We start from the raw sequence: 144,179 nt of genomic DNA on the forward strand, positions 1-144,179 counted from the left end.
TTAGGTCTTTCATCCGTTTTGAATTTATTTTTGTGTATGGTGTAAGAAAGTGGTCCAGGTTCATTCTTCTGCATGTCGCCGTCCAGTTTTCCCAGCACCACTTGTTGAAGACACTGTCTTTATTCCATTGTATATTCTTTCCTGCTTTGTCAAAGATTAGTTGGCCATACGTTTGTGGGTCTGTTTCTGGGTTCTCTAGTCTGTTACACTGATCTATATGTCTGTTTTTGTGCCAGTACCATACTGGCACAAATTATTATCATTAGTTTGGGTACTTTAAATAAATACTATGTAAATAATGAGCATTTTTACATTTTAATTGATGTTGATTTGAATATTTTATGTTTACTGTACTAATACTATTTTGAAGATGAAATGTTCAAGACTGTACTTCCAGTTTCCTTTTGGGTCTCAGTTAATACTACATATTTGTCTCACTCAAATGACCTATTCAACCTAATTTCTAATACTCTTCTAAACATACATATTTTTTCATCAAAATTTGTGACTTTGAATTACTTATGTATTGAATACCCTTCCATGGACAGTAACTCTCAGTGCCATTTAAGATCCACATCACTGAAAACATCTTCCCATCCAGAGGTTCTTTCCTCCCTTTCTAAATATCCTCAGTTCTTCTGCAATATTATGTTAAGATGTTTGAGGTATAATTACTTATGTACACATACGTACAGAAAACTAGAGTTGAGAAAAATTTTAGAGCCTATCTAGGACATTCCCATTACTTGGCATTTAAGGCAATGCACATCCTGAAAGGAGTGACTTTGAAATTATGGGTCAAAAATTTACTTTATCTCACCACCCATGTAAATAATAAAACCTGTTGAGGCACCTGGGTGGCTCAGTCGTTTGGGCGTCTGACTTCGGCTCAGGTCATGATCTCGCAGTCCGTGAGTTCGAGCCCCGCTTCGGGCTCTGTGTTGACAGCTCAGAGCCTGGAGCCTGTTTCAGATTCTGTGTCTCCCTCTCTCTCTGACCTTCCCCCATTCATGCTCTGTCTCTCTCTGTCTCAAAAATGAATAAACGTTAAAAAAAATTAAAAAAATAAAACCTGTAAACTCAAGGTGAGTTTACTGATGTTACCTGACATCTATTAGTAACAATGGGCTCCATCAACTCTCAAAATGATCCCACATTATAAGCGTAATAGTGTAGGGCCACATCTTCTTAGACCCAGTTCATGTTTGTATTTCTTTGGGTCACAATGCATTTTTATATTATTAATCAACTGGAGAAGACTTGCCACTTCCTTTGCAAAATGAGGAAATAATCCTACATTTTCCCCAGAGCTGAGTGTAAATGTGTATGTTTTTAATTAATAATAATAATAGTTAATTTAAAAAATGAAGCGGGAGTTTCATGGATAGTATGTATAAATACATTTATCCCAGGAGCTTTTAAGGAACTGCAAATATGGCATTACTTTATCCAACAGTCTAGTGTTGCTTTACTTGAAAACCAGAATCCCTGGTTGATTAATCCACTTCAACTTCTAATATATATGTTACTTATGTGTAAGAGCATGTTATATTCATTTTTTGATCTTCTATTTCATGTAACATTATTGTTTATTGGGATGCCTGGATGGATCAATCAGTACAGCATGCAATCTTGATCTTGGGATTGTAAACTCGAGCCCCAAATTGCATGTAGAGATAACTTAAAAAATAAAATCTTTGAAAAAAATTAGGTATCAGTGAGATATGTATTAAATATAAATCAGATGACATAGGACAGCAAATTGAATGTTAAAAGTGATAAGATATACGCAATTTCTAGATCTGAACATACACATAATACAATGCAATGTGCAATTACTCAGACAGTGATTCTGAGTGGATAAATCGATCCTCATGAACTACTGTAAATGATGGAAAGAAGTGATCAACATTCACTTAATTACTTTTTTACAATAAAACATTTCAATAAGTCTGAAAGGAGCATGACATTGTTTATATGTTCGAGGAATACAGGTGGATTATGAAGTGTTGAAAGAAGTAAGAGAGGATATTATAGGAAGCTAGGAAATGAGTAGTGAATGTAAATACCCAACTCATATGAGACTGTGCGGATCTGTAGACTGTATCTGTGAAGCATGGAGTCACAGAGGTTTGGAGCTGGAAAGAATTTTAGAACCAACTAGAATGAAAGTAAAAGAAACCTCTGAAATTCCACATAGCAAAACTATATGGGTTTCTGCATTTTCTTATGAGACACTTTTTTTGGATACTCAAGTGATGTGTATACAAGAAGGATTACTAGAGAATAGTTAATATCTCCATTTTATTCAGGACAGGTTTAAGATTGCGAAATAAGTGATTTGCCTAATTTGGTATGTGTGTATACGTGTTTATGCATAAATATATAAAATTGATAAAATATTGATCTTGTGTTGAAGACACTTTATAAATTCATTTATTAGTATAATAGCCTACCTAAAATCTACTTTGGGCTTTCTACTTACACAAAATTGCTACCTATGAATGATGGTGATTTTATTTATTATTTTTCAATTCCTACTTAATTATTTTCCTTATATTATAACTCACTCTGGCATTTCCCAAGACAGTGTTGAATATTACTGGGGACATTGGACATTATCATATCACTCATGGAAAAGGAAATTTTTCAAATTTCACCAGCTAAATAAAAAGTTTGATGTATATACTTTTATAGATAATCTTTTCAGTTTAAAGAGGTACCTTTTTAATTGTAGTTGACGGTTGTAGTTGACGAAAGTTTTTATCGTTAATGAGCGTTGGATTTGGCATAAATCTTTTCTTTTTCCATTAAAAATATCATGTTCTTATCTTACGAAATTAATGTGTTGAATTATTTGATTTTTGAATGTTAAACTCATTCCTTGGGGGACAGTGTACAAAGTCATGTTGTATCTTTATCTTCATACACGACTGGAATTATTTTGTTACAATTTTGGCATATAATTTTCTTACATATTCATTAGTGATTAGATTGTGATTTTTCTTTATAGTTATGTCCTTGTGAATTTTCTTTGTCAATGTTACTTTTACCTCATAAAATGACTGGGAAATGCTCGATATTTTTCTATTTTATAGAAGATTTTGTGTATGATTTTTCTTACCTCTTCCTTAAATATTTGTAAGAAATCATTGGTAGAATATCTGGGGCTAAGATATTTGTTGTGGGAATATTTTAAATTAATTATAAAATTATTTTTACAAACAGATACAGAATTACCCAGATTCTCTCTTCTTTAGGCAATTTTACATTTATTTTCCTAAGACATTGTCTCATTTTTATAAAGATGTTCTTAATATCTTCTTACTAACTTGAATATCTAGGATATATTAGAGTTTTTTTTTTTTTAATTCTTGATACTAAAATTTGTGCCTTCTTTCCCTTACCTCAATTTTAAAACTCAGACTTGTAAGGAGTTGATTGATTATAATTTGTCATTCCCTTTTTAACTTCATAAAATATTGTTTATCTTAGCCCTTTATTTTGTTTCTATAATGTGCTTTTAAGGCTGTAAGTTATCTCTATCATGCCTTTGCTAAAATCAATAAGTTCTAATATATCATATTTCAGTATCCTTCTTGTCATAATATAATTTCTATTGGAATTTTTTTCATCCATAAGTTACTTTAAAATATGCTATTAGTTACCTTCTTGAAGGGATTTCTAGTTTTCTTTTTATTGTTGATTTCATTTGTTTTCAACTTTTGGAGACCTGATTTGTTGCTAGTAACAACAAGATAGTCATTTTTTTATGAATACTTTAAATTTTTTTTTTTTAACGTTTATTTATTTTTGAGACAGAGAGAGACAGAGCATGAACGGGGGATGGTCAGAGAGAGGGAGACACAGAATCTGAAACAGGCTCCAGGCTCTGAGCTGTCAGCACAGAGCCCGACGCGGGGCTCGAACTCACGGACCGCGAGATCATGACCTGAGCCGAAGTCGGACGCTTAACCGACCGAGCCACCCAGGCGCCCCTTATGAATACTTTAAAAGAATGAACAGTGTGTCTTTTTTTAAGGTATAAAGATTAATTTATGTTGAATTGGTCAGATTTGATAATTGTGTGCAATTCTTTTATATATTTGTGTATTTTATGTTTTATTTTTTTATTAACTATTGAGAAAGTAATTTGAAAATTTCTCTAATTAGGATTAGGATTTTTTTCATAAGTACTACTTTCTTTTGTGTAGTGTACTTACAGTGTGTATTTTTTATCCTTTTTTTGTTAGAATGAAAGTGTGCTTTTAGTAAGTGATAGAGGAATTGTTATTTTCTAACACCCTCTATAAGTTGTACCTAAACATTTAGCCTATTCACACTTTATGTAATTAGCTATTAATTTGGAATTTTATCTACTATCTTAGGATTTAGTGTTTGTTCCACTGGATACACTGCCCCCTTCTTCTCTTTGTGCTGTCTTTCCATGAACTCTTTATTTTAATATTCAACTTGTTATTCTTTTCATAGTTATGAGTACAGAATTAACAAAATTTTATTTCTCCTTGGGAAATGGACCTTAGGCTAACTTTCACTTAGCTGTTTTCACTTAGCAGATCACTGATAATAGCAGTATTTCAGTTGTCATACTAATTATAACTGATAAAGTCCCAGCAGCTGGATTGATAAGGAAGGCCATGGATGAATTATAAATATCAGGTTGAAAGACACAACTTTGATTTTCCTTGTTTGTCAAATGACTTATAAAGAGGGTGTTTTTGTTTTTGCAGGGATCTAGAAGTTATGCTCAAGACTTGTTATGTGAAGCCTATGGCTTCTAAGATCAAGTTTCCACATTCAGATGTGTTGTTGTGTCACGGCTAAGCTTTCACTTGGTAGGCCAGAGAATTGTTCTGGAATTTTTGTAAGAATTCTCACTGATGCTGCCCGGTTGGCATCCTGAATCTCTTATCATCTCTGTTCTTTCAAACCTGAGTAAACTGTGCTGGGATAGTCAATTTACATCTGGAATGTAAAAAGTACTGCTCATGGGTGTTCTATCAGAATGGGTATTGTAGTAGTTATCTACTATATTACAGTATGCATCCTTGACTTATAATAGTGTAATAATACCAGACAATCCCATGGACCTTGGAACATTTTAACTCCATTTACCCTTTCTCTTTTTTACATTTTTGCCATGAATTTTAGTTATGCACATATTTTAAACATAGTTATATTTGTTATTTACACTCAGTGTTATTTCCTTTACTCTTTATTTACTTCCTCCATTCCTATGTTTTACTCTTTAATCATTGCCCTTCTGCATGAATACTTTGAGTTTTTTTGTTTTGTTTTGTTTCTGTTTTTGTTTTGAGAGCGAGAATGCAAGTTGTGGGAGCAGAGGCAGAGGGAGACAGTGAATCTCAAGCAGGCTTCACACCAAGCACAGAGCCTGATGCAGGGTTCAATCCCATGACCTTGAGATCATGACCTGAGCCAAAATCAAGAGTCTGACGTTTAACCAAGGGAGCCACCTAGGCGCCCCTCTGTGAAAACATGTTGATTTAATATTTGCTGAGTATCAGTTTTCTGCTGTGAATTACCTCAATTTTTACTCATCTGCAAATATTTTTATTTCGTTTTCACTTTTGTAGGATATTTTTACTGGATGTGTAATTCTATACTTGTATATTTTTTAATATGTATATTTTTAAATTGTCCCTTTTTTTAAATTTATTTTTGGGAGGGAGAGAAAGACAGTGAGGGAGGGAGAGGCATAGAGAGAGGAAAACAGAGGATCCAAAGTAGGCTTTGCACCGACAGCAGGGAGTCCAGTGTAGGGCTCGAATTCAAGAACTGTGAGATCATGACCTGAGCCAAAGTTGGACACTTAACCGAGCCACCCAGGTGTCCTTGTAATGATTTTTTAAAATGTTTTTATTTAAATTCATCACCTATTTAACCCATCTCTCCCACCCACCTCCCCTCTGGTAACCATCACTTTGTTCTCTGTAGTGAAGAATCTGTTTCTTCGTTTGCCTCTCTCATTATTTTCCACTTTGCTCATTTGTTTCGTTTCTTAAAGTCCACATATGAGTGACATCATGGTATCTGTCTTTCTCTGATTGACTTACTTCACTTAGCATAATACTCTCTAGCTCCATCCACATGATTAAAAATCATAAAATTTCATTCTTTTTATGGCTGAGTATTCCATTGTGTGTATGTATATATGTATACATATATACATATATACATATATGTGTATATATACATATATACATACATATATGTATGTGCATATATGTACATATGTATATGTACATGTGTATATGTGCATATATGTATATACATATGTATACATGTGTATAAGTACATATATGTATATACATATGTATACATGTGTATATGTACACATATACATATATACATGTGTATATACATATGTATACACACACACACACACACACACACATATACACACACCCACTTCTTTTTCCATTTACCAGTCATTGACACTTGGGCTCTTTCCATAATTTGGCTATTGTAGATAATACTACTATAAACATCAGGGTGTGTGTATCCCTTTGAATTAGTATTTTTGGATCTTTTGGGTAAATACCTAGTAGTGCAATTGTTGGATCATAAAGTAATCCTACTTTTAATTTTTTGAGGTCCCTCCATAACTGTTTTCCACAGTGGATGTGCCAGGTTAAATTTCCAACAATGCAAGAGGTTTTCTTTGCCTCCATAACCTCACTAACACTTGTTTATTGCATTTTTTATTTTAGCCATTCTGACAGGTGTGAGGTAATCTCCTTATAGTTTTGATTTGCATTTCACTGATGCCAAATGATGTTGAGCATCTTTTCATGTGTCTGTGGGCCATCTGCATATCTTCTTTGGAAAAATGTCTATTAATACCTTTTGCCCATTTTTAATTGAATTATTCATTTGGGGGGGGATGTTAAGTGTTATAAGTTCTTTACAAATTTTGGCTACTAACCCTTTATCACGTATGTCATTTGCAAATATGTTCTCCCATTCCATAGGTTGCCTTTTAGTTTTGTTGATTGTTTCCTTGACTGTACAGAGCTTTTCTTGTGGATGAAGTCCCAATAGTATATTTTTGCTTTTGTTTTCCTTGCTTCCAGAGACCTACCTACAAAAAGTTGCTATGACCAATGTCAAAAAGGTTACTACCTATATGTTCTCCTCTAGGATTTTTATGGTTTCAAGTCTCACTTTTAGGTCTTTAATCCATTTTGAATTTATTTTTGCGTATGGTGTAAGAAAGTGGCCAGTTTCATTCTTTGGCATGTTGCAGTCCAGTTTTCCCAACACCTTTTGTTGAAGAGACTTTTTCCCACTGGATATTCTTTCCTGCTTTATCAAAGATTAATTGACCATATAGTGGGGGATTCATTTTTGGATTTTCTATTCTGTTCTTTTGAGCTATGTGTCAGTTTTTGTGACAGTACCATACTGTTTTGATGACTACAGCTTTGTAATATAACTTGAAGTCTGGAATTGTGATGCCTCCAGCTTTGCTTCTTTTTCAAGGTTGTTTTGGCTCTTCAGGGTCTATCGCGGTTCTCTACAAACTTTAGGATTGTTTGTCTACTTCTGTGAAAAATACTGTTGGTATTTTGATAAGAATTGCATTAAATGTGTAGCACTTTTGGGGGGTAGTATAAATAAACATTTTAACAGTATTTTTTCTTCCAATCCATAAGCCTGGAATGTTTTTACATTTCTTTCTGTCCTCTTTAGTTTCTTTCATCAGTGTTTTGTATTTTTCTTCCAATTTTTCAGTATTTTTCTTCCAGTATTTTTTCTTCCAATCCATAAGCCTGGAATGTTTTTACATTTCTTTCTGTCCTCTTTAGTTTCTTTCATCAGTGTTTTGTAGTTTTCAGAGTACAGGCCTTTTACCTCCTTGGATAGATTTTTTTCCTAGGTATCTTACTGTTTTTGGAGCATTTGTAAATGGGACTGATTTCTTAATTTCTCTTTCTGCTGCTTGATTATTGGTGTATAAAGTGCAACAGATTTCTGTATGTTGATTCTGTATCCTGGGACTTCACTGAGTTTGTTGATCATTTCTAGCAGTTTGTGTGTGCGCACGTGTGTGTGTGTGTGTGTGTGTGTGTGTGTGTGTGTGTGTGTGTGTGTGGAGTCTTTGCTCTATGGTCAGGAACAAGACAGGGATATCCACTCTCACCACTGCTATTAACATAATATTGGAAGTTCAAATCAGACAACAAAAAAGAAATAAAAGGCATCCAAATGGGCAAGGACAAAGTAAAACTTTCACTATTTACAGGTGGTATATTCTATATAGAGCACTAATACAAGTGCTTCTAATAAAGTGTTTCCTAGACTTGATTACTTCTCTTAAAAGTCAGGTGTAAGTATATTTTTGCAAGACTGTTAATAGATCTCGCTTTTCTGCATACATCTTGATCTTGGTCTTAAGCCTATTGCTTTCTACAAAGAGTCATTAAATGCTAAGGAGAGGGGTGGTGAGCAGAAAATCTGCTAACCTCACTGTTTGTTTTCTCTCCTTGATTTTGGCTTCTCTTTTTTGATGGCCTCAGCCCTCTTTGATACTTCTTTTCATTGTGTTAGTCTTTACTTTTTCTAGCTGATAGAATTGGTCTGAAGCAAGATAATTATTCTTTCATTGTATTTCGAAGTAGAAATCTGTACTCAGTGGTGTGTGACTTTTAAGTAAAGTCTATTCTTATTTTACTTTAACTTTGCCACTTAAATTTACAGTTGGGTAACAAATTCACTATGGGCAGAAAAAAAGGAGCCACTAGCATATTCTTTGTCTTGCTACAGCTGCCATTTCAAATAATGGAATTCTGTGCAAACTCCTTTGCATTCGGTCCTAACCTGGATCCAAACTGCCTAATTGATACCTCGAATTTATCATTTGCTAGCGCTATGACCCTGATCAACTTGCTAAATGTCTCTATATTACAGTTTACTCATATGCTTATTAAGGATAATATTACTTTTCCCCACCATGTTGTTTTTATAATGAACTCAATTCATTGTTAACTGTAATGATGATGGTGATGTTATTCTAAGTAAAATATCAATTGCTATTGATATGACATGCATAAAACTAAAGATGATGTTATCCTGTATGAGATAGCTATATATTGTTAGTTCTATTTCCCAACTATACTAATACAGGTGTTAATACGAGCACAGGTGTTGTAGCAGCTAATTTCTGTAGGTGATGTTTCTAAAACACCCATGGGAAGAGTATATACTTTGACCCAAACTGAGGTTGGGGACTAGTATTTCCATATATCATCTAATAGTCTGTATCTATTTTTGATCCAGTATGGGACCACTTTTTAATAAATTGGGTTGAGTATGGATTCTGTATTTCCAGGAGAAATCGTGTTTACCTGAAATGTGTATCAGAAATTAAAAACACCTAGTTTTACCTTTTCTATGTATATTTTAACAAAACTTCTCTGTTGTGTTATTCGGGTGTTTTCTTCATTCATTACTAGATGGTTGAGAGGAATCGCTAAGCTCTGAATTGCATTCCTTGGTATGTTTATGAAGTTCTGTGTTATAAAACTGTTAATTCATTGGAGTAGTTACACAGTTTCTCTGCACTGAGCATGAAGGAGCAGCTTTCATTAGCAGGTTTCACAGTCAAAACTGTTATTTCTCTACCAACATCTCTGATTTAAAACTCAAGCGACTTGTTTGCAGACAGAGAAATTAGAACTTGCCAATTATGTTAATCATCAGTTATAAAAATCTCTTGAATGTCTTAGGATCTAAAGAACAATTGAAAATTCACTTTTTAATGCCTGTGTACAACTTTCTATCACATTTTTTTGTCATTTTGAATGCAGTGCAAAGGGATTTTTAAAAGCCATTTTTTGTCAATTAATGAATATTATTAACTTTTAAGGGATTTAGCTGGGGCTTGCCCCTGAATCAACTTACTAAGTCTTCTGTAGATGAGTAGAAACAATGAATTATTCCACAGAAGCTTAGAATATTCTTTACCATCCTCTGGCTTAGAAATTTGGGAGTCTTAGCTTTAGTTCATTATGTGATATTCTAGAAGGCTTTAAGATGTTTAAAGTCACTGATTTAATGCAATAGTGTAAAAAATTAGATTATTATTCTGTTCTATGAGTCCAGAATAACATAAAAACTTATTAATTGTTCATACTAATGATGTTATTACTTTAATATTTGTTACACATTAAATGTTACTAGAAAACATATTACCTTTGTTTTCTCATTATACCAAATTCGTTTCATTGCTAAGTCTCATTGTCTTTTAAAAAGTACCCTTGACAAGCAAAGCAAAATATATGCATAGAATTTAATGTAATATTTTACTAGCTCAGTATCAGTGTTAATTACTGGAACCAAATTATTACAAGTATGAATGCTATGGATTTTTTCATGTGCAATATGTGTTACTTTCCTAAAAGAAAACATGCTTAGAAAAGTAATTCCTGAAAGTTTGAAATGAAACATTTTGTATATTTTTCCCTATTTCTTTGTTTAAAAAATACTTTGTCTACTTTCCAAAGTTTTCTATAATTGTTGGATTATTTTGAGTAATCTTTAAGTGCTGATATAAGAAAAACTAATTTTTTTGTATAGAACTCAAACTACACATAATTCATACCAGGTTGGGGGACATTCAGAAAGCTAGTATATTCATTGAGTGTATGCTGTGAGGGAATATTAATATTTATTTTTATTTTATTTTATTTTTTTTTAATTTTTTTTTCAACGTTTATTTATTTTTGGGACAGAGAGAGACAGAGCATGAACGGGCGAGGGGCAGAGAGAGAGGGAGACACAGAATCAGAAACAGGCTCCAGGCTCTGAGCCATCAGCCCAGAGCCTGACGCGGGGCTCGAACTCATGGACCGCGAGATCGTGACCTGGCTGAAGTCGGACACTTAACCGACTGCGCCACCCAGGCGCCCCTATATTTAAATAGTAATAATCTAGGGGCGCCTGGGTGGCTCAGTCGGTTAAGCGGCCGACTTCGGCTCAGGTCATGATCTCGCACGGTCCGTGAGTTCGAGCCCCGTGTCGGGCTCTGTGCTGACAGCTCGGAGCCTGGAGCCTGTTTCAGATTCTGTGTCTCCCTCTCTCTGACCCTCCCCCGTTCATGCTCTGTCTCTCTCTGTCTCAAAAATAAATAAACGTTAAAAAAAATAAAAAAAAATAGTAATAATCTCATAGTACCTGTAACTTAAGTAATGTGTGTGTTTTCAACATATATTTGATGCAAAATGTATATCCTGGTCCTTCGTACTTTTAGGATTCTGGTTTACAGGGCCATGGAAGACACTATGCTGTTGTTCTTGCAGTAATCATTGTCAGCCCTCTTCCCCATCAACTTAACAAAAACTCCTAAGTGAATTTAAGAGTTGGTGAACGTATTAGTGAAAGTGTATGTGGATCTACAATTCTTTTATCCAGAGATTTCCAAGAGTTTTACCTCTGTTTTGTAGTTTCTACACCACAAGAGGTATCCCTCAAAAAGGCTCTAAGCTCCTTGTGAACATGATTCATTGCTAGCAACAACATATAAAGCCAAAAATTATCTCTTATCATTTACAGAACATATGGTAAGAGGAATAAGCAAGGATGGCAAGTTAGTTAAAATTCCAAAGAAACAGAGGGCCCGGGAGTAAAATACATGGCAATTCTTTGTTATCTCTTAAGGCATCTCCCAAATATTTCTATAGGTTAAGAACTAGATAGAGGTTGAAAAGGAAAAGTTAGATACACCGTTCTGAAATTGGAGAATATACTATTATAATTGGATGATTTGGTTTAATAAATTGTAACCTTGGAGTAGCACATATAAAAAAAATTCTTCCTGCTGCATTATTGTCAAATTGTCAACCCAGAAGTTTCTTCGGTCCTGCCCCTCAATGCCTCCATTTGTAAAATGTCGGTCTCCAATATAAATGTAAAATATTCCCACTGTGTAACAACACTTGTAGTAGATAAATGTAGACATATAGTAAGGAAACATTGATCTTAAGAAGTGAGAAAAAGTCTTTGAATTTCTTGAGTTATCTGATTTTTTTTAAAAGCCAATGGTCAAGAAAAAATGGAAATACAACTCCTTTTGAAAACATTTAATGTCACATGGTAGCTCCATATTGATATAAAGGGATGTTTTTATCAATAAGAGATGTTGCAGGATTAAATGTCCTCATCTTGCCTATAGAACAGAAATGAGAAAAGGAGGACATTTTTGCTACTCTTCCTGCTTTCAGTTTAAATAATGGCAGAGGATGAGAAATCATGATATCAAATCATCACAATGCATATATTTAGACTCAAAATTATGGATGTAGACTGGTGGTAAGATATTAGGAAGACCGTCAGTATAATGGATGCATGAATTACACTGTAATCATACAACAAGTGATAATCATAGGAAGAGGCAACTTCGTAGGGAGGCTGAATAGTGAGTGCCAAGACCGGGTAGAGAAAGGTTTAGGTCCAATCCTATTAAAGTTATAAATACATGTAAAGAAAGAATACAAGTATGGGGGGGGGGGGCGCTGGGCAAAACCCAGCAAAGCATGAGGTATAGAAGCTTAAAACATTAAAAGGTGTTTTTAGGAGTGGTTTTCCACCACTGTCCATAACTAAAGTTTCTGTACCCCAAGAGCCAATTATATCTGCTATCAGAACCACATATTCCAAATGTCAGTGATGTACTTAAGACTGGTTCCTGGGGCTCCTGGGTGGCTCAGTCGGTTAAGCATCTGAGATCTCATAGTCCGTGAGTTCGAGCCCCTCATCAGGCTCTGTGCTGACAGCTCAGAACCTGAAGCCTGCTTTGGATTCTGTGTCTCCCTCTCTCTCTGACCCTCCCCTGCTCATGCTCTGTCTCTCTCTGTCTCAAAAATAAATGAAAACATTAAAAAAGTTTTTAAAAAAAGACTGGTTCCTTAAGATGCAAATTCCTCCTAACCTGGCCCATACTTACCAAAAGAATGATGAATTGTAATATGGTTCTCCTAGTGCTGTGTCTAAATAGAGTGTTAGTGTTCTTTCACTCTAGAATGTAGATTTTAAAGTATAAACCAATGTTTCTGTATATTTGAACTTCAGTTTACTGTAATATCAACAGAAGTCAACTTTCCAAGAATAGTCAAATCTGGAGTTTGACAGCATTAAGTCTGTGGACCACTTGAAAGTCTTAACTATCAATTCACTCAAAAAATATACCTTGTATGCTTATGCATTTGGGGTATTGGGAATAAGAGGTCAGATAAAATATTCAAAGGAATTTTGTTTCTTTCTGTCTTTGTATCACTGCTTCATATTCAGAATCTTTCCCCAAATTAGAATCTGTTGAAAAATTAAAACTATATTCTAATCGGGGCACCTGGGTGGCTCAGTTGGGTAAGCGTCCAGTGCTTGATTTCAGCTCAGGTCATCATCTCCTGGTTGGTGAGTTCAAGCCCCACATCAGACTCTGCACTGACATTGTGGAGCCTGCTTAGGATTCTTTCTCTCTCTCTCTCTCTCTCTCTCTCTCTCTCTCTCTCTGCCCCTCTTTCTGCCCCTCCCCCACACTCACTGTCTCTCAAAATAAATAAACTTAAAAAAACTATATTCTGATATTAACATCATGGATTCATATCTTTATTTGTATTTTTTATTATTGTCAGGGAATACCATTATATTCAGTAACAGTTTCTTCAAGAAAGCGTCCTAAGAAATGCCACAGTGAGCAGAGATGAGAGTAACATTATATTCCAAATAGTCAAGCCTTTAATTCTCTAGGACAGTTTTACAGTTCACATGTCGTAGTGAATCCTTAGACCATCGATAAAGATTTATAGAAAATCACTACCTAAGGACATGTACTCCAGTGTAAAAAAATATCATCCTACTTTACTGCAAATCAGACCCACTGGGATTCTGGCTCATTATTTTGTTTGTTTTTGTGGCCTACACTGACTTAATCCTGTTCAGAAAGGAAATCTAAATCTCTCAGTATTTTCTCAGCAAAGAAGAGGCTCTAGAAGTTCTCCAGAGAGCTTGACAAGTAAATATAAATAGATTTCCTTTAAAAGAAAATGTTCTGTATGGGAGAACTTGACTGAAATATAGCCAATTCTCATGTTTTTTTTTATGTTTATATTTGCTTATATATGTCCTTTTATAGACATACTTCTGACTTTAAAAATTATACGTCCTTACTTGATATTATCTAAGACAACGATTTCATTCCAAAAATTTTTTTTTAAAAAAGGAGCAGGTACAATACTACCATTCACATTATTTTTGAATCTGTTAATTTTGAATTTGTTGGCATTAAGAGTATTAAATTCTGTGAAAAATGCCCCCTCAGAAGTGTTTTCTTATGAGATCTCTAGGGCAGACAATAACAAGGCCTATCTGCCAATGCATAATCAACCACACTGTGGCTAATTTTCTATTTTTAGTGAAATTGGCAATTGGTTATGCCTTACAACTGGAATCGTTGGCAAAGATATGATAATACTTTGACAGTACTTACTGATCCAGCAGGAAATAAACAATAGATAGGACTAGGCAAAAATCCATTCAATAAATACATGACGACTGAGGGGCTAATTAATGCCATTCTCAAGGTAGGTTCTTATGGGCAATTGGTAGTTCCAAGGCACAAATATGGAGATACAAGTGGGCTTCATTGTAATTCACACAGCTGAAAACAACTTTAGGATTTATCCAGAGTGTGAGTCACAGCAGAAGCAAATCCATGGTTGTGTCAAATATTGAACAAATAGATGGGCAGCAGTCAGGATTCTAAAAGATGTTTGCTTGAGAAGAAGTTGGCGCAGATGCAGGTGTGGGGGACTCTGGAGATACCAATGGCAGAGGGACCTGGTAAGAATTAGCTAGTTTGCCAGTTCTGACCAAGTATGCACTGCTGAGGGCTTGAATGCTAGTCATTGGGGAACTGTGGTATTAGCCTAGGAAATTAGAAACATTACAGAGTAACCATGGAAGAAAAGGATGAAAGCAACAGGAGCAATATAAAATGTTTTGCCTCAGAATCTATTCATGAGCTTAAGGCTACAGCTGGCAATAGATCCTTAGTTTTGTCTCAAGTAAAAATAATTTGACCAAGGAAACATTAAAGTCCATTTTAGGTTAGTGATACCCAGGTAAAATTAGAGATCATCAATTTGCAGAGGCAGTATACTTTTTTTTCCTATGATTTTTCAAAAGATAGGAAAAAATGGTTGGTCTAAGATTGATCCGCATATTGTATGCTTGGGCCAGTAGATCTAATGAGAGGTGAAATGATAATGCAGTTATTAATGGAATGTCTCACTTCTCATCCATCATGACCCTACATCCCTTGTGAACTAGTGATTATTAACAGACTTTGACCAATGAGCATTTAACTAAATTGTTGCAATGCATTAAAGTCACTTGGTACAATATGGTCAGTTTAATAATGTTGCCATTGTAGGAAGATACCCTCACCCTTTATCATCCTTTTAAATTTCCACTACATATTCACTGCTGGATGGGTTCACATTGGAGAGAGAGAGAGAGAGAGAGAGAGAGAGAGAGAGAGAGAGAGAGAGAGAGAGAGAGAGAGAGAGAGAAAGAGAATACAAGAAGCAAGCAAGCAAGTATGGGAGAAAAAAAATGAAGTGAAAGGTCCAGGTGTGACTATTTTCTCCTTTTTGCTTTGCAAACCTTTAATACTCCAGAATTTGAACTCTACTGTTGAACTGAACTTTAGCAATGTGTTTTGAACAGTACTTTTCAGGGGAAGTTCCAAATGATGGATAGGTTTTGCAAAGATTAATAATTAAAATTATTCAGTGTATTCTTGGGAAGAATCATTCAGGGAGGATGCTACCTTTTAATCCAGTTTCCCTACTCAGTAGTTTATGAATATATATTTTTGTGACTCACTAGAGGAAAATAAAGCTTTCCAAAACTAAGGCATGATAAAAATTAATTGTATTTTTAAATGGTTCTGATGTGCAATGTTTCTCTTTCAAGGAGTAAATATCATTTAATTTACAAAAAAAAATAATGATTTAAAGGTCACGGACTCTTTTTTTTTTTTCTTCTTTGACACCTTTGTGCATTCATCTCATTGTTTGACTGTTTACTTCATGCATTCAGTAATATAAATTCCTTGGCATTTAGCTGGATCTTTTATCCCCTTGTGGTTTGAAGTTCTTTCCTTTTTTTAATTAGATTGACCTTTTGGTTCACTTGAATGCCCTCAACCTGACAAAGAATAACTGTTCTCTTCTGAGGCAACCAGAAATGAACAGAGAAAGAGTGAAAACATTGACATAAAATGAAAAATTTTGATGCAGTGATCTGGGTATTATAATTGCATAATCGTTACTGCTCATGGTCACTAATGTAGAGAAGTGCCCGACCGTGCACAGTTCTCAGAACTTTAATGTGGTGAGCTGCTTCTCATCTTCCCAAGTGGACACTTGTGTAGCGCTCCTTAAAACTAATGTCCTTAAAGTGTTTTTAAATGTCTAATAACAGATGACCTATCTGACCTTTCTAACACGCAGTGACTGATGTTGAACAGATAAAAAAAAGTAACTGCTCCTCATTGTCATTCTGTCATTGTGTGTGTGCATATGATATACGCACACACGTATATACGTGTGCTCACACACACACGTTTTTTTCTTTTCATAAAAGTAAATTTTAAAGAACATTTCAAACTATGGTTATTGGTTGAGGTTGAACCCAAACTGCGTCATTACTCAAACTCTGTAAGATTCCAATGTTTATTACATACACTTCCACACATAGCTCCTAATGTGTAACTCATATAAAATTATGAGACTAGTCAACTTATTTTGACTAGTGCCTGTGTGCCAAAATTTGAGACCTAGAGTAGGTAAGAATTTACTATGAAAACTTAGGTTGAATACAACAGAGCCATAATAATACTAATGCAAATTACTTCTAATATTCTAAGATCTCACTTTCCTTTCTCAAAAGAAAAAAATACTATTTTAAAAATGCATAAGGTGGGTATAAACTGACTGATGCCAGCTCCATTGTTTCTGAGTTATCGACTGACCAATGAAGTAGTTGTTTCGTCAGCCTGGCCTGAATGTAGGAAAATATAATTGAATCCCACAATAGGTAAATCATTACAAAAGAACACCAAGGTAAAGGCATCCATTCACACTTCTAACCTTGATCAAATTGTATCTGGGATATGGAACTGAAGATAGGAAAAATACCAGAAAAAGAGAGATTCTATTTTAAAGAGCTGTGATGCCAGATCTAATAGAAAATTAAAAAATTATATTGCAAGTTCCATACTATAGAACACTGTGAAGCCACAAAAATAGTATCTATGAATATCAGTGACATGGAAATGTATTCATAATTTAGTTTTTAATGAATAGAATATCATATACACAACATTATATCCTGTTGCATATCCAGTGTATAACATCTGTGTGTATAGGCCTATATAAAATTCAGGCACTTATTCCACCATTATTTTTAATTTGAATGTATAAAATTTAAACACTTAGGGAACAGTATATGAATAGCTTTTGATTGTATTAGAATTATAAACCAAAAATTATTCTAGGTGTGGAAAAAATTGGTTTGGTGATAAGGGTGTTTGAATGGCTTTATATTTTCTTTAATAGAAACAACTGGGGATGCCTGGGTGGCTCAGTTGGTTGAGCGTCTGACGTTGGCTTAGGTCATGATCTCACAGTTTGTGGTTTTGAGCCCTGCATCGGGCTTGCTGCTGTCAGCACAGAACCTCAGATCCTCTGTTCCCCTCTTTCTCTGTCCCTCTGTCCCTCCCACAAACACTTCTCTCTCTCTCTCTCACTCTCTCTCTCAAAAATAAAAATAAATATTAAAAAATTTTAAAAAGAAACGACTGGTGACAACATTAATAAATCGGTGTAAGATCTCTGACTTGAGATAAGGTAGGATAATGCATCCTAAAAAGCTGCATGCAATAATAGTAATAGTAATCCTAATAATAACAATATCAATAGCCACAAAAAAATAGGTGCTTGATTGCTTCAAAGGTGTTTAAAGTGTTTACCAATGATATAAACACAATTTTAGACAGGAGTTAAGGTTATTCAGTGGAGAAAGTGTTGTCTACTTAGGAAATGGTGCTGAGACAATGAGATGTCTGCATGCATGAAGATAAATTCAGAGGCTTTCCTACACTATATACAAAAATTTGTTAAAAGGATAATGTAAGTGCTAAAACTATAAAATTCTTTGAAGAGAACACAGGGGAAAATTTGTACACATTTGAGTACATAAATATTTCTTAGCCCCAACAACAAAACTACATAAAGAAAAAAAGAAGTTCAGTTGGACTTCAGGAGAATTAAAAACATATGCACTTTAAAAGACATCAGTCAATGAAAAGACAAACAAGAGTTGGAGAAAATAATTGCAAGTCATATATCTGATAAAGGATGTGTGTCAGAAAATTTACAGTTCAATCATGTGACAACCCATAAACAATGTAAGGTTTATTTATTTTTTTATGAGTGATGGCTTTTTTTTTTAATTGAAAATTGCAAATTTTTTTTTCATATATGAAATTTATTGTCAAATTGGTTTCCATACAACACCCAGTGCTCATCCCAAAAGATGCCCTTTTCAATGCCCATCACCTCCCCTCCCTCCCACCCCCCATCAACCCTCAGTGTGTTCTCAGTTTTTTTTTTTTAATTTTTTTTCCTACGTTTTTATTTATTTTTGGGACAAAGAGAGACAGAGCATGAACGGGGGAGGGGCAGAGAGAGAGGGAGACACAGAATCGGAAACAGGCTCCAGGCTCTGAGCCATCAGCCCAGAGCCTGATGCGGGGCTTGAACTCACGGACCGCGAGATCGTGACCTGGCTGAAGTCAGACGCTTAACTGACTGCGCCACCCAGGCGCCCCTCTTCTCAGTTTTTAAGAGTCTCTTATGCTTTGGCTCTCTCCCACTCTAACTTCTTTTTTTTTCCCTTCCCCTCCCCCATGGGTTTCTGCCAAGTTTCTCAGGATCCACCTAAGAGTGAAAACATATGGTATCTGTCTTTCTCTGTATGGCTTATTTCACTTAACATAACACTCTCCAGTTCCGTCCATGTTGCTACAAGGGCCATATTTCATTCTTTCTCATTGCCACGTAGTACTCCATTGTGTGTATAAACCACAATTTCTTTATCCATTTATCAGTTGATGGCCATTTAGGCTCTTTTCATAATTTGGCTATTGTTGAGAGTGCTGCTCTAAACATTGGGGTACAAGTGCCCCTATGCATCAGTACTTCTGTATCCCTTGGGTAGATTCCTAGCGGTGCTATTGCTGGCTCATAGGGTAGGTCTATTTTTAATTTTTTGAGGAACCTCCACACTGTTTTCCAGAGTGGCTGCACCAGTTTGCATTCCTACCAACAGTGCAAGAGGGTTCCCGTTTCTCCACATCCTCTCCAGCATCTATAGTCTCCTGATTTGTTCATTTTGGCCACTCTGACTGGTGTGAGGTGGTATCTGAGTGTGGTTTTGATTTGTATTTCCCTGATAAAGAGCAACGTTGAGCATCTTTTCATGTGCCTGTTGGCCATCCGGGTGTCTCCTTTAGAGAAGTGTCTATTCATGTTTTCTGCCCATTTCTTCACTGGGTTATTTGGTTTTCGGGTATGGAGTTTGGTGAGTTCTTTATAGATTTTGGATACTAGCCCTTTGTCTGATATGTCATGTGCAAATATCTTTTCCCATTCCGTTGGTTGCCTTTTAGTTTTGTTGGTTGTTTCCTTTGCTGTGCAGAAGCTTTTTATCTTCATAAGGTCCCAGTAGTTCATTTTGGCTTTTAATTCCCTTGCCTTTGGGGATGTGTCAAGTAAGAAATTGCTACTGCTGAAGTCAGAAAGGTCTTTTCCTGCTTTCTCCTCTAGGGTTTTGATGGTTTCCTGTCTCACATTCAGGTCCTTTATCCATTTTGAGTTTATTTTTGTGAATGGTGTGAGAAAGTGGTCTAGTTTCAACCTTCTGCATGTTGCTGTCCAGTTCTCCCAGCACCATTTGTTAAAGAGACTGTCTTTTTTCCATTGGATATTCTTTCCTGCTTTGTCAAAGATTAGTTGGCTATACGTTTGTGGGTCTAGTTCTGGGGTTTCTATTCTATTCTCTTGGTCTACGTGTCTGTTTTTGTGCCAATACCATGCTGTCTTGATGATTACAGCTTTGTAGTAGAGGTGAAAATCTGGGATTATGATGCCTCCGGCTTTGGTCTTCTTCTTCAAAATTACTTTAGCTATTCGGGGCCTTTTGTGGTTCCATGTGAATTTTAGGATTGCTTGTTCTAGTTTCGAGAAGAATGCTGATGCAATTTTGATTGGGATTGCATTGAATGTGTAGATAGCTTTGGGTAGTATTGACATTTGGACAATATTTATTCTTCCAACCCATGAGCACGGAATGTCTTTCCATTTCTTTATATCTTCTTTAATTTCCGTCATAAGCTTTCTATAGTTTTCAGCATACAGATCTTTTACATCTTTGGTTAGATTGATTCCTAGGTATTTTATGCTTCTTGGTGCAATTGTGAATGAGATCAGTTTCTTTTTTTGTCTTTCTATTGCTTCATTATTAGTGTATAAGAATGCAACTGATTTCTGTACACTGATTTTGTATCCTACCACTTTGCTAAATTCTTGTATCAGTTCTAGCAGACTTCTGGTGGAGTCTATCGGATTTTCCATGTATAGTATCATGTCATCTGCAAAAAGTGAAAGCTTGACTTCATCTTTGCCAATTTTGATGCCTTTGACTTCCTTTTGTTGTCTGATTGCTGATGCTAGAACTTCCAGCACTATGTTAAACAGCAGCGGTGAGAGTGGGCATCCTTGTCGTGTTCCTGATCTCAGGGAAAAAGCTCTCAGTTTTTCCCCATCGAGGATGATGTTAGCTGTGGGCTTTTCATACATGGCTTTTATGATGTTTAAGTATGTTCCTTCTATCCTGACTTTCTTGAGGGTTTTTATGAAGAAACATTGCTGAATTTTGTCAAAGGCCTTTTCTGCATCGATTGACAGGATCATATGGTTCTTATCTTTTCTTTTATTAATGTGATGGATCACGTTGATTGATTTGCGAAGGTTGAACCAGCCCTGCATCCCAGGAATGAATCCCACTTGTTCATGGTGAATAATTCTTTTTATATGCTATTGAATTCCATTTGCTAGTATCTTATTGAGAATTTTTGCATCCATATTCATCAGGGATATTTGTCTGTAGTTCTCTTTTTTAATGGGTCTCTGGTTTAGGAATCAAAGTAATGCTGGTTTCATACAATGAGTCTGGACGTTTTCTTTCCCTTTCTATTTTTTGGAATAGCTTGAGAAGGATAGGTATTATCTCTGCTTTAAACGTCTGGTAGAACTCCCCTGGGAAGCCATCTGGTCCTGAACTCTTACTTGTTGGGAGATTTTTGATGACTGATTCCATTTCTTCACTGGTTATGGGTCTGTTCAAGCTTTCTATTTCCTCCTGATTGAGTTTTGGAAGCATGTGGGTGTTTAGGAATTTGTCCATTTCTTCCAGGTTGTCCAGTTTGTTGGCATATAGTTTTTCATAGTATTCCCTGATAATTGCTTGTATCTCTGAGGGATTGGTTGTAATAATTCCATTTTCATTTATGATTTTATCTATTTGGGTCATCTCCCTTTTCTTTTGGAGAAGCCTGGCTAGAAGTTTATCAATTTTGTTTATTTTTTCAAAAAAACATCTCTTGTTTTCGTTGATCTGCTCTACAGTTTTTTTTAGATTCTATATTGTTTATTTGTGCTCTGATCTTTATTATTTCTCTTCTTCTGCTGGGTTTAGGCTGTCTTTCCTGTTCTGCTTCTATTTCTTTTAGGTGTGCTGTTAGAGTTTCTATTTGGGATTTTTCTTGTTTCCTGAGATAGGCCTGGATTGCAATGTATTTTCCTGTTAGGACTGCCTTCGCTTCATCCCAAAGCATTTGGATTGTTGTATTTTCATTTTCGTTTGTTTCCATATATTGTTTAATTTCTTGTCTAATTGCCTGGTTGACCCATTCATTCTTTAGTAGGGTGTTCTTTAACCTCCATGCTTTTGGAGGTTTTCCAGACTTTTTCCTGTGGTTGATTTCAAGTTCCATAGCATTGTGGTCTGAAAGTATGCATGGTATGATCTCAATTCTTGTGTACTTATGAAGGGCTATTTTGTGACCCAGTATGTGGTCTATCTTGGAGAATGTTCCATGTGCACTCGAGAAGAACGTATATTCTGTTGCTTTGGGATGCAGAGTTCTAAATAGATCTGTCAAGTCCATCTGATTCAGTGTATCATTCAGGGCCCTTTTTTCTTTATTGACCGTGTGTCTAGATGATCTATCCATTTCTGTAAGTGGGGTGTTAAAGTCCCCTGCAATTACCACATTCTTATCAATAAGGTTGCTTATGTTTGTGAGTAATTGTTTTATATATTTGGGGGCTCCCGTATTCGGCGCATAGACATTTATAATTGTTAGCTCTTCCTGATGGATAGACCCTGTGATTATTATATAATGCCCACTTCATCTCTTGTTACAGCCTTTAATTTAAAGTCTAGTTTATCTGATATAAATATGGCTACTCCAGCTTTCTTTTGACTTCCAGTGGCATGATAAATAGTTCTCCATCCCCTCACTCTCAATCTGAAGGTGTCCTCAGGTCTAAAATGAGTCTCTTGTAGACAGCAAATAGATGGGTCTTGTTTTTTATCCATCATGATACCCTATGTCTTTTGGTTGGCGTATTTAGTTCATTTACATTCAGTGTTATTATAGAAAGATATGGGTTTAGAGTCACTGTGATGTCCGTAGGATTCCTGCTTGTAACGATGTCTCTGGTACGTTGGTTCACAGGATCCCCCTTAGGATCTCTTGTAGGGCTGGTTTAGTGGTGACAAATTCCTTCAGTTATTGCTTGTTTGGGAAGACCTTTATCTCTCCTTCTATTCTAAATGACAGACTTGGCTGCATATTTTTTCTGTTCATCACATTGAAGATCTCCTGCCATTCCTTTCTGGCCTGCCAAGTTTCAGTAGAGAGATTGGTCACGAGTGTTACAGTTCTCCCTTTATATGTTAGAGCATGTTTATCTTTATCTGCTTTCAGAATTTTCTCTTCATCCTTGTATTTTGCCATTTTCACTATGATATGTCGTGCAGAAGATAGATTCAAGTTACGTGTGAAGGGAGTTCTCTGTGGCTCTTGGATTTCAATGCCTTTTCCCTTCCCCAGATCAGGTAAGTTCTCAGCTATGATTTCTTCAAGTACACCTTCAGAACCTTTCCCTCTCTCTTCCTCCTCTGGAATACCAATTATGCGTAGATTATTTCTCTTTAGTGCATCACTTAGTTCTCTAATTTTCCCCCATACTCCTGGATTTTTTTTATCTCTCTTTTTCTCAGCTTCCTCTTTTTCCATAATTTTATCTTGTAGTTCACCTATTCTCTCCTCTGCCTCTTCAATCCGAGCCGTGGTCATTTCCATTTTATTTTGCATGACGTTTAAAGCGTTTTTCAGCTCCTCCTGGCTGTTCCTTAGTCCCTTGATCTCTGTAGCAAGAGATTCTCTGCTGTCCTCTATATTGTTTTCAAGCCCAGCGATTAATTTTATGACTATTATTCTAAATTCACTTTCTGTTATATTATTTAAATCCTTTTTGATCAGTTCATTAGCTGTTGTTATTTCCTGGAGATTCTTTTGAGGGGAATTCTTCCGTTTTGTCATTTTGTATCATCCCTGGAGTGGTGCAGGACTGCGGGGCACTTCCCCTGTGCTGTCTTGAATAACTTGCGTTGGTGGGCGGGGCTGCAGTCAGACCTGATGTCTGCCCCCAGCCCACCGCTGGGGCCACAGTCAGACTGGTGTGTGCCTTCTCTTTCCCTCTCCTAGGGGCCGGATTCACTATGGGGTGGCGTGGCCCGTCTGGGCTACTTGCACACTGCCAGGCTTGTGGTGCTGGGGATCTGGTGTATTAGCTGGGGTGGATTGGCAAGGTGCACAAGGGCAGGAGGGGCAGGCTCAGCCTGTTTTGCTTTTGGAGATCTGCTTCGGGAGGGGCCCTGCGGCACCGGGAGGGAGTCAGACCCGCTGCGGGAGGGATGGATCCGCAGACGCACAGCGTTGGGTTTTTGCACAGTGCAAGCAAGTTCATTGACAAGAACTGGTTCCCTTTGGGATTTTGACTGGGGGATGGGCGAGGGAGATGGCACTGTCGAGCGCCTTTGTTTCCCGCCAAGCTGAGCTCTGTTGTCCAGGGCTCAACAACTCTCCCTCCTGTTGTCCTCCAGCCCTCCCGTCTCCGAGCAGAGCTGTTAGCTTGTAACCTTCCAGATGTTAAGTCCTGCTTGCTGTCCGAACACACTACGTAGGCCCCTCCGCTTTTGCAGGCCAGACTGGGGGGTTCTGCTTTGCTGGCGGGCCACCCCTCCGCCCCGGCTCCCTTCAGCCAGTCTGTGGAGCGCGCACCGCCTCTCCGCCCTTCCTACCCTCTTCCGTGGGCCTCTCATCTGCACTTGGCTCCGGAGACTCCGTTCTCCTAGTCTTCTGGCGCTTTTCTGGGTTATTTAAGCAGGTGTAGGTGGAATCTAAGTGATCAGCAGGACACAGTGAGCCCAGCGTCCTCCTACGCCGCCATCTTCCCCCAGTCCAAGTCAACAATGTAAAGTTTAAAATGGACTTTTCCCCGGGTGCCTGGGTGGCTAATCTGGGTAAGTGTCTGACTGTGGTTCAGGTCATGATCTCCTGGTTCGTGGGTTTGAACCCTGCATCGGGCTCTGTGCTGACAGCTCAGAGCCTGGAACCTACTTCAGATTCTGTGTCTCCCTCTTCTCTTTTCCCCTCTCTCACTCTTGCTATCTCTTTCTCTCTCTCAAAAATAAACATTAAAAATATTTTTAAAAATAAAATAAAAGGGACATTTCCCCAGAAAGGTATCCAAATGGTAAATAAAGACATAAAAAATGCTCAAGATTATTAAGCATTATGGAAATGAAAACTGAACACATAATAAGATACCACTTCACAAACAATTACTTGCTAGACTATGAAGAAACTGGAATTCTCATCCTTTTCCTATGGAAATATCAAATATGCCAGCCATTTGGAACACAATTCGGCAGTTTCATAAAAAGAGTAACCAGATTTATCCTACTGGCCAGCAATTCTGTATCTAGGTATCTCAGAGAAATTAAGTTGTATATTAACACAAAGTCTTGTATATACATTTTCGTAGCAACATTATAATGATCAGAAACTGGAGACCATCCAAATGTGTATCAGTTGGTGAATGGATAAGCAAATTGTTATGTATTCATACCGTGGAATGTTACTCAACACTATAAAGGATAATACTATGGGGCACTGTGGTGGCTCAGTCAGTTGAACGTCTGACTTCCGCTCAGGTCATGATGTCACAGTTCGTGAGTTTGAGCCCCTCATCGGCTCTGTGCTGACAGCTCGGAGCCTGGAGCCTGCTTTGGATTCTCTGTCTCCCCCTTTCCTTGCCCATCCCCTGCTCATTCTCTGTGTCTCTTGCTTGCAAAAATAAATAAAACACTAAAAAATTTAAAAAAAAAGTATAATACTGATGTATTCCCAATGGTAAACGAACTTCAAAAACATGGTAACTGATAGTAGTCAGATACAAAATTTGACATATATGATTCCTTTAATGTGAAATTTCCAGAAGAGGCAATCTGTAGAGATGGAATAGTGATTAGTGATTATCTGTTGCTGTGGGTAGGAATGGGGAGTAATGGTAGTTGGGTTGGAAGGATTGTTTTGGGTCATTAGAAATACTTTAAAGGAGCAATATTATTATGGTTGCACAGCTCTGCAAATTTACAAAAAGTAAATTTATGCTACTGAATGTGAGTTTTATAATTAAATTATTCCTAAATACAGTTATTCAAAAAGGTGAACCACTTAATTTTTGTATATTAGTACACATGATAATAACATCTGTTGCCACATTTTACACTACAGTGTAATAAAATTTATAACCAGGGCAATGAGGCAAGAAAAAGAAAAATATAAGGACTCAAATGGCATGATTAGAGTTACATGAGTGAAAATGATAATTTTTTTTTTTTAATTTTAGAGAGAAAGAGAATATTTGGCAGGCCCTACTTTTAGTGCAGACATCAATGTGGGGCTTAATCTCATGACCTGAAAATCAAAAGTCAGACACTCAACCAACTGAGCCACCTAGGTGCCCCAAGAGTCAGGAGTTCTAAATCTCCATGCCTCCACAAAAGCAGTGAATAAGCTGGCAAAAAATATTAGAAAGAACTCTTTCTGATTTCTGGCATCTAATCAAACACAACAATCAAGAGACTGTGTCACAAAATAAAAACAGCTGAATTTCGATGAGAGCTCTGTGACATTTTAACATACTCTATATAATCCCTCACTCTCCACCTTGGAGGACCCTGGAAGATAACAGCCTGGATCCCTGGTACAGGGATTTTTTTTTCCCCCACAGAGAGAGCAATAAATAGACCTTGGTCTCCAAAAATTGTGGTTGCATGTTATGACCTGTGTGGTGGTTTCTTAAAGGATCCCTGAGAGTTTGTCTTTATTTTGTCTGCCTTGGACCTTGCCCAGAACTTTCAGGACAGCATTTGTTGAAAGCATTTAAAGTAAATGAAATAAGCCAATGACACTTGGGGCTAGGGCTAACACTTGGGGCAAACTATAGCCAAAACAAAAGATTTGAATAGGAAGACACTGGGGAAGGAGATACATGGAAGAATTAGACTTTTAAAAACCCACATAATCTGTACAATTCAGATGACCATGCATATACCAGGACTGGACACATACTCAGAAAAGACCCGAGGAGACTTTGTTTCTACCTTTTTCCTGAAAGTACTACACAAGCAGCAAGTTAAGGGTAAGAAGACCTATAAACAGTGTCTCAACACATAGCCAGTCTGCAAAGAGTTTTTGAATTTTGTTTCCCTATCGGGTTTTTTGTTTTGTTGGTTTTCCTAAGTGTTTAAGTAAATCAAAATTTTATCACATCACTCGGTAATCACTAAGCTGATGGAACGAAAATATCAGTGGCCACATATAAAAAAATACAGACTTTACAAAAATAGCTCAAAAATATCACCAAACAGCAACCACAAAGAGTGTCACAACAGATTCTGGGACGGGGGATTCTAATTTCCAGAGTTATGACATTATGGTGTTAAAAATGCCCAGTTTTCAGCAACAACAAAAACAAATCACATATAAAGAAACAAAGTATGGTCCATTTTTAAGAAAAAAAAAAAAAAAACAGAAATTAACTAAAGATTGCCCCAGAGCAAGTCCAGACATTGGTGTCATTGGACAAATATGTTAAATCAGTTATTTTAAGTATGCTCAAATGGCTAAAAGAAACTATGGAAAAAGAACTAAAAGAAATGGGAAGAATGATATTTCACCAGAAGGAGAGTACAAATAAAAGATAAATTATGGAAATGGAGCCGAAAAGAATTTTTGGAGTAAAAATGTAACAATAAAATTGGAAAGTTTATTAGAGGAGTTAGACAACAAACCCCTCAGGTCTGAGTAGGCAGAAGAAAAAACCAGCTAATCTGAAGAAAGATCAATTTAGAGTATCCAACCTGAAGTGCAGAAGAATGAAGACAAAGAGGAATAGAGCCTGAGAAACCTGTGGGACATAACCATGTGTGCCAAAATATACAAAATAGGAGTCTCACAACGAGAAGAGAGAGAAAAAGGGGCATAATAATATTTGAAGAAATAGCGGATGACCTATTTAAAGTGCTGATGAAGAAAATCTGTCAAAACAGTTTTATATCTGACAAAACTATGCCCCCAAAATAAGGAAGAAATTAAAATATCCCAAGCTAACCAAAAGGAAGTTCATTGCTAGTAGATCTTCCCTATGAGATTATGAAAAAGAGAATCCTTCAGGCTGGAATCAAAGGGCAATCAAGAGTAATTTGAAGCCATATGAAGAAATAAAGAGTATCGGAAAAGTTAACTCCATAGGTAAATGTAAAAGCCAGTATTATTGTGTCTTTGGTTTATAATTCTTCTATTTTACCTACATGGTTTAAAAGACAAATGCATAAAACAATAAAAGTAAATCAATGTCAAAGAGCTCAGAATTTATAAAAGTGTAATTTGGGACAATAACAACATAATAGAAGATATGAAGTTATTTATGAGCAAAATTTTTATACTGTTGAAACTAAGTCGGTATTAATTCAAGTAAGACTCTTTTCATTTAGTATCATAATCCTTGTGGTAACCACTAAGAAAATAACTAAAAACTATATAGTAAAAGAAATGAGAAGGGAATCAAAATGGTGTATACACACACACACAAATAAACCCCAGTTAAATTAAAAATAATTTCTGGAGAAATTCAGCATTAACAACAAAAAAGGTAAGACATAGAAAACAAAGAGCAAAATGGCAGCAGTGTTTCCCAATCAGTAATCACATTAAGTGTAAATGGATTTAAATTTCCACTTAAAAGGCAGAAATTGGCAGAGTAGAAAGAAAAAAATCAAACATGATTCAACTGTTGTGATCTACAAGACAGTTACTTTAGATAGAAACACAAATATGTTGAAAGTGAAGTATGAAAAAGACATTCCATGAAAACATACAAAATATATTTGAACACTTAAAGTGAAAATTTTAATGAGACAAGGACAGTATATACTGGTAATAGGATTAAACCATTTGGAAGGTATAACAATGATAAACATATACATATATAACAACATAGTCTCCAAATATATGAAACAAAACTTGTAGAATTTAAGGAATAAATAGCTTGTTTTACAACAGTAGTTGGAGACTTCAGTACCCCACTCTCAATGATTAATGGGACAACTGGAGAGAATAGCAGCTAGAAAATAGAAAACTTGAACAACACGATAAAACAAAAATAACAATCACACATGTATTGAACATTCTACCAGACAATAACAGGTTACAGGTTCTCAAGTACACATGAAATATTAACCAGAATAGACTGTATATTAGGTCACAAAACAAATCTGAAAAAATTTTAAAATATCAAAATCATACAGTTTCTTTTCAAACCACAATGGAATGAAACTAGAAAACTGGAAAATTTATAAATATCTGGAAAGTAATAATTTTAAAAACCTCTCTTAACCAATGAGTCAACGAAATACAAATGAAATGAACAACAAAAAAATGTAACATACCAAAACTTAGGGATGTAGTGAAAGTATTGCTTGCAGGGAAATTTGTAGCTTTAAATGCCTACATTATAAAAAGATGAAGATATCAAATAAATAGCCTATGTTTCCAACCAAAGGAAATAGAAAAAGAGTGAACTAAACTCAAAGCAAGCTGAAGAAAATAAGATGGAGGGTAATGAAATAGAGCATATAAAAACAGTAGAATTAAGACACCCAAAAGTGAGTTCTTTGAACAGATCAACAAAGTCCTTATTTAGATTGACCAAGAACAAAAGAGATAAAACTCAAAATACTAAAATCAGAAATAAAATTGGGGACGTTACTTATAGGCTTACATAAGTTTAAAGAAAAGGATTTTAGAGAATACTCTGAACAATTGTATGAATGAGTTATATCAATGATTAGATTAGATAGGTGAAATGGACTTATTCGTATAAGCACAACAAATACTGAAGCTGACTCAAGAAAAAAATAAAAAGTCTAAATAGACATATATTAAGGAAAGAGATCAAAACTTACCAAGCAAGAGAAGCCAAGAGCAAGATGGCCTCACTGGTGAATTTTACCAAACATTTGAAGAATTAACAACAGTCCTTTACAAAATCTTCCAAAACATAGGCCAGCAGAATCCATTTTAGATAACTGATTAATTTGATAATGAAGCCATTATTGAAGGCATTGCAAGCAAACTACAAATCAATATATTTTATGAATTATTGATGCAAAAATCCTCTGCAAAATACTAGTATTAGTATATAAAAATCCAGCACTATATAAAAAAATATACTATGACCACATGGAACTTATTTCAAGAATGCAAGCGTGGTTCATAGCATAAAAGTAATTGACATAGAATGAAGAAAAGACAAAAATGAATGACCATTTTTGCTCACGTAGAGAAGGCATTTCACAAAATCTAACATACTTTCATGATGGAACAACAACAATAAAACACTCAGAAAACGAGGAATAACAGATAATTCCTCAACATGACAAAAAAGTCGTTATGAAAAATCCACAGATACTCAATGGTGAAAGCCTGAAAGCTTTACCCCTAAAATCGGGAAGACAAGGATACTCACTTTGACTCTTGGTATACAACACTGTTCTGGAATTTTTATCCAGAGCTACCAGGCTAGAAAGAGCAATAAAGGCATCCAAATTGGAAAGGAAGGTGCAAAACTGTCTCTGTTCTAAGATAACATGATCTTACATATACAATATCCTAAAATATCACAAAAGGTACTAGAAATTGATAAGTGTATTCAAAAAAGTTGCTGGATACAAGATGAAAAACCATAAGTCAGTTGTATTTCTATACCTTCAGCAATGTTTTGCAGTTTTGCTAAGATCCTATATTCATGGATAAGAAGTCTTAGTTAAGATGGCATACCCCTGCCCCTTCCCAAGTGATCTACAGGTTCAGTTCAATTCTTACCATGTGATAGAAAACTGACTTGAGAAACAAGGCACCATTTTTGTAGAATTCTGATTTCTTTTAATATGGTGTTCCTGTTATTTTATCATTCTTTTAAATGTTTTGAAAATTTTCACAGTAATATACCACTCAAATAATCTACATTTGCATTTATTGATAAATTTAAAATTTTAAGTAAGGCATTCTGAATATTATGCTTAATCAGTAGTTGATATTCAATTAGGTCTTCAGTCCTTTCCTCTACTGGAATCACTTTGACCAATTTATTTGTATCCGGCCTCATTTTCTCATTTACCCTTTAGTGGATATGCTAATGAGGGTTGAAATGATCAAAAGCCTAGAGAGAGAGAGCAATGGAGTAGAAGCAAAGGTGTCTGGACAGTGCCCATAGTGGATATGTTATTCTTGAATGATCAATGATTGAGATTATCAATGATGAAGAATAACCAATAACTAGAGGAATTGTAATACTAGCATAGCAAAAGGTACTTATACCCAGTGTAGTGAGCTTTTTGACATCTCCTTTGCCATGATAAAACTAGGGTTACTTAGTGATATTTTTTCTTTATTTTTACGTAAATAAAGAATCATTAAAGCTCATCAAAGACTGGTATTGCATATGGTAGTTTAGATTCTTTGCTGAATACAATATTTTTTGCTCTTTTATAGCATGTATGTAATTTACTGTTGCAAGACTCAGCAGTTACCAGAACGAGGTATAAATGATAATGATGGTGATTAACTTTCCTGCTTGTATACACTGAGGTTTTAGTAGCATGCTAGGATGCTTTTCATAATATTCTTGAGTATAAGGAACATGTGCTAATTGAACTTCACATCCAATTTCAACTAAATGCATTAGTAGAACATTAGCTCACTTAAAAAAAAAAAGAAAAGCTGAAGTCTTAATTTTGGAATCATAAAAGAAATTTATAATTATTTTTAAAGTCACCTCTGAAGAAAGAAAGACTCAACCATTCATGTCACATTTCGGTGCTTTTCTTGGATATATTATGCATCTCTGTATCTAAATCTTTCCCAAGACAAAAGATACCTCATTGTCATAACTTTGTAATAAAAATACATAGAGTTATAAAAGTAGAGTACATTGTTTTAGGAAAGACCATTTATTTTTTTTTTTAATGTTTCTTTACACCTTTGTACTTGTACAGACTAAATTTTCCTTCCCTTAGCTTTTCCCGCCATGCCCCCTGCTTCTTGCATAACCTTGACCAAACATCAAGCCTAAACTATCTTTCATTTTTTTAATGTTTTATTTTTGAGAGAGCGCAAGTGGGTGAGGGGCTGAGAGAGAGGTAGACAGAAGATCCAAGGAGGGATCCATGCTGACAGCAGCAAGCCCGATGTGGGGCTTGAACTCACAAACTGCAGACCATGACCTGAGCCAAAGTCAGATGCTCAACTGACTGAGCCGCCCAGGTGTCCCTGTCTTTCATTTTTAAAGGGAAGAAAATGGCTCACACAAATCACGAGGTGAAAATTGTGCAATGAATTGGGGAAAATAAAAAACAATGTTCTTTTTTTTAATTTTTTTTTTATTTTAGAGAGTGCATGTGCAAGCAGGGGAGGGAGGTAGAGGGAGAGAGAAGAATCTTAAGCAGCCTCCATGCTCAGCGCAGAGCCCCACACGGGACTCTATCCCTGGACCTTAGGATCATGATTTGAGCCAAAATCAAGAGTCAGATGCTTAACTGAATGAGCCCCCAGGTGCCCCAGAATATTTTTTTAAATATTTTCTTTGGCAAAACTATAAAACAATAAAAGAACTTGTTTTATTTTTTTTAAATGAATCTTTGTTATCTTACTACCTTGTATTTTGGGGTCACTAATTCTGACTCTTCTACCTAATTTTAAACTTTTTTTAAATGTTTATTTATTTTTCAGAAAGAAAGAGACAGAGTGTGAGCAGGGGAGGGGCAGAGAGAGAGGGAGACAAAGACTCCAAAGCAGGCTCCGGGCTTTCAGCTATCAGCACAGACAGAGCCTGATGCGGGGCTCGAACCCATGAACTGTGAGATCATGACCTGCACTGAAGTTGGACGCTTAACCAACTGAGCCACCCAGGTGCCCCCAACTACCTACCTAATTTTAATTCCCCAAACTATTTACTGGTTCCTAAAAGGAAACCAATTTGTTTTTGGTATCCCTTTACCTCTTTATAGTTCAGGCCTCAGTGGAGACTGACACAATGTCCTGCACTAGATGTAGTCCTGACTGGTCTAAGCTAACCATGGTAGTCCCTTTCCTCTTGCTAGTGATTAGGTTAGCTGTAGCCATATATTATCATCTCAGCTGATGATACATGACTGGCATTCTTCTCCAAAGAGAAGTATACACACAAACCATTTATCTGATTTTTTTTCCCCATTTCTAGAAGTGACACATAGATTTGCTAAAGTTGTCTAGTCAGAGGGAATAGCTAGGATTCTAAAGATGAATACAATCTGGAGCCTTTGGGATATTTTTGGGCACGGATTTAATGTCTAGATTTTGATATATCTGACCCTCTTGTCGTATGAGGTAATAAGTTTCATGATTATTAAAAGTTTGAATTCTTAATCATTATTATTCTTTGCAGAAAATGTATCCTAACTAGTGGGCATCTACTTAATAGTTTTTTATTACTACTACTAATAATAATAGTTACTCCAGGCTATTCTTAGAATTATTTTTGCTGAAATCATTCTCATGGGTGGAGAAAAATATGAATCTACATTCTAAATACTTCTGTAAATGTATCTGTATAATTTGAATAGATTTTTGATAAACATTATGGAACATTCATTTATTAATAATAAGGTGATTACAAATAGACACAACTTCAGTCTTATTGGCAACTGAGGTGTCTATAGAAAAGCAGACATAGGGGAAAAAACAATGAAAAACAAATTTATTATAACTGTGACAATTGCTATATGGTACCACTTTAATTTATTTTGATTTTTTTTCTTTTTTTCAACGTTTTTATTTATTTTTGGGACAGAGAGAGACAGAGCATGAACGGGGGAGGGGCAGAGAGAGAGGGAGACACAGAATTGGAAACAGGCTCCAGGCTCTGAGCCATCAGCCCAGAGCCTGACGCGGGGCTCGAACTCACGGACCGCGAGATCGTGACCTGGCTGAAGTCGGAGGCTTAACCGACTGTGCCACCCAGGCGTCTCAATTTAATGTATTTTGAAAACACACAACCAAAAGCAAGTGGAGTGAAAAGGGGATTGAAGTGGCCTAGAGACGATAATTGAGATGTCTTCAAGGTAGTAGAATGGGTGAGGTGTGATTAGATAATTTCAGAGAGAGGAAAATGATTGATGAAGGCTTGAGATCAGAAGGAACATGGCATATTCAATAAATTAAAGGTAAGTTTGCTAGGCTTTAGTTTGATGGCAGTCTGGCCACATGAAGTGATGGGGGAGTCATATCCTGGGACTTCAGAAACAGCAAAGTCTCACCAGAATAAACACATTCTTTCATAAACCCAGGTGGTACCAATCATACCCCACACTGAAACATGAATCAATTAAATATATTTTTAGCAAAATGTCCTGTGGAAGCCTACAGGGTCTAAAGACTATATGGCAGAAATGATTTGATTATATCTTACCAAAGTCACTGTATGCTTGTCTGGAAAACTGCTAATGAGAGGGAGAGAAACTGAAACAAAGATTAATCAGGGTGGATGTGGCAATGATTGGACCGCTGCTCACATAAATGCACTCTTGGTACCAAATACGTTTTCTTATTCTTGTTGACACAACATTGCTTAATTTTTTAGGAATTGGATACAGCACGTGAGTAAGCCATACTTTTCAAAATGAAAAATTTGTGTATGTATCCGATATTAAAAATGCCAAATTTATCTTTTTACAAGCTAAAATTTTGTTTTAAAGCAATGTGAAAAATGCGGCCAGATGCTTTTTTTTCAGGAGGAGTCCAAGGTTGTGGGAGAACATGAACTGATAAGTAATGTTAGTATTAATTAATAAATTTTAAATGAAAATTGGAATTCTGAAATATTCAATAAATAAAAGAAACATTCATTCTTCAATTCTGACCAGTAGTACAACTCTTATGGAAAAATAAATGTATAAAATGATCATTTGAAATTTAAAAAGTAGCGTGTTTTAATTATGTTTCAAATGCAACTGCTTGGAAAACTTGCAGTGATATCAGAACAATGATATTTTATGCATTGTGACAGACTGAACAACCAGGAGGACGCTGAGCAAAAAGCTACACTAATTTTGCTGCTGAACTAATGCAAAATCTATGGAAATAACTCTTTCTTTAAAAGTAAATCCCAGCCCAAAGTTTTGTTTCCTCTTTAAAGTGGAGAGACATTTTTACACCTTGCTTTTACCTCATCTGATATAATGACAGTGAGGAAGATGTTCAGTGAAATATGCATCATTGCTTAGAGAGTTTAAAATTCATAGAAGAGGGGCGCCTCGGTGGCTCAGTCAGTTAAGCGTCCGACTTTGGCTCAAGTCATGATCTTGCAGTTTGTGAGTTCGAGCCCCGTGTCGGGCCCTGTGCTGATAGCTCAGAGCCTGGATCCTGCTTCAGATTCTTTGTCTCCTCTTCTCTCTGCCCCTCCCATGTTCATGCTCTGTCTCTCTCTGTCTCTCAATAATAAGTAAATGTGAAAAAAAGTTTTTTTTAAGGGGTGCCTGGGTGGCTCAGTTGGTTAGGGGTCTGACTTAGGCTCAGGCCATGATTTCAGGGTTCGTGGGCTGGAGCCCCTCATCGGGTTCTGTGCTGACAGCTCAGAGCCTGGAGCCTGTTGTAGATTGTGTCTCCCTCTCTCTCTCTGCTGCTCCCCCGCTCGTACTCTGTCTCAAAAATCAATAAACATTAAAAACATTTTTTTTTAAATTCATAGAAGAAAATGTAACAGTTAGTTGTGATTCTTCTCTGAAATGCATTTGTGTAACCATCCACATGGAGGACTGGATGTTTTCTATATACCTATTAGGGCCATAGAAGCTGGAGTTTTAAATTTAATTTTAGTAGTTTCATCATAGATAAGTAGAATGGGCTCAGACCTCAGCTTTTTTAAATATATGCGTCTGAATGTATATGTATAAATTTAAATTGACTCTTAAAAGTTTCTGAAATCCTTTAACTCACATATGTCTGTGCATGAAACAGTTCAAAGACCTCAGACATTAGCCAATAATAACAAAGCTAATACATTTTTGAAATGGAGTCACCAAGGGAATGACCTTTAAAATAACCTAATATAAATGGAACAAGTCTTTTCAAGTGAGAAATACCATAATGTTAACTCTCCAAAGATGAGAACAAAAATTTACAACATGACTGAGCTTAATATTGCTTTTTAAAAATTATGTGTGAATATATGAGTAATTTTGATTTTTGTGCTTAAGGAACCATCAGTATTTATAAATTTTTTTTTCAACGTTTATTTTTATTTTTGGGACAGAGAGAGACAAAGCATGAACGGGGGAGGGGCAGAGAGAGAGGGAGACACAGCATCGGAAACAGGCTCCAGGTTCTGAGCCATCAGCCCAGAGCCTGACGCGGGGCTCGAACTCATGGACCGCGAGATTGTGACCTGGCTGAAGTCAGACGCTTAACCGACTGCGCCACCCAGGCGCCCCAGGAACCATCAGTATTTAAAAGATTGATATCAAGGGGCACCTGGGTGGCGCAGTCGGTAAGCGTCTGACATCAGCTCAGGTCATGATCTTGCAGTTTGTGAGTTCAAGCCCGCGTCGGGCTCTGTGCTGACTCCTCAGAGGCTGGAGACTGCTTCAGATTCTATGTCTCCCTCTCTCTCTGCTCTTCCCATGCTCATGCTCTGTCTCTCTGTGTTTCTCAATAATAAATCAATGTTAATTTTTTTTTAAAGATTGGTATCAATACGTCACTAACAAGTATATGACGAAGAAAATCAAATGCTAATAAATTTTTTGGAGTATTTACAATGAAATCCAACTTCCCTAAAATTATCTAATTATCTAGATATAGATATCCTCAAATATCTAATATAGGCTTATTTCATGAATACCCATTAAAATAATTAGAAGATTATTTTTCTTAAAATTTTGTTTTACTTTTATGTTTTAATCTAGGCTCCAAAGAGTCCTTTTCTTTAAGAATATTGTTTTATTTAATTAACATGTTTATTTTTTTTTATTATTTAAAAAAAATTTTAACATTTATTTTTGAGACAGAGAGAGACAGAGCATGAATGGGGTAGGGTCAGAGAGAGGGAGACACAGAATCTGAAACAGGCTCCAGGCTCTGAGCTGTCAGCACAGAGCCCAATGCGGGGCTCGAACTCACGGACCGCGAGATCATGACCTGAGCCACAGTGGGCCACTTAAATGACTGAGCCACCCAGGTGCCCCTTAATTAACATGTTAAAAAAGCCCATAAGCTAAATTTTAATTGGGTTTAATATGTCCTATTCATTACATGTAAGTCATAGAAATGGGAACAACAAGAATGTGTTTAGAGTTGCTTTTAAAGTGTAGAACTCTCTCAGTGTATACAATATTTTGTAAAACTAACTCCTTTAAATGAGGGAAGAAAAAGTTGTATACTAGTAGCTTTTCATTAAATTTATCTTAGCTTCTTTCTTTTATCAGCAAATGGCCTTTGTTTTAGGTTTTTGGCATCTTTTCTGTCATGAATAACCTTACACCATTTTCTGTTCTATTTAATTATTCTCTCTGGCTTAAAGCATAATCAGCATTAAACCAGCTGTGCAACCTTGAAGGAATATCGTTTCAATAATACATTGATTTTTTAAAAAGCACAAGGTGACTATTAATTTTACTTGAAACTCTCCCTCCTGACTATTGCCTGCACACAATTTTAGAACCTGTATCCATTTGTTGCTAAGTAGTACTATCCCTAGTATACTCATTATACCAAGGAATTCTCTCAAAGTCGGACACTGGGAGTGGCCAGGCAACTACTAAAAGCCAGTAAAGACCATTTTTTGAGGAGAAGTCATCCTTGTCATCATGACTAACTAGGTCATGGAAAATCTTTTTAGTAGCACAAGAAACAGACCAATTTCTTGGAAAAACAAGGGGGTGGTGGTGGTAATTTTCTGAAAATACATTCTACTAGGATATAATTGGTCCATATATTAAGATGACCCTGCATGTGAAGCAACCATAATCTTGTTAGAGAGGTGTTGATAATTCATTCAATCAACAGTAAAGTTAGGTTGCAGGCAGAAAAAGCCTTAAACACTCCAAAAAGAAACACATTAATCATGAACATTTAGTGTCTAGGTTTGAATCTTGGCTAGTGATGAGGCATAGGACTCACAGAAAATGAATTACATAGGTTTTGGCATGAAATCTAAATACCAAATTTCACCTTGGGTGACCCATGCAGGTTTATGGAATTATGAAGCTCTAAAAAATGATTGTTGCTGCCATTCTACCCCAGAGATTATGTCATAAAATCATAGATTATTAGTGCTGTAACAAACCTTGATGGTCAGTCCAATTCATTAGTTACCTGATACAAAAACAAACTGGGAGAACCCGAGTGAATTACCAAATATATAAGCCCTATTTATTTTTGTAATTTTTTTCTTACTTTTACCATCATTACTACTGGGATTTTGAACTTTGGGTAAAATTGCACTTTGTCACATAGAATTATCATAATAATTATAATATCTATAATAACCCCAAACCTCTGCTCTTCCTTAATATAAAATGGGTTCAATTTTTTCTTATAAAAAGTCCAAACTCAGATATTTTATTTTTTTATTATTTTTTTAAATTTAATGTTTTATTTATTCTTGAGAGAGAGAGAGAGATAGACAGAGCATGAGTGAGGGAGGGGCAGAGATAGAGCAGGACGCAGAATCGGAAGCAGGCTCCAGGCTCTAAGCTGTCAGCACAGAGCCCGACGTGGGGCTCGAACTCACGAGTGGTGAGATCATGACCTGAGCCAAAGTCGGACGCTCAACCGATTGAGCCACCCAGACACCCCCAAACTCAGATATTTTAGATGACAATATTCATCCTGATCACTCAGGATTTGAGGTTCGTTTAACATTCTGGTTTTACTGTAGAGTCTTGTCCTTTGCTGGACCATCTGTAATAGGCAGCACATGGAGGAAGACAAGAGTGTGGAGGATTATGCAGGAAAATTTTATGTATCCCACCTGGAAATTGGATATATCCTTTGTTCATACCCTGGGAGACAGTCCAATATCCTCTCTCATTCTGTCTACCTTAGAGCTTTTCTGGTGATAGCTTCAGCAGGTCCAGCAATCACTGAACCAGAAGCAAAACAAGTTATCAGCCCATAATCCATCAAATACATGATGGTGGAAGAAAAAAAAAAGAGAGAAAGAAAGAAAGTATGGAAATTTAAAGACAAAGCATTACAGATATTTTTTAATGTTTGACGTCCTGGTAGACAGGCTTAATGGAGGCTCACATTGCAATAGAGGTTTGTAGGGAAAATTCATTGATTAGACTCTGATTTTGACCTCTGGGAGAAATATCCCTACTCTATCAATCATTCTCTGAAGGCTTTGGCTCCACCATTTTTGGGTCCTTTCTTACTGTCCTCAGTGATCATATCTTACATGAACAAAGGAGAATATGTTCTGATTGGGGTTGAGATGTGCTTGCAGTTTACTTGCTGTTTAAGTTTTTTGTTGTTTGTTTAGGTTTGAAAAACCACAGGCATTTTAGATGAGAGTCTTAGATTTTTTTTTTGTTTTTTTGTTTTTTGTTTTAAAAAATTATTGAAGTGCACTTGGCATACAATTTATATTAGTTTCAGTAGAGTCTTTTTTTTTTTCTTTTGGCTACAATTCCCATCAAAACTTGCAAAGCTTCTGATCTGAGTTCCATTAGTTCCATGGGATAATAAGCAAACCCAAAGTTCTTTCCTAAAGTTCTTAAATACTTTGATTTTCTTAACTTGCTCACTTTGTTATGTTTTTTCAACTATTTCACTTTTTTACCCATTTTAATTTCCCTGAATCATTTTTGTTCACTTTTTTTTTCCTCCATACTTAGCACTTTCTAGAGGAGAATTTTTTAACATCATCTTTTTAGAAACACTTTGCTAAAGGCAGCCAATAATAACCAACACACATTTTTTATTCTTTTCCCAATCACTTTCTCAGTCACTTTCTCTAGAGTAATAGTCTCATGTATATGACTTGCTTTCCAGGTTATGGCAGATGGAAGTTTAACACAGTGTAACAGAAATCTCTAGGGTTTCGGTTTGTGTTTTTTCTTGTCCTATAAAAATATCACATAGTTTAGTTTTTTAATGGTGGCACATCAATTACAGTTAATTTTTTGCATTATTTAAGGTAAATAATTGTTTAGGTTAAGTAAGTATTGTAACAAACAAACACACCTCTGAATTTCAGTGACATAGCACAATATAAATTTTTCTCTCTCACCTAAAGTACAGTGTGGATATTTCCATTCTTTGCATAGCCTTGGACTTGGTTGTCTAGGCATTTAGACTCCTTTCATGTTTTTCTTTCCCATCTTCCCAGTTGTGATGGGTTGTCTGCCTCTGGCTAACAGTTAGGGGAAGGAAAGTTATAGAAATTATTTGTGTAAGTTGTTTTCTGGGCTGGCCCTGTAAGTGTTGTCCATCAACTTCAAAGAAAATCCTATGGTCAGAACTTGGTCACAGAGCCACATTTATGTGTAAGGGATGCTGGGAAATGTAGTCTGGTTTCTGTAATAGGCAGTAGAAACATAGTTCATGAACACAGAATATCTGCTGTAGAGTCTTACTGTTTATGTCTTTTTCACTATGTATTATAAAAACTATAACAAAAATTATCATGTGACATTATTGTCATTGACATATTTCATGAGTACCCTGGGTTAATTTTATTTCTTGGCTACAGTATTCTTATAATTTCAAAATAAGATATGCAATATATTAAGTTATGTCATGTCAAAAAATTCTTCTGGGGCAAATGTATAACTTTATCAATTGGTTAAGATTAAGGATAAGCAGGGCACTCACATCCAAACAAATGATTTTTGGAAAAGAACTATTAACTCTTAGAGTATATAGATGTACACAACCAAATTTTACTTTGCTTCCATTCTCCTGAAATGTACCCTATAATTACATTTAATAGTCCCTAAGTAAATACCATGTAAACTAGAATCTTCTTTAAAGGAGAGAAGCAATCACATATTCACACTGTAATGATGGGGTATTTGCATGGCAATTACCAAGCCATTATATTGTCTTTCCTTTAATTTAGTCAACTTCATCTCCTCAATCTTGTTCAGGCAAAGTGGTTGAGCTAAATAACTTTTAACTACCAGAGTGTATACTTCTTCAAGCAGTTGTCATTGTTATTTTTGTAGTTATTCTGATATTTTTCTTATTTTAATAATTTGGTAAGGAACATTTTAGACATCAGTTAAACATTTATGCAAATAGCCTATCAAACTGATTGTTTCAAAAATATTCCAATCATAGTAATTAGCCACCTTCACTATGGAGAATTGAATATTAAATTATAGGTAAAGAGTACAATATACTCATTCCAAAATACAAACCTGAGTGAAAGTAATTTTTTTAAAAAACCATTTCTTTATTATTGAGAGACAGAGAGAGACAGAGCATGAGCATGGGAGGGCAGACACAGAATCCGGAGCAGGCTCCGTACTCTGAGCTGCCAGCACAGAGCCCCATGTAGGACCCGAACTCATAAAATGCAAGATCATGACCTGGGCTGAAGTTGGATGCTCAACGGACTGAGCCACCCAGGTGTCCCTAAATTTGGGTGAAAGTAAAACCAAAGTTTAAATTATAAAATAATCCTTTTAGTTATGTGTCTGAGTATCATGTTGTTTTTAAACTAAACTTTTATTGAAATATAGCATGCATACAAACTTGCACGATTTATGAATTTATAGACGGATTTTCATAAATTGAATTTACCCGTATAGTAATTACTCATATTGTGAATAGAACATTATCAGCATCACAGAAACTCCTTTCATGCCCTAATTGACTTACTATCTTCCTAAAGTTAACTTCTATCTTGATTTCTATTGATACATATTAGTTTTATTTGTTTTAAAATTGTGTTAAGTTGAAATTATGCAAACTGTAATGTAATGGATCCTGGGTTGTGTTATCCAAATCCCCTTAAACTTAAGGTACTTACTCCTATGGCGGTCAAGAATATTGGCTGCTGAGGGGCGCCTGGGTGGCTCAGTCGGTTAAGCGGCCGACTTCAGCTCAGGTCATGATCTCATGGTCCGTGAGTTCAAGCCCCGCGTTGGGCTCTGTGCTGACAGCTCAGAACCTGGAACCTGTTTCAGATTCTGTGTCTCCCTCTCTCTGACCCTCCCCCATTCATGCTCTGTCTCTCTCTGTCTCAAAAATAAATAAACATTAAAAAAATTTTTTAAAAAGAATATTGGCTGCTGACAGTTCCAATATGTGGCCCTTTCAGACAGTTACTCCTAGAAAAAGGAAGCTGCATCATCTAAGATCACATATTCTCCATGGAGGCAACCTGCATCTAATGCCATGTGGGGTACAATAATTGAGCCCCTTTACCTCATTTTGGGACCAGTTTAAGGGCCATCTCAGCTCCAAAGTTTGAAGTGGATCATCCGGGACTTCTCTTGCAACATATTGCTGTTGAACATCTTCCTGTACTCATTTTAGCATCCCTCAATCCCTTCAAATATTGTTTCTGAGGTCATCCTCCACACTTCTGTCCTACAAATCTCTACCTCAGAGACTGTTCCAGAGAATGCATCTAACACAGTAATGGAGGTATTTCTGGGAAGAAGTCTCTAAAATGGGTGTTTGACTTTGGAAAAAAAAGAAAAAAAGGGGGGGGGGGGACCAGTGCCTGGATGGCTCAGTCAGTTAAGCATCCAACTTTGGCTCATGTCATGATCTCATGGATGGTGGGATCAAGCCCCATATCAGGCTCTGTGCTGACAGCAAGGAGCCTGATTGGGATTCTCTCCCTCCCTTCTTCTCTGCCCCTCCCCCACTCACACTCAACCTCTCTCTCTTTGTCCCCCACCCTCTTTCTCTCAAAATAAATCAACATTAAAAAAAAATAAAATGGGTTTTTGAAGTTGGAATCCCTGCTAGCAGGCTGACAATGAGACCTATTTTTGAAAGTAGGTGGAAAACTGATAACTCTTGGAATACGCTAATGATATAATTGTCAAAACTCTCATTAGTGTTGAACGAGATAGTAGAGAATACACTATACAGTGCCTGATGTATTAGAGAAGTATGGGTTAAGGACTAATTTTAAGTACGATAGAATTGGACCACTACTGCTGGGTGTTCTCAAAGCATTGAAGAAAGACAATGAAATTCTGAGTTTGATTAATCACCAATTAAGATTAAGTTTGAAAGCCAGAAGTCCTCTTTGGCAGCTTGGAGGCTCTCATCTCTTGCACTTGGATGCAGAAAGAGGTTGAGACATGATGCTTAATTAAAAAGGGAAGCCGAACTCCAGTAGATTTTATATTCTACTCCAGTAGATTTTATATTCTACTCCAGTAGATTTTATATTCTACTCCAGTAGATTTTATATTCTACTCCAGTAGATTTTATATTCTACTCCAGTAGATTTTATATTCTACTCAAGTAGATTTTATATTCTAAGTATAGAATCTAAGCAGAAACTTGAGATCAACTCAAGTAGATTTTATATTCTAAGAGGGCTTCTTATTAGAAAGAATAAGGGCCATGGAATTTGGCATGAGAGCATCTAGGTCAGGTTATTTGAGAGACTTGAAATCCTGAATCCCCATTTTTCTTTAGGTCTTTCCACATGTAATATCATATCAAGTTACCCTGAGGTGGGTCACAAAGGGAAGAAGGGATGAGGCTTAAAAGCAATGAGCAAACATGGAAAAATGAAGTCAGGATCCTCATTACAGATATTGAAGTTACTTATTATTGATTATTTGTTATTTTAATGTCTGGATTAAATATGAATATTTTGGTTATTTTATTTTTATAGCCCAAGACTCACTTGTAATCTTTGTATAATTTAATTAATACCACTTTTTCCCAGTTAAAGAGTCTCCAGCTGACCTAGTGGTATTTTCAAGGATTGCTTTCTGAACTCCTGTTTTGTGTCTTCAGAATGGTGAAACTGCTGAAAATCTCATGGTTTCAGTTTCATTTATATTTAGATTGTTTCTTATCTCTCAGGTTAGTCTTTATATATTTAGAGTTTGGGGGGAAAAACCACAAAAGTTAAAGATCAAGTTTCTCGGTCTCTGTTCTCTTTGGGAGCTTGGCCCCATATGTAGCAGGTGCTTTTGTAGCCCAGAACTCCAATTCTTGCTTTCCAAGTTGTGTGAGGCTGCAAAAAACTCTGTTGGTCCATCTTTCCCTTAATAGTAGCCTTTTGCTTAGATTTGCCAAAAACAGATTACATTCCTTGTGGCAAAATTGACTTCCTTTTTGTTTGATTTCCTTTTTGTGTGTGTGTGATCTTAGCACACTAAGGTTTTGGTCTCTCACCAGATCTCCAAGTCTTAATTGTATCTTTATATCTATATATGTATATTCAGTTATCAATCTGATCATTCCAGTGGAGTGTTGGACTTCTGCAAGTTGTTCATTGCAGCTAGAAAGTCTTCATTCAACATTTTAAATTAAAATTTCCTATGTTCTTTTTAAGCCTTTAAAAAGCCTATTTCTTTAACAGAGAGAAATAGGAATATGAATACCAAGTGTCTAAAAACTGGTAAAGTTGAGTACAATTTATATAAAATGCTATGGTAAGTCTGGGCAGTTGTAAATTTAATGTCATTACCATAATTCTTTATTTTGATATTTGATTCTATAGTTCTACCTATTTTGTAAATGACTTTCTTTTTTATAACTAAGTGATTTTTTAGAAAACACCATGATAATTCAGTTGGTTAAGTTCAACTCTTCACTTTTTTTTAATCCAAGTCTTGGTATTTTAGCACTATCTCTAGTTAGATAGATTCTATAATTAGGTACTACATTTTAGCATTCTGAAAATTAGTGAATATATTTATCTAATTTTACAATTAGATTTTGTCGGGGCGCCTGGGTGGCTCATTCGGTTAAGCGGCCGACTTCGGCTCAGGTCATGATCTCACGGTCCATGAGTTCTAGCCCCGCGTCGGGCTCTGTGCTGACAGCTCAGAGCCCGGAGCCTGTTTCAGATTCTGTGTCTCCCTCTCTCTGACCCTCCCCCGTTCATGCTCTGTCTCTCTCTGTCTCAAAAATAAATAAACATTAAAAAAAAAGATTTTTTACAATTAGATTTTGTCAACACTACAACTCCTTTTATTTACCATTTAGTAGAATATTTTGCAAGTAGAATCTTCTCATATTTAAACTCAAAATATATTTTACATTTATAACTATAACGTACTGCAGTTTCTACCGATAGAGTCATATCACCCAGTTTTCAAAAAACTTTCAATTCATATAAATTTTTTGTGTATTCCTTTAGAAAATGTTTGTTTTCATCTGTGTCAATTATCAGTTATTTGCAGCAGAAAACTAAGTTTTTTATTGTCATCTTTTACATTGAAAATCAGTACCACAATATAGCACTAGTTAGGGATGTAGGGACATTATGTATGCTTTATGGATCTTTGTATTGAGGTAAAAATGTGCTTCAGATTATCTCATATGTTTTAGGATTCATAGCTTTTTTCACATATTTTAATACTGAAGGTATATTGATATATTTATTATTTTAAGATCTTAAATTTTTTACCATTTGTAAATTTTATAGAATTATAGTAAAACTTAAGATAAAAGTAATATTAGAAAACTTCAGTAAAAGCAATGAATGGGATTCTAAGGACTTGGGAGAAGGTATTTTGTTTTTATTTTTTTTGTATTTTCCTTAATTATTTTATGTATGTAGGTATGTATGTATGTATTTATTATCATTATTATTTTATTTCATTTTTTTGCTGTTGAATTTGAGGCATAGGTGTTTTGTTCCTTTTCTTACACCTTGGAAATTAAGCTTTCTTTTTAGGCCTTAAAAATAAAGTGGGAATAGAGTAAATTTAAAAGCTGCAGGGTACCATTAGAAATAAACAGAGAAATGTGAAATGTTGATTAAAGATCAAAGGATAGTAGCAGAATTAATTATCTGGAAGCTGTGAAATCACTTATAAACTGCATAAAGCCAAGACAAGGGAATTGAAAACTTATTACTAATTAATTATTATAATACATTAATAAAACGGACAAGGCACATCATAATATTTTAGTGAAAATTTGGCTTTAGTATCCAAAATAATTTTTGACTTGTATATGGTTCAATTGTTTAATGTCTAAAATCCCGGTTTCAGAACATGCACATCCAACTGGAAGGTAGGTTGCAATTCAAGTGGAAGTGGTGTAGAGATTATGAGGGGGTTTAAAGATATGAATGTCGTGGCATAATTATAATGAAGTGTGACAATACCAGTAACTCTGTAGGGGACGTAAAGTAACTCAAACTCAACCACTGAGCAAATGGTATAGAGCAAAGTGAGAGGTATAGACAAAAAGGCTAAGTTGTTTCAAAATGGAAAGATGGATTTATGCAAGAATTTATACACTGTGATTTTCAAGTGGAGTAATAGCTTTCAGAGTACAAACCTTCCAAAATGGATTCCAAACTTAATACCAACGACATTTTTCCCCAAGACTATCAACTCTCTCAACTTGATGTTTATTCTTAAATTCTAAGTAGTCTAAGTATTGTATGAAAAATATTACTCATTTTCACCTTCATTGTTTTAACATCAATTGACATTGCTAGAGAAGAAGTGCACAAGACTTGAAGACTGGAGCTATTAAAGTCATACTTTCCAGATATACCTGGTATCTAAGCAAAGTCATAAAGCTGTTTGTGGTGCCATAGATTCTGCAAAACACATAGACATCATTTTTAACTATGGGGAAACACTGTGTCACTCTTACAAAGACAATATTTGTACCTAATATTTTAGAGATGAAAAATAATGTCAGAAAAAAATCCAAACCTTCCATCCCCTTTACTCCCTAATCTACTAACCTATTCCACTCTTCCATTTGGTCATAGAGGCTGTAATATCTCTTGTTTTTCAAAGCTCCTCTTTTCTTTACTTCTGCTTCCTACAAATATTCATCAGGAATCTTACACCCCTAATTACCTTCATTATCCATTCATTGTCTTTCTTTCTCTCTGTTCTCTCTCCTTTTCCTGTGTTGCTGTCCTTCCTTCTTTCTGTCTTTGATCCTTAGTTCTCTCTACTGTCTTTGTGCCAATTGTTGCGTATAAACATGTTTTCATAATGAAAACAACAAATTGACCCGGAAGAAGACGATCATTGTCCATTTCCTTTGAAAATCCTTATTTCCTTTACCACATATCATCTTGAAATAACATTTTGTGCTAGTAGTTTTCAGCTTTCTCAAATTTCTCAGTGGCACACATTTCTTAAGGCATTTTTGCCTGGCTATTACTCAAACTATTTTATTCAGTATTTTTAAAAATTATTTTCAATATCAGCTTATGTTTATCAGCTTATACAAAATTACACTAGTTGATTTATAGGAAATGTTTACCACATTTTATCTCTGCAGTATTCGATGATGTTGTCAATATGCTGATTTTACAATATGTTCGACATTGGCTTCTGCAGTTCATTTCTTCTGATAGCACATGATTGTGCTACTAAATTTTTGACAGTTCTTGCTTTTGTGGGTCATTCTCCCCTACCTGCAGATGAAATTAGCACTCTCAAATTGGTTATCTCTTTTCTAAACTATACTGAATTTCAGAATGCCATTAATGAAAGTTCATACCACTATTTCCATATAGAATTCTCATTTAGAATTATTGTAACTCAAACTATTTTATTGAATTCATGACTTACCTTCACAAGATATTATGTAATATATGTAAATTATCTTGTTAACAAATGCTATTACTATTTACTTCCTCCTCCTTTTTTTTATCCTAACCCAGTTTCATTAATATTTTTATAGTCATTTTATTAAATTTATTAATGAACTTGCTCTCGAATAAAGGTTTTCTTCTGTACTATACTGCCAGTGTTTAAATCACCACTGATTAACCTGTACTTGGAATATATCAAGAAAATTATTAGGTCTTGTCTACCAATAATCTCTTTTCATACTGGCTTACCATGTACTGTATTGCCAGATATCTTTTTTTTCTAAATTTGTTAATGTTTATTCATTTTTGAGAGACAGAGAGAGACAGAGTGTGAGTGGGGAAAGGGGAGAGAGTGTGATGGAGATAGAATCTGAAGCAGGTTCCAGGCTCTGAGCTGTCAGTACAGTGCCCGATGTGGGGCTCGAGTTCACAGACTGTGAGATCATGACCTGAGCTGAAGTTGGGTGCTTAACCAGCTGAGCCACCCAGGTGCCCCTATATTGCCATATTTCTTCTTAAAAACCAATACACCCTCCAGAAATCAGAGGTGTGTCTATTAGCCAGGCTTATACTTACATATTTATCTGTGCCATAAAAGATAACATCAAATTATTTAGCTTAGTCCAAGAAGTTCTACATAATCTCTCTTATATCTTATTCCCATACTTGACATACTTTGCCATCCTTTTGTACTTTGTGATCTTCACATATGTTTCTGGAACATAAAAAGATTTTTAATGATTCTAGTGTTTCTGATTTCTCTTGTTGAATTCTCTTCTTGAGTTAGCTTTCAACTTGGAAAATTTTTGTTTGTCCCAAATTCTTACTCAAACCTTTTTCCCTTTGTTATTTCCAAAAACATATTTTTCCTATCTTCTTTACTATTACTGAATGTTGCTCTTCTTGTCTTCTAGGTAAACTGCTTAAAAATCAAGGTATACTTCTTGAATGATTAGACAGGGCATGTCTAAAGAATTGATGGGTTTGGGGCGCCTGGGTGGCTCAGTCAGTTAAGCGTCCGACTTCGGCTCAGGTCATGATCTCGCGGTCCGTGAGTTCGAGCCCCGTGTCAGACTCTGTGCTAACCGCTCAGAGCCTGGAGCCTGTTTCCAATTCTGTGTCTCCCTCTCTCTGACCCTCCCCTGTTCATGCTCTATCTCTCTCTGTCTCAAAAATAAATAAACAAAAAAAAATAAAAAAAAAAAAGAATTGATGGGGTAGATTTTTCAGGTATGTTATATGAGGATTTATATGAGGGCTTAGGGCCTTGTGAAATGTAAGTGTATTTAAAAGAAACAGTTCCACATATTTAGAGTACTACTCCACATCTTTTTCTAATCCTGCATTAATGTTAGGCCATTACTGTGATTAAGGATAGTGCTACAGAAAAAAAAAAAAAAAGATGACCTTTTTGAGATGTTCTTTAGTTACACAGTAACTAAACAGTTTACAGTTCCATGGTTTAGTAGAAGTATCTTGCTTATTTCTTTTTGTCTCCAGTTTATTCCCCCAATTTCCTTTTATCATATTATCCTTAGGCAAATCATTACTCCTGATAGAACTTGCTTATCTAAATATTAACAATAAGGACACCACACCATAAAACATGCATATTGATTGATAGTAGGCAAAATAAATACAATGGATAAAAGGTAGGTAAATGGTAAAAATAATATTCATGGTGTTCTGTAAGAACCAGATAAATACTACCCTCTATCATAAAATAGAGAATATGACAAGAAAATAAAGGCAATGAAAAATCATTCAGAAATTTAAGAAAGAATATGATAATAGCAAATAATAAATGCATTTTCACTTGAGTAAAATATACCTAAGGTTTAAATAAAGACATAAAATAAATGAAACAAATTAGAATCAGTAAGGATTAGAAAAGATACACCTTAAAACTGAGTTAGGGAAATGGATGTCAAGTGTGAAAAATTATATAATTTGCACTAGATAAAACCTAGGCAGATAAACAAATAAATACATGTACCCCAAGAGATGGTGATGTATAAAAGTTAGGAAAAGGGTTACAACTTAGGCATAATTGATGTACCTATAAGTATTAACTCTATAATAGGGTAATATAGTCCCTACATAAAAATCTGAATCTCCAGATCAAATGACATATTTATTCAAGAAAAGTTGATAGAATGCTCTGTATTTTAACTGATATCCTTGTATATTATTGAACCAAAAAGAGTAAAAAATTGAATTCTATTGAAATTTGGGGATCTCTGCTTTATTACCAAGATAAAAAAATCCTATGAGTATTCAGGCAAAGACTAGGTACAAAAAAAGAAGAAAATATCTGGTTTGTCTTAAGGTTTAACACTACACCATTCTATATAAGATCACCAAGGAGCTTATATATCTGAAGGGAAAATGAGCATGAACCAAGTATTTCTTTGGGTGGAGGGAGGAGGGCAGCCAAATTCTCATTTAAGTATAAAAATACAGAAAGTTGCAAATACATAAAGCCCTTGAAGATGCTACCACCCAAGCATTCCTGGAAAACAAAATAAAATATTAAAATTCAGCCATGTTCTATAATATAAATAAAATTAATCAGGGATTATGGTATAAAATGACTTTCAGTAAGCATTGCATGCATTTAAATGTGTAATAGAATGAAATATATGTTCTGTCGATGGAAAACTAGTGAAATAAAATATGGCAAAATAAAATATTGTGCAGCCTTAAAAAATGAAGTAACATTTTTCATACTAGTATGGAAAAGTATCAAGGATGAATTTAAAATTTCTTCTTTCTGTAACCTATGAGTGTGGGTGTCTGAAATTCTACCATGTATAAACTATCTTTTATGGAGACGTGATTAGGTAAAGTGATATAATCTACTTATTGAAACATATAGCCCATAAAGTGGATAATGAGCCAAGCAGAATAGACTTTTATGATTTGTGGTGTAACTGCCCAAAGATAGATGTTTTAGATCAACAGAAAGGGTCCTACATAGTCATTCAGGAATGCAGACTACAGAGTCTTTGCTTCTCTAAATGTGTGGTCTCAAAGGCCAACATGAGAATTTCTACCCTACCTTGACAGAGGAAGAATAGCAAAGAGGAAAGCAAATGGCTTTATGGTCTATATCTTTAAAGTTATAGACAAAGTTACACACATTACCATTTCTGGATAGTACTCAAGTCTTGTATGTGGCTACACATACCTGCAAATGAAGCTGGGGAAATATATACCGAAGGAGAAGTGGAGAAAAGAAAAGAAGCTATTTTTTTTTGTTTTGTTTTTTACCATGGCATTCATGATAAATAAAATATATCGAGGATTAGAACATTGAGCTGTTGGGGGCTCATGGGTGGCTCAGTCAGTTGAGCATCCAACTTCGGCTCAGGTCACGATCTCACAGCTCGTGAGTTCGAGCCCCACATCAGGCTCTGTGCTGACAGCTCGGAGCCTGGAGCCTGCTTTGGATTCTGTGCCTCCCTCTCTCTCTGCCCCAACCCACTCACATTCTGTCTTTGTCTCTCTCAAAAGAAAAATAAACATTAAAAAAATTAAATAAAACATTGAGCTGTTAAAATATGATCAGAATGTACTTGTTAGTCTTCCTTTTTATGTCTTAGGGGAAAGAGAATATTAACTCCAGAGGATACACGAAGGATACTATTCTGGAATATGTGATAGAACACATGGAAGGAAAAGTTGAAAGAAGAGTTTTTTACCTGCTTTGGGCTTTGCTAATCGTCCTGCCACCCCAGGAGGCACAACCACAACCACCAGGTCACCTAACCTTGGTCAATCCCATCGTGTTCTTCCCCAAAATCATCAACAATGAGCCTTTGGGCCATGTCTCCTTTGAGCTGTTTGAAGTCAGAATTCCAAAGAGAGCAGACAACTTGTGCTCTGAACCCTGGGAAGAAAGGTTATAAGGATTCCTAATTTCACAGTATTATTCTGGGATTTATGTGCTAGGGTAGTGACTTCCCATGATCCAGTGGCACTGGTGGCAAGTCCATCTATAAGGAAAATTCGATCATGAGAACTTCATCCGGAAGCATAGGGGTGCTGGCATCTGGTCCATGGAAAATACTGGACCCAACATAAACTGTGCCCAGTTTTTCATTTGCATTGCCAAGACTGAGTGCTTGGATGGCAAATGTGGTTTGTAGCAAAATATAAGAGTATGTAGATGTTGTAGAAAGGATGAAGCACTTTGGGACTGCTACTGAACCCGAGATTGTCTCCTGGTTGCTTAAAGGATCATTACTCAAGACACAAGTTTTGATTTTGATTGGAAAGGATTTTGAACATTTTTCGGGAGGCTGGCCACCTGGGGAGAAGGGAGATTCTTGTCCAAAACCCATTTCCATTTCCAAGGCTTCTGTCTAGCCCAGGGGTTTTTAAAGGAGTTAGAGTATGGGTACCTGAGTGGCTCAGTCATTTAAGCTCCCGACTTTGGCTCAGGTCATGATCTCATGGTTTGTGGGTTTGAGCCCCACATCAGGCTCTGTGCTGACAGCTCAGAGCCTGGAGCCTGCTTTGGATTCTGTGTCTCCCTCTCTCTCTACCCCTCCCCTGCTTGTGCTTTCTCTCCTTCTCTCTCTCTCAAAAATACATAATAAAAAAATGTTTAAAGATAAAGTGGTTAGGGTAATCAGCAAAGGGAATGCAGTGGCCTGCAATATTCATTGATTGCGTGCAGACTCAATGCTAGCCACAAACATTATCTCACTGCTCAGGGGTTGTACAAGGGAGATTGTTTCATGATGTGCAAGAGTATTCTTTTTTTTTAATTCAAGCCAGTTAACATACAGTGATACAGTGTCATATTAGTTTCAAGAGTAGATCCCAGTGATTCATCATTTCCATATAATACCCAGTGCTCATCCCAAAGGTGCCTTCTATAATGCCCATTACCCAGTTAACCCATCTGTATGTTGATTTTATATCCTGCAACTTTGCTGAATTTATGTATTAGTCTAGAAGTTTTTGGTGGAGTTTTTTGGGTTTTCCACGTAGAGTATCATGTTATCTGCGAAGAGTGAAAATTTGACTTTTTCCTTGCCAATTTGTATGCCTTTTATTTATTTTTGTTGTCTGATTGCTGAAGCTAGGACTTCCAGTACTGTGTTGAACAAAAGTGGAAAGAGTAGACATCCCTCTTGTGTTCCTGACCTTAGGGGGAATGCTCTCAGTTTTTCCCCATTGAAGATATTAGCTGTGGGTCTTTTGTAGGCCTTAATGATGTTGAGGTATGACCTTCTTTTTTTTTATTTTTTATTTTTAATGCTTATTTACTTTTGAGAGAGAGAGAGAGAGAGAGAGAGAGAGAGAGAGAGAGAGAAAGGGCAGAGAGGCAGAGAGAGAGAGAGCAGAGACATGGAATCCAAAGCAGGCTTCAGGCTCCAAGCTGTCAGCACAGAGCCTAATGTGGGCTTGAACTCATGAGCCATGAGATCATGACTTGAACCAAAGTCAGAAGCTTAACCAACTCAGCCACGCAGTGTCTCTATCCCTACTTTCTTGATGGTTTTTTATTAATAAAGGATACTGTAGGTTGTCAAATGCTTTTTCTTCATCTATTGACAGGATTGTATGGTTCTTATCCTTTCTTTTATTAATGTGAAGTATCACAGTGATTGATTTGTGAATATTGAACCAGCCCTGCAGCCCAGGAATAAATCCCACTTGGTCATCGTAAATAATTCTTTTAATATACTTTTGAATTCGATTTGCTGGTATCTTGTTGAGAATTTTTGCATCCAGATTCATCAGGGATATTGGCCTGTAATTCTCCTTTTTAGTGGGGTCTTTGTCTGATTTGGGAATCAAGGAAATGCTGGCTTCATAGAATGAGTTTGGAATCTTTCATTCCATTTCACTTTTTGGAACAGTTTGAGAATAGGTATTAACTCTTCTTTAAATGCCTTGTAGAATTCTCCTGGGAAGCCATCTGGCCCAGGACTCTTGTTTGTTGGGAGATTTTTGGTAACCAGTTCAGTTGCTTTCCCGGTTATGGATCTGTTCAATTTTTCTATTTCTTTCAGTTTCAGTTTTGGTAGTACATGAGTTTCTAGGAATTTGTCCATTTCTTCCAGATTGCCCACTTTGTTGGCATATAATGTTTCATAGTATTCTCTTATAATTGTTTGTGTTTTTATGGTATTGTTTGTGTGTCTATGGTATTGTCCTCTTGCATTTGTGATTTTACCTATTTGGGTCCTCCTTCTTTTCTTTTTGAGAAGTCTGACTAGGGGTTTATCAATTTTGTTTATACTTTCAAAGTACCGGCATTTTGTTTCATTGATCTACTGGATTTTTTGTTTGTTTGATTGTTTATTTCTATATCATTTATTTCTGTTCTAATCTTTATTATTTCCCTTCTTCTGCTGGCTTTGGGCTTTATTTGCTGCTCTTTTTGTAGCTCCTCTTGGTGTAAGTTTAGGTTGTACATTTGAAAACTTTCTTGCTTCTTGAGATAGGCCTGACTTGCAATGTGCAATGTAATTTTTCTGTTATGATTACCTTTGCTGCACCCCAAAGGGTGGACTTCATTTCATTTTATTAGCTTCCATTTATTTTTTTAATTTCTTCTTTAATTTCCTGGTTAACCCATTCATTCTTCAGTAGTATGTTCTTTAACCTCCATGTATTTGAGGGTATTCTTGATTTTTTCTTGTGGTTGATTTCAAGTTTCATAGTGATCTGAAAATATGCACAGTATGATCCAGATCTTTTTGTACCAGTTGAGGGCTGGTTTTTGACCCAGTATGTGATCTTTTCTGGAGAATATTCCACTTTCTGGAGAATATTCCATGTACACTTAAGAAGAATGTATATTCTGCTGCTTTAGAATGAAACATTCTGAATATATCTGTTAAGTCCATCTAGTCCAGTGTGTCTTTCAAAGCCATTTTTTCATTTTTGTTTTTCTGCTTAGATAATTTGTCCATTGCAGTAAGTGAGATATTAAAGTCCCCTACTATTATTATATTACTATCAATGAGTTCTTTTATGTTTGTTATTAATTGATGTATATATTTGGGTGTTCCCAAGGTGGGCACATAAATATTTACAATTGTTAGATTTTCTTGATGGATAGACCCCTTAATTATGATATAATGTCCTTCTTCATCTCTTGTTACAGTTCTTAAAAATCTAGTTTGTCTAAATATGGCTACTCTGACTTTCTTTTGATATCCATTAGCATGATAGATGATTCTCCATATTCTCACTTTTAATCTGCAGGTATCGTTAAGTGTAAAATGAGGCTCTTATAGGCAGTACATAGATGGATCTTGACTTTTTATTCATTATGATACCCTATGCCTTTTGATTGAAGTGTTTTATCCATTTACATTCAGAGTAATTGTTGAAAGATAGGAATTTAGTGCTATTGTGTTACCTATAGAGTTGGTGTTTCCTACGATGTTCCCTAGTCTTTTGGGGTCTTTGTTGCTTTGGTCTCCCTTGTTTTTTTCCTCTCAGAGAGTTCCCCTTAAAATTTCCTGCAGGGCTGGTTTAGTGGTCATGAACTCCTTTAATTTTTATTTGTCTGGGAAACTCTTTTATCTCTCCTTCTATTGTGAAAGACAACCTTTCTGGATAAAGAATTCAGCATATTTTTACCTTTCAGCTCATTGAAAATTGACTGCCACTCCCTTCTCACCTGCCAGGTTTTAAGACTGCTGCTAACCTTATGTGTCTATCCTTGTAGGTTAAGGACCTTTTATTCCTAGTCACTCTCAGGAAGTCCACATGGTAAAGTGAGGGCAGTCAACTCGCCCTGTGCCACAATTCTCCTGCATTTTTTCCTTCACGCTGAGCTGGGATTCCAAACCCATGGTCTTACAGGACCTGGTACTGTGTGGATCTGCCCTCCTCCTCTGGAGTAGAGCCTCTCCACAGTGTCTGAAGACCTCTGTCTCTGAAAAACAGTCCCATGCCTGCACAGTGCACTGCTAAAAGCAGCAAAGGTTATATTCCCTCTGGGTGCGCTTCTGTCCCCTGTTGATGAAAGGCCTTTGGCTGGTGCCTGTAAGGTCTTTTCTCCTTGGGGAACTAATATGCCCTCTTCCAAAGTTTTCCAGGAAGGGGAATGTTCTCTCCCAATGCACCCTGGAGCTCCCTACACCACACCTATGCACTCTGTGGCCACCTCTCCGCTCCCCAGGAGTGTGCACCACAGCTCCACTCCAGAGAAAGTGACATACTTCCAAAACCTCAGAGTTTGAGCTCCACACTGTGTTTACAAAAAAACCCTGTGATGGTCACTACTTCTTGCTCCCCAGTCTGTGCTCCAGAGAGGTTTTCCTCTTGTGTGAACTTGATGCCACGCTTTTTCAACTTCTCTCTCTCCTTTTTGTCTTTCCATGGAAAGGGTTCCCTCCACTCCACGGAATTGCCAGTTTTATCTCACTCTGTTCACTTCCACACACCTTGCACCTGCCATGCTATCTCCCTCCAACTGTGAAGATCCTTTTGCCACTCCACAGATCGATTTCCTGGATATTCCAAGTTGTCTTACCACATTAGAACTGTGTTTGAGGGACAAGGTAAGCCCAGGATCCTCCTACTTCTCTGCCATCTTAACTCCTCTTTCTGTGCAAGGAGGATGAAGTCTACAAATACACAAAGGGAGGCCATTAAAATCATTTGTGCAACCTAAAAGAAAGAAAACATCGCAATAAAACAAAAACAAAACAAAACAAACAAACAAAAAAACCCAAACCAACAAACAAAACAACTCTAGGCTAATCATAGCTGGGACAGCTTTCAGACAGACTTGCTGGCCTCTGCAGCCCCTGAAACTTCTGGTTCTTCGGTCCTCAAGGCCAGAGTTTTGAAAATCTCCAAGAAAGCAAATTAGTTCTATTATAGGTCAAGGGCCTTAGGTCAGCAAATTAACCCTTAAGAGTGGCCAGAGTGCTATAACAAGTTCAGAAATGGCAAGACCAGCAAGATCACCACTGACAACTGTGAACATCTCTAAAAAAATTTGACTTGTATTTTATCTGAACCATCAGACTGTTCCTTTTGTGGCTCAGGACAGCACCCCTCTACCTCTATCTGTCTGCTCTCCGTACTCTATCTTCGTACTCTCACTGCAGTTTTTTGGGTCCCATATTTTCCTTTTCCTCCTCCAAGTCTACCTAGATTGCAAGAGTTAAGTTCCTAATTATAAAATACAAACTAAACAGTTTAAAACTTTTTAACTCTTCTGCAGTTTTATTCAAATCTGACTAAAGGACAAAACTATCTTTCAAATGCCTCGGATTATTTTGTGATAATGAGTTCAGTTATTTTGCTATATGAAGAAGAGAATTACTTGACCCTTTTCAATTATAAAGAAAAATTCTGAAATAGAGACACTGAACATTTATCCATATCTGTGTGGATATTCAAATAACAAAAGTCTTTTTTTTTAATTTACACTTGATTTTCCTTTTGTGGATGGTTTTTCAAAAGCTTTGTTCAAATACCAGATTTGATCCCTCACTAAACTTGGAACTTACTTTGTAGGGAAATTATTCTTTCTCTTCAGTAGATTACCATTGCAGACAGTATACTTGAAGTTTAAAATCCCCATTTCCTTTCTCCTTTTTTGGTCAATTATTCACATACTCATGAAACTAAAAATTATCAAATAATATAATTTTGAGCCCTAACTATTTAAATATAAGAAAACTTTACTGAAAACTACGGTGTAAGGTACAACACCATCTTGAGATTTAATAAAACATTAATGCATTTTACATTTTATTATATTTTATTACTGCCTAGCACCTTATTTACAATAAAAAATAATGAACAGTAGAAATATCTATTAAGGGATTTCATGAGAAATGACTTCATTCTTACTACGAGACTAAATGTAGACAGCAGCACAGTATTGTTCAGGATAAATGACTATTTGATAAGATGATTATACCAGTAGGGATAACCTTCTCTGTGGTGCACAAAGATTCTTAGGCTCAGAAATCTAGTCAAATATAAGTAGGAGTATCCCTGAGAGAACTTTTCTGGCAGTGGATGAAAGCTCTTTCCTTTAGGACATTCAGAGGTCAGCGCTTACAATTTCACCAGAAACCACTGTCTATTTAAAATGTCCCTTGTTAGAGGAATGATGGGGATATAGGATCTCCTCAAATTTAATTCCAGAAGATAGAAACGACTGTCAAGAACAAGCAAAAGAGAATGTGGCAAATGTATAGAACAGTATAAAACTGAGTTCTTCTATATACCTGTAAATGAAGGCTTCAAATAAAAATGAATATGGTAGTCAAGTAGAAATGAAGCCATGAAGCTTAAAACCAAAATTATCCTGCGTGCTGAGAACCACTTCCAACCTTTCATTTTTAGAAGTGGTCAGAGATGTGACATAATTCTGGAGGATTATTTTGCAAGTCTTTTCTGTTGTCATTCTCTTCATCTCAGACTTTGGAGTATTAATGAGTTGAACTGGGGATAAATAAGAGAATGCATATAGTGGCAAACCTAGGTACAATAAACTGTTGTACAATAATAATGATTTGAAAAACTTTACAATTCCCAAGATTCACATGTGTGTTTAATCCCGGATCATTTTTAGAGTCACTTAGCTTGCTTATACGCCTTGGGGAACTATGGGATAAACAAGATTTTTTTCCCTTAAACTTATTAGAAGACACATTATGTGCATTTTGGGAGCTGAAGATCAGGAGGGGGCTAGGTAAGGAGTGCAGTGAATTTAAAGCTGTTTGTAAAGTCCTACCGATATGTTAGATCATGTGTTGCAGTAGTGAGTTCACAGGCTCTCATGAAGAAAATCTGGACAATCCCTGGGAAATGTGAAAAGGCTGTTTTAGTTGAGGACTCCATTTTCCTTAGTGCCACATAGGTGACATATGTATTCTTTATCTATAAACTATTGACTTATCTTTTACTCTTTAAGGGAAGGGTAATTGGAAAAATTTAAGTGCACCAAAGTATTTGTGTGTGTGTGCATGTGTGTGCACACGTGCTTGTGTGTGGCAGGGTCACCAAAATACTTGTTGGAAGACTTTTTGAATTGAATATAGTTATCTGCTGTACTCCATAGAATAGTAATTTCTTAACATTTTTCCTCAAATCCATATTTCCTTCAATGCTGGAATTACTACGAATGAGACATTTTACATCATCTTCCTCCTCCTCCCATCTAGGAATTGAATGAACATTTGTCAGGTAACAGCAGAATCTTGTATTTTGCTCAGTACAGTTCTCCTTATACGTGTCTATGATAACTTACAAATATTTTACCCAGTTTACCAGACATAGTTATAAAACCCTTTTGCAGTTGTACATTCTTTCTCTGTCTCTCTCAGTCTTATGTGTTCACTTTTGACTGACTTTACTCCATGTTCTCCAAATCCAAGTGAATCGATTTAAAATAATTGGGTCAGGCATATTTTCAAGCTGTTTATTCTCTCTGTACATTTCTTGTGGAACGAACAACATAGACATACTGTCTGTCTATACAAAACAGGGTTAAATCAGAATATTTCTTTTGTTTATAAGACATTTATTCAATGAGGAAGGATCCAAGTTGGTCAGAAGGACCGAGAAATCTCCGAGAATGAATAATCCTCTGGAGAATTCCACAGTTCCTTATATCTCAGCACACGTTTGAGGTCAGGGCCACTTACATCTTTAGCTCAGGAAAGAAGTTTAGCTTGGACTTTGAATTCTAGGATGATGGTGATCCTTTGAAATAATAAGCATAGGAAAATAACATTTCCACCTATTTAATTAAGATGTATTTCGGGGCCGCCTGGGTGGTTCAGTCGGTTAAGCTTCCGACTTGGGCTCAGGTCATGATCTAGCGGTTCCTGAGTTTGAGCCCCGCGTTGGGCTCTGTGGTGACAGCTCAGAGCCTGGAGATTCTGTGTCTCCTTCTCCCTCTGCCCCTCTCCTGCTCATGCTCTGTCTCTCTCTGTCTCTCAATAATTAAAAAAAATGTACTTCCTTACTCCAAAAAGCTAAATTTGTATGTGACAAAGACATGCACTTTCTATTGAGAATTTCAACTGTCATTAAATTTCATAAATCCTTTGTAAATTTTATTTTCAAGCTTGGATCTTCTAAATGCATACCATTTTCCCAAACCTTATATGTTTGCATTTTTTATAAAGGGTTATTTTTGGTTTTCTATTTTGTTCTTCACAAAGAACAAAGGCCTTCACAAAGGCATATATCATTCTGTTCATTTTACAGAGTAAAAAAAGATAGATACTTAGCTTAAATAGTTGATCACTGGCCATATCAGAAAAGCCTTATCCTGATCCCTATTCACTGCTATCAACTATGTAGTTATATTAATTTCACATTCTGGGATTATATTTACTCAGACTCAACCATATATTTTTTTTTGAAAAAAACTTGTGCGAACATTATTTATTTGTTTGTGTGTGTGTTTATATTTTAGAAAGAGATTGCATGAGTGGGGAGAAGGGCTGAGGGAGGGAGGGAGGGAGAGAGAGAGAACCGTAAGCAGGCTCCATGCTGAGGGTGGAGCCAGACAAGGGGCTGAATCCCATGACCCTGGGATCATGACCTGAGCTGAAATCAAGAGTTGGATGCTCAACCGACTGATCCCCCCAGGCACCCCCAAATGTAAAATCATTTAAAAGGTGTTGAGTCACTTAAAAATATCTATGTAAGTGCTTCCTACGTATGAGGAACCATGAAGGAATAGAAAAATAAATATAGGGTATATTCAGTTAAACACAAGACAGAGAGGCCCTTTAGGAATTCTGCCATATTCTTAGTCCACCTCTCCCTACCAGAATGTTCCATCACCTGCAGTATGAAATATGCCTTATTTGAGGCCCTTTGAGTAATAAGCAGCAGAAGAGGGGGTTGTGGATGCTGGTTTAAGTCTCAAAACTGTTCTTAAAAAATTCATTTTATCTGTTATTTGCTTTGTGGACTTTTCTACTACCTTTTTTTTAATCATTTAAAATCTTCAAGGTTTAAAAATATGTGAACCCATTTTGTGCACTTCAGCATTACTCCTGTTCTGAAGCTTTTAGTCATGTCATGTTGTCCATGAAATATTTGATAGATTTGCTCTTTTCTTGAGCATCATATTTGCTTCTACAAACATTCCTCAAAGTGTGAGGAATCTGTAATTTTCATCATAACTGACAGGACTGGCAGACACACTTCTCTCAATTGACTTGGTGCATATTTTTGATATACGTAAATTATGAAAGCAGCGTTTATTTGTTTACAATTTGAAGTTCTCAGAGCAGCAAAATGGATTATAACATAGACTTGCTCAAAATTAAATGAAAATGATATTCAAATTATTTTAGGATAATTTATTGTAGAACATTGAAGGTATTTGAAACAACAAAAATGATACAGTTAGAAGAATGCAAAACAGGGATTCCTGGGTGGCTCATTCAGTTAAGCGTCTGACTTCGGCTCAGATCATGATCTTGTGGTCCATGAGTTCAAGCCCCACATTGGGCTCTGGGCTGACAGCTCAGAGCCTGGAGCCTGTTTAAGATTCTGTGTCTCCCTCCCCCACTCATGCTCTGTCTTTCAAAAATGAATAAGTGTTAGAAAAAAAATTGTAAATAAAAACGAAGAAAGCAAAACTGATAAACACTGTCAAACACTTTGGGCTAATGGTGTACATACTGCTTTAAATACACATTGCTAAGCTGCCTTAACATCAAAGAGCATTCTTCTTTGTAAGTTCAAGGTAGTATATTGCTTCATGTTTCAAGTTTCAGCTTGGTGAAAATTGAATCAGCTGAGTTGCAAAATCAAATTTATCATAAAAGTGGTAACTGACCATTAACTACTATGTTATGCTGTAAACATGACCCTATCACGAAACTACAAGACCGCCTCTTCTAGAACATGACAAACAGTTAGGAGGAACAGGAAAAGTCAGTGTATTTGTCACTAAGAACAAGAAAGATAAAAGGAACATGATCTTGTGCTGTTTTATTGTTTTCTTCACAATTTTAAGACACGCACTGTGCTCTTAATGGCAAATGCCTAGAGGAACGGTGCCTTCATTTTAAATTACAGCTATGTATGTTTAAGACATCGTATCGGCATTTTCAAGGAGTTACTTTTCTATACTAGATATTTTGTTTTAAGTGCAGCAAAAGGCCAAGCTCAAATTCATTCCTAATGAGCCATGTGTTAATGTCAAAGTCTCTGCTGTCCACTCAAATGCCAAAGAACACATCTGACTTTATAATGAGCCAAACAGTTGTCTCTTCATAATCTCTGTTAGCCTTCTGTTAGATAGCTGCATCCAAAATTTATAACACAGTGATGGAGGTTGTTGCTGTAATGGCTGAAATCCAATCAAAGATGTAAAACTTCCCATGTTGTGTCAATATTGTTACCAAGTCTTTACCGTTCTATCTCCACATTGAATAAACTGGTGCAACCAAATCCAAATGGAATCTTGCCTGATTTTGTCTACTCTGTACACTAATGGGGGAGATATCGAAACCAGATGACAGGCATCAAGGCAATCAGCCAGTGGCAGGGTGGTTGGAATATAGGCAAAAGTCTGAAATGGTACTGCTCCCTTCCCACCTCCCCCAGAGAATACCCATTTCTACTAACCACCTAATTTCTTATAGTTTTAGGTTCTAAATTTGTTTGGTTCCTGATCTGACATTCACTGTCACTCAAAAAGTTTAACATTTCTCTTCTTTGATTCTCTAGATAATATGTCATACCTGCTTAACATGAAAATGAATGTCTTGACATAGTCATGGATAATGGATGGGATATCTAAAAATATGGGGGTTTGGGGATTTTTTGGGTGAAGTGCCATACATATACATGACATGACAACTGTGAGTTGAGATTAGATGTATAATTCAGGCAAATCTGTAAAATTGAAGGATGTTTCCATTTTTGTTTCCTTTCCTAGTGAGTCAGTCTATATTCCTAGATAGATTTTTAAAGTATTTACCCTTAAGTTCAATAGGTAAATTAGCATATTCATACATAAGTTGGAAATATTTTTTACTTTGGTAGTGATAGAACTATGTAGAAATACCTCAGAAGAAAAAGAAGAAATAAGTAGAAAACCTCACATTGGAAACAAATGCAGTTAAGTGTTACTGTCTTTGATGGATGAGAATATAAGAATTTACCTACTTGTATTTTGTGAATTGTCTGTAATGAGACTGCAGTTTTTAAGTTTCATTTGAAGTAGATGAATATCCAGCTTCTGCCACCACACAAATCAAGCCTGATACTGGGTTCTACTCAATGAAAGAAGGAGGTCAAGCATAATAAAATGATGTCACTGCCTGAATACCTTTGCTGCATGCTTCAGGATCTTTTTGTTTTTTTAACAAGTTTTTTTAATAATATTTATTTTTGAGGAAGAGAGAGAGAGAACATGAGCAGGGGAGGGTCAGAGAGGAAGACACAGAATCTGAAGCAGGCCCCAGGCTCTGAGCTCTCAGCATGGAACCCAATGCAGGATTAGAACTCAGGAACCAGGAGATTATGACCTGGACAGAAGTCGGACACTTGACTGACCGAGGCACCCAGGCGCCCCTAACAAATTTTCTTAAACATGTTTTAGTAAAGGACTATAGCAACTAAAATGATAGTTTATATATACATTCTTTCCATGTATATGTTTATAAAATATGTAATTTTAATATCAAATATAGCAAATACCTAAGAATACTTTTAAAATGTGCAAAACTTGTACAGTAAATTTGTAGAAGGACAAGCTAATTCTAAAATGGGCATGAAATTGCAAAGGAGCAAAATAGCAGAGATGGTTTTGAAAAGGGCAAAAACTGGAGGGCTTACACTGTCAGATGTCAAACTAATTACCAAACTATTGTGATTATGGCAGTGTTGGCAAAGAAGAGAATGTAATTGTTGAAAAGATCAACTTAATTCAAAGCTAAACGTGGAAATTGGTGTAAGATGCACCACCAGCTGAGGAATAAGGGAGAAGGAAGAGTGAGAGAGACTGATTCTCAAATTTGTATCTTTGGCTCTGATTTCTCCCTTGAATTACAGGTTCATATATCCAGCTATATACTAGACCATATCGTTTTGTTGTCTCATATTCACCTCAAGTTTAGCATGTTCTAAAGAGAACTGTTAACTTATTCTTTTCATGTCTATATCTCTCTTAGAAAATGTTATAGTCCCACTCAAACAAAAATGTGGTCATGATCCTTATTTCCTTTGTTTTCCTAATTCCATCCAGTTTATATTTCTTTCTTCTCTACCTCTGCTATTTAGTCAAAAGTACATTTGTCGTGGGGCACCTGGGTGGCTTAGACAGTTAAGCATCTGACTTTGCCTCAGGTCAAGATCTCACTGTTTGTGAGTTCTAGAGAGTCCGAGGTTAGATTTTGTGCTGACAGTTCAGAGCCTGGAGCCTGCTTCGGATTCTGTCTCTCTCTGTCTCTCTGCCCCTTCCCCATTCACGCTCTGTGCCTCTCTCTCAAAAATAAATAAACATGAGGTCCTGTGGGAAGCTCAGTTGGTTAAGCGTCCAACTTCAGCTCAGGTCATGATCTCATGGTTTGTGAGTTCGAGCCCCGCGTCAGGCTTTGTGCTGACAGCTTGCTCAGAGCCTGGAGGTTGCTCTGGATTCTGTCTCCTTCTCTCTGCCTCTGCCCTGCTCACACTCTGTCTCTGTCTCTCTCAAAAATAAATAACCATTAAAGTTTTTTTTAATAAATAAACATTAAAAAATTAAAAGAAAAAATATTAAAAAACCCTACATTTATCTTTTGCATAAAGCAAAGCAATTGTTTCCTACTTGATTTCCTGATTCCCCTCTTGCCCACCTCTTTACAATTTGTTCTCAGCACAACAGACTTACATTTAAAAAACAACAATCGCACTTCTGTACAAAATAAATATAATAATAAATATAATCCTAAGAGAATAATTGGCACCTTTCCAATCTGTGCACACTCTTTCTCTTACCTATACTGTACCACTATACACAGATTCAATGTGATTTTTATTCCTCCTTTTCTAATTTCATGAACATACATAGTTTCTATCTTAAATTCCTTTGAACAAGCTGTACTCTTTACCTGCAAAATCCTTTACTTTGATCCTTATTGGCTGCATCCTTACTGTTGTGACCATAGCTATCATGTTATTTCCTCTACCTGGTCAGTCAATTTAAAATAAAATCCTGATACACAGGCTATTTAATATTCAATATAATATTTACAATAATCTGATATTACTGATTTACACAACACCCAATTTCATGTAAACTTATAAACCAGGACCCTGTTTTTAGCTGTATCCCTGGCACCTAAAATATTGTTTACCATGTGTAAGTTTTTTTTTTAAGTGTGAAATGTTGAATGACTGACAGATTGCAATGAAGGGCATACTTTGACAAGACCAATGATTGAATTAGGACTGGAATGCTAGTCCTAAAGAAAGTAGGAAAAAGACTGAAACCAATATTTTATCTTGGTTTCTTTTTTTTTTTATTTTTTTATTATTTTATTTTTTTTAATTTTTTTTTTCAATGTTTATTTATTTTTGGGACAGAGAGAGACAGAGCATGAACGGGGGAGGGGCAGAGAGAGAGGGAGACACAGAATCGGAAACAGGCTCCAGGCTCTGAGCCATCAGCCCAGAGCCTGACGCGGGGCTCGAACTCATGGACCACGAGATCGTGACCTGGCTGAAGTCGGACGCTTAACCGACTGCGCCACCCAGGCGCCCCTATCTTGGTTTCATAGGCACACTGAGAATCTATTTTCTCTGCAAAGGCAGACACCAAAGTGGAAAATTTATTCATAATATTCTTCTTCTCGAAATTGGTCTGAGACTAGAATATAATAATTACAAGTTTTTCACATATTTTGAGTAGCTGTATTGGCATAGAACCTTTACATCTATACTTTCTATTATCATACTAACCCATGTTGCTTGTATTAGATTATTACATTGTCCTTTTGCCTTTTGTTCAAATCTGAACAGGTGTAATGAGTATTTACTCTTTTTTCTAAGTGGAAGTTAGATAGTTAGGAACTATGATGTGGGTTATCATCCAAATAATTTAATGAAACTCCTTTGCACCTGTAGTAATGAAAAACAGTACATAGCAAACACTACTTACTTTTTTTCTTCATTAGGAAAACTACAGCCTATTCAAATAATGTAGCTTTATTTACAGCTTATAATGCCACCATTTAATTTATTCTAAGAATTGCTAATAAACCAATAGTAAAACAATAGAAGAATAAATGTTTTAGGATAAGCAGCATTCTAACTATGATTCAAAATTATAATTCAATGCTCATAAACTGGTTCCCTCCAGGGGAAAAAAAGGTTTGTGTTGTGTTATGATGTTGCAATGTAAATCATATTAAATCTGTGGTTTAGATTTATGTTCTAATGAATAACTTGTGATAGAAGACAATCAAACAATTCAAGAAAATGCTTATCACCAGTTATAAAAGTGTAGTAAATATGAATAATTATCAAATACATCAAATGAATGTGATATTTTATCTAGGACTACCTCTGAATACATGGTAGTGCTATTAATCCTAATGGGATAGTTGTAAATTACTATGTTTGATTTTCTTTTTTTCTCTTTTTTACTTTTTGCTAGCAGTTGTTTCTGTGTTCCCATTCTCTTCATTCTGCATATGGAGATAATCCAATATGAACTGCCCTTCTCATATGAAGATATAAATATTTAAAATAAGGAACAAGATCTTACCAGCTCTTGTGTCCTCCCTATATAGATATATGCGTATGGATTTATTTATTTACCATAAGCATTTATGTGTTTACCATATACCTTAAATCAAGATTCATAGACATTTTCCAAATATCAGTAGATTTAATAAATATTTTCTCTTTAAGAGCATTTAGGATAGCATATTACTATTAAATATACTCTAACGCAATAATCATTTATTAAGATCAGCTGAGCAATATAAATGATATTTAGTAAGTTTTTTTAATTTTATGCTGTTAAAAATTTTAATACACTGTCCTTTTAATAAATATAGTAAAGCTCCTATTTTAACTTGTAACTACTTGAGTATAGCTCACACTGTACATTTATAAAGCATTAAAGTTCAGTATAACTACTTTATGGGATGAATCAGTCATTTAAGAGCTATGTTACTGATTATCATCCAAATACTCTCCTTCCTTAGAATCAAAGGATCAGCCTTGGCAAGAAGTTAGGTTTTAAATCCTATGCAGCACTTAAAGATATGGTATGTATGTATGGTATGGTATGGTATGGTAAATGTGTGATTGCCATATATACTTAAAAGATTCTAGCAGATTGAGTAAGACTCTCAACCCAGATCTCAATTAATGTACATAGAGTAACAACTGTAGAAGGATAGAAGAATCCATTTACATCTATGCCGTGTTACTGAACTCTTTTTTAGCTAATACCCAATCTATTCCCTGAAGTATCCTGGTTGAAAGTTAAAACCCTGAGTTAGACTTTACGGGTTCAAATCTCCAGTCTGCCGCTTAACAACTGTTTGACCTTTGGTAATTTACTTAATTTCTCTGCATTTCAACTTTCCTATTTATAAGGAGGAGATAACAATGGTATCTAGCTGTTATAGTTTGAATGTTTGTGTCCCCCTCAAAATTCTTATATTGAAATATTAACCCCAAAAGATAATGGTCTTAGGAGGTGGAGGCTTTGGAAAGTGCTTAGATTATGAGGACAGACAGGTTCTCCCATTATATTGTTGGAAATTTAATATGATAAAACCTCACAAAGAGAAGATTTCACAAAGGATGAAATAATGCAGCTGGTGTATCCTGTAATTTTTTCTCCATAGAGAGCTGTTTCTTACATACAGAAAGGGCAGATACCATAGGACTGGGAAATTATCATTTGTAAACTCTTAAGAAAGTTTATACAGTTGAGAGTTAGATCTAGATACATTATTATTCCTATAATATTTCTTGAGCCATAAGTCATTCAACTTTTCTAACACTGTCAGCAAAAAAAAAAAAAAATCCATCTTTATTTTATTCTTCTGATCATGATAAGTGTACTCTTTAGTCCCCATCACCTATTTCACCTATCCCTCCGTCCACCCCTTTGGTAACCATCAGTTTGTTCTCTAGAGTTTAGAGTCTGTCTCTTGGCTTGTCTCTTTCCCCCCCTCTCTCTCTTCCTTGCCTTTGCTTGTTTTGTTTCGTAAATTCCATATGAGTGATTGTCTTTCTCTGACTGACTTACTCTGTAGCTCTATCCATGTTGTTGCAAATGGGAAGATTTCATTCATTTTTGTGGAGGAATTATACTCCGTTGTATTTACATGCTACATCTTCTTTTTCCATTCATCATTTGATGGAAACTTGGGCTGCTTCCATAGTTTTGCTAATATAAATAATGCTGCAATAAACATAGGGAATTACTATTTTTATAATTTTGGGGTAAATACCCAGTAGTGTAATTACCAGATCATAGGATAGTTCTTTTTTTCAATTTTTTGAGGAATCTCCATACTAGTTTCTGCAGTGGCTGCACCAGTTTGCATTCTCACCAACAATGCACCAGAATTCCCTTTTCTTCACATCCTTGCCAACAATTGTTGCTTCTTGTGTTTTTGATTTTAGCCATCCTGACAGGTATAAAGTGATATCTCATTGCAATTTTTTTTAAGTTTATTTATTTTGAGAGAGAGAGTGCACATGTACACACAAACAGGGGAGGGGCAGAGTGAGAGGGAGAGAGAGAATCCATGCTCAGTGTGGAGCCCAATGTGAGGCTCTATCTCATGACCATGAGATCATGACCTGAGCTAACATCAAGAGTCAGATGCTCAACTAACTGAGACACTCAGGCACCCCATCTCATTGTAGTTTTGATTTGCATTTCCCTGATGATGAGTTATATTGAGCATCTTTTCATGTGCCTGTTGGCCAGCTGGTCTTTTTTGAAGAAATGCCTATTCATGCCTTCTTCCCATTTTTAATTGGATTTTTTTGGGGGGGTGTTGAGTTGTATCATTTCTTTATATATTTTGGATACTAACCCTGTATCTGATATGTCATTAGCAAATATCTTCTCCTATCCCATAGGTTGCCTTTCAGTTTTGTTGATTGTTTCCTTTGCTGTGCAGAAGCTTTTTTATTTTCATTTAATCCCAATACTTTATTTTTGCTTATTTCCCTTGTCTCAGGAGACATATCTAGAAAAAATATTGCTACTGACAGTGTCAGAGAAATTGCTACCTGTGCTTTCTTCAAGGATTTTAATGTTTCTAGGTCTCACATTTAGGTTTTTAATCCATTTGGAATTTACTTTTGTGTATGGTGAATGAAAGTGGTCCATTTTAATTCCTGTGCATGTTGCTGTCTAATTTTTCCAGCACCACTTGCTGAAGAGACTTTTTCCCCACTGTGTGTCCATTACTCCATTGTCAAAGATTAATTGGCCATAGAATTGTGAATTTATTTATGTTTTTTTATTCTAGTTCATTGATTTATGTGTCTGTTCTTATGGTAATACCATACTATTTTAATTACTACTGCTTTGTAATATAACTTGAAGTCTAGAACTGTGAATTTTGTTTTTTTTAATTCTGGCTTAGTTTATATTATGCTAGGACCTTAGGATCTACATTTTGGGTGCAGTAAGGCATTAATATTCAAGGCATCAACTCATTGATTTTTTTTTCTGCTCATTTATTTTTTAGGTATGCATAGCAATTAGGAGATACCAAGCTGCATAGAAAATTCCTTACAACACAAAACGACAAAGTTCAAGTTAATAATGTACCTTGTGAGGACACATTCATATAAAGAAGCAATATGGTTATTTACTCACCACATTTATTCATTTATTCAACAATTAGGTTTTGAGCATCAGTTACGTCTCAGGCACTATTACGTACATTGCAGAAACATCTGAAAGCAATAGCAATCAAAACAAGCTCCCTGTATTGGAAGAGAGAGATAAGTGTGTAAGCGGATGCATAAATTAGATTGTTTTAGAGTGTGAGGAGTGGTATGAAAGATTTTGGAGAGGGTGACTGGAAAGAGAGAAAAGGAAAGGAGAGTCATCTTTAGTTAGCTCAGACTTCTTTGAAGAGATGGCATTCGAACTGCAAACTGATTAATGAGCTAAGTCTAGTTGTGTGCAGATCTGGACAAGAGTGCTTCAGGCAAAGGGAACAGTTAGTCATGCTAGTGAAATAAAAATGATCTTATCTCGATAAGGAGCATGAAGAAGCTCTTTGTTTGCTGTAGCTGGAACAAAATGGTGGAAGAAAGTGTTAACGAGATGAAATTAGCAGAGTAGGAGGAATGGTATTTTTAAGTCTCCTTTGATAAGGAGACTTAAACTTTAGGAGTTTAGGATAAGAAGTTTAAACTTTAGGTAGGAGTCTCTTAAAGTCAGAGACTTTAAGTCTCCTGTGATAAGGCCTTTGGATTTATTTCTAATCATAAGAACATCTTAATTCTCTGGAACCTCATAGATACATAGAGATGATAGATAGATGATAGGTAGATAGATAGATATATAATCATGGAACAAAACTCCTTTAAAAAAAAACTTTTCACAGCCATTAATCTTGACATTAGCAATGGCCAGTGAACTGTGGCTCCTTCATATCTTTAAAATTTACCATGTATTTTGGCAATTATTTCTCTACCTTGCCAAATTCAGCACCAAATGCTTCACTGTCTCTCTAACATATTAATAAAATAAAACATGTGACAACTTTTTCTCTTAGATTCTTGGCTCTAGTGTTATTCAGTATTGAATAGTATTGACTAAAAAGGATATAACCTGAAAATCTATAGTAGGAGCCAACAATACCCAACACTGTGCTCATAAATGGTTAGTGTATTCAAATACTTTATACTAAAAATCCTGGCTCCCTCCCTGCCCAAATGAAGGTATATGGTTTTCATAACAGTTATTGGTATTAGAGTTATTTTTTTTCTTATTCATTAAACATTTATTATAGCCAAACATATCTAATACACTACAACCTTTAGAGCTTTGAAGAAAACAAAAATGATAATTTGCATAAAAAGGTATTACAAATTTAGCTTAAGTAGAAAAGTATGTGACAAATTATATAATGAATATATCTGCAAATTCTTTGGGAACATAGAATAAATATCTCCAGTATTGAAAAAAATTAGAGTCTAACCTCAGGAATCCAGAAAAGTTGGATTTATTTGTTTATATCTCAGTCCCGTTTTCCAATAAGGATGTTGGACCCCGTTTAGAAATACACATACCCTCCTCCCTCCGTCCTCCTCCCTCCCACCCCCACAGTAGGAGCTAAAACAGTAGACTGGGCCACTGGACAAAGAGAACCAAACCTAGTCTTAGTTTGGAATTTGTAAAACTTTAAACAGATCAAACTAGAAAAGTATAGTCATGGTTTTTGTTGATAGTGTGTTTGTTTTTTAAAGCTGTATTTCAGCAGGTAATTCCATAACAAGCAAGGACTAAAACTCAAACATTTACATAATAGTAGTATATATAAAGTGTCTTTCATAGAATGCTTGCTCAGTAAATACTTGAATATATAAGGAAATATATTCTGGTTTTGTCCTGCTAACGCCTCCCTGACTGGTACCTTGCCTGCCTTTTGTAATGCCAAATTATACCCTTGGTTGTATTGATCAGTTCTTGTTCATTGTAGTTCTTGCTTAACTTCAGGGTCCTCACCTGCATTTTTGGATGTCTTCTTGATACTGACTTCTATTTGAGATTATTCACATTCACTTTTAATGTGCTGGTTTAACTGACAATTCAGATTTCGGAGACATGCTCCTATTTCATACCCTTTTTCTAAGGCCTACAGGCAACAAACACAGGTCTAGTGAACAGATTTTATAATGTGTTTCCTATTTGGTTACTCGATGTTTTTGGCTTCATTCTATTTTTGCTAGATTCTTGCCATGCTAAGGTTAATTTACAGTGCCATGCAAATAACCTTAAAGTAAAAAGTGTATGTAGGTCCTTTTACCCAAAATGAACACTTGAAAACCATTGTGATTTTGATGCTGCTGTTAATTACAATATTTCTTCAAGCCATTGTTAATTAAACTACCTTTAGATTTATTCTTTTCTGTCAAAAATTTTGTTGAGTTTTGTAGTATTTGTAACTCTAGTAGAAAGTAAAGAGTTTAATTCTATAATTATTATTTCCTCTGCCATTTTAATGAAAATGTTTCACCTGGGTACTTATGTTTATGGCAATCCTAATTATAGCACTTAACCATTATTGTAAGTAGTCTGCTGTATATTAGTATTCACTCATAGATTGTGAGCATCTTAATGGTCGTCACCATTTGTCCATTCTAGTTGTGCCAATGCAGAGCATTATGTTTTTCTGGAACATAAAATGTACTAAGTAAATGTTATTGAAGACATGCATGAATGAGAAAACCATATGAAAACTTATACCAACATTAAGAGCAAAGTTACATGGCATTATGTTTTTTAAAAAAATGAATTTAAAAAAATAATTTTTTTTCAGAACTTCAAGGACAATAACTTTAATCCTTTCTAAAGACAAAGTGATATATCGCTTTCTAATCTTTAATAAATACCAATATTTTCAACTTCGTCAAGACAAAGACATTTTTTCTATGACTTTGTCCTTGACTTCACATTTTAATTCTCTTAGGATGTTCTGATAAATGCAATCTGGTCCTCTTGATTTACTCTAATTTCTCATCTGGCTTCATAATTTACTCCTTTGAGAATTTTGACTTTGCCAATTACATATTCAGATTTTTCTTAAAATACACCTTTAGCATAATGATTTCTCTTTGTCATATTACCCTAACATAAAAGGTATGTATGCAATAAATTCATTCTGTACTCTTAATTCTCACCATTTTTCTTTGATGCATTAGGGCATAAATAAAATAACACATTATATTTTTCTTCCAGTATATGGTTATTTTTTTATGTAATGCTGTTAAAATTCTTTCTGAGAATTTAATTTTCTTTCTTTCTTTCTTTCTTTCTTTCTTTCTTTCTTTCTTTCTTTCTTTCTTTCTTTCTTTCTTTCTCCTCTCTCTTTCTCTTTCTTTCTTTCTTTCTTGTTTTTTTTTTGCTTCTTGATATGTATTTTTCTTCATTTTTTTCCCCAAGCTTTTATTTAAATTCCAGTTAGGAAACGTAAAGTGTAATATTAGTTTCAGGTGTATAATTTAGTGATTCAGCACTTCCATATAACACCCTGTGCTCATAACAAGTGTTTTCTTTAATCCCCATCATCTATTTCACCCAGCCCCCAGCCCACCCTCCCTCTGGTAACCATCAGTTCTCTATAGTTAAGAGTCTGTTTCTTGGTTTTCCTTTCGTCATTCCCCCGTGTTCATTTGTGTCCTAAATTTCACATAGGAGTGAAATCATATGGTATTTTAGCATAACATTCTCTAGTTCTATCCATGTCATTGAAAATGGCAAGATTTCTTTCTTTTTTTTATGGCTAATATTCCATTGTGTTACACACACACACACAAACCACGTCTTCTTTATCCACTCGTCAGTCGATGGACATTTAGGATCTTTCCATAATTTGCTGTTGTGGATAATGCTGCTATAAATATCGGGGTGCATGTATGCCTCCAAATTAGTATTTTTGTTATCTTTTGGGAAAATACCTAGGAGTGCAATTGCCAGACCTAGGGTAGTCCTATTTTTAACTTTTTGAGGAAATTGCATACTGTTTTCCACAGTGGTTGCACCAGTTTGCATTCTCACCAACAGTGCAAGAAGGTTCCCCTTTCTCCTCCTTGCGAGCACCTGTTATTTCTTATATTGTTGATTTTAGGCTTTCTGACAGGTGTGAGGTGATATCTCATTGTAGTTTTGATTTGTATTTCCCTGATGATGAGTGATGAGCATTTTTTCATATGTTGGTTGGCCATCTGGATGTCTTCTTTGGAAAAGTGTCTATTCATCTCTTCTGTCCATTTTTTACTTGGGTTATTTTTTTGAGGGTCGAGTTTGATAAGTTCTTTTGTAGAGTTTGGATACTAACCCTTTATCCAATATGTCATTTGCAAATATCTTCTTCCATTCCATAGGTTGCCTTTTAGTTTTGTTGACTGTTTCCTTTGCTCTGCAAAAGCCTTTTTATTTTGATGAAATCCCAATAGTTTATTTTTGCTTTTGTTTCCTTTGCCTCAGGAGACCTATTGAGTAAGAAGTTACTATAGCCAAAGTCAAAAGATGTTACTGCCTGTGTTCTACTCTAGGATTTTAATGGTTTCAAGTCTCACATTTAGGTCTTTAGTACATTTTGAATGCATTTTTGGGTCTAGTGTAACAAAGTGGTCCAGTTTCATTCTTTTGCATGTTCCTGTCCAGATTTCCAAACATCATTTGTTGAAGAGACAGTCTTTTTTCCATTGGATATTCTTTCCTGCTTTGTTGAAGATTAATTGACCAAACAGGTGTGGGTTCATTTCTCGGTCTGCTATTCTGTTTTTTCCTTCTATACTTCTATTTTTGTGCCAGTACTATACTGTCTTGATAGCTACAACTTTGTAATATATCCTGAAATCTGGAATTGTGATGCCTCCAGCTTTGCTTTTCTTTTTCAAGTTTTCTTTGGCTATTTGGGGTCTTTCGTGTTTCCATACAAATTTTAGGATTGTTTATTCTAGCTCTGTGAAAAATGTTGTTGGTATTTTGATAGGGATTGCATTAAATGTGCAGATTGCTTTGGGTAATGTAGACATTTTAACAATGTTTGTTTTTCCAGTCCATAAGCATGGAATATTTTCCCCTTTTTTTGTGTGTGTCATCTTCAATGTCTTTCAACAGCATTTTATAGTTTTCAGAGTACAGATCTTTCACCTCTTTGGTTAGGATTATTCCTAGACATCTTATGATTTTAGGTGCAATTGTAAATGGAACTGATTGTTTGATTTCTCTTTCTGCTGCTTCTTTTTTGGTGTATAGAAATGCAACAGATTTTTGTACATTGACTTTGTATCCTGAAACTTTACTGAATTTGTGTATCAGTTCTATCAATATTTTTTGGTACAGTTCATTTTCGTTTTCTAAATAGGGTATCACATCATCTGCAGAGTGAATGTTTGACTTCTTCCTTGCTAATTTGGATGTCTTCTATTTCTTTGTGTTGTCTGATTGCTGTGGCTGGGACTTTGAGTACTATGTGAAATAACAGTGTGAGAGTGGACATCCCTGTCCTGTTCCTTCCCTAATTAATTTTGAATTTTATTCTATATTTTGTCCTTTTACTCTTTCTGCTTTCTTGATTTCCAAATGTCATAAACATGTATTTGTATGTATATTTGGGTGTTGTAGTTCAGTGTGCTTCAGGTTGTTTTTATTACTTTTACATGGGAACAAGATTTACACCTTTGCAGATGATATAATTTTGAACACTTACGTGTCATGCAGTACCTCTCTCTTTCTTACTCACCCCTCTTTTGGTTTTCTTTAAAAAAACAAGCAAACAAAAAGAGCAAAGAAACAGAAATCCAGAAAACAGGTAGAATTTATCTCCCTTCACTTTGAGTCTCTCAGGAATACCTTAATCCACAGTAACTCATCTTTTGGCCTTGAAATACTTTTAAAGGTAAGAAAGAAGAAAGAGATTTTTGTTATTTCTTTCTCACTGTTGCTGTTTACTGGTATGACACCTTGTGTGTTTATACTATTTTGTTCACCCTTTTCTCTTTCCAATTTGTACATTCAAACTCATATATCCATCAAAGTAATAAACAAAATTTTAATATTGACAATTCCAACTCCTGGATTGTTTTAGACTTTCCCCACTGAGATAACTGAGTTTCTCTTTCATTATTTGCATCAGTGCAGGAGCAATTTTTTACTCATTTATAACCATGACCTCCATGCCTGGCTCAGGTCTTATTACATATTAAGTGTTAAATAAAAGTTATTCAGTAATATGTACATCTGGATATTAATAAATCATATGGCAGAATTCTTGTTTCAATTTCAAGTATTTAGCCAGGCTTCTAATTGTAGGTAACCAATCTGTAAGTTGTCTGTTGCCGTACCTTCTGTGATTTAACATCAGTAAATAGGAAAACAAATTAAAATTACATGATTTTAAATTACTCTTTACAATCTTTCAGAGATTTAAAGTTCTGTGCTGCTTAGCAAGTCTGTTATGAGTTTAGTGAATACTTTATCAAGGAAAAATAATAGCAGGGCATTGCTGTACTTACTCTCCAGGAGAGCGGTTCTCTTTTTATTTGCTTTGGTTTGCAGATTACAAATGTGTTGGCTTTTGTAGTCATTTTGTACTATACGACAGAATGTTTTTTTACATTATTTCATATAGACTTGTACTAAAGTAACATATACTTAAAAACATGAAAGGGACTAATGAGACATAGATGAAATATGGTAACGAGTCATAATTCAAACCTAGTGTGTTAAAAATAAAAGTAAATAAAACACACATAAGTAAAATTTAGAGTTTACATACTCCCTGAGCCTAAAATAAAACTTTGAAAATGAGCAGTATGGAAAAATTATGAAGGATGGAAAATCAAGGTTTGCATTGTTAGTGTTTAGAAGTAAAGATTACAAAGAACTTTTAGACATTTGAAAATTGAAGATAAAATGTCTGTGTCCCCATGTAGAAGCAGTTGAAATTTTAAGTCTAGTTAATTAAATGTGACATTTTTTCATAAGCCTGTTCCAAATTTTGTATTCAAAAGGAAGGATAAAATTGAACTGAATGTGGAGAAAATTGTAGAGTCACAAGGCAATTATGTTATAGTAATTATGTATAAAATTATAGAGTATTGTCTCATATTTAAGCAATATATATCAATAATATAATTGTTGTTGTGCCCAGAATTCGTGATCCCCAAAGACCACCAGGGAGCCGAGTCCGATGCAAAGCAAAAGAGCCTTTATTCGAGCTGGCTCCAGCTCAGTCCCCTACCTGCACCGACGCAGAGGTGAGATACCAGGGAGAGAGAGCGAGTTTCAAAAGCACAAAGGTTTTATAGGGGTCTAGGGGCAGCCGATTGGCTGGGGAAGGGGCGTGTTTTGATCAGGAAGCTTGAATGGGTGAGTGGGAGGTCACTCAAAGGGAGGAGGCGTGGTCTAGGTGAAGGACACAGAACAAGATGGAGCCGGCCGGCGTAGGCCCGCCCTTTCAATAATGTAAAATTATACGGTGTAATCTAGTAACCCATTTAAGGATAGGTACAGTGATACACCACAGAGTTTTTAAAACAAAGATCTTTGTTATTACCTATAGAGTTTAAAACTAAAAAGGAAACACTTTGCAGATTTCGTATTTTCTGTATCTTCATGTTTACCAAAATACCACCCCTGCCCTAGGAAGATAATGTGTAAATGTAGAAACACATTCCTCTTTTAAAATTCTAAGTCAGAGCTTTTGTTTGAATATTGTATCTTTAACTGTGATTTTGCTGAAAACAAACGGACTTTTACAACAATAATAAAAATATGTGGATGGGAATTATGTTTGAAGCACAAAATGCTAAATATTTGACTGCATTTCTTAAACTCTCCTTCACCCCAATGCTTTAAAATAGCCACATGGAACTCGATTCTATAGCTTTTTAATAAAAATAAATATATGCTCTTTTAGCAAGTCAAAAGACATGGAAGTTTCTGAAAAAAAAATCTGTTAACAGTTTTCATCTCACTTTCAACCCACACACCCTCCATCTCCAACCTGCCTTTCTAATGCTGTTTATGACTGTTTATGTAATTCTGTATATTTCTTTGATTACATGAACATTTATGCACACAATATTTAATTAATGTCATATGCCTGTTTTCAAGCAATAATAGGTTATACTCAATTAGAAATAAACACCTATTGCCATGGCAATAATTATAATGAAAAGTCCGTATTTCCAATTCAAATAACACAATTTCCCAGTTGTATTCCCAGTAGTTCCTCAGAAACAGCCAGTAAGAATACTACAATTTATTACTTCTGCATAAATGACTGCTTCTGCTAGAGAACATAAAAAATAATATATTGAAATAATAAGTATGCTGGAGCATTGAAGAAAGTTTTAGGCCAAAACTTAAAATCACAAAGGCAGAAAATAGAAAAATTAAAGCTTAGCTACCAAGGTTATCAACGTTGCATGTATTATAAAATGAAGTTCAACCTGAAGATGTTGAATTGCTGACAACTGCATATGCAGCTCTTCCAAATTCAAAATAACTACATAAAGACAAATCAGTGTTTCTTTACAAAGAGGTACATGGTTTTCACTGGAGATTTTTTAAACAATAAAATGTTTATAAGTTTTTCATAGATATTAACATAATTTTTTTAATGTAGCAAGTATATGGAAAATTAATATAATTTCCAGCATTTCCTAATATTTCATTTAATATTTTAGAATTTTGAAATAGTCATGCAGAATAGGGGGAATCTAGTTAACATTTAAATATCTTGCAATGAATAAACATTGAAAAATTGTTACGGAATACATACATGGAGATTTAAAATTTTTTTTTTTTTAGCGTTTACTGATTTTTGAGACAGGGAGAGACACAGCATGAACAGGGGAGGGTCAGAGAGAGGGAGACACAGAATCTGAAACAGGCTCCAGGCTCTGAGCTGTCAGCACAGAGCCCGATGCGGGGCTCGAACTCACGGACTGCGAGATCATGACCTGAGCCGAAGTCGGCCGCTTAACTGACTGAGCAACCCAGGCGCCCCATTTAAAAAGTAATTATATTGAGAAACTTATCACTCTACTCAAACGAATATCTTCTCTGGAATAATAAAATTTATTACTAATAAAAATATCTATTTTCATGGCTCTTTAAGTCTAAATTGACTAAAGGAATAACACTGAGAATTCTTATCCCACAACAGACTTTAGTTTTTTCATTAGTCTTTAGGAAGTTTCCTTATAGCAAAACAAACATATGCATACATAAATAAATACGTATATAATTTATTGAAATTATATTTATTGAATAAGTACAATCTGCCTAAAGGATATAAAGGATAAAGTGGGGGACAAGGAAAGAGTCTAAGCTCTAGAATATTAGTGAATATTAGGAGACATGGATGGAAATGAACAAAGTATTCAAGGGTTTGAAAACTCTGATCTGATGTAGACCTCAGTCTAATGCAATTTCATTGTTAATATCACATACCACTGGGGGGTGTTATATGCGTTTTTCTTTTTGACCTTTCAGATCTCCATTTTGGCAGTCAGTCATTTGAAGGAAGAGGTCATGTCCCAAGAACGTAATATAATAGTCTCTCATTGCTACAGAAACACTGCACAGTACATATATCAATAAAATATATTTGACATAAATTTGCCTTTATTTTGCAATTCTTCATATTCAGCATATTTTCTACCCAATAGGTTGGTACTTGCTCTTTCTAATAAACTCACTTTTGATAAGATGTGACAGATGAAATATGCTACCTATCCCAGGGGCATTTCTATTTTTAAAATAAGGGAGAAAAAATAAAATAAGAGAGGCTCTTCAATTTCCTGTTGCCTAAACTTTTACAAGTTTCTATATAATAAACTTTTTTTTTGTAGTCTCCACACCCAACATGGGGCCCAAACACACAACTCTGAGATTAAGAGTCACACACTCTACCAATTGAGCCAGCCAGATACCCCTATATAATAACCTTTCTCAACCCAATTTTGAAGTAACCTGAGTCATTTCTATCAAACAAGCTTCACTAATGCATAAATAAATCACTCAAGGTGGATTTCAAGCTTTTGTGCAGTAACAAACAAATAAGTAAATGTAGAGGAAGGGCTTTTTACAGAATCCTTCAAATCAAGCCTGTGAAAGCCTGGCTACTTTGCGAACTGATAGGGTCAATCTATCTTGTTTCCTTTCTAGTCTAACCAGTGAACCCAAAGTGCCTTATAGAGCCTAACTAGAATCAAATCTACAAAAAAAAGTTAAAGCCAAATGGGAAAAAAATAATGACAGGTCTTCAATACTGAATTTGTTCATTTTGTGTCCATTTAACTCCTGGTCTACATAAACTGTGCTCATTCGTTGTTTTTTTTTTTTTTTTCAGTTTCTTTTGCATATGGTTCCATTTTTCAATTGTTGAGAATTCCATATATATATATATATATATATATATATATATATATATATATATATATATATGGCACAGCAGACAGTCCCTGCCCTCAAGGAGTTTACTGTTTAGGGCAAAGCAATGTACTTAGATAAAGCCAATTTGCCAAATGCAATGAAAGGAGCATAGATTGAAGTTATCACACCTAGTGTGATTTATTTAGTTATTGATTTAGTTTAAAGGAATGTTGGTGCTTGTGTTTTCAAAAAAAAAAAGCAGTATTTGAACTAAGGTTTGAATGCTTGTGGAATTTAGGTGAGTAGAGAGTGGGCAGTAAAAGGAAAAATAAGGAGGGAGAAAGACCGGCAAGAAGAGGGCTGTGAAATTTAAGATCTTAGAAATAAGAGAGGGCATGATGTATTCAAGAAATTCTGAGTAGGGGCACCTGGGTGGCTCATTCGGTTAAGCTTTGGACTTCGGCTCAGGTCCTGATCTCACTATTTCTGAGGTCAAGCCCCATGGGCTCTGCGCTGACAGCTCAGAGCATGGAGCCTGCTTCAGATTCTGTGTCTCCTTCTCTTTCTGCCCCTCATTCACTCATGCTCTCTTTCTCTCTCAAAAATAAATAAATATTTTTTAAAAATTCTGAGGCTTAGGAAGTACATGATAAGCTCCAATATTATTAAAGGTATAAAGAAGTCCTTGAAAAATGATGGAAGCCTCCCAAAAGGACACTAGAGCAAGCTTGAAGGGGCCCCCACTGGCCAAATCAGAGACAATTTTGGCAAAGGAACACATAATGTAGTATGAAGGATTGTAACTATAAGATAATATGTCATGACTCCATTATTGATACATACAAATGAAAAAAGAAGGGAAAACTCTTTCTTGAAGTTTAATTTCAAATAATAAATGAAGAGAGCATGATGGAATTAGAAAAGTCACTATTTAGAAAGTGCCATAGCAATACCTGTTTTAGGCAAGATTCATCAATGGATGTTACATTTTTAAAAAGTTTATTTATTTATTTGTTTTGAGAGAGAGCACACGTGTGTGAGTGGGGTAAGAGCAGATAGAGAGGGAGAGAGAGAATCCCAAGTAGGGTCTGCAATAAAAGTGCCTCAATCCCATGAATAGTGAGATCATGACCTGAGCTGAAGAGTCTGGCACTTAATGGACTGAGCCACCCAAACGTCGTGGATGTTACAGTTAATAAGCAAAAATATCGTAATAATATCTTTATATATTATCGAAGTTTATCCCTGTAAGTTACCTATTAATTCAAAGAGAAAAGTAAAGAAGCCTGACAGCACTTAGTGAAGTGAACAGTGTGTACATTACCTGCAAGGGGACAAATCAGTATTATACTCGTCTTGATATATGTCCCTTGAAGGATACAGCATCACTTCTGTGCTATTTCTGCCCCAAATCCCTAACCTATATCAAATCATGATGACATTTCAGGCAAATGCAAAATGAGGGACATTGTACAAAATGACTTATCTATCTATACTCTTTAAAAAGTATTGAAGTCATGAAGAATACCTAAGGAAATGTTCCAGATTAAAGGAGAATGACAAGACCTGAAAACTGTTTATCATATGTGATTCTGGACTGAATTCTGATTAAACCATTAAGTCTTTGTTTTTGGTATAAATTATAGGATATTAAATAATTGTTGATATTTGAATGAGATTTATATGGCATCATAGTTAACTTCCTGAGTCTGATAATTATATATAGTTGTATAAGAGAATGTCATTACTTTTAGGAAACTCATTTTGAAGTATTTACAGGTAAAGTAAGATTATATAAAGACTAATAACACAAATGTCTCAATGGTTAACATTTGGAGAACCTGGAAAAGTAGTATACAGGAAATCTTAGGGATATTTTTGCTTTTCTTTTTTAGAACTCTAAAATTATTTCAGAATAATGGCTATTATTAAAAATGAGCATCAAATCTAACTTAAACCAATGCCTTTAAGGTCACTTGTAATGCCAAATTTTTATGTATTTTCTATTAAAGGAAAACATATTAAAATCCTGCAATTCCTTATATCCCTTTTGCTATTTTTTATTTTCCTATTTTTAACTGAAATATAGTTGACATAGAATCTTCTCTTAATTTCAGGTATACAACATAGTGATTTAACATTTAACATTTAACATATTATGAAATAGTACTAGTTGCCATCTGTCACCATACAAACTTATTACAATATTATTAACTATATTCCCTATACTGTACTTTTCATTTCTATGACATGTTTTTTATAATTGGATGTTTGTATTTCTTAATCTCTTTACCTACTTCACCCCCTGGCCCACAACCAGTTTGTGAGTCCATTTTCTTTGTTTGTTTGTTTGTTTGTTTGTCTTGTATTTTTGGATACTTCTTATAAGTGAAATTGTAGGGTATTTGTCTTTCTCTAACTGACTTATTTTAGCTTAATACTTCCAGTTCCATTCGTGTTGCAGATGGCAAGATTTCATTATTTTTTTATGGCTGAGTAATATTTCTGTGTGTGTGTGTGTGTGTGTGTGTGTGTGTGTGTGTGTGTATTTATACATAGTTGTCTTGATCCATCCCTCCATCAATGGACACTTAGATTTATTCTGTCTTGGATATTATAAACAATGCTGCAAAAAATATTTGGATACAAATTGATTTTCAAATCAGTGTTTTTGTTTTCTTTGGGTAAATATGTGAAAGTGGAATTATTGGGTCATATGATATTTGTATTTTTAATTTTTTTGAGGAATCTCCATTTAGTTTTTCATAATGGCTGTGCCGATTTCCATTCTCACCCACAATGCACAAGTGTTCTCTTGTTCACATCCTTCCTACTACTTGATATTTCTTGTCTTTTTGAGACTAGCTCTGACTAGTGTGAGGTGATATTTTACTGCAGTTTTGATTTGCATTTCCCTGATGATTAGTGATGTTGAGCATCTTTTCATGTTTTGGCCATCTGTATGTCTTCTTTGGGAAAAGGTGTAATTAGGTCCTCTCTGTCCATGTTTAAATTAGATTGTTTGTTTGATGTTGGGTTATATGAGTTCTTTATATATTTTAGGTATTAAACCCTATTGGAGAAATTACAGTACCTTCTCCCATTCAGTAGATCATTTCTTCGTTCAAAAGCTTTTTAGTTTGATGTAGTCTCAGTAGTTTATTTTTACTTTTGTTAACTTTGCCTGAGGATACTTTGCCTGAGGATATATTGGATACAGATTTTATATATATATATATATATATATATATATATATATATATATATATATAGCAATATATATATAGCAATATATATATATAGCAATATATAGCAATATATAGCAATATATAGCAATATATATATATATATATATATATATATATATATATATATATATTGCTAAGGGATCCCTGGGTGGCTCAGTCAGTTAAGAGTCAGACTTTGGCTCAGGTCATGATCTCACAGTCTGTGAATTCGAGCTGTCTGTGCTGACATCTCAGAGCCTGGAGCCTGCTTCAGATTCTTTGTCTCCCTCTCTCTCTGTCCCTCTTTTGCTTGTGCTCTGTCTCTCTCAAAAAATAAACATGAAAAAAATAATAACAAAAACTGTTGCCAAGACTAATGTCCAAGTGTTTATTGCCGTTGTTTTCTTCTAGAAGTTTTATGGTTTCTTACATACTTCTTACTGAGCTTAAATTTAGGTCTTTAATCCATTTTGGGTTTACTTTTGTGTATGGTGTAAGAAAGTGGTCCAGTTTCGTTCTTTTGCATGTTGCTGTCCAGTTTTCCCAATATAATTTATTGAAAAGACTGTCTTCCCCCATTGTATATTCTTGCCTCTTTTGTGGTAGATTAATTAACCATATAAGCATGATAGGTATCTGAGCTCTCTATTCTGTTCTATTGATCTATGTGTCTATCTATGTGCCAGTACCAAACTGTTTTGATTACTGTAGCTTTTTAGTGTATCTTGGAAATCGGGGACTATGATGCTACAGCTTTGTTCTTCCTTCTCAAGATTGCCTTGGCTATGTGCAGTCTTTTGTGGTTCCCTACAAGTTTTAGGATTATTTGTTCTAGTTCTGTGAAAAACAGTAGTGGTATTTCAATAGAGATTGCAATGAATCTGTAGATTGCTTTGGGTATATGGATACTTTAATAATATTCATTCTTCCAATCCATGAGTATAACATATCTTTCCACTTATTTATGTTGTCTGAAGTTTCTTTCATCAGTCTTACAGTTTTCAGAGTACCGTTTACAGATTACAGGTTTCACCTCCTTGGTTAAGTTTATTGCTATATATTCTTTTTGATTCAGTTGTAAATGGGATTGTTTTCTTAATTTCTCCTTCTGCTAACTCGTTATTAATGCATAGAAACACATCTGATTTCTATATAGTAGTTTTGTATCTTTCTCCATCATTGCTTTATGAATAAAATATAAAATTTTCATGGTGAGAATGTAGTGAATTACATATTTCATACATATATATATATATTCTACATGTTTACACATACATTGAATGCATACATTGTGTGTCCAAAATTATCATTGCATACACACACACACACACACACACACACACACACACACACAGATTTGTTAGCTAAGGGAGAAGAGAGAAATCTAAAGGATGCCTAACTCAAGTCCATGTATAATGATAACAGGAAAATAATGGATATATAATTATAGTTGATTGATTGTGAAAAGAGAAGAGAAAAAAAGAATCAAGAATGAAAGGCCTTTGTGACTTCCATCATTAATGAACTAAGTTCCATTTTAAAACTAAATAAATTTTAGAGACCCACAGCTTGGTTTTCTGTGACCATTTGAGCAGGGAAATAACCTCTTTTGAAAGTCAATACTCTTACATTACTCTTCCCCTTTAATAAAACAATATTTTTAAAATACGAATGCTAGAACTTGTAGTCAAAGTATTAGACTACAACTTATATGTACTAGGCACTAAGTGCAAGTTCAGGAAGATAAGAATGTACCATCTTATAAACTGCTATACACTCTGTAGGAATAGAAGAGTCTGTCAAATATATTTTATCTTATGTATGTCTAAGGTGCTATTTTTCAAGACCGATTAAATATTATGAGAACTTAAGAAGAATATAACATCAATTAGAAAAAAAATTAGGGGTGCCTGGGTGGCTCAGTCTGTTAAGTGCCGGACTTCTGCAGCTCAGGTCATAATCTCGTAGTGTGAGTTGGAACCCCGCATCAGGCTCTGTGCAGACAGCTCAGAGCCTGGAGCCCCTTTGGATTCTGTGCCTCCTTCTCTCTGCTAGTTCATTACTCCTCTCCATACATGCTGTGTGTGTGCCTCTCCCTCTCAAAAATAAATAAGCATTAATTTAAAAAAAAAAAAGGAAAAGGTATAGAATTGTTTTTCAGAGACATTGTTTTAAATGTGTACATTTCTCCAAGTTACCACATATAAATTGCTAACTGCTATTTTAACCTCAGTTGGGATTACATATGAAAAGCAACATCTTTTAAAAAATGAACTGAATTAATGTAATTGAGTTTATATATGTGTGCGTGCATACATTTATGTGTACTGAGTATCTTTGTCAGTATGAGATAAAACAATTCATAACAGAATTTTTTTGCAACTAAATGTTAATCTTGAACTGCTCTTATTTGGATATAATCTTGAAAAATAATAACTCAGGCTATGTTGAACACAGAGATGAGTAGATAGATAATAGATATATACAGACATTGATGTATTCTTTCACATTAAAGTAATTTATCCAAACTTTAGAGGGTTTTAAAATCATGAAAATATAATATGTTCCATAACATAGTCAAAGAATGTCATCTAAAAATTAAAATAAATTCCATAATGATTAATATATATGAAAATTTAGTTAAGAAACATTATTTCCTGCCCTGTAGGCAAACAATGATCCATATTTTCAATTGTTTCCATTCTAGTAGAATAAAATATAGCATAGATACATGTACACACACACATACCCCAAGTTGCTTTTAAGTCCTTAAACCCATGTAATAATGCTGAGCAATTATTTTTTATCTCCATTAATACATATCACTTATACACACCACTTAAAACCCATATTCATATCCTGTTAAGTAAGTGGATAGAAGTGATCTGATGAAGGGAATAGTTAAGCCTGGTGAGGGGAGTCGGGAAGGGAGACCTCAGATTTTGTTTGTTTGTTTTTGGATTCTAATCTAAAAACAGTAATTATAGGATTGCAAAATATAAAAACAGTGTGAGTAGGCATTATATTTAATTAATTAATTGCTTGAACAATAAGTGCAGTATTCATCTGTGATGCATTGGCAAATGGTTTGAATAAGCCCTGAAGAAGCTAAGTGGAAGGCTGAAAGTGGAAACCTGAAAAGAATATAGGAACTCTAAGCCACAAACACCTGTTAACTATTCTGAGTATCTTCAGTGCTGATTAATTCATTTCTTTTGGCACCCTTTGAATGCGTGGCATTGAAATTGTCTCCTGTCTAGCGATCTAGTTAAATGAGTGTACTGTGTTTTCCATCCCAGTTAAAAGCCAAGGGCTGGTGGCATTTTTATACCCTTATGGAAAACTTCCTTTTTTTAACTTAAATACCTAAAATTGAATCCTGCCTTTCTCTAATCAAAGAAACCTCAAATACTGTATCTTAAGCCAACACCTTTACTTCCTTTTCTCCTTTGACCACCTGCCTGACCTATTTTCTTAGTATTGACTTCTTGTTATTCAGTTAAGGATGATTGTTAGCAGTGAGGCCCAGGAACACTTGGTTCTATTTAAAACAAAAGCCTACTGTTGAATTCAGTGTCAGAGCTGAGGTTTATAGCATTGAAGAATTGCCTTGATAAATGGCCCTGACATTACAGCTTCCACGACTCCACCTTCAATGTCATCACAACACAGCGTAAGTGTTAAAGTATGGCCGTTGCTGCTTCCCCAAAACATATTAACTTGATGCTTACTCTATCTCTGGATCCCATAGGCGCAATAAATGGAGAAAATAACACATTTACAAACTGATAAAACCCAGCAAAGCTAATAAAATCAGACACTTTATAGCTTGGCTAATCGTGTCCTTTGAAGGGCATCAAATAACACATCATGTACTGCTCAGGGGGAAATCAAATTAGGTGCAGCAATGTCCCTTCAGAACGAACACATTTGAATAGACAGAAGCTATTGTGGCTAATCAGCTTGTATTGTGGATGCTTTATCATTAATACAATGTTTATGTTAAGTGAGCGTTACGCAGTTTTTCTATGAAAAGGGAGTAAAGTATTCCTTAAATTGTTGCTCAGTTTGCATTCTGAATCTTTTTGTTTGCTTGTTTTTTTTGTTTTGATTTTAGTTTTAATGTGTCATAATGTGGTGTGCATCCCTGTTAATCGAGTTTAAAAGTCATTTAGCCTATAAGGAATTGACCAAGTTACTCGGTTCGGAGATACCCTGCCTTTCCTTTTCCTCTCTTCTTATCCCCAACTCCAAATGATCACCATATCATTGGCTTAGGAAAACATAAAGAAATATTTATAACAAATAGAGCCAAGTATCTTGCTCCAGAATGTTTAGCTCTGTCTTAATGCAAAGTCTATAAAGAGAAAGTGCCAATACTCTTTCTTCAACAAATTCTTGAATTCAGAATTCACATTCTTAGTTATGTGCCAACCTCTCTTACATATAAAAAATTTAATTTTTAATTACATATAAAAAATTTAAAATATCTCTTTGCAAGGAAGACAATTAAGAATCCCCAAAACTAGAAGTTATTCCTGGAAAGGGGTTATTAGACCGTAGAAAGAGGATCTGGGAGTAAAGGTCTTAGAGACATTGAATTAATGTTCTAAGACAGGGGACAGCAGTCTGTGGCCTCTGACCCAAATCTGCCCCACCTGCTTCTATAAATAAAGTTTTATTGGTTACAACCACAGTTAATTATTTTTAACATGTTGTCTGTGACTGCCTTCACATAGTTATAACAGAAACCGTAAGGCCCAAATTATTTAATAAAGCCAAGAATATTTAATATCTGTCCCCCTACATAAAAAAATTACTGGCCTAAATTTTAAGAGCATGATTCTATAGACTTTATTAAAGGGGAAAGGATGAAAAGAAAAAAGAGGATTCCTAGTGAGAATAAGGCCTATATATGTAACTGAAATTAAATAAAATCTTTGTCATAGATTAGGAACCAAGGAAGCCATACTAATACAAATAAATTATTTAAGAAATGAAAATGGAGAAAAAAGACAAATCTCCTACACAGAAGAATTCCAAATGGTTTGTGTAAATATCCTGCCCTTAAGGAGATGGGACATTTACTTCTCATTCCTTAAAAATAAACTGTACATAGAGACTTCCTTCCAAAGAGTACCATACGAAAAGGAGGAAAAGACAGTAACTTTACAGTGAGAAACCTAACAAACATGTGGTGAAGATCAGTATCAACATCGTTAAGTCATGTTGATATGATATGAAGAAAGTGACATTTTAGTTCTATGGTCTTCCTCTCACAAAACACTTAAATCCAGTCTAATCATGGGAAAAACATCAGATAACTCCCAGCTGTGGAACATTCTATAAAATAACTGCCCAGTACTCGTCAAAAGTGTCAACGTCATTAAAAACAAGGAAATTCTGAGAAACTCTCACTATTATGAGGAGCCTAAGGAAACATGACAACTAAATATAGTATAGTATCCTGCATGAGATCCTTGAATCAAAAAAAAAAAAAAAAGGATGAGCCTAGAAATTAGGATATATGAGTAAAGCAGGGACTTTACTTAGTATTAAATGTATCAATATTGGCTCTTAATTATAACACCTTCCATACCAAGGTAAAATGTGAGTAAGAGGGGAAAGTGTGGCATATATGGGAACTCTGCATTGTCTTTGTAATTTTTCTGTAAATTTTGACATTGCTAAAATTTTAAAAAAATATTTATAAATGTCTAGGAACTATATTATGAAAAGATCTGGTTCTAGATCTTTTCTATGAATTTAAACTCAGTAAAAACTCATTCTTCTCATACATAAGGAAGATTATAAAGTTAGTGCAAGTGAAGGAATTGTACAAAGTCTCGATAATATGAAGCTCCTTTGTAAAAATGCTCAATGATTGCAAACTGTAAGTAAAAATTATTGGTATGTAGGTTACTACAAACCCGGACTCCACAATAAATTTTAGTTTCTGTAGTACTGTCCTGATATGTCCACCACACCCAAGTGGCTGCTGACAAGGTTCAATGACTTGGTCAACTCATTACAATTATTTTCTAAGCATCATTCACTCTTTAGGGCCTGTATCTTACTATCAAGGATAGAGAAGGAGTGACTGAATCTCTCTATTCATTTTCTTTCCGTTGTTACTGTCTTTCCTGCACTTACGTTCAACCCCTACCCCTTTTCTTACTAGCACTGGAGACTTTGGAAAGTCAATAGAACATTGAAAATTGGTATGCCAAGATTACAGAATTCATTTCTTAAAGTATATTATCTAATATACTCATTCTGAGGCTTCAAAAAGTGGGATGAAGTTGATTTTTTTACACTTACATGATACTTAAAATTTATAAAATATGTTTGTGTTCATATTTCTGACAACTTATTCATTAGAAGTTTGCAGCCAATGTAGATCAGACTTCAAACTGTTTATAATCTTTTTCTGGCCATATGATCTTTTCATAATGACAATTTATTTCAGTTTTGTCACGTTCATATGGGTATAGAGATGTTAAAGATATCACTAATGATATTACATCATTATGATATCATGGCAGTATTCTTTCTGACAACTAGTAAATAGCCAATAGATGATAGCTGTAATTAATGACAATAAAAATATATTATAGCTATCATCTTCATTCCTTGGATAGCTACTTGTGATTCAAAATAATTAAATGACTTGTTGATTATTGTCCAGCTAGCAAATGACAGTACTAAGGTTTAGCCATTGCCGTTGAAATATCCTTATTCATGCAGTTACTAATATAAGAAATTCGTATTTATTATCTATTATCACCATCTATTTAGTTTCTGAAGCTTAGATTCAAATACAAAGGTAAGGAGTAATAAAAAAGAATTACAAAATACATAGAAAATATATAGTAATTAAAAAAAGGGTATGTGTTTAAGAAGGGTAACAGGGGATATGGATGGCAGACCAGAAATATTTTAGCATCTGAGTGAACTGAGCTGGCTCAACAAGAATAAAGACACACAAGAACAATATAAAAAAAAAACCAAAACTTTTTTATTAATAAAGGCCTTGTATCTTTCATTTCTAATTCTTTGTATTTAAAACATTTTATTGCTATGCCTACCCCCCCCCCCCAACTTTAGACAGAAAGCCCTGTCCATATATTTTTAAATTTCAGAGATGAAGTCACAGCAAATGGGATGGTTATTAGAATGCATCCCTAGTCTAATAGAGACATCGTTGTATTCTTTATTTTTTTTCTAGAACTTATATAACACCTTTTATTTCAACTAATAGACAACCTTCTTTGAAGAATTTTGTCTTTACGCTCTGAAGCATTTTTTTCTGCCATAACCTTGTCACCTTGCTAGATGATAACATGAAATAATCTTCTAAATTATCCAAAACAAGAGTTGAATATTATTATTTAAAAGGTAGTTGACCATTGGAGGAAAAAGGATGGGAGAAAAATGGCAAGCAGTTCTTTAAATATATTTTTAAAGTATGTGAAAAAAAACCCATATGAATTAATTTGCAGAAACTGGTTCCCACTGGTATCAGCAGCTCTGGAAAGCAATCAGATCTAGATCTATTAGCATAAAAATTAAAAACAAATAAAAAATTCAGATGTTGCATTTGTGATCAATCAACCATCATGCATTATTTTACTAAAGACTTTGCTTCTGCTAGCTATACCACTAACCACAAATTTGGAATGTCACTATTTTTAACATGTGTGTAATTAGTGTAAGCAAGAATATTGTCCAGAAAGGGAAATAATTACTTTGGCATCATTTATGAACTGATTTCACACATTTGTATTAATCTCCTTTCCCTGGAAGCATCATCCCCAATTCCTTACAATAAGATACAAGAAAAAAAGCAGATACTTGATTCTGGGGTATAGGAAAATAGATTCCTTTAAGAGGAGATTCTTGAAACTATTACATTTCCCTCAAATAGAATTTTTACTATTCTACCATAAGGTTCATTATTTTCATTAAAGTCTACTGAGACTCAGAGAGAAAAGTATTCATAAACTCCAAAGGATTACATACACTGCTAAAATGAATTAGGTTTATTTTTCACACAAACATGTAATGGCTCTTCTCCCCTTGTAACTAAGGTTCATTGTCATATCATTTCTCTTAGCAAATCAGTGGACATTACTTGAGGTTAGAATCAAGTCAATTAATCAAGATCTTCAGCTGGTTACAGAAAATGGAAGTTTTCTGCTTGCCAGAACACCTGCGCTACTCAAATGGTCTTGGCGCATAATTGTTTCCAGGTGCAGCACATGCTCATTCTGGGCTAACAGAATTGTGAATTTCTGCTGCCAGAGGACCCACTTTGAAAGTTGGACTTCACTAGTAAGAGAATTAACCCTCAGTTAGAAGAGGTATCTATCTGTGCTGCTCAATCATTAAGATTGAGATTTGCAGAATATTCTTGATATTCAATTAAGGAACAGACTTTTTTTTTTTAAGCTAACTGATCCTACCCTTGCAAGACTTCAAAGATCTGTGTACATGTGTTGGTGATAATTTTGTGAAGTTTACTCTATAAATATTTATTGAGCACCCTCTATGTTTCAGGACCTTGAAATACAGCAGTAAGCAAAACAAAGATTATTCCTGGAGGTTTTATTCTACTGAGAGACTTTTCTTCCTTCTTTCCTTCCTTTCCTCCCTTCCCTCCTTCCCTTTCCTTTCCTTTTTTTTTTTTAATCTTCTTGCCTACCTTCCTCCTTTCTGTCTTCTCTCTCTCTCTCTCTTATTTCCCTACTTTAAATATCCTTAAGTAGGATAAACCTCTCTTTTTGGAATCTAGTTTCCAGGAAATAATTGCACCTAGTTTTATGCCTGCTTTGGAGTTTGGCTATGAGTGGATAGTCAGTTTGGTCTTGCTCTACAGTCTAACTTATCTCCAGTTTAGAGTACCAGGGAATAAGAAACCCTATTTTGGAACCCGGTCTCTTTCTTATTTTCTTACTTTATAAGAGATAATGTTCATACTCTGTTTTAATAGCCATTTTATATTTATTTCCCAATTGATTAGGACATTGGATCATCATTCACTGTAGGCCTCTCCCACTGTATCCAGTTTTTTTTGGAAAAAAATAGTAGCCATATTATATTTCAGAGAATCAGGATTTATACTCTTCTCCAGTGAAGAATGTGTGGTTTCTACCTCAAAGCAACAGATCACCAACAGAAACTTTGGAGGAATTTTGAGTTCAGTTTCCTTTGTTTCAGTTTTTACCCTGCTGTGTGGTATTACTAAGATCTATTCTCTGAGGAAGGGTAAAACCAGGAGAAGAAAGTATCATAGATTTAGGCAGTCATGGAGTCCACGTGATCAGCATTCATGAGGAGGATTGCTGATGAAAGATTCTAGTTCTTTGCTCATCTGTTTTTCTTTTCTTTCCTTCTTTCTTTCTTTTTTCTTTCTTTTTTTTTTTTTATTTCTCGTTATGCAAGTGTGTGCCTTCTAGCTTGTTTATAGTTAGAAAAAGATCAGAAACTTGAAAGTAAGTCTTATCTCTGATTAAGCCAGAAACAGACACCATAGGATTACTTCCCTTTTGGCTAAAGATCTTCATTTATACAGTAAGTGTTCTTCTCTTTTAGCTAGCTCTGTTTGAATTAGGAGATGAGAAAGGACGATGGTACAGGCAAACTATATCTCATTGTAAGGCTAACAACAAATAAATTACTAACTACTTTGGTATGAATCCATGATTATCTTAATAACTCTTTTGAATACTTCAAAAAATTGTTGTTTTTGTTATTTTAAATAACATGTCAAAGCTAACTGTTTATGGGTTACTTTCCAAAGACCATGAAGCTGTTTCTCAGGCAGAGTAGTTTGTATTATTTTGTAATGTATTTTTCTTCCTAGAGCATCTTGTTTTAAGTGTTCACTGCATTTTCAGTTCCAAATATGTTAATGTTTAACTTAAACTGATTATTCTTTAGGGATTTAACCTAGTCGTTTATATCTCTTCCTCTGCCTCTTTTTATACTACGTCATTTCTCTATATTGGCTTTTTTTTATTGTGTTTAACAGAAAGCAAGTGTCTTCTGGCATATTAACTGCTATTACTCTAAAAAGAAACTAGTGGTTTACCAGAAATGGTGTCCATTATGGGTTTTCATAGTTTTATGATATTTATTGCCTAATTGGCTAGGTCATTGGAAGGACAGTGGATAACACAAACACTGTTGGTGGTATATTCAATATCCATCCTTCCTTCTGTAACTAACAGAACTCTGGATTTCCTCCAAATGTTCACTCTCATTTCCCAGATGAGTCAAGCTTATTTCAGAGAGGCTTACCCCAGATTAGTTTAATGCAGTTATAGGGGTTCCAGTCTCATTGCTTAATCATCAATGTGTGGTGAAATTCTGGAAGTGACGAATGAGGAGAAATATACTCATGCTTTTCAGACACAGAAAAAAAGATAATCCCTTTGCATTTTGTCATATCTAAGTATCATTTTTATAATTGTTGAAACTCTCAAACAGGATTTCAAATTTTATATATTAATATAAGTGATTCTTTCAGGACGACTGGCTACAAAGGAGTACAGAGAGGTGGGGTGGAAGCTTATAACAATTGGGATGCTGATGAAAAAGATCCAGTAGAGAGGAAAAATTATGGTATAGAAGAGAATTAGGGAGGATTTGTGAAAGTAATATCCTTGAACAGGTAAGAATGGCTAAGAGACAAGGAACAAATAGAGAGATGGGTCTAGGTAGGAGCACAGTTAATCCATGCATGTTGTCAGTCAAAGGGTATTATGGGTACGCATGAATGTAGGTGAGAACATACGGTTGTGGAATTCTTGAAAGCTTTCATCTAATTGTTTCAATTTCTGAAATATTCTTACATTTGTATAACTTGTTCAGGGTCTCTTCACTGATAAAGGCAAGAAACAGATTCAAACCCAGGGGTCCATTCATATGTTTTTCCTATAAGCATCATAGCATCTGAAAATAGGCTGGTGTTACAGACAATGCTGTCAAGGCAAGATCCCAAAATATCTACTTTCTTAACAAAAACTCAGTTATTTTGTGATGCAGATGTGAACAAATCTAGGCATTTGAGCATAATTGACTGACAACAGTTAAAACAGTTCTCTTCTTCACTGTCCCAGCATCACTTGAAAGTATAGGTGGTCCAATTCCAGACAATAAAGTACAAGTTTGTTGCAAATGCCTCTGGAAATACTGCTTTCTTAATTAAAAGAGACCAGTGTGGTTAGTGCTATCCCTGTCTTACATTCTGCCTTTATAAATACATTGAACATTTATGATGGCTGGAGCTACAGCAGCCATCTTGCCATTGTTACAAAAGAGAAGAGAAGAGGACAGGAGAGGACAGGAGAGGACAGGAGAGGAGAGGAGAGGAGAAATCCTGTACTTAACGGCTGGTGAATTAGAAAGACGAATAAGTCTAGATTCCTAGTGGCATCATGGGACAGCTGAACTGAATACAGACAAATAAATGACAGTTTCATTAAGTTATTACTATTTAGGTACTTGCTGCCTAATGAAGTTCTTACTGATATGGCTGGAATTCCATCCTTCTTTATCTTTTTGGAAAAAAATAAAAATAAGCTAAAACAGTTACGATAGAATTCTCAAAACACAGATATTAATTATGAAGCTACTGCTCTCATGATTCTGCTGTGTTGTAAGAAATGCAAAATTAGTTGTAAATTTTTAATCTGGGTAGAAAATAAATCCTACCACTAAATGTTTAAGTAATGCTTGCCCCCTGTTCATTTAGCAATGTTATTCATTTCATGTACTGCTGACACAGTCTGTTTTAAAATTCTTAAACTAAATTAACTTTATATTTGCTAGAATTAGGGGAAATTAGACATTGAATTAAAAGTTTGAAAATTAAGACGTGTCTAAATTAAAACCATGTTTTTAAATGGAAAATTTCTTTTAATACTACTTTACAAAATTACATAGATCAACTGGCCTGCCAGGAACAGTATTTCCATGTATATTTTGATATAAGACTTTATGGTGTGAACTTGAATCATAATTTAAAAATTGATGCTGGCAGAGTGAAAAGAAGAAAGATCTCTGGGGTGTTCCCTAATTGTATTGATCCATTGAATCATCCAATTCAGAAGTTACTTTACTTACGTGTTTTGGTTTTGTTTTTTTGTTATGAGAGATGATAAATGGCAACATTGGTTAAACCACTTTGAATTGAATTTATTATTAATTCTAGCCAGTGTCCTAACTGATGAATAGTCAAACAATTCTGGAAAACACTAGAATTAACAATATTAAAGAGTTTTTTAATTCTTTAATTCTAATGTTTGTTTGGAGGGTTAGTTTTAGTTAGTTTGTTTGTTTTTGTTTGTTTACTGCAGAACTTCACTAAGCCTTTAATATACTAAGGTACATATTGAATTCCCTAAGCCAAGAATAGAGTAGGTAGTGTTTTGTAAATTTATTTGACCATGGAAGTCGTTACCTTACAAGCCGCTCTCCCCACAGACACTCTCTAAAACACATATTAAGTGGATCTAGCACTCACAGAATCAACATTCTAGCCCTGAAAGGGAAAAGAACAAGAAAGGGAAAAAAACAACACATCTAAAAACTCAGACATATGTGGTTTAAAACCAGTCTTCCACTAAATGCCATGTAGCTTTAGTTATGTGGTCTGACTTTTCTGAGACTTTGTTTCTTTGTCTGTAAATTGGAGGAAATAATATTCCTGTATAACAGTACTAGTCAGAGAATTCAAATGTTGAAATTTGTTGAATATCTTGAACATATTGAGTACTGAGTCATTGCTGGTAGTATAAAATAACTATTGTGAATATTATTAAAGTGATATTTTAATATTATTATGTAATTTATCTATGCTAATCCCTGACCCTTAGGAGACCAATAAATGACTCCTGCCATCTTTGTTAATTATTTTGCTCATGTTTTATATTATAAATCTGAGATTTATTGAACCTCAGTCAGGATAGAAACAAGGGACGCATTTCAAATATGTTTGTTTTATTGTTGTTGTTGTTTTTCTGAATTATCCAAGTGCTTAAGAGTGAAAAATTCCTTGAAACTTTAGATTTAGACAGAATGCACTTAAGTTAGGGGGTTATAGTTGTTTGTTCAGTATTCAGCACAGAAATTTTTTTTTTCATATAATAAATGGACATGAAAAAGAATTTACTATTTGGTAGAAAAACAGGGAAGTTTCCAAGGATTTTACTGGCCTTCTACCACTGTGAGAGCTCTCACCTCACAGGACAAGAATCCATTTTGGGAGTTACTTCAATTCCCAAGTATGCTCATCAAAATTTGCCCTCAGGGTGGGAAAATGGGCACTGGGAAAGTTTGTGGACCCAGAGGATACATTTTAAACCAGACTAGCCAACCAAGGCTTACTACTTGGTCCCCATATTTACCACTAGCTGCTGTATGTTTCCATAGTGCCCCATTCTAACTGGGGGGACATGATGTCACTTCTGGTCTTTGGGCACCTGTATCAACTCAGCTGCTGTACCCAGTAATCCTCAGAATATCTGAGCACTCCTCCTTTTTATTTTGTACAGTTACCTGAGTAAATGGCCATAGATAACTTTGGAGTTGAACAGGAACACTTCATAGCTTTTCCTTACCAGGCTGTTGCAAGGTCTGCCTCTTCTGTCAATTTGTTCCACATCTAAATGCTGACTCAAATCTGGGAACTGAGCAGTATATTGTCATATTTTATCCACACAATCACACACAGCTTCCTACATTTTCATTCTTGGCCTTTTATTATGGATGTTAAGAAGCACCTTTATTGGCTACCTATTTTTCCCCTGGCATTTTTAATATCTCCATGAGGATTCATTCCTATTGGCTGCCTTTCCATGCTTGCCTTCTGCCCTGCCCTTACAGTAACTGTAATCTCGTGGATTCTTGGATTTAATTGTCACAACTTGGCCTGTTATTTCAGTGCCCCAGTGTCCCTGTTCACATGGAGACTAGCTCAGTGATAGCTAAGTTATGCCTGGACTGCAGAGGACATGGCTTTGGGTGGATGATACGTCCTCTGGGCTCTCCTGTGAAACATAATCCTGGGTCTTCTGGATTTACCATCATGGACCCTTTCCAATATTCTCACTTCTTTAAACCCTATTTCTTTTCCTACCACCTTGCAGGGAAAGAAACAGAAGCAAGTGAGGCATTTATATTTCACTTACCGTGGGTCATTCTTATTCCAGCTTCTAGAGTCATTCTAGCAGCAAGTATGCCCTCTCCCCTGGGGTGCTTGTCACAGGTTATGTCCTATATCTTTGGAAGGACCCCCAAATTAATAAAATTTTAAATATTTAGTCTTACTTCTGGCCCCTTTGATGAAACATCCTAAAAGTTCAATCTTTTTGATATTCCCTAGGCTCCTACCCATACATTCTAGTTAATACTTGTATCATCTTCAGAGTGTAATCTCTTTCTTCCCTATCAGACCCAGCACATTCCCAACTATGTTGAGCTGCAATCAGCAGGATTTCATATATTTCATTATATTATATTATATTATGAATCTAACGATTCATATTGTTAGATACGAAAATCAAAGAACAAGTGAATCCCTCTTATACGTTGTTTTCTGCTTTCTTTCTAAATGTCACCATATAACCACACTTATTCATGTTTCTCTTTCATTGGTTTTATTTTTATACCATAATTTTTGTACCTTTCTAAAAATGTAGCTCACTTTTTTGTTAATATTTGCTATTAACCATCATGATATAAAAACATTCCAGTTTGGATTAATCAAGAAATGCCAGTGTTGTTTTTACAAACTTTCAATATACCATCTTTTTAAGGGATCATATTTTATACCCCCCTGTGTTCAACTATGATTGATTAAGAGGGAGCCCGGTTCCAATGACTGCAGTATTGGAGCTCTGTAGCCAATGTGGACCTCAATACTGGATTTGTTGCTTATTAGCTCTGTGACTTAGATATACTATAAAAGCTCTAACGTAAGTTCCACATCTACATAAAGGGAATATTTATGCTTGCTCTCTCATAGAGCTGATGTGATAATTTATGAAATGACTAGTACATTGAAAGCACTAAGCAAAAGACTTAGCATGGAATAAGTGCTCAACAAACAGTACCTGCTAGAGGATTATAATGAGATGTCAAATCCTTTCTTACTCCCATTTAGGAATATGTCGTATGATCAAATCTCAGCTCAAATTTTGCTATTCATAAAATCAAAATAAAATATAGTTACAGCTAAAATAAGCTTTATTTTGCTGAACTGCAGAGAGGTTTTTCTATACTTTGCTTAGAGTGCTTATATACTTATTTTTTTTATATTTCGGTATTCATATATCTTATATCCTAAGATATTATAGGTGTTGTTTTTGGGACAGACATTCTGATTGGAATATTATTTTATTCTCTGACCCCATTCTCTATAGTGTCTTGTTACAAGTGTTCAAACTTGTGTTCAAATGCTTGTATACAGGTGTTCAAATTATATTTTCTAAAAGAAAGAGAACTAAATCTTAAGTAATATTAATTTTATCAACAATAAAACAGTAATAACCATCCACCCAGTCTTATAATGACAGCAAGATTTAAATTATAAACGTGAAAACTGAATTGGGGAAAAAAGCAAACATAGAAGTTATATATGCATTTGTCTCAAGGTTTCAGATTCTCAGTTTATTAGTGCTTATGTAATGAGTTTCATTACTTTCAAGGGCAAAGATGTAGGGAGATCATACTGTTGAGTATTGCTGAAGTCAGCCCTCAAATAAGTGTGTAATCCGTACCAAATCCTTAAGCTTTTGAATGAATCAGGCAAAAGACCATTTTTTTCAGCTTCATCCCTCCATATTTCATCATCTCTTTCTCCTTGCCTTTGTCTTATTTCTAAGCCTAAGTGAATCAAAAGAAAATAAAAATGTGCGTTTGTCCTTACCATATGGGCCCTTTGCTAAAGCCTTTAATTAGCTGCTCCTTACAAAGAGGGAATTTATATCTCTAAAATGTAGGATCCTTTACTTATCTAACTTTAACTGGACAATGGGAACACAACAGTAGCTTCATTACTATTCCTCTTTTCCAGACAGCTTAATAAATGCATATACACATTTAAGTACGAAATGCATATAATTTATGTATTAAAGGTGCCTCAGAATTATTGTTTTAGACTTTCCTCAGATATTCGTCCTCTTCTAAAAACAACTATTTCTTCTCTTTTTTATTTGCAAACTACCACGAAGCAGGAATGAGAAAATATTATTCACCCCACCTCCCACTTGTTTTTGGAGAATCCAAAAAAAAAAAAAAAAGGCAATTTGATTGGTGTCATGGAGCAAGTTACAGCATCCTCACATTGAAAATGAAATCAATCAGGGTTTGCCTGGGTGGCTCAGTCGGTTAAGTGTCTGACTTGGGCTCAGATCATGATCTCACAGTCAGTGAGTTCGAGCCCCGCATTGAGCTGTGTGCTTACAGCTCAGAGCCTAGAGCCTGCTTCAGATTATGTGTCTCCCTCTCTCTCTGCCTCTGCCCCTCTCCCGCTCAAGCTCTGTCTCTGTCTCTCTCAAAAATAAACATTAAAAAAATGAAATCAATCAAGTACTACTATTTCCACTCACATACATACACAGAAAGCATCAACAAAGATTCACTTTCCTATGTATGGCATTTGAATCTATGGTTAGTGGTAACATAGATAAACTATAGTATAGTTTAGAATTGGACATTTTCTTGGTTAGCAGTTAGTATAATCAGTTTATGAAATACATTTTTGTGTTTCTTTCTGTTCCAAAAACATGTTACCAAGTTTATCAATGATTATTTCTAAGTAATTGGAAGTAATACAGGTTTTACCTTATTCTTTATGTGAGAATATACCAAGTTCAAGAAATTTCAAAGAACCTCATAATCAGAGGGTACAGGTATTGAAAATATGTCAATATCTCCCTATTTTAATAGTTTACTTAATATATAGCTCCTGTTTTGCAAGAACAAACATGTAGTATTTTTACTTTCTGTAGAAAGAAAAAATAAAGACTGAAAGAATAAAAAGTTCAACAAAAAAGGTACTTTGACAATCTCATTTATTATCATTGATATATCTGTGATCAATAACAGGAAACATAACCAGCAGTAAAAGAACAGAATAGAAAAACTGTCATTAAATAACATGGATTCATACTACTGTGTTAGAGGCCATTCCTACTTGAATTAAAACAATTGTTCTCGGATTATTTTTAAGTTTTCAGTCCATTCCGGACAAGAAACTGAATAGCCTAAGCACACACAGTACTTCCGGCTTACAGAATTAAGACCCCATTATTGCACTTAAAGAGTCCTTATCATGAAACTATTTTAGGACTTTACTACATTAATTATGACACACTTATATTAATGTCAGCATGTACATTAGATCACTGAAAAAGAGCAGAAAGTCCACAAGTATACAAATACACATATGGTCAATGGATTTTTGACATCGCGCCACAGTAGTTCAGTGAGGGAGGAAGGAGTGTGCAGGGTTTTAGAAACCCACACCAGGTGGGCACTGCATGCCCGCATAACTCTCAATAAATGCCCTGCATGCTAAGGCTTGAGTAAGCTTCCCTGGTTGGCAAAATTACACAAGTGTTGTCATACGTCATTGCCAGAAGAATTAACAAATTCACGTGTGATTCCCTTGGGAGGAAATACTTGTAAACTTACACCTGTTTTCTCCTGGACTTTACCCCATATGCTTTTCCCTTTGATGATTTTATTCTGTATTCTTTCACTATGATAAACCATAACCATGAGTGTAACAGCTTTTCCTGTGAGTCCTTCTAGCAAATCTTTGAGCCTGCCGGTAGCCTTAGGGATCTTGGACCCAATAGTTTTTTCACCAAATGGTGTTGGAATTTCTGGTTGTATATGGAGCCAAAACCAAAACCAAAAACTTAACCCTTACCTCACACCATAATTAAAAATCTATTTGGAATTGGTCACGGGTATAAATATTTAAACAAAAACTATAAAACGTCTGAGCAGAAATATTAATAGAAAAATGTTCATCAACTTAGGATAGGCAGTCATTCTTTATATATAATGCAGAAAGAAAAAATCGTGACAGAAAAAAAATTAAATTTTATAATATCCAAATTTAGAAGCTATTTTAACTGCTGTTGACTGAGCTGGTTTACCCAAAATTCATATGTTGAAGCCTTCACTCTCAGTATGGCTGTATTTGGAGGTAGGGCCTAAAGAAGGTAATTGCTAAATGACTTAATAGGATTGAGGCTTTGATCTAATAGAATTAGTACCTTTATAAGAAGAGACACCAAAAAACTCATTCTTTTTCTTTTTCTTTCTTTTCTTTTTTTTTTCCCCTCTGCCATAATAAAACGCAGCAAGAAGGCAGCTATCCATAAGCCAGGAAAAGAGCTATCACCAAGAATCCAATCAGCCAGCACCTTGAACTTGGACTTCCCAGCCTCCATAACTTTGAGAAAAGAAGTTTTTGTAGTTTAAATCATACACTCTGTAATACTTACTATGACAGCCAAAACTGATTAATATGGATGACAGAGGATTTTATATTCTAGAATAAAGAACCGTCACAACTCAGTAAGAAAAGTAGCCCCAACAATGGGCAAAAAAATTGGGCAGGACTTTTATTAAGAAGAAAGAAACATAGGGGTGCCTGGATGGCTCAGTAGGTTAAGTGTCCAACTTTGGCTCAGGTCATGATCTCGCAGTTCATGGGTTCCATCCCCACATTGGGCTCTTTACTGACAGCTCTGAGCCTGGAGCCTCCTTCTGATTCTGTGTCTCCCTCTCACTCCCCCCACTCACAGTCTCTCTCTCTCTTTCTCAAAAACAAACACTAAAAAAAATTAAAAAAATTAAGAAATAGAAATGTTCAGTTAGCCCATGAAAAGACATTTAGCATCATTAGTTAAGAAATCCAAATTAATGCCTCAATGAGATACCAAGAACTAATCAGTAGAAAGGCTTTAAAAATACTAACAATACCAAGTGATGGAGAAAATGCATAACTTCAGCTTCATTCATTACTTCTATGAATTTAAATGATACAACCACTTTAGAAAATATTTGGCAATTTGTTACAGAATTTATTATATACTTACTACATGGCTAAGCAATTCTACTCCTAGAAATTTATACAAAAGAGATGAAAACATATTTGTACAGAAAACCTTATATGTGAATGCTCATGGCAATTTTATTCTTGGGTCCAAAAATCAGAAATAATGTGTATATGTCTCCATAGGTGAACAGATAAATAAAATATGCCAAATCCATGCAAAATAATATAGTTGATAAAAAGAAATAAATTACCAATGCATAAAAATTACATGGGTAAAAGTCAGAAATATGAAGCAGAAAAAAAATCGGGCACAAGAAGTGTGCCCTTTGATTGCATTCCTGTGAAATTCTAGAAATAATAAAGCTAACTATCATGGCAGAAAAAAAGATCAGTTGTTTCCTGGTATGATATGAGGGTGCAGGTACTGATTATGAAAGGGTAAAGATGTACTTTGGCAAAGAAAGAAATATTTTATATCGATTTGCATGGTATTTACCTTCTACATTTGTCATATTTCATTAATCCATATGTTTAGCTGGGTGATTTTTTTGTTTTTAAATGATACCTCCATAAGTTAGTTTTAAAAGGAGAGAGTGTAATATGAAACATGTGTATCTGATTTACATATGCAACTATTATCTCTGTTAACACGTGAGGTACTGCCACATTTTTTAAAAAAAATTTAAGTTTATTTATTTATTTTGAGAGAGAGAGCACAAATGGGGTAGGGACAGAGAGAGCAGAGAAAATAGCAAGCAAGCTCTGCCCTCTCAGCCCAGAGCTGGATGCTGGGCTCAACTCAGGAGCTGTGAGATCATGACCTGAGTCCAAGGCAGATGCTTGGCCAACTCAGCCACCCCATCCAGGACCCCAGAGACACTTGCCAACATTGGCTGCTCCTGTACAGGGTAAATGTTTCGAGAAGGTTGTTTCATGGTGTACCTTAGTATGCTTTTTGAATTTTGAATTTATAAACGTGTTACCCATTAAAAAATTACATTTTTTCTTTATATTCCAGAACCTAGCAACATTCCAGGAATAAAGTAGGTACCGTAAATGTACATTTAATTAAAACTAAGACTATGAACTGAATCATGACTCACTGTTTACCACATATTGAACACATATTATAACGATAGCTTTCCACATATCTCAGAAGAAAATTATTTACTGGATAGTATTAAAAGCAAGTAATATTTTAGGATAATAATCGAAGAAAATTTTGGCAAATATCATTTGTTCTTACAGTATGCTACAAATTGGCATAAAGGAGCAGTAGCAATGAATCAGTACAATAGAAATCTTTAAAACATTGATGTAGTTTCTAGTTGGACAGAAGCCCTTATAATCAATCAAACAGAACATCTGTTTAAGTCAAGGCACATAACAGATAGTGGTAAAGATATATTTTTGTTCATAGAAATTTATAATAAAAACAATATGTAGAATTAGTTGACACATTTCTTGGGGCTAGTAAATTCCATTATTCATTTGTTATGATTTTATATTCATTATCTTCTTTGATTCTAGAAACATTTATTAAATACCTACTGTGTGGGAAGCTACTTTTCCATCAATACAAAATTATTTTGCTCCTATAATAACAGTTATAAGTAAGTCAAATGACACTAGAAAGAAATTAAATACAGATATATATATATATATACATATTTATATATAGATATATACATATTTCAAAATTGTAATTTGGAAAATATATTTAAATATTAGAAAGTTTAGTTTTAAAACATAATTTTGAGAATATGTAGGAAGATCATTTATTCTGTTACTCATTTGCTTCTTTGAATATGTGCTACATCCATAATATTGTGTTTTTTTTTCTCCTTATGCATTTTTCAAGGGACACTAACAAATTAGAATGTGTAAAAAAAGCAAGTGGCCTGTATAGTTAGTGGGTAGAAAGCTATGTTGCTGATAGTCATCTCTCCTAAAGATCACCAGAAAAAGTTGTGGATAACGTAAAGATGAATTTATTAGACTGACTTTAGGAAGGATGATCCAACCTTGAGACCATCTTAATAGTGTCTCAAAAAAGAAAAATTAGGGGAGGGCATCTATAGTGATTTAAGGCGTGGATTCAGTGATTTTAGAGTGGTGAACAGGGTGGATAGACAAAGTTTATGACAAGTTATCTTTGTATTAGTGGGCAGGGTGTGGTTTGGTGGTCTTGAAGAGAGCCTTGATCAGCAAAGTTTTCTTTTAATAAGTGAGGTATTTATGTAAGCTCGTGGCATTGCTTAGCACAGGAAAGAGTAAATCTCTTTTGTCTCAGAACTGTTTAGCACAGGGAGAGAAAGTATATTTGTGTTAGTTCTCTATGTCAGATGAATGGCAGTTTAAAAAACTGGGGCTTTTTAGTATATGTTTAACAATAGAATTCCCAGCTTGGAGTACAGAAGAATGATGGTGATCATTAGTTTCTTAAATAAAAATCAATTGTAAAAAAATCTACAAGAGGGATTGAGCAACTGTAATAGTATACCTGACATAGTAGCCCCAGATTAATTTCTTGATGTCCTAAAGATAAGAAAAATTCTAACACTGTAAAGTATAATAAATGTAAAAATTACTTGGAATCAGCTATAGAAATTGTAAAAGAGTGCTGTTCTGTGTTTGTAAGTGTGAGTATTAATATAAAGTCACAAATTTTCAGTCATCTTTATTTTACATTGTACTTAATACAGTATTGGATATTAATAGCATTCAACATTTAACTGGTTTAAGGATTCAAATATTTTCAAGGAACGTTTGTGCCCTATAGGAAAAATGATCTTGGTATCTTTTCATAGTGGAAAGTTTGACATGCTATGAGACGTGTCCTCAGTGAGGATCCAGTCCTCTTTGGTCTGTAAGAAAAATCACTGTGTTGGAGTAAAAACACTTAGATTTCTGATCTCTGCTTTGCCAATTAATTCTAGCTGTGTGAACTGGAACAAGTCATTGATGTTATTGATCTCAATGGTTCACTACTAAAATCTTTCTAATAATCTGAGAAAGAAATTGCATAGCGTATTTGAAACATTATAACTAGAACACAATTTACAGGCGAGCTAATATCATCTTTTTTTCCTTCAAACTTAAAAGAAGTTCACCCTGGAGATGTCTCACTTTGTCATCTCATATCTAGCATTGCTTAGATTTCTGCATTCCATTGTTCAGAGAGTACAAATCTTTGGCTTCCTTATGTTAATGTGTAAATTAATATTTAAATTTGTATTTATAATACAAAATCCTGTGGAATCTGGTTTATAAGAAAAGCATATTTCAATAGTCTGTGTTTTTGTTCTTTCCTGTCCCAACGAATATAAGCCATTGAGTTAAATAACTGTTGTGTTTCCCAATTCCCTAAGGTGGTTCGATTTGTACGAAGTAGGAAATGTTTTCTACCAAGTAAGACAATTTGGATTCAGGGCTTTTCTGGGCTGAATGGGGTACACACTTAATGTTGTAACTATTATTGTTCTTGCTATTTCATGAAAATGAGCTATTATAAAGTCTTTGAATTGTGTTCTAGCTAGATATTCCCTGATAAATATGTATAGAACTTTTTCATCTCTACATTTGTTATCTGAATAATTGTTTTCCATAATAACTCATAGTAACAAAAAGATTTCTGTGCCTTATTATCCTAGTGTCTTTAAGTTTCAATTTTATTCAAAAGTATATATACAGAATTCTTTTTTTTAAGTTTTTGTTTAAATTCAAGTTAGTAAACATACAGTATAACATTAGTTTCAGGTATACAATTTAGTGATTGAAAACTTCCATACAACACCCAAGTTGTCATCACAGCAAGTGCTCTCCTTAATCCCCAACCCCTGTTTTACCCATCCTTCCACCCACCTCCCCTCTGTACCCATCACTTTGTTATCTAGAGTTAAGAATCTCTTTCTTGGTTTGGCTCCCTCTGTCTTTCTGCTTTCCTTTTGTTTTTTGTTTTGTTTCTTAAATTCCACATATGAGTGAAATCATATTGTATTGTCTTTCTTTGACTTATTTCGATTGGCATATTACTCTAGCTCTATGTCATTGCAAATGGTAAGATTTCATTCTTTTTATGACTGATTAATATTAATTGTGTGTATATATATACACATATGTATATTATATGTGTGTGTACATCTATCACTTCTTTATCCATTCATTAGTCAATGGACACTTGGGCTGTTTCCATAATTTGGCTATTGTAGATAATGCTGGTATAAACATCTGGGTTAGTATTTGAATTAGTATTTTTGTGTTCTTTTGAGTAAATACCTAGTAGTGCAATTATGGATCATAGGGTAGTTCTATTTTTAACTTTTTGATGAACCTCCATATTGTGGAGTCAACCTCCACATTGACTGTACCAGTTTGCATTCCCACCAACAATGTGAGAGGGTTCTTTCTCCACATTCTCACTAGCACGTATTGTTGCTTGTATTGTTTATTTTAGCCATTATTTGACTTAGTTTTTCTTGATTCTTTCCTCAGTCTTAAGGACTTTCATGTCATGCATGTATAAACTTAATGCACCAAAGACTCAAAGAAACTCTCTTGCATCTCTTCGTATCCCCTTCTCTGTACTGCTCCCCATTCTGCACTGCTTCCCTGAAAAGTCTAGTCACCTCAGTTTCCTTGAACTCTGATCTCTGCCTCCTCAACTCAGCAAAAGAGTGAAAGCATATGAGTTCATCCTCTGCACTGAGTCTTGGAGCACTATCACATAGCAGTAAGATGGCATAATTGTAGAGCTCATCTCATTCATTTCTCTTTTCTCAGGAATGACAGTCCTTTACTGACCTTTGTCCAATTTCTCTCTGGCTTTTTTTTTTTTAATTTTTTTTCAACGTTTATTTATTTTTGGGACAGCGAGAGACAGAGCATGAACGGGGGAGGGGCAGAGAGAAAGGGAGACACAGAATCGGAAACAGGCTCCAGGCTCTGAGCCATCAGCCCAGAGCCTGCCGCGGGGCTCGAACTCACAGACCGCGAGATCATGACCTGGCTGAAGTCGGACGCTTAACCGACTGCGCCACCCAGGCGCCCCTCTCTCTGGCTTTTTAATTGCTTAAAGCAGGACAGCATTCTTTTGGAAAATATTTCTTCATGAGCCAAAACATATCAGGTTGGAAGTTTCTGATGAAATTAAACATAAGCTTAATATGTGAAACAGCAAAATGCCACTCCTAGGTATTTACCAAAGAGAAATTAAGTCATAGGTCCAGAAACAGCCCATACACAAATATTCATGGCAGCTTTATTTATAAGAGATATAATTTTAAATAATCCCCAAACCTACCAAACTTGAGTGGATTAACACATTTTCCTATATTCATATAATGAACTATTACTGAGAAATATAAGGATGTATCACTGATATACACTTCATTGAGGAATTTCAAAACCATTTTGCTAAAAATAAGGAGCCAGACAAGACAAGAGTGCATTCTCTATGATTCTATTCATGTAAAGTTCTAGAATGCACAAAACCAACCTACAGTGACAGAAATTGGACCGGTTGTTGCGAAGGGGTGCAGTTGGGAAATTGAACACTAAGAGCCATGAGGGATCTTTATAGAGTGGTGGAAAGTTGTCTTGTCTTGATTGATATAGAGACCACACATACACACATACTCTGTAAATTAAACATAAATACATTTTTTAATAAAAGATAACTTAGACCAGTGTGGCAGCAATGCAGATGAAATGAAGAATATGAATTTGCAAAATTTTATATATTTAAGTAGACAGGATTTAGTGATGGAAATGACAGTAAAAGAATGGATAGAAAGTTTTTTTCAAGAGTAACTCGGGTTTCTGGCTTGGGGAGAGGTACATTCACTGAAGCAGGAAACCCTGGACAAGAACTAGACTGGAAAAACCTGAAGAGTAGCAGGTAGAGGGCTGTAGTTCCAACTGAAGTTGGAAGTACCTTTGATATATGCAAGTAAAGATGCCATGCAATCGATGGATTTATAGGATTGAAAGTGAGAGGTATGTATTGGAGAATCTGTATACCATTGGCATTTAGGAATAATTAAACTATTAATGTAGATCAAGATATACCTGAAAAAATGAGAAGAGAAGTAGACTTTCAGGAATGGCAACTTTTACTGATATTTTAGGAGGATGCAGATAGAGGATAGATTTATTACTCTTTGGATTTATTCATTGATTCAGTAGATAATTTAGTATGCCTTTTATTTGCCAGATACTATTTATTGCAAGCACTAAGGATACACTATAGATAAGATAGAGTCCTACACTTATGATCACAGATATAGAATGGAACCAGTTTGACCCAGTGTGTAATTTTTCCAACAGTTCATTCATTCTCTGTTGGTACATAATTAACATATTCATTTATTTAAGGTTGATTCATGATTAAGTTTCTATCACCCATATTCTAAACAACAACAAAAGTTAACAGACTGGAAGCATGATTTGAAGACTATGGAATCTGGATAATAGATAAGAAGGTATATAAAAATAAGGAAAGTCTATATTATGATTAATAACAAGATTATTATTTCAGGAAGAAAAAATAGTAAAGGGTAGTGAAGATGTCTTCTCATGTCTTGGACATAGCATGGTTGCTCCTAACTCTGATCCTAACACTAGGATGCACTAAACTTTATGTTCCATCCATATTCAAAGGCGCCATATGGAGTCCTTTTCATTCCATACAGAAGCTGGCCACACACACACACACACACACACACACACACACACACACACACACACACCAGTTGCTCTGCTGACCTTAATGTACCATCCTGCTCTTCCTTTGTATTGTTTTAAATTAATGAATAGGCAGATTAGCAAACATTCAAGTAAACTGTCTTTCGACCAAAGAAAAAATACTTTGTAGAAAATAGAAATCAAGATCGGGACAGGCTTATTTTCTTCGGGAAATTCAACAGCTGTCTCAGGGAAAGAATACCTCAAAGGCAAAAAACATAATATGAACATTTAGAATATGTACGCACATCATTTACCTATAAAACAGATAAATTTATAATCTCTTGTGAAATAATGAACAGTTAACACAGAAACTTTTAAAAAATGATTAAATGTTGCAATTATATTTAAGAAAATAAAATAAATGTTCATTATAGCATTAAATTAAAACTGAGCCTGTTGAAGTGGCAGATACTTTCTGGAAGCAAAATAATAGGAGACGTTCATTAATCATAGAGCCAGAGCAACAGCAAATGGAAAAGACACAGACCCAGACATGCAAACTGTCCTCTTATAGCAGAAAACTGTGTTTCTTTGACAAACATCTCTCGCCAGTTTCTTGACATATTTACAATTCTAGGTTTATTAAAAATACTTGTACAACTGTTCTGAAGAGTCAGTATTGCATTCACTTATTAAGTAGTTCTAATACTTAATGTACTTGCTATAAAATAATTTCTGATATTTAACTAAGAGCTCCCGTAGTTTATATTTGTTCTTCAACTAAAATATATCTCACTATGATTACCATATTTGCGTAATTTGCATCAACATGTCAGTTCATACACAGATCCTCACCCAAACATATATGTTTTTTTTATTGTTCCTTTGTTCCTTTAAAAAAATAGCTGTGTTGATCATCATTTGAACTTATTTTGCTAAGTGGTTGAAAGTAGGATGAGGGTCCTCAGATATAATGGTAAATATCATAGGTCGGAGTCAGTTGCCTGTATTCAGTTCCTAGTTTCATGATCTGGTAAATGTATGATCTTGAGTAATTTTTTTAACTTACTAACCTCAACTTCATTATCTGTAAAATGGAGAGAATACTGATCGTATTACCAAGCCTTTTCCAGGCAAAGGTCTAATGTTAATGTATTAACTCATCAATCCCCTCAATTACTCTTATGAGATTATTATTATCAGTATTTAGTTTAAGATGAGAAATTTGAAAAACCAAGGAAAGAAATAATATGCACTGTGCTATATACTTTGAATCAGGTTATGGTGACTTTATTTAATCATAAACACTGAACAGTGTCAAATCCCACAGCCCCACATGAGATCTACCACTTAGTAGAATGCCTATTCCATAGTATGAGATCCAAAAATATCCATCTTCCCATTTGTTGTGAGGGATTGGCTGCCTCAGATTTTTCAGCTCATGAGGTAGTAAGCATCCTCTTTCTTCTTTGCCTGTGAGGCTTTCCTCTCTCAAGCTTCAGATATAGTCATAATGTCAAAAATATAGAATTACCAAGAGTAAAGTATTAAAGTTCATTTAGCTCCTCCTCCCAGTTCCAATCTAAATATAGTCATTATTAATGATTTAATGTGTTTATATGAAGTTGTTTTTACATTCTCTACTCACATACACATAGAAGGTAGTATACAAACACCTTACTTTCATTAAGTAATTTGATCATCATACAAATATGAGATTGTACTATATACTCTTTAAAGAAACCTTTTATTCATCATATTTAAACTAAAACAGTCAGTTCATCTGTTCCTCCCATCTTCTACCCCTGCCTTTGTATCACCAATCTGTTTGTTCTCTGTATCTGTAGGCTTGTTTGTTTGTTTATATATTAGAGTCCACATGTAAGAGACATCATAAGGTATTTGTGTTTCTCTGTCTTATTTCACTTAGCATAATGCCCTTGAGGTCTGTTTACATATATACTATTTTTTATCTTATTTAAATCTTATTTTGGTAGGCAGGTGTCCTGTTTAGGTACAGCCTGTAGCTTCTAGAGGCCTTCGGAAGCTGTACGAAACGTCTGGCGGTGGGTAGATAAGGTGCTGCTGTGGGAAGGTATAGGGAAGAAGAGGGATCAGCCTTCAGGGCCTTGCTGGCGTTGCTGCCACAGAAAAATGGGCCTCAGCTGCTGTTAGATGAGGATCTTAATGCCAAGTGTCTGCTGCTCAACCCCTTTCCGGATCCCTTGGTCAAAGAAATCAGACTTTTCTTGTTTTCTTTTGTCTTTTCTTTGTTGTTGTTGTTGTTGTTGTTGTTGTTGTTGTCTTTAATGTTCATTTTTTTGTTTTCTCATTTGTTTTCCCGTCCAGAAAACAGGAGAGGTTGGAGGGTTCCTGACACTCAATTAGATACATATGGGACATGAAAATGAAACCCATATGAAAATGAAACAGCTGTCCCTGTTTAAGTCTTGTGCACCCTCGCCAGTCTACCTTCATCCTTTTTCTCTTCAGAGTCCTTTTGTAGTTGTCTTTTGAATTATTTCTAAGGTATTTAGTTGAATTTAGAGCAAAAGAACAGGGGAAATTGGTTCTACACTGTCTTACTCCAGAACTGGAAGCTCATAGCATCTATTTTTAATTGTTTTTTTGTCATGAATGTTGCTCTTCGTTTTATTAAATCCTCTCTTCCACATCTTTTGGGTTTATTCCATTGCTTTTTTAAATTACTGACTTTAATTTCGAGCATGTTCCGTTAAATCTGGTTTTAAAATAAATTTGGCATTGCACGTTTTTATTTTGCATAGAAAACAAATGGGGTCATGTCCCAGAATTTTTATGTGCTGGGCTTTTAAAGTCTTTTGAAAAAGAAAACTCTAGTTCACCAAGTGAAATGCAGGCATTATTTTCCATAGACGGAGTTGATAGTGGAAAGGGACAGCCAGCCAGGTACTGCCTTCACACTCCTTTTTCTTCTAGGAGTGGCCCTGTGACTATTTCTGGCCAGTAGAGTGTGAGCAGAGGCTTTTGTGCCACATCTGCCTAGTCAGTAAAAACCTCTAAAACGTGCAAAAAAACAGTGCAGAGCCTATTAGCCCAAATTCTCAAATAACTCTTTGAAAGTTGACTTTCTTTGTTTATACACTCAGTACTTACCTGAAAAATAAATGAACTTCAATTCTATATATCCCTATGTACTTGTTTAGATCTATAATATATAAAGCTTGTTTGCAGACTGAATGATACCCTCATATGCAAATGAGTTATTTATAAGAGCCCTTCTTTAACTAAAAGACATAATATTTTGATTAGTACTCCAATATTATTTTCTAATTGCATTTATTCCATTTAAAAATGTAACATTAAAAATCTGCTCTTTGGGATGTATTGATATCATCTTTATGAATCCATACACAATTACTGTTACTAATATTGCATAGGTTTTAGGGAAAAAAGAAGAATCTATGTAACTAGAGTACATTATTCATGATTTATCTCTTAGATCAAGCTTACTAATAGGCAATGTATTTAGTCTGTATCCTTACTGATTTTTTTCCACTTTTGCTATTGATTTCCAAAAGGAGTATGTTAAATTTTCCAAATACAGTTATATATTTGATGATTTCAATTTTGTCTATATATTTCAAAGTAACGGTTAAATACATTACAATCCACAGATATTATATCATTAACGTGTTTTTCTCTTCACTAACATTTTTCTCATATTCATTTTCTCAAATACTATTTTATTTAATATTAATAAGTTAATACTTGCTGTATTTATGGAATTTTAAAATCATTGTCATAAGAACACTTTAGAGACATCTACCATCTTAACAAATTTTTAAGTGCTTAATACAGTACTGTTAGTTCTAGACACAGTGTTGTAGAGCCGAATCTAGAACCTCTTCATCTTGTGTAACTGAAACTTTATGCTCACTGAAAAGCAACCACCTCCCTTCACCCCTAGTAGATATCATGCCACTTTTCATGTTTATGAATTTGACTTTTTACATACCTCATATAGTGGGACCATGTAGCATTTGTCCTTCTGTAGCTGGTTTAATTCACTTAGCATAATGTACTCTAGGCTCATTCATGCTGGTGCCTATGGAAGGATTTTCTTTTTTTTTTTTTAAGGCTGAATAATCATCCATTGTGTATTTGTGTGTGTTTCTCTGTGTGTATGTGTTGTGTAACCACATTCGGTAATTTATTCATTGATCAGTGGACATTTAGGTTATTTCCATATCTTGGCTCTTGTGAATAATACTACAGTGAACAGGGAACACATATGTTTCTTTAGGATCCTGCTATCAATTATTTGGGGTTTATACCCAGAAGTAGAACCGATTGATCATATGTTCATCTATTTTGAGTTTTTTTTAAAGGAAGATCCATTGTGAGTTCTATAGTGACTGCACTATTTTACATTACCATCAACACTATGCAGAGGTCCAATTTATCCACATCCTCTCCAACACTTGTTATTTTGTGTCTTTTTATAATAACCATCCTAACAATGTGAGATGATAACTCATTTTGGTTTTGATTTGAATTCATTGATAATTAGGGATGTTGAGCATCTTTTCATATATCTGTTGATATACACATGTCTTCTTTGGAGAAATGTCCTTGCAAATCCTTTGCCTTATTTTTTTAAATTTTTATTTGAGCTTTTTCTTTTGAGATGTAGGTGTTCTTTATATATTTTGGATTTTAACTCATTATCAGATATATGGCTTGCAAATATTTTATCTCTTGAAAGTTGCCTCTTCAGTCCTTTGATTGTTTCCTTTGCTGTACAGTTTTTTTTTTTTTTTTTTTGGTTTTAGTTTTATATAGGCTCACTTGTCAATTTTGCTTCTGTTCCTTTTGCTTGTAGTTCATTTCCAAAAATCATTGTTATGAGGCTTTTCCTGTACATTTTCTTCCTGGAGTTTTGAGTTTCATCAGACCTCACACTTAAATCTTTAATCCAGTTTGTATTGATTTTTATGAATGGTGTAAGATAGGGGCCAATTACAATGTTTGCCTGTAGATATCCAGTTTTTCCAATATCATTTGTTGAAAGTGAATGCTTTCCCCATTGTGTATTCTTTTTTTTTTAATGTTTATTTTTGAGAGAGAGAGAATAAGTATAAGCAGGGTAGGGGCAGAGAGAGAGGGATACACAAAACCCAAAGCAGGCTCCAGTGTCTGAGCTGTCTTGCACAGAGCCCAACATGGGGCTCGAACTCACAAACAATGAGATCCTGACCTGAGCCAAAATTGGAAGCTGAACTGAGCTACTCATGCACCCGTCCCCTTGTGTATTCTTGACACACTTGTCAAGTAACAGTTGCCCTGGTTACCCTAATTCCAAAGTCAGACAAAGATGCTATAAGAAAAGAAAATTAAAAGCCAATATCTGTCATGAACATAGGATGTAAATATCTTCAACAAAATACTAGCAAACCAAATTTAACAGCACATTAAAAGGTTCATACATGATAATCAAAGGGGATTTATCCATAGGATTCAAGGATCGCTCAGCATGTGCAGATTGGTAAACACGATACACCACATTAACAGAATGAAGGACGGGGCGCCTGGGTGGCCTAGTCAGTTAAGCATTCAACTTCAGCTCAGGTCACGATCTCTCGGTTCATGGGTTTGAGCCCCGTGTTGGGCCCTCTGCTGACAGCTTAAAGCCTGGAGCCTGATTCAGATTCTGTGTCTCCCTCTCTCTCTGGCTAGTGTCTTTTTCTCTTAGAAAATAAGTAAACATTAATTAAAAAAAAAAAGAATGAAGGATAGAAATCACATGATCATTTAAAAAGATGCAGAGAAACCATTTGACAAAATTAAACACTGTTTCATCATAAAAACACAGAACATACTAGGTAGAAAAGGGATGTTCTTCAACATAATATAAGTCCTATATTAAAAGTTACACACATTAACTTTTAGCTATTACCACAGCCAACATGATATTCAATGGTAAAAAAAAAAACATAAAACGTCCCCCCGCCTTTTTTTTGAGAGAGAGAGAGAGAAGGTGGGGCTGAAGGAGAAAGAGAATCTTCAGCAGGCTCCATGCTCATCACAGAGCCCAACATGGGGCTGGATCTCATGACCGGAGATCATGACCTGAGCAGATACTGAAAGTAGGAGGTTTAATAGACTGAGCCACCCAAGTGTCCCAAACTTTTCCTTTAATATCAGGAACAAGACAAGGATTCCCCCTCTCACCACTTCTATTCAACATAGTACTGGAAATCCTGGCCAGATGACTTTGGCAAGAAAAAGAAATCAAAGGCGTATGAGTCAAAAAGGAAGAAGTATAATTGCTCTTTGTATATGATATAATCTTATATGTAGAATACCATAAGATGCCTCCAAAAAATTGATAGAGCTAATAAAAGAATTCAGCAAAGTTACAGGATGCAAAATCAACACGTATGACATTGCACTTCTTGCTAACAACAGTGAAGTGTCAAAGAAATTAAGAAAATGGTCCCATTTATAATAGCATTAAAAGAATAAAATACTTAGGAATAAATTAACACAGATAAGTGAAAGATCTGTACACAAAAAATTAAAACATTGATGAAAGAAATTGAATAATATATTCATAATTTGAAGAATTAATATTGTTAAAATATCCATACTACACAGTGATCGATTCAATGTAATCTCTTATCAAGATTCCAATGTCATTTTTCACAGAAATAGAAGAAAAATAATCCTAAAAGGCATATGGAACTACAAAAGATCCTGAATAGTCAAAAGAAATCTTGGACAAGAACAAAGCTGTAGATATCACCCTTCCTGGCTTTAAAATATATTACAAAGCTACAGTAATCAAAACAGAATGGTACTGTCATAAAAGTAGATAAATAGACCAGTGGAACAGAATAGAGAGTGCAGAAATAAATCTACCCATATATGTCTTCAACTATGTTTCCAAGAACACACAATAAGGAAAGGGATAGTTTGTTCAATAAATGGTGTTGGGAAATCACAAAATGCATATTTAGAAGAAAGAACTTGGACCGTTATCTTACACCGTATACAAAAACCAACTCAAAATATATTAAAAACTTAAACATAAGACCTCAAACTATAAAACTACTAGAATAAAACATAGGAAAAAAACTTGATATTTGTCTGGGCTACAGTTATGGATATGACTCCAGATGCACAGACAGCAAACTAAAATAGATAAGTGGCATTGCATCAAACTGAAAGCTTCTGCATAGCTAAGGAAGTAACACAGTGAAAAGGCAACCTAAAGAATGGCAGAAAGTATTTGTAAATCATACATCTGATAAAAGGTTAATATCCAAAATATATATGGAACACGAATCAATAGCCAAAAAACAAATAAACTGATTAAAAAATGGGCAAAGGACCTGAACAGACATCACTCCAAAGAAGATAAACAAATGGCCAACACCTGTATAAAATGGTGCTCAACATCACTAGTCTTAAGAAAAATGCAAATGAGAAGGGAAGCAAAAATAATATAAAAACAGGGAGGGGGACAAAATATAAGAGACTCAAATATGGAAAACAAACAGAGGGTTACTGGAGGGGCTGTAGGAGGGTGCATGGGCTAAATGGGTAAGGGGCATTAAGGAATCTACTCCTGAGATCATTGTTGTACTATATGCTAAGTAATTTGGATGTAAATTAAAAAAATTAAAATTAAAAAAAAGAAAAATGAAAATGAAAATTCAAATCAAGATGAAAGATTATCTAACAGTTATTATCAAGAAGGCAAAAGATTACAAGTATTGACAAGGAGAAAAGGAAACTCAGATACAATGTTGGTGGTAATGTAAATTAGTACAGCCATATGGAAACAGTATGGAGGTAGCTGCCCAGTAATTAGAAATAGAACTACCATATGATCTAACAATCCTACTTCTGGGTATATATTCAAAGGAAATAAAATCACTGTGTACAGATATGCCTGTACTCTCATTGTACATTTACAAGATATGCGATGTTCATCACAGCATTATTCATAGCAATCAAGATATTGAAACAACCTAAGGGTCCATCAATGAATGAATGGATAAAGAAATTGTGTGCGTGTGTGTGTGTGTATGCATATGTTTGTGTGGGTGTGTGTGCCCGTGTGTATATGTGTGTGTGTGTTGGAATATTATTCAACCTTAAAAAAGGAACCCTTAATATGTGTAATGACATGGATGAAACTGGGGAACATAATGCTAAGTGAAATAAACCAGACACAAAAAGAAAAATACTACATGATTTCATTTATAAGTAAAATCTAAAAAAATTGAACTCATGAAAGCAGGGAATACAATGGTGACTATTGTTAAAAATACTGTATTTTATACTTGAAGTTTTCTGAGCAAGTAGATCTTAAGTATTCTCATCACACGCAAACAAAAAGTAGTATGTTAGGAGACGTGAATGTTAATTAGCTTGATTGTGGTAATCATTTTGCAATATATACATGTATCAAGACATCACATTGTATACTTTAAATATATATAATTTTTTTTGTCAATTATATGTTATTAATGTTGAAGGAGAAAACATACCAACAGACAGTGGAATAGAATATAGAGCCCATCTGATCTTAGACAAAATTGCCAAGAATGCACAGTGAAAAAGGGATAGCCTCTTTATATCATTTGTAGTTAAAATTTCCCTTTTGAAAATTGATAATGTTTAGCTGTACATAGCTACACATATATTATGATAAAAACATGTAGCTGTGGAAGGAACAGAGCTTAAAGAATGAAGAGTTTTACAAACTGTAGTTGAATTTCCAGTGAATATATTATTATTGGTTCCCACTGTCTTGTTTTAGTGACACAAATATCCTGGATTTGTTTTTTATCACTTCCATGATTTCTAAGTACATTCATAAGTTTTAAATACATTCATTTTATACACACACACACATATATATACACATATGTGTGTGTGTATGTGTGTGTGTGTATATATATATATATATATATATATATATGGTTTCTAAGAATTTATAGCATTGATGTGAATATTTTCATACTTTTATAAAAGAAATCTACTTCAAAAACTTACCTTTTTGATAAAAATGAAGGTTGTAAATTTATCCATATTGTTACTTTTGCTACTATATATGACTACTATATATGTCCATGTCTGTTTGTTTAACCATTCTCCTACTGAAAAATATTTAGTTTCCAATTTATTACTATCAGAAACAAGTCTGCTAATTGATGTTTTGTCCTTCACTATTTTTAATACATGTATTCCTTCTATTAGATGCATACACATGCACAAGCACACATGTACACAAAGGAGTGGGTTTTCTGAGTTATAGGTTTCATGCAACTTTTACTTAAAATAGTTGTCATAATAGTTTCTGAAGTGTTTGTGTCTACTTACACCCTAGTCAGCTCTGTTTATGACACTGGCATTCCTTTAAATACTTTTAATATTTATTATTTAACTATAGATATAAATACTGATACATAAAGCAATATATATCCGTATATACATATATATGTATATACATTTACACATATGTTGATACTAAGATATATATTAGGAAGAACTGAATATTTTTAATATTCTCCAGTCAGCATTAAACAACTTGGCAGTGTAGATCAAAAGCATTAACTTCAAAACACTGGCCCATATCCTAGGTTAATTTTTAAAAAAAATTAGGCTTATTTGCAAAAATTCATTCACAAGATTATTTACTGTGTTCTGTATTTTTGGCAAAATTTGGAAAAAATACCTTTCTAAAATTACGTTGTTATAGACATAACAACATATGACAACTTGTGACATAATAACAGCATTCTGATAATTTTATTAAGTCAAAACTGGAAATTGTAAACATTAATTATGAAATATATTTTTTTTTCATAAAACATCTAGGAGTTCATTGCTAGTTATATAGCTGTTTGTTTCCAGGCCTTGGTATTTGATTTTCTTTCTACCTGAAATAATCTTCCTTGATTTTCTTTAAAATCATTCAAATTTCTATATATATTTTTTCTAGACCTTAGAGCAAGATTAAAACTGTAATTTTTGAAGTTATTTTTTCTTACATGATTACTTATGTCTTCAGAATATTTCCAATAAAACGTAATTGAAGGTGTTGAGTTAAGCCAGATCCTCATTAAGTATTTTTTCAGCCATTTATACCAGAGACATATTTATCCATTAAACCTTGGATGGTTTACTGATATTGTTGATAATGTTAATATAGTTATCCTACAACTGGGCCTCTGTCCATAGTCAAATAATTTAACAGCATTAAAGGAATTAGGTAACCATAATTGCTCAGAACATTAATTAAATGTCTGGCAGAATTTAAAATCTGAAATGTTATTTAAAAATCTATTCAGTTTTGGTTGTGTTACAAATATATTTTGTTTTTCTGCGTTGCAAATGTTGTCGAATTCATCTGTACTTAACACAAGCCAATATCAATCAAATATTAAAGAAATTTCAGCTAGTAGCTTCAGAATTTGTTGTTTTGATAAGAATAATATTATATGAACAATTAACAATATAACTTCTGAGAGAATTATCATAGTTTTTTTAACTTCATAATAGTATTTATCCAACATGATCAATAATTACTGATAAACTGAGATAATCCCTCTCCATTCAAGCATATGTATTCAGCACATAAATGTATGATGAAATAAACAAAAAAGTATCATTGTGTTTATTTTTGTAATTTTTTTGAATTTTCTAACTTAAAATATTTTATGACCTATGGTCTTCAATTGCAATGCACATTAACTGAATAGAAATTTTAGATGTGACACAAAATGCTATTTGTTTTCTATTTCATAGATTAGATTCTATAATATTCCTTTGAGATCTGTTTTATTGGCTTTTTATTCTTATGCAAAGTCATATGAATGGATCATAAACCACAGCAAAATTATCATCAGTGTTTATCTTTAAAACAATCTACATTTCTAAAAGGCCACAGACAGCTATTGGAGGTACACAACCTTGGTTTGCAATAGATCTTACTCCTACTATTGATACTTGAAACATCCTGGTAGCCCAGGAACCAAAGTATTAAAATATAATTTACATGGTTTAATATTTTGTTTCTTATATTAATTTTTAAGCAAGTGTTATATGGAGACAGCGAGATACAGCATTCTCCCCGTTCCTGTACTTTGCTCTTTCCTCCCCTGATAAAAATACTACTTACAGTTCAAGCACTTGTTTAATTTCCCAAAACAAAACCCTTGAGGCATAGTAACAATTTCTAAAAACCATTCAGGAAGAGATAAATATATTTTTAAAAATTCACCGTCAAATACAGAAAAGTGATCAAAACTTCTATCTTTAAATTCTCCTGGATATGAAAATACTTTCATAGTTAATTATGAATTTTTCAAAGAGGTTAGTTATGCAACAATAAAATTATAGTTTCTCTGAGCAGAGCAAAGATATTTCCAGAAAATTACTGCATGCCTGAAGAAGAAGGAAGGAAGGATGGAAACAAGGAAGAAGCAAAGTTAACACATTTGACTTAGAAACTGTTCATGAACTGGAAAAAAGGAACAAAATTGGATGGCTTCAGAACAAAACTTCTTAGGCATGTACGCATAATAACATTTACAATTAGTTTCCATTTTGTTAGATTCTGGCATCACCACTTAATCGAGGTTTCTGAAGAAATGTTCAGCCAGCCCTTAAATGATAAAGATTTTGCTTGAAAATATGTATCCAGAGGTCTGCTATATGTGATTTAGGATGGGAAATACATATTTTATTATTCTAATATATTTGTGATACTTTAACACTTTATAATTTAAGGTAGTATTTAAAGTCCATCAAAGTTGAGCAACTTACTGAAAAAAACTTTTATCAATGGAATTATATCGCATATGTATCCTATATTTAGGAGGAATAAATGGGCACTTTTTTTTATTTATTGAGAGAGAGAGAGAGAGACTCAAAATAAACTTTCTCATTCACTGTAGTACTTTATAACTCAATTTTAAAATCATGGTTTAGTTGCCTGTTGTAAAAAGGTCCCATTCCAGATACGACAGTGCGTGCCAAATTTAAAGGTGTGCTCACATCACCAGCTATGTAAAATCAAATAATGAAAACAAAAATAACTACATTCATATATAATTAAATAGTGTTTAATTTAAAGTATAGAAAAATGCCATATTTCAAATATATTTTAAAAAGGAAACTTTTTAAAAAGACTTTTTTTCTGAGCAGTTCTTGGTTGACAGAAAAATTGAGCAGACGTACAGAGATTTCCCATGTATTCCCTGTCTCCACGCTCAGACTTCTCTATCAACATCTCCTAGAATGGTACATTTGTTACAACTGATGAACCTACACTCATAAATTAAATACGTTTAAATGTACCAGATAATAATAAACCATTATTGAAGTGCATTTATTTATGTATTTTCCTACCTATGTATATGATTCCTGTTTCTCCCCTACTTGTTTGTTATTGTCGGTCTTTTTATTTATTGGTAGTCTCCTTTGTGTAAAAGGAGTGTTTCATTGTAGTTTTAGTGTGCTTTCCCTGATTAATATTTAGGTTGATATTTATTGATCATTTTGTGGAACAAAATACTTGGAAAAAATTCTATGTGTAAAACACTGTTGTAGGAATTGGGGGAAAATGTGATAATATAGATAAGAATTCCTGCCCCAGGAAGCTGATATTCAATACAAATACCTGCTTGCCCATTTTTATTGAGGTTTAGACATTACTAGTATATACTGAATTTTATCAGCAGATATTTTCTCTCCAATTGCTACTTTTATTTTTACTTACTTTTTGTCCTTAACTTGTATCTTTTGATACATAGAACTTCTTCATATTTTCAGTTTTATCTACATTTTCCTTGAGGATTTGACCTTTTGGTGTTTTTTTTTTTTTAAATTTTTTTTGTGACATTTATTTTTTTTGAGAGACAGAGTGAGATAAGGTGAGAGTGGGGGAGGGGCAGAGAGGGAGACAGGTTCTAGTCTCTGAGCTGTCAGCACAGAGCCCAATGCAGAGCTCGAACCCACAAACCGTGAGAGCATGACCTGAGCTGAAGTTGGATGCCTAACCGACTGAGCCACCCAAGCACCCCAACTTCTGGTGTTTTTTAAAAAGAAGTCTTTCTTATCTAACAGTATATTTTCTATAAGGTTAATGTTTTGTCCAAGTACCACTGACTGTTTACCCATTTTGTGCTAGAGATTGAGTGTATAAACTTGGGTCTATTTCTGCCATCCAGTTTTTATTCCCTTTTATTTGTTGTCTTCCTGTGCCAATAGTATGCTCTCCAATTATCAAAAAGTGAGCATATCTTGTAGGGTAAGGTACCATTACTTGTTTTTCATCATTTGTCTCATTGTGGCATTGTGGCTTTTTAAAGACCATCATTAGCCTATTAAATAAAGCTGTAAGTTCTCTCAAAAAAAAAAAAAAAACAACAACCCTATTGTCATTGTTTTTGAAATTGCACCAAATCTATAGATAAAATATGGAGAATTGATTCCTAGAAACAGACTTATATAATGACCGTGTTTTATTATTCCAAATGCATATGTATCATTAATTTTAATACCCAATTTTGTGTTTGTGTTTTTACTCTCTTTGGAAAAAAATTTTTTTAATGTTTTTTTATTTATTTTTGAGAGAGAGACAGAGTGTGAGCAGGGGAGGGGCAGAGAGAGAGGGAGACACAGAATCCAGAATCCGAATCTGTGCTATCAGCACAGAGCCCCACATTGGGCTGGCTGAACTCACCAACATGAGATCATGACGTGAGCTGAAGTCAGATGCTTAACGGACTGAGCCACCCATGCACCCTTGTGTTTTTACTCTTTTAATGTGGTATTATTTAATGAGAAGTTACTCTTTTTTTTCCCAATATATGAAATTTATTGTTACATTGGTTTCCATACAACACCCAGTGCTCATCCCAAAAGTATTGAGGATAAGTTACTTTTAATGTTCATGTAATACAACTATCAAGTTTTCCTATATGTCTAATGTTTTTGTTTTAACTTAAGAAATTTTTGCATACCATCATATTGGGAATATATTCCTCTGTGCCTTTCTTTTTGTTTGTTTTTATTGTTCTGCTGTGGGCATTTACATCTCAGACTGTTTAGAACTAAATTTGTGTATGGTGAGAAATAGGGATCAAGTTCTGATTTTTTTCTCATAGATATCCTAATAACCCATCCAGTTTCCATAAAGAATCCTTTTTTTTTTTTTTCTACACTCTCATCACTATTTTTAAAAATCTGTGTCTGGACTTTCAGTTTAACCAGTCTGTCCTGTACTGATATCACATTTTGTAATTAATACAGCTTTATAATAATCTTAATACAAGTACTCTAGCTTTGTTGTTCTTCATCAAGATCGCGATTGCAGGGGTGCCTGTGTGGCTTAGTCAGTTAAGCGTGGGACTTGGGCTCACGTCAGGATCTCATGGTTTTGGGGGTTCGAGCCCCGTATCGGGCTCTGTGCCGACAGTTCAGAGCCTGTAGTCTGCTTCGGATTCTGTGTTTCCCTCTCTCTCTGTCCCTTCGCTGTTCATGCTCTGTCCTAATGTCTCTCAAAAATAAATAATAAAAAAAAAAGTTAAGAAAAGATTGCGATTGCTACTTTTACCTCTGGTATTTCTAATTTTCTAACTAACTTGTAAATTTCTACAAAAATATCATGCAATAATTTTTGTTGGAGTCAAAAATATTTTGTATACCTTCACAACCTTTCAATTTTGTCCTGTCAACCATGGACATCATTTTCCTTTTGTTTTTGTATATCTTATTAAATATCTCCTCATGATATGTGGAGATTTTATTGTAAGAGCTTTACGTTACATTGATTATTTTATGTTCTTTACTGCTATTATTTTTATTTTTTTTAATTTTAACGTTTATTTATTATTGACAGTCAGAGACAGAGCATGAGCAGGGAAGGTGCAGAGAGAGGGGTAGACACAGAATCCCAAGCAGGCTCCAGGCTATGGGCTGTCAGCATAGATCCCAAAGCGGGGCTCGAACTCACAAACTGCAAGATCATGGCCTGAGCCAAAATCAGACACTTAACCGACTGAGCCACCCAGGCACCCCTTTTTAATTTTTTTTAATGTTTATTTAGTTTTGAGAAAGAAAGACAGAGTGCGATCGGGGAGGAGCAGAGAGAGAGAGAGAGAGGGAGACACAGAATCTGAAGCAGGCTCCAGGCTCTGAGCTGTCAGCCCAGAACGGACACAGAGCTCGAGCTCACCAGCTGTGAGCTGAAGTCAGACACTTAATGGACTGAGCCACCCAGGTGCCCCCGTTATTTATTTATTTATTTATTTATTTATTTATTTATTTATTTATTTATTTATTTAAAAAAAATTTTAACGTTTTATTTATTTTTGAGACAGAGAGAGACAAAGCATGAATGGGGGAGGGGCAGAGAGAGGGGGAGACACAGAGTGGAAGCAGGCTCCAGACTCTGAGCCATCAGCCCAGAGCCGGACGCGGGGCTCGAACTCACGGACCTGAGCTCACGGATCGTGACCTGAGCTGAAGTCGGACGCTCAACTGACTGAGCCACCCAGGCGCCCCTATTTATTTTTAATTTCAATCTATTTGTTGTAGGTACTTCAATGTACATTTAAATATTGAATATCAACCTGGTTTTCATAGCCTTAATATAATTTTGACTTGATACAGTCATAAAATGCATCTTTGTCTATTTTTCAATCATACGAACACATATAATTTAATCATTAGCTAAGATAATTGAAGGTTTTAAAAAAGCTTTCTGTAAAGATACTGTCTTTTGTTTCTAGTTTGCTGTAACTTTTTATTGAATCATGAATAGATTCTGAGTTTCTTCAAATGATTTTTCTGTTCCTCTTGGGATGATTATACATCTTTCCTCCCTTTATTCTTTGAAATAATTCTAATTATTTATCCAAATATTCATTATCAGTCTTTATTATGATTATTAATTCTTAGCATCCTTACTAACATGGCTTCCATCGGGGCGCCTGGGTGGCGCAGTCGGTTAAGCGTCCGACTTCAGCCAGGTCACGATCTCGCGGTCCGTGAGTTCGAGCCCGAGCCCCACGTCGGGCTCTGGGCTGATGGCTCGGAGCCTGGAGCCTGTTTCCGATTCTGTGTCTCCCTCTCTCTCTGCCCCTCCCCCGTTCATGCTCTGTCTCTACTGATTTGACTCTTTTTTGCATAGTTTGAGACCTTGTTGAAATGGTTCAATTTTTCTCAGTTTGTTCTAAGATCCAGCAAGGAAGCTGAAGCTTGTCCTTTTGGGGAAGACAAGGGCTAGACAGAGAGAGACAGAGACAGAGAGAGACAGAAACAAAGAGAAAGAGCCTGTAAAGCTTTCTGAGACTTGGGCTTGGAACTGGAACTTACTTTGATCACATTATGTTCTTCAAAGCAAGTAACAGAGCCAGTCTAGTTTCAGAATTGGGGGTAGGAGATTCTACTTCTCACTGGAAGAATAGCAGTCTCCGTTGCTCAGATTATGGATAAAGGGATTAGTAAAAAAGTTGGGACATTTTTGTGCTCAGGTTACCACATATATATAAACACTGTCACTACTAATAGCTTTTATTTTATAACTGAAGTGTTCCAGATATTGTACTAAGTAGTCTATGCATAATCTGTTTGCATTTGTAACTATAGGGGGTAGTCTTAGCTCAAGCTGCTATAACAAAATACTGTAGACTGGGTGGTTTAAACAACAGACATTTATTTCTCACAGTTCTGAAGGCTGAGAAGTCTTAGATCCATGTGATAGGCACTTCACTTCGCCTTGATGGCTTTCTTCCTAGCTTTCCGACAACCACCTTTCTCACTGTGGCCTTAAATGGTAGAAAGAGAGAGAGCTATTGTCTTTCTCATTATCACATGGACACTAATAAAGACATCCCATCATGGTGGCTCTATCCACATGACCTCAACTAAATCAAATTAACTTTCAAAGTCCCCAACTCCATATACCATCACATTGGGTGTTGAGGCTTACTTAAGTATATGAATTTGGGAACAGCATAAACATTTAGTCCATATAGAAGTGAATGAAAATTTTATCTTTATTTGGCATATGGTGTATTTTAAATTAAAATTTTATTATTAATAACTTTACTGTGGGTCTTTCAAGAAAAGTGACATGGGAAAATTTGTATGTTGGTTGTATAATGATTTTAATAGGAAATACGTATTGATAAATATTTCCTGGACATATGAAAAAAGTATATTCTTCATAGGAAAAAAATGAATTACAATTAATCCAAATAATTAATTTTTTACTACCTGCATGATGAAAATTTAGTTTAGCTTCTATATAATACTTCAGTTTTGTTTGTCTTCTCCTAAATGTTTATCCTAAAATGAGGGCAAAGAAAAACAAGTTCTCAGAACAACAGAAAACTGAATTTGCCTCATCACATGCACTATAATAAATAATAAAAGGAATTTGAACAGGCTAATGATAAACTACCCCAGTGGAAGATAAGGGTAAGAAGGAATGGAGAGTATCAGAAAAGAAAATAGTTCGGTAAATGTAAAAGACCAGCAACAGTTTGAAAAGACAGTAATTGCAATATTTATAAAATGTGTCATAACAAAATAGGTAATAATACTAAATAAGGTAAGTGTAGAGTTAAAAGAATTAAATAGTGAAAAGTTGTTCCATTTAAGGCGAACTAAGATAATTAATTTAAGGGAGGTAATTTAGGCAACTTTCTTGATTCCTAGGCAATTTCTGGGTCCTAATTTGGTTAGGGTTATATATGTCTGTAAATATATCAAATTTATTGAGCTCAAGTGAAGACTTGTATACTCTTAGTTCATGTGTTATACTATATTAAAATTTAAAAAAATTTTAAGGTATTAGAATTTTTATCCTTTTTATAAACTAAAACTAATCAAACAGCATAACACACTTTTTATTGTAAAAATAAAGATAACTTTTAAAAAAAATTATTTTACTTTTGAGAGAGCACAAGCAGGGGAGGTACAGAGAGAGGGGTGGACAGGGGATCCAAAGCAGGCTCCATGCTGACAGCAGAGAGCCCAGTGTGGGGCTTGAACTCCAGAACCATAAGATCATGACCCGAGGTGAAGTCAGACACTCAACTGACTGAGCCACCCAGGTGCCCCAAGGTAACTCTTATAAGAGGGCCAAAAATAGGATAGAATGAAAATGTGTGTAGTTTTTAGGAATGAACTTAATCAAGTGAGTGAAATACTTGTATCTGCAAACTACTAATCATTGATGAAAGAAATGATTGATGAAGGACACAAATACATGGAAAGACACTGTGTATTAATGGATTGAAACAATATTGTCAATCTGCTAATACTACCCAAAGTGATCTATAAAGTAAATGCAATCCCTTTCAAAATCCCAGACTTTTTTTTTTTAACAAAAATAGGAAAAAATTCAAAATTCCTATGGAACCACTAAAACTGAGATAATCAAATATATCTTGAGAAGGAAGGACTAAGCAAAGGACATCACACTTGCTGATTTCAAATTATATTACAAAGCTATAGTACTGAAAACATTATGGTACTTGCAAAAAAATAAAATGAAATGTAAGAAACAAAAACATATGAACAGACCAATGAACCACATAGAGAGCCATAAATAAACCCACATGTAAACAGTCAACTATCTCTGATAAAAGCGCCAAAATACACAATGAGGAAAAGACAATTACTTCAGTAAATTATGTTGAAAAGTATGTATATCCACATACAGAAGGATGAAATTGAAATCTTATTACCATGCACAAAAATCAACTCAAAATGTAGTGAAGATTTAAACACAAGACTGGAAACTGGAAAACTCCTACAAGAAAGTAAAGAGGAAAAACTTCATAATGTTATGATTGGCAATGATTTCTTGGATGTGATACCAAAAGCACATGAATCAAAAACAAAATTAGAAAAGTATACTACCTCAAACAAAAAGTTCTGCACACAAAAGACAAATAAATGAAAAGGCAAAATATAGAATGGAAGAAAATATTTATAAATCATCAATCTAATAAGGGTTAATATCCCAAATATATGAGGAAGTCTTACAATTTAATGGTTAAGAAAAAAAAACCCGATTTGCAAAATGGGCAAAGGACTTGAATAGACATTCTTCTAAAGAAGACATAAAAATGAGGTATATGAGGTATATAACAATATGATTCTCAGCATCACTTATTATCAGGGGAATATAAATCAAAGCCATACGAGATACAACCTGAAACCTGTTAGGATGGCTCTTGTAAAATAAGAAAATAAAAAAGATAAGTGTTAACCAAGATGTGGACAAATTAGAACCCTTCTGCACTTTTGGTGAGGTTCTAAAATGGAACAGCTATTGTGGAACACAACATGGAGTTTCCTTAGAAATTTAAAAATTGAGCGACCATATGATCCAGCAATCCCACTTCTGGGCATATGTCGAAAATAATTGAAATCAAGATCTTGAAGATACATATGCATTCTGGTATTTATTGAAGCATCATAGCCACTATATGGAAACAACCTATGTGTCCATCAACAGATGACTAAAATTGTGATATAGAAACATAATGGAGACATATCTAGTAGGAAGTTGCTACAGCTGCCAAAGAGGTTGCTGCCTGTGTTCTCCTCTAAGATTTTGATGGTTTCCTCCCTCACATTTAGGCCTTTATCCATTTTGAATTTATTTTTGTGTATAGTGTATAAAAGTGGTCCAGTTTTATTCTTGTGCATGTTGCTGCCCAGTTTTCTCCCTACCGTTTGTTGAAGAGATTCTCTTTTCCATTGCATATTCTTTCTGGCTTTGTTGAATATTAGTTGACCATATATTTGTGGGTTCCTTTCTGGATTTTGTATTCTGTTCTGTCGATCAATGTGTCTCTTTTTGAGCCAGTACCATATTGTCTTGATCACTATGGCTTTGTAATATAACTTGAAGTCTGGAATTGTGATGCCTCCACCTTTGCTTTCTTTTTCAAGATTGCTTTGACTATTTGGGGTCTTTTGTGGTTCCATACAAATTTTAGGATTGTTTGTTCTAGCTCTGTGGAAAATGCTGGTGGCTTTTTGATAGATATATAGTGGACTATTATTCAACTTAAAAAAAAAATAAGAAGAAGGATGTGTGCCTGGATGACTTAGTCGGTTGAGCATCTGACTCTTGATTTCGGCTCAGGTCCTGATATCACAGTTGGTGGGATTGAACCCTGTGTCAGGCTCCGTGCTGACAGTGTGGAGCTTCTTGGGATTCTCTCTCTTTCTCTCTCTCTCTCTCTCTCTCTCTCTCTCTCTCTCTCTCTCTCTCTCTCGCTCTGTGTGTGTGTGTGTGTGTGTGTCTCTCTCTCTCTCACTGTCACTCGCTCTCTCTGCCTCTTCCCCAATTGCGTGTATGCACGCATGTACACATGTGCTCTCTCAAATAAATAAATACATAAACATTTAAAAAAAGAAGGAAGTTCTACCATAGGCATCATGCATGAGCTTGAAGAACATTATTCCTATTATAGAAGGAAACATACTACATGATTCCACTTATAATGTATCATAAAACAGATAGGTGATGCCGGTTGAGAGAAATACAAAGTTGCCATTCAATTGGTGTAGAGTTTCAGTTATGAAAGATAAGTAAGTTCCAGAGATCTGCTGTACACCCTTGTGCCTACAGTTAACAATGGTATACTGTGCACCTAAAAATTCGTTGAGGGTATATCTCACAATGAGTGTTCTTACTACAATAATAGATAAAGTACTCAAAATATAACAAAGTAAATCCACCAAGAGTTTAAAATCAATACAAATGTGAGAATAAATTTCCTTTGCTGTAAATGAAAATATCTTAAAATGTTACTATTGAAAATAAATCTTATTTCTATGAAAACAAGACAATAACAACAAAAACAAAATTAAGTGTACAAGACCTCTACAGTGAAAACTTAAAACATGTTTTTGAGATTAATGGGAATCGAAATACGTAGAGTGATGTACCATGTGTATGAATTAGAAGACTTAATACTTTTAGGTATCAGTTCTTCTCTAATTGATATATAAATCCAGCGCAGTTCAAATCTGATAAAAAATCACAGTAAAGCTTTTCTAGGGAGATGGATGGATGATTCTAAGTTGCATATTGTAATACATATGGCCCAAAAAATAACAAATGTGATACTGAAAAGAGAAAACTAAAGGACTTATCAAACGAATCCTATGATAATATTATACTGGTATAAGGAAAGACACATTAGCCAGAGAACAGTATAGAGACAAGAAACATTCACACACATACATAATAAAAATTATGATAAGTACAATATTGTCATATAGTGATAAAAAGATGAGAAAAGGCCTTTCATAAATAGTGCTGCTTTAATTAGATATTTATGTGAAAAATTATATCTTCATCTCTGCCTCATATCATGCATAAAAATCAGTTTCAGTCTGCATTATAGACCTAATATAAAAAGTGAGGGAAGGTAATATTTTCACAATGTTATACACAGTAAAGATAATTTTTAAAAGACACAGAAAAGGAAAAACTGATAAATTGGACTACATTAACATATACAAAACTCCTCAAGTAGTAAGGCAGATAAATTGATGTAAAAAATAGGCAAAAGGAACTGAACACAGAACCTCACAAAAAAAGAATATCCAGTTGGCCAATAAATTTATGAAAAGGTAGTCTATTCTATGAGATATAAAATGAATGCTTATTCAAACCACAATTAGATACCGCTAAACATATGCCAGAACAGCTAAATTGTTTTTTAAAAGATAAATAGGAATAACTAATGATCATCTGGAATAACTTCAACTCTCCTGCATTGCTGGTGAAATGTAAACTGACATATATTAGAAAACTGACAGTGTACATATGTACCTCAGTATATGCTTATACTCTGCCTCAATGATTCTACTTGTAGGTCTATACCCAAGATAAATGAATTACACATTTTAAAAAAGTTGTATGTATGAATGTTAGGTAACAGAATACTATTTGCAATAGCCCCAATTGGAAACAACTCATCAGAAGTCATATGTATAATTGATGATATATTCATATAATGAATTTTTAGACAACAATGAAAATTAGAATGAAAGTATAACCGCGTATATGACAGGGATGACTCTTAAAACCAATATTTTCCAAAAGAAGGTGGGTGCAAATTAAAAGAGTCATGCTTCTTTATTTTAATTATGGAAAGTTCACAAAGAGGTAAAACTAATTTGCAGTGTTAGTGGTCAAGACAGCCATAAAACTATGTGTGTGTTTGTTAGGGAGACAGGTGTGAGGTGGGGAGGAGGACAGGAGATGGGTGATGTAATGGGATTGAAGGGAATTTCTGTTCTGCAATATTCTGTTGTTTCATCCATGCTGATTACACAGTAGTATTCATTTTATGAAATGTATTGATCTATATACTTTTTAGTGGAAACTCACAGCATAAACCATTTTTAAGCACATGATTCAATGGCATTTAGTACTTTCATATCATTGTGCAATCACCACCTCTATGTATTCCAAAATATCTTTATCCACTTAAAAGAAAATCCCATACTCATTAAGCAGTCACTCTATATGCCACCTTTTCCCCCACCCCATGGCCACCACCAAATTGTTTTCTGTCTCTGTGGATTCGCCTATACTGGATATTTCATATTAATGGGATCATACTCTATGTGATCATTGTGTCTTGTTTCTTTCATTTAACATAATACCTTCCAGGCTCATCTATACTGTAGCATGAATCAGTACTCCTTGCCCTTTTATATGGCTAAATAATATTTCATTGTGTGTGTGTGTGTGTGTGTGTGTATGTGTGCGTGCATGTAACTATATACCTTTTACTTGACATTGACATTTTTCTTCCTAATAAATTTACATATTTTGATATTCTGTTGAGAATTTTTAAATCAATTTTTACATTTGGAGGAAAGCCATTAATAAAGATACAAATTTTTAAATTCTTAAAAATTAGTTTTGCTTTGAGAAAAAAATGCTGATGTTTTTGTTCCTCCTAGTGATTTTGATATTATTAGCTAATAAAAACAGTTTTTCACTGAGACTATTACAGTGTACTTTTTATCACTTGAGAGTCACTGTAATAAAAATATGTCATAAAATTACAATTTGAGAGATTGTCCAGATACAAAATTAAAGAGGGTTTATATCAAATCTTTAAATACTCTTCAAATCTTACTTGATAAGTTTATTTATAACAATGCTTCCTATAAATTTATACCTTATTTTAGAAAGTTTGACTTGCATCATGATCTTTTGACCAAATATGATGTGGAATATTATATGTAATGAAATTCTAGCTTGCAACATACTGCAATTTTTTTTCCTCCCACTCTGCACTGACTTGCCTTATTACAGCTTTCTATATTTTCAACTTATTGATATACTTTAGATAGTGGAATTGATTTTCAGCAACCAATCTTTTCCCTCTTACATTATTTATTAGTTCACAAATTCAGTGGAGATGAGAGAAAGTCTTTTCACTTGACTTGTACATAGACTAACCTCATTTTCATGACATTGTACAGTATAATTTTGCTCTTTATTCAGATGACTAAAATATTGAGCGTGAAGAGTACTCATAATGAAAATGATGAATAAATAAAAACCCTATTTGATGATACACAGTATTGGAACTGTTCTTGCATCTTATTATAAGAAATAAAATCTATCAATAGTCTAGGCTAACAATTTGATTAATTTTCAAAATAAGAAATACAAAGTTAATTTCTGCTGACACAGAAAATGTGAATAAATGTTTAAAAAACTTTTCTAATCAAAGAACTATTTCTACAGATAAGGTGATTAGGAAGAAATGAGGTAAATGAGAACTAACTTTATGATTCAAAAACAAATGTGTTAGTTGAAAAAAAAATTCTTCAGACAAGTCCCTCCTTAATCCCTACCACCTAGTTAACCCATGCTTTCACCCACTCTCCCCTGTAACCACCTGTTCGCTGTAGTTTAGAGTCTGTTTCTTAGTTTGCCTCTCGCTCTTTTTCTTCCCCCTTTGCTTGCATGTTTTGTTTCTTAAACTCCACATATGTTTGAATTCATATAGCATTCATCTTTCTCAACTGACTTGTTTCACTTAGCATAATACTCTCTAGCCCTATCCGTGTCTTTGTAAATGGCAACATTTCATTCTTGTCTATGGTATATTGTACACCTAATATCACAAAACTAATATCACACTGTATGTTAACTAACTGGAAATTCACTAAAAACTTTAAAAATACCACATAGGTAGTCATCTTATGCTAAAATAGGTTAAGACTGTAGTTATATAGCTCTGCTAACATTTTTTCATTAAACAAGCAATATCATATATAAATTCTTACGCAGTTAACTCTTTTCTGGCCTACTGTAATGGAAAGGGCTTTGGACTTCAATTTGAGAGATACAGTCTTTATTCAACTATCAATGTCCTGCATGCTAATAGTCATGACATAAGTCATAGATTATGGTTTTTCATCTGTAAATCAGGGCAGTTAATTTCTTTTTAAAATTTGTGTCCCAGGGTGCCTGGGTGGCTCAGGTTAACAATTTGATTAATTTTCAAAATAAGAAATACAAAGTTAATTTCTGCTGACACAGAAAATGTGAATAAATGTTTAAAAAGCTTTTTTAATAAAAGAACTATTTCTACAGATAAGGTGATTAGGAAGAATCACCTTTACTGATTAAGTGGCTGACTATGGCTCAGGTCATGATCCCATAGCTTGTGGGTTCGAGCCCCACATGGGGCTCTGTGCTGACAGCTCAGAGCCTGGAGCCTGCTTCGGATTCTGTCTCCGTCTCTCTATGCATCTCCCTCACTTACACTCTGTCTTTCTCTCTCAAAAAATGAATAAACACTAAAAAAAGAAAAATTGTGTCCCAGGGGCACCTAGGTGGCTTAGTTAAGCATGTGATTCTTGGTTTTGGCTCAGGTCATGATCTCACGGTCCATGAGATCGAGCCCCATGTCAGGCTCTGCACTGACAGCATGGAGCCTGTTTGAGATCCTCTCTCTCCCTCTCTCTCTGCCCCTCCCCTGCTTGTGCGCACTCTCTTAAAATAAATAACATTTAAAAAAATTAAAAAAATAAAAAAAAAATTGTGTCCCAATCTCTAATTGTATGTTATATACATTTTGGATATATCAGCTACTTGCTCGTATCTCAGATTTCCTCAAAAATCATAGATTTTGGTTATAAACCAATATTGAAAGCAAAAGTATTTGTACTTTATTTTTTAAGACCCTGAATATTGCCAGTATTTATAAATTTTGAATCCTGATCCAGCTGCATTAATCCTATAGTGCGTTGATAGGGGGACATATTCATTTTAATTTTTGCTATTATGTCCATTCATGTGCCACAACATCATTTATTAAAAAAATAAATTTTTATTTTTATTTATTCTTTTATGAATTATTTTATTTTTTAATGTTTATTTTTGAGAGCATGAGAGAAAGAGAGACAGAGCACGAGTTGGGGAGGGGCAGAGAGAGAGGGAGACACAGAATCTGAAGCAAGCTCCGGGCTCTGAATTGTCAGCACAGAGCCCAATGTGGGGCTCAAACATATGAACCATGAGATAGATCATGATCTGAGCCAAAGTCAGATGTTTAACTGACAGAGCCACCAGGCACCCATGAATTATTTTAATTTTTTTTTCCTAAGGCTCCATTGACTTTTTTTTTGTTAAGGCATAATTAGTATACATTGTTTTATTAGTTTCAGGTGTATAAATATTATTTTGACAGTTAAATGCATTACATGGTGCTCATTATAAGTATAGTCACTATCTGCCACCATACAATATTATGACAGTATTATTGACTATATTCCAGTGTTATATTTTCATCTCATGACTTATTTATCTACATATGGAAGTTTTTACCTCTTAATCCCCTTTGTCTATATGTCCCTCGTCTCCCGTCTAGTAACCACCAGTTCTCTCCTTTAAAGAGTATGTTTTTTTGTTTGTTCATTTCTTTTGTTTTAAGATTGTGCATATAAGTGAAATTATATGGTATTTGTCCTTATTTGACTTATTTTACTTAGCATAATACCCTCTAGGTTATATTATAACAATACTATCTATGTTATCACAAATGGCAAGAGTATATCCTTTTATGTGGCTAAGTAATATTCGTGTGTGTGTGTGTGTGTGTGTGTGTGTGTGTGCGCGCGTGTGTGTGTATGAGCATGCACATACATTGTCTTTTTTTTTTTGAGTTTTCATTTTAATTTCATTTTAATTTATCTGCTTTCTTGAAGATAAATTGACCATATATTTGTGATTTTATTTCTGGGTTTTCTATTCTGTTCTTTTGATCTGTGTGCCTATTTTTGTACCAGCAGCATACTGTTTTAATTACTATAGTTTTGTAATATCACCTAAAGTCTGGAATTGTGATGCTTCCAGCTTGCTTTTCTTTGTCAAGAATGCTGTGGCTATTTGAGGTCTTTTGTGGTTCCATACAAATTTTCAAATTGCTTGTCCTAATTCTGTGAAAAATGCTGTTGGTGTTTTGTATTTTGATAGCTATTGCATTAAATGTGTAGATTGCTTTGGGTAGTCCAGACATTTTAACAATATTTCTTTTTCCATTCCATGAGCATGGAATGTCTTTCCATTTCTTTTTGTTGTCTTCAGTTTCCTTCTTCAGCATTGTATAGTTTTCAGAGTTATCAGTCTTTAACCTTTTTGGTTAGGTTTATTCCTAGATATCACAATCCCTTTGGTGCAATTGTAAATGGGATTGTTTTCATAATTTCTCTTTCTGCTGCTTCATTTTTTGTGTTTACAAACACAACAGATTTCTGTATGCTGATTTTGTATCCTGCAACTTTACTGAGTCTGGTTATTAGTTCTGTCAGTTTTTGAGTAGATTCTTTTGGATTTTCTTTTTTTTTTTTTAATTTTTTTTTCAACGTTTATTTATTTTTGGGACAGAGAGAGACAGAGCATGAACGGGGGAGGGGCAGAGAGAGAGGGAGACACAGAATCGGAAACAGGCTCCAGGCTCCAAGCCATCAGCCCAGAGCCTGCCGCGGGGCTCGAACTCACGGACCACGAGATCGTGACCTGGCTGAAGTCGGACGCTTAACCGACTGCGCCACCCAGGCACCCCTCTTTTGGATTTTCTATGTATGGCATAATGTCATATGCAAATATTTAAAGTTTTACTTCTTCCTCACCAATCTGGATGCATTTTATTTCTTTCTGTTGTCTGATTTCTGTGGCTAGGACCTCCCATGTTATGTTGAATAAAATTGGTGAAAGTCAACATCCTTGTCTTGTTCCTGACCTTAGGCAAAAAGCTCTCAGGTTTTCCCCACTAAGGATGATGTTAGCTGTGGGTTTTTCATATGTGTCCTTTATTATGTTGAGATATGTTCCCTCTAAACCTACTTTGTTGAGGGTTTTTATCATGAATGGTGTTGTACATGTCAAATGCTTTTTCTGCATCTACTGAAATAACCATATGATTCTTGTTCTTTCTCTTACTGATATGATGTATCACATTGATTTATTTCTGCATGTTGAACCACACTTGCAACCCAGGAATAAGTCCCACTTGATTGAGGTTAAAGATTTTTTAAATGTATTGTTGGATTTGGTTTGCTAATATTTTGTTGATGATTTTTGCATCTGTGTTCATCAGAGATATGGACCTGTAGATGTCTTTTTTATGTGTGATGTTTTTAGTGGTTTTGGTATCAGGAATGAATACCAAATTCCAAATGAATTTGGAAGTCTTCCTTCATGTTCGGTTTTTTGGAATAGTTTGAGAAGAACAGGTATTAACCCTTCTTTAAATGGTTGGTAGAATTCACTTGTGAAGCTGCCTGGTCGTGAACTTTTGTTTCTTGGGAGTTTTCTGATTATTGATTCAATTTCTTTGCTCATACCACATCTTCTTTATCCATTCGTTTATCAATGGACAGTTAGGTTGCTTCCATATCTTGTCTACTGCAAATATTTCTGCTACAAACATAGCAGTTCATATATGTTTTTGAATACATGATGTTTTCGTTTGCTTTGGTTAAATAGCCTGAAGTGAAATTACTGGATCATATTGTATTTCTATTTTTAATTTTTAATCCATACTGTATTCCTCAGTAGTTGTATCAATATACATTCCCACCAGAGGTTCATAAGGGTTGCCTTTTCTCCACCTCCTCTCCAACACTTTTCATTTCTTGTCTGTTTGATACAAGCCATTCTGACTAATGTGAAGTGATATTTCAATGTAGATTTGATATGTATATTTCTCATTAGTGATGTTGAAGTTCTCCAAGCTCAATCTTGCTTTTTCCCCTCTTTCCTAACACAGGGGTCAGATTAGCATTGTGTCTGAAAGCTCCCCTTTTCAACTTACTGTTACTGTACCTGCTTTATGTCATAAGCATATCCCTCAAACTGGTTAAGTTCCAAACTCTATCTCAGTTTCTGCTTTTTGGAGGACCCAAGTGGCCTTATAATATTTTACATTTTGTACATTTGTACATTTGATAACTCTCTTTCTTTGCTACAATACAAGCTTTATTAAAGAAGTATTTTTTGAAGATTTTCCTGAGCGGCTAGATAGGATCTGACACATAGTAAATATTCAGAAATATGCATTGTATGCATTGTATGACATTTGTTATGTAAAGCACCAAGACTACCTCCAAATATTAGGAAGGCTTGATTGTGTAGTTGATAAGTAATGTCCTATTTCCCCATTCTTTACTCCACACAACGTATAATTAGAGATGTATTCTAAGAACTCAAGGAAGTCTGACCTTGAAGAACAAAAGAAAAACAGTGAAGCATAATTTACTGTTGCCTTAAGATATATTAGTCAACCGCAAACTTAAATCCTTTGAGCAGAGTAAGTGAGAATTAAGATGGCAATATAATAGCTTTCTTTTTCCATTATAGACAGCCCTCTGACACCCTCCCTGGTAAGAACAAGATGAGAAAGTAAATCAAGTATATGAAAGATATTTCACCCTTCTATTGATTTACTAATGCCAGCTTCACACCAACTTACCCTACCCACTGAATGCATATTTAAAATAGAAGGATTCTGTGAAAGGATTAGAAGTGAATCAAAGAGAAGAAAACTGAAAACACATTTGTAGCGATATGAAAATCAATTTTATAAATGTTGAAGATAAATACATCTTCTCAAGCATCCTCCACAGAATGTATACATTCCCACTGAGCACTAAATATACATAACTAGATATTGTACCTATAATAATCATCATACAGTAAACAAAGCCCTCCAAATGAGTATACAAAAAATGTGTATCCTACTGAGATAAGTTATAAAATATTTCTCAAGCATAATTCCTCAGAGTCCATGTTTATTAATTAGATTCACTAAGTTTGAGAGCTGTAAGTTAACAATGTACAAACCTTTTGCACCAGAATCCTAATTTTATATCATATACCACAGGTGTTTATTTTGTAACATACAAAATAAGATTTGTGTGTGAGAGCATAAATACATACATACATACATACATAGCAAAGAAAATAATAACAACTTAAATGTTAATAGAATACTCAAATAGCTATAATAGATCCTGCAGTGTCATACAGAAAAAGATATATCAGTCATTATGTAACAAAGTTATAATTTGTTTCCCTACAGTTAAAAGGGAAGGTTGAACAAATTTATGAAAAAAAATGAAAATATTATAACTGGAAAATGATTTTATTATATTACATCTGTTAACTTTTAACTCAACACAATGAGATAGGTTCTATTATCATTTCTATTATATGAAGGAGAGAAAAGAGGCCCAAAAGGGTGGACATATTTGGAAAGTTCTTTGAGTATACCTGATATATGTAAGTGTTCTTTGAAAATTAAATTAATTAAAAATAAATAAGTATGGCATGATTGACTTTCAGTGTGAACTATTTTATGTAATAAAGTTAACTTTTTTTTCAAAAATATTAACTTTTCCTAGTACTTGTACTGAAAATGAAGGGATTAAATTATGATACCATTCTTATAGAAACAACTTGTAAGTTATAGGCAAAAATTATGGTAATTAATTTTTGTGTCTGGTGTGTAAATGAACAATATCAAATTAGAATATCTTTAGTCCTTAATAATGATCAATAGATATTATGAGATACAATGTGCTGTTGAAGTCTGTGCATTCATTTTTCCTATATACCCTAGAATATAATTCTGCCCCTAGAGGCAGATATAGAATTTCTGAATAAAAGGAAGCATAATTTCTGCCCCGGTGGAAGAGTACAGCAGATTCACATAAATGAACAGATCTTTAGAAATAAATTGTACTATATTTCCAAGAAAAAGCAGGATGTGACTCAAAGACTGTCAGTACACTAATTTGTGGAAATGATCCTTGTTTTCCTCTCTTCCTTTATCTTAGTTTGGGCTGCTATAACAGAATACCATATGCTCATGGCTTTACAAATATTTATTTCTCAAAGTTCTAGGGGCTGGGAAGTGCAAGATTAAGTGCCAGTAGCTTCAGTGTCTGGTGACAGCCTGCTTCCTGACTCAGAGATGGCCATCTTTTTGCTTTATCTTCACATGGTCTCAAGAAGATGAGAGCTTTCCGGGGTCCCTTTTATAAGGGCACTTACCCATTCATGAGGACTCCACCCACATCACCTAATTACCTGCCAGAGGCCTCACCTACTAATATCATCACTTTCAGGGTGAGGATTTCAACATCTGCATTTGGGGGGTGGGGACAGAAACATTCAGTCCATTCCATTCTGCTTGCCTGCTCCCCCCACCACTCACCCACCCTCCTTTCTTCCCCTTCCTTCCTTCCTACCTTCCTTCCTCCCTCCCTCCCTCCCTCCTTCCTTCCTTCCTTCCTTCCTTCCTTCCTTCCTTCCTTCCTTCCTTCCTTCTTTGCTTTGGCCTATAGACCAAAGTTTAGTTCATTCTTCTAACCATTCCGGCCATCAAAGAGAATTCTGACTTACTGGGCTTCGTCTTGATTCCTGGATATTCTCCCCACTCTTCCCTTTTTGAGTTATATTAACTTACTTCTTCTGATATAGAAATGTTTGGAAATTTAGAATTGGTGATGAATATACAGCTGTTTGATATATACATAGTTTTATTAGACGATTAAATGTATCCTCCCTAAATCAAGGTCATATAAAGTTTCATTTTCTAAGATGTTTTGGAGCTATTGTTCATATTCCAATTCTCTGCACAGATAATAAATCTCAATAGTCTATGAATTAAGAACCATAGATTCCTTCAAATATTCCAATCAGAGAAACTGAAGTATAAAGTCTTCTGTCAAGTGACAATATAATATAAAAGATTATACAAGATTTTCCAGCTTTGTTTCAAAAGGAGGCATCAAAGACAATCTTTCACAGAGAAGAAACTTTTTCTCTGGACCTTGGATACTTTATCAAGATGGTAAACGGGAAAACTCTGTCTTGAGCTGATAAGGAAATTGAAACGAAACAGGTGTTGATTAGCTGATTAATCACATTGAAGCAGTGCCCCCCAAAGACTACATTTAACTATATCATGCTCTATATCTCAAATGCAAAATTCCTCTTTTGCAGTTATAAAAATGTGCCTTGCAGGAAATAGTATTACTTAATACAGTATAACTATTATTTTTTATTTATTAAAATGCTATTGCCAATAAGTCTTATTTCTTTGTTTACTTTGTTCTTTTAATTATATGTTAATTCTGTGAAAAATTCCAAGTTGTATATATGTGTCCTTCATAGCAGCTAATTGTTTTCAGAAAAACAGATTTTATTTTTTAAAAACAAGTTTTGGGGCACCTGGGTGGCTCAGTTGGTTAGGCATCCAACTATGGCTCAGGTTATCGTCTCATGATTCATGGGTTCAAGCCCCGCATCAGCTTTGTACTGACAGCTCAGAGTCTAGAACCTGCTTCGGATTCTCTGTTTCCCTCTCTCTCTGCCCCTCCCCCAGTTGCACTCTCTCTCTTTCTCAGAAAATGAATCAACATTCTAAAAGTTTTAAATTTTTATGTAGGTACCTATTTTGTTACAGATAAAAATGAAAAAAAAATCAATAAGAATTTTTTTTAATTTTTTTTCAATGTTTTTTTATTTATTTTTGGGACAGAGAGAGACAGAGCATGAACGAGGGAGGGGCAGAGAGAGAGGGAGACACAGAATCGGAAACAGGCTCCAGGCTCTGAGCCATCAGCCCAGAGCCCGACGCGGGGCTCGAACTCACGGACTGTGAGATCGTGACCTGGCTGAAGTCGGACGCTTAACCGACTGCGCCACCCAGGCGCCCCTCAATAAGAATTTTTAAGAAAAAAATACCTTACATTATTATAAAATTTCCTGGGTTGTTATAATGAAAAGACTAGCTCAAGGAGAAATGGAATATTGTAAAATTTCCAGTGTTAAAGAAAATCCTTTCCATGCCACTATTTCCAAATGGATAATAGTATCCAATTGTTATGATATACTGATTCCATTGGATTCATTTTAAACAATGATGGCACTCTTTTATTTTAAAATGTAATATTTGAAATAAACTGAAAATTAAATACTCTTCAACTTCTTTGACTTAAACTAAAAAAATTAGAGATGTTAATTTATGTGTGAGGGAGTATGTACAATACTTTCTGTAAATAATATCCTTTTTTGTCTTTTGTTAACACTCTGACTGAAAGTCTATTTTGATTGATCTGTCTCTGTCTCTCAAAAACGAATAAATGTTAAAAAAATTTTAAGTTTATTTTGATTGATATTAGTATAGCCACCACTGATCTCTTTCGGTTATCATTTGTATGGAATACTTTTTGCATGCTTTCACTTTTAGCTTATATGAATCTTCTAGGAACTGAATATTCCCATCTTCCCTGCCAAAATTCGTATGTTGGAACCCTAACTCTCAATATGAAAGTATTTGTTAATGTGGCCTTTGAGAAGTAACTATGTTTACATGAGGTCACGAAATGGAACTTTCATGATGGGATTAGTGCCCTTGTAAGAGGAGACATCAGAGTGCTTGTTTTCTCTTTCCTTCTCTGTCCCTGTCTCTCTCTTCTCTCCCCTTTCTCTCTCTCTCTCCCTACACAAGCACCTTGGAAAAGCCATGTGAGGACATAGCAAGAAGTTGACTGTCTGCAAGGCAGGAAGAAGATTCTCACCAGGAACAGAATCTGTTGATACTTTGCTGTTGGACTCCCCAGACTTCAGAACTGTGGAAGTGAATATCTGTTGTTTAGGCACCCAGTTGATTGTATTTTGTTATAGTGGCCCAACCTGACCAAAACAGTGTCCATAAGTCTGAAGTGAATATCTGGTAGACAGCATATAATTGGATCCTGCTTGGTTTTTCTTTTTTTTTTTTTTTTTCTTTCTTTCTTTCTTTCTTTCTTTCTTTCTTTCTTTCTTTCTTTCTTTCTTTCTTTTTTATTCTATTCAGTCAAGCTTTGTCTTTTAATTGAGGAGTTTAATCCATTTGCATTTAAATTATCAGGATGGAAGGGCTTCTTATTGCCATTTTCATGATTGTTTCCTATATGTCTTATAGCCTTTGTCCCTCCTTTTCTCTTTGTGTTTTATTGTGTTATTCTATTGTTTTCCTTTGTGTTTTATTAATTTTTTGTAAGGACATACTTCATTTCCCCTCTTATTCCCTCTTGTATATATTTGATAGATATTTTCCTTACGGTTACCATTTTTTGTTTGTTTTTCTGGCACTAACTCAAGTTTTTTACTCCCCAGAAGTGATGACTAAGGGGAGGGAAAGAAGGGCAAGAAGAAGACAGAACAAGCCAGAGAATGGAAGGTGATTGAAAGGGAAGGGACAATAAACCACTGTTGTGTTAAGTCTCAGGACTTGTTCAGTGTTGGTATTCATTCATCACGTATTATCACCGAGGAGGCATTGTCTGTTTTCATCATTAGGAGGCATAGTATTGATTTTATTATCTCTCAGTGTGATTTTTTTGTTTACTGAGTTTTCTGTCTCCCTTTTTGTTAGCCCACAGTGTCTGTGGGAATAGCCCTATGGTACTAATTTTAATTTCTGGAAAGGGATTAGAGAGGGAGCCTGAATTAATTATTTACCTCTTATAACCTAAATATTGAGAGAGGTTTTTTTCGGTGGTAGAAGTTTGGGGTCCCATAACACATAGACAGCTGCCTAGCCTGTGAGGCCATCTATGGTAAGGAATCCCAGTAGAATATATACCTTATCTGGTCTCCATCCCTTGTGGGTTGTAGGAATTATGGCAAATTTATAAAATAAGGATAGACATTATAAAGTAACTCATATGAAGGGAATCTTCATATTACATAAATGACAGACATATTCTTTGTAAATCTAGGTAGAAAAGAGCTATGGGAAGATTTTTTACATTGGTGTGAGGTGTGAGTCCAAAAAGGGGCCTTAAATTAAGAGATATTAAGGCCTGGGGCAAGAGAGAGATCCATTTATGGGTGCGTTTGTTTGGTGTTTAAGAAAGAGATGTTTGAGGAGACCATCATTATCTGCAAGGCGAGCGATTTCTGAGTTCTTCACCCTGAAGGAAAAAAATCTTAGTTAATGAACCAGTAGTTGAGAAGCCACATGAAGATACAACCATTTCTTGGCTAGAGCATCCAGTGCTAAGATGACTGCCTGAAGTTGGGCCAGTTGGGTTTCTTCCTTTACCAGGGACATCGTGGATAAGGGACAGAAAGCAGCAACATTCAGTTGAACTCCACTATTAATGATGGTGTCATTTTCAGCAGTACAGACTATGAGCTCCCATTGCTGTTTACTCAGTTAATCTCAAGGGACTCAGGTACCAAAGGCTCTGAAGAGGGGTGATCTTCAATAGCACAATGGCGTTTGGCAAAAGACTGAGGACACAAGGCTACCCACCTCCTCCTGCAAGTGGAATGTGCCAGAGGGCCTAGATTTAACTCCATTCTGTATTAAGGATATCTCGATGGCCATGCTTAGCTTGTGGAATATCGCTTCTAAGATCCAAAGTATAATGGACAGCTGGATATGGAGGGTCACACTTAAAAGGTCTGTGAGGGCCATTGTTTCCAAGAGACTCTAGTATGCAGCCAGCAAGTTTTACTTTAATCGTGTATAGCAGAGGGTTGAGTGAGGCAGTTTCTTGCATCAGAAGCCCTTGGGCAACTTATGGCCATCATAGGTGTGTCCAGAGACTCCAACATGCATGAGAGGAGGTTGTCAAAACCTCTACAGTGAAGAAGTCTCTGAGGACACTAAGAAGAGTGTCTGTTGATTTTAATTTTTCCATATTCTGCAGCCTTTTGTTGGAAGGGCCCCCACTTAAGGTAGACCGATTTATAAGTAACAACATCAGTGAAATTAAGTAAAATATGTTAAAGAGGATTATGTTGTCACCAGAACACAAAAAGGACTGTACCATATTGGACTTGTATGTCCTTAATGAATGTGTCAAACAAATTTTGGAGGAAGTTGCCATCA

This window comes from Felis catus, chromosome B3, assembly GCF_018350175.1.
Source record: "Felis catus isolate Fca126 chromosome B3, F.catus_Fca126_mat1.0, whole genome shotgun sequence".
Classification (NCBI taxonomy): Eukaryota; Metazoa; Chordata; class Mammalia; order Carnivora; family Felidae; genus Felis; species Felis catus.